The 124,225-nt window shown below is 40.3% G+C and overlaps 2 protein-coding genes across 5 annotated transcripts; both read left to right on the forward strand.

Moving 5' to 3' along the window:
• The first annotated feature begins 31,445 nt into the window (after positions 1-31,445).
• On the forward strand, positions 31,446-93,571 carry LOC142444988 (glutamate carboxypeptidase 2). 4 transcript variants are annotated; one of them, XM_075546437.1, is made up of 19 exons: positions 31,448-31,645; positions 34,982-35,087; positions 37,739-37,925; positions 44,877-44,978; positions 51,787-51,912; positions 54,270-54,456; positions 58,337-58,430; positions 60,607-60,705; positions 60,964-61,049; positions 62,691-62,810; positions 68,768-68,850; positions 70,601-70,664; positions 76,812-76,879; positions 80,719-80,810; positions 81,672-81,762; positions 84,218-84,482; positions 84,773-84,836; positions 92,695-92,787; positions 93,248-93,570. In XM_075546437.1, exons 1-19 carry the CDS (start codon positions 31,528-31,530, stop codon positions 93,435-93,437), a joined length of 2,235 nt encoding a protein of 744 aa, XP_075402552.1. In that variant the 5' UTR covers positions 31,448-31,527; the 3' UTR covers positions 93,438-93,570. The 4 variants fall into 4 exon arrangements, with proteins under 4 accessions (XP_075402553.1, XP_075402552.1, XP_075402551.1 ...); XM_075546436.1 differs by having other exon boundaries at positions 31,449-31,645; positions 84,755-84,836; positions 93,248-93,569; XM_075546438.1 differs by lacking the exon at positions 44,877-44,978 and having other exon boundaries at positions 31,446-31,645; positions 84,755-84,836; positions 93,248-93,571.
• A 23,658-nt stretch (positions 93,572-117,229) lies between these two features.
• On the forward strand, positions 117,230-118,303 carry LOC142445941 (upstream-binding factor 1-like protein 1). Its single transcript, XM_075547790.1, has one exon. The coding sequence runs from the start codon at positions 117,230-117,232 to the stop codon at positions 118,301-118,303; it is 1,074 nt and encodes a 357-aa protein (XP_075403905.1).
• The last annotated feature ends 5,922 nt before the right edge of the window (positions 118,304-124,225 follow it).

Consider the following 124,225-nt stretch of genomic DNA (forward strand, 5'->3'; position numbering starts at 1 on the left):
ACATCCATAGGTCACAGCGATTTGTTCTGTGACAGTCATCGGCCCTGAATAGATCTGGGCAGCACTCCATTCTGCACGGGGTCAGTATGAGTCAGGGTCAATTCTATGGCAGCTAAGAACAACCTTTTCAGATGTGCAAACCTTTCATGAAAACCGTGAAGAAACTAGCCGGATAGTCATAGAACAAGAAAATGGCAAAGTCGGGTTAGGGTTAGGGTTAGGGTTAGGGTTAGGGTTAGGGTTAGGGTTAGGGTTAGGGTTAGGGTTAGGGGGAAAAAAAAGAAAATGGCAAAGTTAGCGCTAAACCCCAAGATTTCTGATTTCAACTTCAGTTTCCCTTCACCTAGATTAAGCTATGGCAAAATCAGCTTTAAAATAAGCTACAGGGTTTAGGATTTAGAAGACGTTTCCGCAAGGAAGTATTTTCTCTGGCTCAGTCAGCTTTGTTATACTGGGAACAACATGGAACAGTCTTCTACTGCCATCTGGTGTCTGAGTTTGGGTATGACAAAAAGAACGAGAAAATCTTTGTAGTTTTGTTTGTTAGCAGGGTAACTAAAACCAAAATTTGAAGATTCGATATAACTTTTGAAGGTTATGTTTAATGATTCTTTTTCATCATCACATGTCTACAAACAAGCCTATCTTTTGCTGTAATTCCACTATTGTTGCCAATATTGTGTGATCTAATCCTAAATTAAGTCATGTCTTCCACAAAGAGTTTTGAGCACCTACTATGTGACGTAGACACTTCTCGGCACTGGGAGCAGAAAATAGTAGTTCTGATCCTTTTCATCAAGAAATTTAGTCTCGGGAGGATGGGGTGGAAAGGAGGAACCGACTACAAGGATCTGAATGTGACCTCCTCCCTGGGGAACAGACAACAGAAAAGTGGGTGAAGGATATGTCAGACAGAGCAAAATATGACAAAATAATAACTTATAAATTATCAAGGGTTAGCGGGGGAGTGGGGAGGGAGGGGTAACTATGAGGAGCTGATGCCAGGGGCTTAGGTGGAGAGCAAATGTTTTGAGAATGATGAGGGCAATGAATATGCAGATTTGCTTTACACAATTTATGTAGGTATGGATTGTGATAAGACTTGTCTGAGCACCTAATAAAATGATTTTAAAAATAAATTTAGTCTCCTGAAGAAAATAAACACATGATATGTAATTGTAATGAAATGTGTTAATAGCTATAATTAAGTTTATATATAAAATACTATAGGGAGGCTAAGGATGGTGTAACAGAGTGACTGGGATATCAGACATGATTTAAAGAGCATGAGACATTTTAACCCGAGTCTTAAAATGTGATTTGAGGGGGAAAAATATGTCAGCATTTCAAGTCAACAACAAAGGGTATTTCTAATATTCTCACTTGTTCTCCTATTTCTGAGAAGTTGCCTTTGGTGGACTCACAGGTAACCTTGAGGAGAGCTATTGTCCAGTGTAGTGGGTGTTTTGGACTCAAATGAAATTATTACTGGAAAACGTTTTGAGTTCTTCCTTTCTGGAGTAATGGAGAATGAAGGAAACAAAAGATTCAAGGAACTAATTAGTCTAAAAAATTCCTGGATGACTGGAACTACCTATGACAGTTGGAGACCAGAAGATCTATAGGGTACCCAGTCATCATTACCAACCACTGTGACCACAAACACAATACAAATTCCTGATTAGAATGCAACAAAAATGTAGACCAAAACTCAAATTCATTTAAAAAAAATTTTTTTAAGACTCAATTTCCTGGAAAGGTCCTCTTAGCCTGAAATTGAAAACACCTGTGGAGGTCACCTTTCAACCACATAATAGATTGAGCTATAAAGTAAATAATAACATCTATAGGGGATGTGCTTCTTAGAATAATGAGCTGTATCTGACCGGATGGTGAACATTTGCCTAAAAGCAAAAGTAAAAAAGGAAAGGGACAGGAAACTTGACCGAATGGCAACAGGAAAGGCGGAGTGAAAATGGGAACAGTACCGGCACACTGTGAGGGCAGCAACCAAGATCATGGAAAAACAATGTATGATTTTTCAGTGAGAAACTAATTTGTCGTGTGAAGTTTCATCTAAAACACAAGAAAATATTTTAAAATGCTATTAGAGGACGATAAAGGAAAAATACAATGAAAAAAAAATTAAAGTCTCTTACAAGAAGCTTTTATACATAAAGAGCAGAGAAATAGCATAGGTTGCTATAAAGAAGAGGGGTCACGTTTAAGAGAGAAGATAATGTTGTTACTAGGTGTTGTGAGGTCAACTCCAACTCATGGCTATCCTGTGTACAACAGAGAGCAACATCGCCTCGTCCTGCACTACCCATATTGGATTCATTGTGGCAGCCACTGTGTCACTCCATCTTCTTAACTGCCTTCTTCTTTTTCACTGACCTGCTACTGTTCCAGGAATTGGTCTGCCCAAAGAACATGTTGTGGCAGTTACATAATCTCCTGTCAACATGGTCGACGGGGTGGAGTCTAGCCTGTCAATCAGGCCATAGCCAATCATGCTATGTGAGCATGGCTTTCCACTGAGGGTTCTGGGAACTCCTGTCTTTCTCCCTGGAGGCTGGACACATGCTCTGCTTCACATTTCTTATAACAAGCTAAATGGAGCCATGCTGATGGCAGCCAAAGCCATAGAGATGCTTCCACCACCAGTGGATCCACAAAACTTTCCACCCACAAGCCTCTGATTTTCCTGTATTCAGCATCATTGCATGTGCTGCATGAGTCTAAAGAGGAATTTATGAACTAGTATCACACATGTGGTCTAACATAGGACTTATGAACTAGATTTGGACTGGAGTGGGATGTTTTTTTGTTTTGTTTTTTACATTTTATTAGGGGCTCATACAAGTCTTATCACAATCCATACATATACCTACATGGGATGTTTTCTTAATATACAATAATCTTATATACAGCTCTTTTCTATACATATATGAGTCCCCCTGGATTAGTTTCTCTCTCCTACTGGACTAACACACATGTGTAGTGTACAGGAATGAAATCTCATTATTCTCACTTTGAATAAGAGCATGCTAATTTCTTCCAGGAGAGATTTGTTTGTTCTTTTGGCAGTTCAAAAATTAGCCTTCTTAAGGTCATCCACAGTTTGTTATGATCCACCCACTTGAATACCTTTTTATAGTCAGTGAAACACTAGTAAACATCTCTCTGGTATCCTCTGCTTTCAGCCTAGATCCATCAGACATCAGCAGTCATGTTCCTCATGCCACATCCTCTTCTGAACCCAACTGACTTTCTGACAGCTCCCTTTTGATATAGTACTATAACTGTTATTAAATGATCTTCAGCAAAAATTTACTTACATGCCATATTAATGGTATTGCTCGCTCAATTCTACATTCTGTTGAATCATTCTTTGGATTAGGTACCATAGAGCAATTCCAGTTGGTTGGCCGTGAAATTGTCTTCCAAATTTTTTGTTATCAGCAATAGAGTGCTTACAGTGCTGTATCATCTTGCTGAGACATTTCAATTGATATCTCATTGATTCCTGGAGCTTTGTTTTTTGACTAATGACTCCAATATAGCATGTACTTCTTCTTTTAGCACCACTGGTTCTTGATTATATGCTCCCTCTCGAAATGGTTGAATGTCGATGAACTCTTTTTGGTACAATGACTCTGTGTGTTCTTTCCATCTTTTATTGATGCTTCCTGCATCGTTCAGTATTTTGCCCAGAGAAAAATTCTATATTGCAACTCAAGGCTGAATTGGTTTTCCTCAGTTCTTTTAGCTTGAAGTATGCTAAACACGTTCTTCTTTTAGGTTTGCTAACTCCAGGTCTTTGCACAGTACATTATAACACTTTACTTTGTCTTCTCACGCTGCCATTTTGAAATTTTCCAGTGTGCTCTTTGACTCCATTAGAAAATAAAATATTGTACTTCCATGTTTATGGGAATGATCCAGTTGAGAAGAAAAATGTTTTGTAGGAAGAAGAGTTTGATGGCTGAAATGAGAGAGAATAGGGCCCTGTGCACGGGTGTTGCTCCGTGGGATCGTGGACAGTTCATTTATATTAACAGGGATAAAGAGAGATGTGCATGTACAGGTCGGCCATATTAGTCGAGGTGGTAGCAGTCAAATGTGGAAGTTATATACAGCCTGGATTTACTTCCTTAGTGAAATAAAAAGCATGTCATAATATAAAACAGAGAATGATGAAATATTTGGGAGGCCTTAAGGAATAGATATAAAAGGATTGTGTGTGAAAGAAGAGTGAAAATAGACACACACAAAATAAAGTGCAATTGCCAGGGAGCAGCAAGGACTACTGACCACTTGCAATTAAGGATCAAGACTTTAAAATAAGGTATATCAGTATCCCTGCTTTTCTCCAGTGACATTCAGATACGTAGATATTGGCATGGAATAAATAAATGCAAAGTTGACTTGAAAGAGGATCCGAGATTTCCTAAACTAGTTCAATGACAGGAAGAAAGTGACAAGATGTTGAGGGTGTTCAGGAAAGTGATAGATCAGGCAATGTTAGCTAAGTATGGAGGAACTCATCATTTTAAGAGACTAAGGGATTAAAACATAAGTGAACATGCCTGGAACTATTCATCTGTCAGTGTGTCATCCCGTGGTAGCTTGTGCATTATATCAATGCTAGAAACTAAAACAACCGGCATTTCCAATACCAGCCACAACACCCATGCTAAACAGGGTTCCGCAGAACTTCTGGGGACGCCGACCTTGATTAGAGAAGGATCATGAGCAATATGACTTGATTAAATTAACATAGTGGGCAAGATAGTTTGAGGAATACAGGGGGGGAGAGATCCAGAAGAACTATCTAAGAGAAAAAAAGACAATGTTTTCATTTCTAGGCCCATCAACCAAAGACTTACAGGGAGGGAATGGCTTAGCAGTCACTTGAAGGCGCACATCGCCTAATTTTGATACTGCTATTTTCCTGAAACAGATATTTTCTGGATGTGAGTTTCTTAAAGAAGTTATCCATACTATGTATCCTGCCAGTAATTTTCCCAGGTTCAACACAGCTCATAGCTCTTGACATTCCCAGAGTGGTTTAGAGAAGGCAGGAATAATTTACGTTTCTGTTCCATCCAATTTCCAACTCAGAGAATCACATTGTGCCTCCCCATAGACCTTCCTGCTATTTCAATTGAAAAAGCTATCCTGGCTCCTCTCTATAGATTCAGTAGACAGAATCTGCCTGCATGAGTCCTGAGTCAGAGTTCTCTCAAGCAGAGTTTTACATTGTCTGCTGATGGTGGCATACTTTAAAATGCTTCATCTCCTGCAGAGGGAAAGTGCCAATACACAGAAAGCCTGGTAGGAACTCAACCACATGCCACAAGTACTACTACACTCAAATATAACTTGTAAGATATTTCATTTTAATCATGTTTTATGGGTTGCATGTCACTGTTCCTGTGTTCTCTCTCCCATTTACAAACTTGATTTTCTTGAATTTGTTCCCTTTTAAATGAACACAACCCAGGAGAGCAAATGTTTTGAGACTGATGAGGGCAATGAATGTACAGATGTGCTTTACATAATCGATGTATGTATGGATTGTGATAAGAGTTGTATGAGCCCCTAATAAAATGATTAAAAATAAATAAATAAGTAAGCAAAACCCTAATATTATTTGTGACCGGGAACTATCAATACACAAAGAAGAAAATCCAGTTAGTACAACTGCTGACCTCAGTTCAGTTTGGCTTCTAATATTGAGTTTCTCCATCGTCCCTGCCCACAATTGCATTCAATTTTATTTTTCTATATTCCATCTGGAGAACTCCATGTGTACAGTAACCATTTATGTTGTTGAGAAAGGTATTTATGACGAAGAAGTCATTGGTCTTGAAAAATCCTGTCATTCCATCTGTTTTAGGCTGTTTGATGAGAGAAACAAATTCAGGGACACACGTATGTATGTAAGAGAGAGCCTTATATCGAAGTAATTGTAGATTTCTGAGAAGATGGTGCCGAAGTAGGATCACCCACATGAAGAGCTCACTGTGTGATTGCCAGCCGTATGGGTGAGGAGGCTGAGTTGGGGGACTGAGACATGATTAATAGCACCTCTTAATACCCACTCCAGAAAACGTATACCCTAATCCTCCTACTCACCCAACTAACATTCCCAACCCATCTTCACACAATGAGTTTTCCAGCACCTATCTGATCCTCCCCTAATCTAAAGAGCCAGCCCCTCAATTTGTGGAGAAATAAAAGCTTTCTTAAGTAAGGAAACAGAAAACCAAAGCTCTCTGTCAAAATTGAAGGAGAGATAGAAGTTTTCCCCAATAAGGAAACATATAGATAATTCATAAAAACAAAACCAGCATTATAGAAAATACTTCCCATTTCTTTATGGACAGAAAGCTAACAAGTGCAGCACACAAGCATGAAACCAACAGGGCAGAACCCCACTCAGAAACCAACACTGAAAATGCAACTCAGACGTTACTGATCCAACAGAGAAACGAAGACAGGAACAAAATGCATACACACGCACACGCACACACACACCACCCTATTAAAGGGAAAATAACAAACACAAATAGTATAAAATGACAACAACTTATCTTCATTTAGTTTAACTACTCTGAATACTAATGTTTAAATGCACCTATTAAAAGATAAAAAGTACCAGACTGAATAAAGACAAAATCCATCAATATGCCACCTTCAAGGGACACATCTCAAACTCACAGACAAAAATAGACTGAGAGTCAAACAATGACAAAAAAATTTACCAAGATAATGGCAACAAAAAAAAAGCAGGGGTGGTGATACTAATCTCTGACAAAATAGACCTCAAGGTACATGACATAATGAGAGCTAAGAACAGACCTTACATAATGCTCAAGGACAGTACACCAAGAACCCATAAACACAACAGACATATGTGTGTCCAATGAGAGACCCTCAAAATTTGTCAACCAAATCCTCAAAGAGATGAAAAGAGAAATAACCAGATCAACAATTATAGTAGGTGATTTCAATACACTGCTCTCAAAGAAAGATCAACAGGTAAGAAAGTCAAAACTGAAACTCAAGAACTCAACAATACAATAGAACAACTTGACCTACTAGACATTTTCAGAGATCTCCAACCAACAACAAAAAAGAAAAGCAACCACACAAACCACATTCTTCTCCAATGTATATGGCTCATATTTGAGAACAGACCGCATGCTGCAATCTTGAGAAAATTCAAACACATAGAGGCCATTGAAACCACCTTCTCTGACCGCAGGACAATAAAGTTGGAGATAAACAATAGAAAGAACAAAATAACAAAGACAAACACTTGGAATCTCAATAACACACTTCTCAAAAAAGAATGAGTAATAACCCAAATTAGAGGGGACATTAGGAAGTTCTTAGAAATCAATGAGGATGACAATGCAACATACCGAAACCTATGAGATATAGCAAGAACAGATATCAGAGGTCATTTTATTGCAATAAATTCACACATGATAAAAGAAGAGAGAATAATGGTTAGCACCTTAACAAAACACCTACAGCAGATAGAACAAAGTCAGCTATATAATCCTTCTAACAGGAAAAGAAATTATAAAAATTAGAGCAGGGATAAATGAACTGGAAAGCACAAGAAAAATGGAATGAATCAATAGGGCAAAAAAAATGGTTCTTTGAAAGGATCAACAAAATTGACAAACCACTAGCAAACTTAACAAAGGAAAAGAACCAATATCAATACCTAGAACTAGGAATGAAATGAGATGTCACAACAGACCATAATGAATAAAAAAGATTATTTATTCAGTACTACAAAAGACTACTCCAACAAATTCAATAATTTGAAGAACGTGGACAAATGCCTGGAAAATCATTCTTTTCCCAAATTAATGCACATGAAATGTAAAAACTTGAACGCATCCATGGCAAAAGAAGGAATAGATAAGGTCAAGAAATTCCCAACTAACAAAAGCCCGGGTCCAGATGTCTTCACAGGAGAATTCTATCAAGCATTCAGAGACCAATCCTACACAAACTATTCCAGAACATTGAAAGGGACCGCAAACTTCCAAACAAATTCTATGAAGCCAGAGTAACCCTGATAGCAAAACCAGGCATAGACCCCACAAGGATCAAGAACTACAGATGCATATCTCTCAGGAGCATAGATGCAAAATCCTCAACAAAATCTTAGCCAATAGAATCTATCAACAGAACAAAAAATAAAAGAGCCTCATGATCAAATTGGGTTCATACCAGGGATTCAGGGATGGTTCAATATTCAAAAAATTAACATAATTCAGCACATCAACAAGAAAAAGGAAGAACCATATAACCATATAAATTGATGCAGAAAAAGCATTTGTAACATCCAAAACCCATTCCTAATAAAGACTCTCAAGAAGATACAATTAGATACAATAAAAGCCAATATCACACTCAATGGAGAAAAACTGAAAACATTACCCCTGATTAAGGGAAACTGACAAGGAGGTCCCTTATCCCCACTTCTATTCAACATTGTACTGAAAGTCCTAGCCAAGACCAGAAGAAAATATCTTCTTATGAAGGGTGTATGGTTAGGTAAAGAGGAAGTGAAACTTTTGCTATTTGCATGCGATCTGATTTTATACATTGTGAATCCTAAGGTATCCACAATAGGAGTGCTGGAAACAATAGAGGAGTATGGCAGAGTAGCAGGATACAAGCAGAAATCAATTGGATTCCTATATACCATTGACTGAAATAAAAAATATATATATATCAGGGTATTGGTACCATTCACAATAGCCAAACAAAAGTTGAAATATCTATAAATAAGTCTGACCAAAAAAAACACAAAAACAAAATAAGACCTGTACAAAGAAAACTACAAGAAACCAAAAGGGGTCTGCACAAATGGAAGCATTTTCTGTGTTTGTGGGTCGCAAGACAGAATATTGTGAAATTGTCAATACTACCTAAAGCAAACTACAAATTCAATACAATCTCAATCCAAATTCCAGCCTCATTCTTTAAATAAATGGAAAAACTGATTACCTACATCATATGGAAAGGGATTAAGCCCACCAAAATAGACACACACACAAAACTCCTCAAGGGGAACAAAGTAGGTGATCTTGCACTACCTGACCACAAAACTTACTATTCAACCACGGTTTGCAAAACTGCCTGGTACTGGCATAATGATAGATACACAGACCAATGGATCAGGACCGAAATCTCAGAAATGAAAACATCAGTATACAACTGATTTTTGACAAAGGCCCCCCCAAAATTAAATGGAAAGCAGATGACCTCATAAATAAATGGTGTTGGGAAATTGGATATCCATTTGCAGAAGAATGAAACAAGACCTTACTTACTTATTTACAATATCTTACTCCATGCACACACAAAAAACTCAAGGTAGATCAAAGACCGAAAAGTCAAACTCAAAGCTATCAGGATCTCAAGGAGAAAATTGAGATATAGGTAGGAGCCTTAGTGCTTGGGAATACAGAAATAGCAAAGGAAATATACTCTGTGGAAGGAAAAAATACCGGTAAATGAGTGGGACATATTAAAAATAAAACACGTGTGTACACCTAAAGAGTAGAATAACAGCCCACATACTTGGAAAAGATATTTGGTAATGACATAAGAGACAAAGGAGTAATTACTAAAAGCCACTGTGGAAGGCTATATGCCAATACCTAAAACAGATGGCAATTGAACTACCATATGACTCAATGCACCAGTTCACAAGCTCAAAAATCTTCTCTTCATCTGGTCAGGTTCTAGTCAACTCAATGTGGGCAGCCTCACTTAGCCTCATCAGAGTTCCCATTGGCTTCCCTGCTTTAGGCCATGGGCCCCATCACAAATTCTCAACAAGCCTAGCCCCTTTGGGCTAGGTCATGAACTTCAGACCAGTCAACCTGCTCTTGCTTTCTCCTCGAGTCCCTGTGAACCAGGTCCACGGGTGTCAGTGGCCAAACTCAACCCATCTCTTTATTGGTACATTTCCCTCACTTCTACTCAACTAGTGGATCCAGGTGATCACCTAACAAGCATTTCAGCTTGCCCACAGGCTCTCTGTAACGTTCAATCCTAGACCGGAGAGTTCTTTCCATGTTCCAGATTTTTCCAGCCTCAAGCACAAATTCAAAAAGCCAAAGAGTTCCTTTTTCACTTCAATCTGTCAACAGCCCCCTAGGCAAGTCTCTTCACCTTAGATTATTCTGAGCAGTCAAGACCCTGGATAGGGCTTATCATTTTAGAGCAGCAGTTCTCAACCTGTGGGTCTCAACCGCTTTGGGGGTCAAACAACCCTTTCATGGGGGTCAAACAACCCTTTCACAGGGGTCATCTGATTCATAACAGTAGCAAAATTACAGTTATGAAGTATCAATGAAAATAAGTTTATGGTTGGGGGTCACCACAACATGAGGAACTATATTAAAGGGTCATGGCATTAGGAAGGTTGAGAACCACTGTTTTAGAGCCTTCTTTGCAGGCATGTCCTAACCCATTTACATTCCTATTTAATGACGAAGGCAAGTAGTCTTACAAACTCTATTTTCACTTCCCAATAATCATTTTGACCAATTATTATATCTATAACAATAGGCAGAAGAAAACACTATTAACCTAGTAGGGCCAGATCCTAAACTCAATCTTAAAGCAGTCAAGTTCAATCCTTATCTATTTTATTTAATCCTTACCTAAACTATTCCGTTGATACAAAATACTACCTTGGACCTCTGGTTGCATTGCCTCAAGCCAGGGCCAAGCCTTCTGTCAGGCATTTTGACCTTCGTCAGCCATTTTCACTAAGCAGCATGGTCTCTGAGAAATTCAAGGGGCAATTTCTACCCCTGAACTCAAAATATACATTCACAACATTCATTTTCATCATCTCAAACATGAGTAACCAAAGAAAAGTGGTCACTAAACAGAGGGTCACTAAACAGAGGGTGTGGAAGGGAGGAGTATAAAAGATCAAAGCATAAATCTGACCTGAACCGTTAAAACTTTGCAGGAGATCCCCCCTTTGAGGCAGGCTGGATCTCATCCAGTTTCCAAATTTTTCTGTATTTCTGGTTTGTATTGTTTAGTTTTTGTTTGTTCATACTAGAGTGTATTTCAGAGGTCATTATGTCAATGGAGGTCACCCTCTTTAAGCTGTGTTATTTGCTTTTCTGATCTTCCATATATGAAACCCAGCATCGATGGGCTTATTGGGAAAGCAAATAGAATAAGGGGTTCAGTGGAGAGGGGTACAGTGGTGATGGGGGGGTGTAAAAGGGACACAATGTCAAGGAGTTCATATAGTAAAAGAATGTTTGGAATCTTACTGGGTTAGCAATCATACAATTCTACATAACATGATTGAAATATGGAATGATATGATATATGTATTAAATCCCAACTAATAAAAAAGAGGTAGGTAGTTATCAAGCAAACATCCCAGTCCATTCAGAACAAGTCCATCAGTCTGATAGTTGCTCATAAGACTGATACTAGTATATAAATCCCTCTTCAGATTCACCAGCCACATGCAATGATGCAGAATGCATGAGATCACAAGTTGTAGGTGCAGAGTTGAATGGATCCAATGACAGTGTCTCTGGCAGTTTTCTGAGTGATTTGACAGCAGGAAGATAAAGCAGAGAGAGTGTGGTCCACCTCCAGAGAGCCATTTATCTTGCTATCACCTCCAAATGAGATAATTGAGCTGAGACTTGATTGACAGGCTAAACTCCATCCATAACTTCTTATTGGTGTCATGCTGGTATGCAAAGCCTATCACACCACCCTCAGCTTCACTTCTAACACCAAGACCATGTTTTCAACCATTGTTCCTTCTTTTTTTTCCCAACTTTTGCATTCCAATCAGCAATAATTACAAATATGCTTGATTGCATGTTTGATTGATTTCAGAATGAAGACATTGGTAGGATTCATCAATTTTTCATCACTAGCTTTAGTGGTTGGTGCATAAATTTAATAGTTGGAAGGAATAACAGATGGAAGGAAAATGCACAGTCACTGTACCAAAAAGAACAGTCAACGTTCAACCATTTCAAGAGGTAGTCTATGATCAAAAACTGATGGTGCTAAAGGGAAGTTCAAACCGTAATGAAGGTATTAACAGAAAAACATGGCTCTAGGAACTGACAGAATGCCAATTGAAATATTTCAACAAGCTGATAAACCACTGGAAGCCCGCACTCACCTATATGAAGAATTTGCATCCCTTCTATCTTCTTTTGATGCTTCTTATAGCATTCAATATTTTGCCATAAAATCTTTCAATAGTTCAACTCAAGGCTTAGATTTCCCCCCTTAGTTCCTGAAGCATAAAATATGCTGATTATGTTTTTCTTTTTGGTTTTCTGATGAGGTTTTTGAACATTTCTTTATAATGTTTTACTTTTTCTTCTGGAGCTGCCCTATGGAATTTTCTGTTCATATATTTTACTTAATCATTTCTTCCATTTTATTTAGCTTCTCAATATTCAAGAGCAAGTGTCAGAGTCTCTTCTGATATCTGTTTGGAAAATTTGGCCAAATGATTCAGAAAGAGGGGAACGAATAACAGAATAGTAGGTGAACGAATACATTGGATGGTATAAGATATGGGGGGAAATGAATAACAATAATAATGATATTTAATATAATAACAAGGGTTCCTGGTAGGAAGGGTGGAGGAGGATTGGGATAAAAGTGAGTTGATATCAAAGAGTGCATGAAGAGAAAAACTATTTTGAAAATGATGGTGGCAGAAATTGTACAATTATGCTTGATCTAATTGAACTATGGATTGTTATAATATCTATAAGAAATCCCAATAAAGTGAGGGAGGAAAAGATAAAAATAAAGAGTAAGAAATAAAAGACTACCAATCATTTTAAAAAGAAAGTTAGCCAACAGAATAATCAAATTATAGAACAATATCATTAATATCACATGCAAGTAAATTTTTGCTTAATATCTTTAAACAATGGTTGCAGCAGCATATCAACAGTGAGCTTCCAGACATTCGAACTGGATTAAGAAAAGGATTTGGAACAAGGGATAGCATTGCTGATGCCCGATAGACCTTGGCTGAAAGCAGTGTTAGAAAAGATGCTTTCTTGTGTTTCATGGTCTATGCAAAGGCATTTGACTATGTGCATGGATTGACTTAGAAGAATGGGAATCCCAGATGTTTTATTGGGCTGATAAAGGACCTATACATGGATCAAGTGGCAGTCATTAGAACAGGACAAAGGAATACAGTAGAACCCGGGACCTCAATGCTAATCCGTTCTAGGAGCATCGAGATGTGATGCAGTCGAGTTCGGAATCAATTTTCCCATAAGAAATAACTGAAAATGGATTAATTCACTCTTGACCACCAAGTTTTTACCCTAACCTTGCCTTCTCATACAAATCATTACATAGAAATTTCAAAGTAAATAAGTTCAGAATTAAATAATATAATTTAAATAAGAAACACACCGTTTGAAAAGTTTTTAACAACGACAGTATGGCTCATACCTTGAGAATGAGGATGTGGATCTGTGCACACGGATGTGGAGAGGAGGGAGTCCCCTTCCATGACATCAACTGGTAGCTGCTTTTCAGGAGTCTTTCCCTTTCTTTGCCTTTTTTCACTAGAACCTAGCTGGCTCTCTCTAAAGAAAAATTGGTCAAATGTGGTGTGTTGTTGGCGTTTCCTTAACTGTTTTCTTTTCTTTTCTTTTTGTAGCTAGTTCAAGGATCGTTTGTTGGCCCTTAGGAGTGCTTTCCAGTCCAGTCTGTTGGGGCACCACGCCCTGGCCCCAAAGTCCACTTTCAGCATTCCCTGGGGACCTTGCCGCTCCATTCCCTTGCTGTTCCGCTGCACTCCCCCAGTGCTTTGCCTCCGTGTGGTGGGATCAGGTCAGGTACCTTAACTGTTTTCTTAAAGGGCTCACTAAATGATCATCAATAATATCAATAACACAGTTAACCACTTCCTTATCATGACAATTCTTTTCAAAAAAAACCCTTTCTTAGGACCCATGTTTTTTTTAATCTAAGAACAATACAAAAAGCCACAAAAATTAAGAAAATTACAGGAAAACACTTAGAACACAGCTGCAAAAGGTTTAAGCAACACGTACTCACAACGCCAACTAACGCCGAGGGGCCGAAACCCAAACTGCTTTCGTTTAAAACGATCGCGTGTGTGGGGTCAGATTCCAATGTTTCGTTCAAGCTCTGATGCAAACTTTTCTTGACGTTTTACGTCGATTATGTGGAGTGTTGCTGCAGGCGAGTGCCGGGGTTCTGCAGCATTGCATTGTTTAAGATCAGGAGAGGGATGCTTCCGAGTTGTATCCTCTAACCCTACTTATCCAGTCTATATGCTGGGCAAATGAGCAGAGAAGCTGAAGTATATGAGGATGAACGTTGCAGCAGGATTAGAGAAAGGTTAATTAACAACCTGCAATGTGTAGGTAACACAACCTTGCTTGCTGAAAGGGAGGAATCCAAGCTCTTGCTGAGAAAGATCAAGGATTTCAGGCTTCAGTATGGATTGCAATTCAATGTCAAGAACACCAAAAGCTTCACAATAGATATATATGTAACATCACGATAAATGTTTTTAAAGAAAGCTTGAAGTTGTAACGTATTTAATCTTGCTTAAATCTAAAATCAGAGCTCATGGAAAGATCAGTCAAGAAATCAAATGATGCTTTGCACTGGGTAATTCTACTGCACAAGAGCCGCCTTAAAGTATTGAAAAACATGCAGGCTACTTTGATGACTTGGTTGCATCTGACTAAAGCCAGGTATTTTCAGCTGCCCCATTGGCGTGTGAAAGCTGAACACTGGCTAAAGAAAGACAAAGAAGAATGTAGACATTTGGATAATGATGGTGGTGAAGAGTGTTAACAGTACCACTGGCTGCCCAAAAAACAAATAGATCCGTCTTGGCAGAAGTTCAGCCAGAATGCTTCTTAGAGGCAAGGATGGTGAAACTCAGGTGTTTTTGACATGTTATCAGGTGACACCAGTCCTTGGAAAGGGACTGACCGCATGCTTAGTAAAGCAGAAGGGTAGCAAACAAGAGGTAGACCCTCCAGGGAATGGATTGACACAGCAGCTACAACATGGGCCTCAAACAACAATCATAAAGACTGCCCAGGACCAGGTAATGTTTTGTTCTGTTGTACAGATAGTCATTATGAGTCATGACTGACTAAACTCCACCTAATAACAACAATACTGACTTTTCTTTAACAAGAATCTTTGACTCTGACAACCAACTATCTATATGCTTCTCATGAGCACACTCCAGATCCTGGGAGAACGAGGTGGAGTGGGATGTGAAGGATGAAGGGTCATGGTTCCTGTAGACCAAAATCTAACTGTGAAGCAGGTACTTGGTTTACATTACTTACTAAACCTTTGGTTTGGTAAGATCAACATATTGCCTAAAGTTCCCTCAAACTGGTAGCCCGTGGGGTGGTACCTAAATATAGACATTTTTTTAACCAGCACCTGGTCTAACTCTATCACAGGGCTGTGCAGTCATTACCATTAATTTGCAATCATTCTCTTTATTCTTTTATCCATTGTTATGAGTTCCCCATTATCTCCCAAACTTCTCTGTTATAGTCCTAAATACTAAACCTCAATGTATATTCATCTCATTTCATGTCACTGTTTTCAGAAAGAAGTTGAAATGCTCCTTTTGTTTACCAAGTAAAATTGACAATATTTAACTAGGAATATAGTATCCTATATATTGGAATATAAAGTATTCTAAAGTCAGCCTGGAACTTATCTTTCTAATAATACATTCCTAGGGACAGTTCTCAGCAGTGGAAAGAACAGAGCTTGTAGAGTCAGGGGCTTCAGTCTAAATCCTAGATTTTCCAAAATCAACTCCCTTTTATTGGCCAAACTCAAATGTTCTCTCCTACAGACTTTCCCAGCCATCTCATGTCCAAGTTAGATTATTATTCCCTCTCATTTATATACAGGTAGTTTCCTACTACATGGAAAATATCACATAGTATGAAAAAAATATGATCTGCCTTCTTTTTTTTCAAGCAGTGTATCATAATGTGCCATTGTTTTCTATTTGTGTGTGGTAGTAATGCCTCTACTAACGTTGTTCAGACTATGTGCCCCATGAGAGAAGAAACGCTTGTTCATCGTTGTACAGACAAAGAGCCCTGATGTTACAGTGCTTGAGCACTTGACTGCTAATCAACAACTCAATGGTTCTGTTTTGTTTTCATAATGTGACGCCATTGATACTCAACTTCCCAACATGATCACTAAAGATAATGTGGGTGCATAAACAAATGTGGTAAAGAAAGCTGATGGTGCATGGCTATTAAAAATTATATTGTCTGGGATCTTAAAGGCTTAAAATTAAACAAGCAGCCATCTAGCTGGGAAGCAACAAAGTCTACATAGAGGAAGCACACCAGCCTGTGTGATCATGAGGTGTCAATGGGAATATTCAAAAGCAAGCAATCAAATTGATGGGAAGGAGTGTGAACAAAGCTGAAACCCAAAACCCACCTGTAAAATAATTGGACAGTCCCTCACTAAAGGGCCACATGGATGGGATGATCCATCTAGGGAGGTGTACAGCACACAAACACAAAGCTATTCTCTAGTTCAGTAGTTGTCAACCTGTGGGTCGCAACCCATTTGCAGGCCAAAGGACACTTTCACAGGGGTTGCCTAAGGCCATTGGAAAACACATATTTCCAATGGTCTTAGGAACCTGGACACCACTCCTCTGTCTCCAGGCAGATCTGCCCACATGCAGATATGTCCCCATATGAGTACCCAGTGTGAAGACTGTTACCCATGCTATACCGTGCTTCAAGACAAAATTCCATTTATTTGTACTAACATGGTATTGTACTGTCATGAATCAGAATGTAAATATCTGGCATGTAGGGTGTATATGTAGAGAGCCAACCCTTCAGAAACAGTAACAGGAGTAATTGAAGGTACAGGGAGAGAGTGGTGGGAAGGGGTGGGAAGCTGAAAGGGGAGCTGCTAGCAATGATGACTGTGTAACTCCACTTGATGGAAATGAATAATGGAATTGCAAGTGAATGGATACGTTGGATGGTGTACTATATAGCAAAAATAACAATGATAATATATAATAGAATAATAAGAGTTCCTGAGGGGTCGGGTGGGGGAGGAGGGGGATAAAGGGATATCAAAAAGTTCAAAAAGAAAGAAAATGTTTTGAAACTGATAGTGGTAGCACTTGTAAAATTATGCTTGATCTAACTGAATTTTGAATTGTCATAATATCCATAAGAGCTCCCAGTAAAATGATTAATATATTTTTTAATCTATGGTTCAAACTAGCAGCTACTCTATGGGGGAAAGGGGTGCTGCTATGCTTCTCTAATGACCATAGCCTTGAAAACCCTGTGGGGCAGTCATACTCTGAACTGCAGTGTGCCTCCTACAAGCCAGAAGCAACTCTATAAAACCCGGTGATGTGATGTGAATGTACAGCCAATGTTCTTTATCATAGACAATGAATATTTTATGAAATAATGCTGTATCCTAAGTCAGGAAATATGCCTTATATCATGGATCTTTCTCTCTTTTTAAAATCATTTTATTAGGGGCTCATACAACTCTTATCACAATCCACACATATATCATTTGTGTAAAGCACATTTGTGCATTCATTGCCCTCATGGATATCTTATAAAGTCACCACTGAGTGAATCATGTAACATGACTTTCAAGAATGCATAATCCAATCTGGAAACAAACTGAAAAAAAAGTGCAGGAAGCAATATATTTTTCTCAATAGGACACATAAAAATGTTGTCTGGAGCACAGGAGAAATGTATTTTTCAATTTGGCTTAACAAAATTTTTTTCAGCTGGCTTACCAAAAGTTTTACTAAGTGCAATAGAATGAAACGTAAATAAGTAAATAAAAAGGGTACAGGGAAGATATGTTTCATTAACATAATTCAGTAAGACATGTTGGACATAAAAGAGCTGATACTAATTCCAACCTTTATATCAAAGGAAAATAGCAGCTGCAGTTATTTTGAAAGTATCTGGTCAAGTTCATCAAAAGAAAGGTGAAGAAACAATGAGCTGAATTGTCAACAGTTGAGAAAGCAAACCTAGATTATTTTTGTCATGGATGATCATGTCTTGGTCTTAGATTGATATTTTCTTGCCACTGCTGGAGGGTAATGAGGTCTTTCTTCTACAGAATTGTCTTCACTCATAACTTTACATGGTGCCTTTATTAGCTGGTTTTTGACCAGGCTTGCAAAACACATCTTGTTCAGTTCAACTTTTGGCAGATGAAAAGCCAGCAACTCAACAGGACTTTCTGAACCAAGAGAAATACTTTTTGCAAGTAGATGCAGTCATAAAATAGGCATTTCTGAAAGAAGACAAACTAAAATTCTTGAGGCATGGTATCGACTGCCCTACATAAATCAGGAAGCAGATCTTACATCAGTCCACATGTGATTGCTGAACAAATCCCAGTCTAACAACAACAACAATCTTTTAAAAGCACACAAGCACTAAGAATTAGAGAGCTGTCTGAGAAGACATGCTTTAATAATAATGATTAAACTTAGCGTACAATAAAAATTCTGATCTAGTAAATTAGCAGCTATTTTTAAGAGTTGGAATGCTAGGAATGCACAGTCGAGGAGGGTAAGAGGGAAAATAAAAGTGGAAAATATTTATAAAAAAGAAATGGGAAACTGATACACAGAAACAAGGGGAAAAGCAAAGGACCCATGCCAGGAGAGAGCAAAGGGCTGTGTCCCTGAACCCTGAGCCTAGGAGAGAGTGATGTCAAGCAATATGTCCACAGAGACAGATGTCAAGAGATCAAGTGACTGAGAGGCTGAGGACCTCAAAGATTTGGCTGCTGGCTGAGGAGAGGTGTTTCTCTAGACTCATGATTGTAGCCTTAACTTTTTGAGATGCTGGTGTTTGGTACCTTGGTAACTTCCCTAATAAACCCCCATAATTTTGAGTCTTCCTTGTGAGTTCTATGTAGTTATTGCAATGAACTACTGAACCCAGCAGAAGAATAGACTGTCCTGGGAAGAACAGGTGGTGTCAAGGTAAAGTAAAGAAGTGCACTCGAGAGACGTCTGACTTCTGTCGGGTGGGCTTGTGGAGAGACAGAGGAGGTCAGGTACGGCATCCACACTGTTTACTTGCTGATATAAAGTCCAACTGGGCCTTCCAGATGGCTTAGTACCTTTTCTACGCAGTGATGCAGGAATCGACACTCTTTTAACCTTGTCGTGTATCACTTGCTAGGGCCTTTGTCATGGATCAGTCTTCCTTCAGTTAAATGATGAAAAAACATAGAGAGTTGCATAGATTTTCATAGGCCATGTTTAGAAGTGGCATACATCATTTCTTCCCATATTGTATTGGCTCCTTTGATATGTAGGCAACGCACAGTGATGCAATGAATTACTAAGTATGGCTTTTCAAGCTATACTCTTTGTGATCATATAGGGGAGCACTGTGTAAATAAGGTGCTTGTGGTACACCGAAGGGATTGGGTGGCTTGCTGCTAATCCAAATAACGTATATCCACCCTGTGATGGTTATAGTTATGTGTCAACGTGGCCATGACTTTCAGTGTCTGGGCATTTATAGAATGTTATAATTCCCTTTTACCTTGTGAACAGATGCCATCATCCTCCATTTTGCGATGCTTTGCTAGGTCTAGCCTGTATGCCTGTGGTTATGGTCTCCTTTGGGAATGAGTTGTCCATTATATGAATGAACAAAGGTTAGCCTGGGCGATGTCTTGAGTCACCACCTGACTGAAGACAGCAATGCAAGTAAGCACTTTCATGCCGATAACCCCACCTTGTTACCCAAAATCTGAGGCCTTGTGCCCTGGAGCAATTAAACCCAATTAAAAGCCATGCCAACTCAAATCAAGAAAGAAAAAGGGATATTCATGAGGAATCGGAAGTGTCCAATGACAAAAAATAAATAAAAGACTGTTCAACATGTGCTCAGCTCATTTCAGTTTACAGGCAATGCTTATTTGATTTTTCTACCAATATCAATCTCATACTGTATGTGGGTGGGTTATAATTCTCAAAGGACATTACAGACTCCAGGAACATCATAAGAAATGGTAAATGTACAAAAATAACTTTATAATTAGTCATCTTGACATTTGTTTCCAGATGATTACTTTTTATTTTCTTATGCTAGGAAAACTGGAGGGTCAAGTGGACCTCGAACAGCAGCTTAATAAATGTTCCAGTCTCCGCATGTAACCCTCGGGAAACAGCGGAAGCAAACATTTGAGTGACAATGGCAAATTACCGGAAAAAAAAAACTGTTAACTGACTTAAATTCAAAATGTCTGTGGACATACCATTCTCTCATTGAGACTTCAGGCCTCTGTTAATAGGCCTTAGGACTGATCCACATCACTGTAGGTTACTATTTTTAACCTCAAAAATATTTCACTTTAATGCTGCCAAGAAAGAGCAAGGCTGCTCAACTGGATGCAGAAAAACATAAGCTAAGAAATGAATTACTTGAAGACAAAATGATAGATAAGTGCCTAAGCAAATAACAAGGAAACTGATTAAAAGGGGGGAAAAACTTCTGGCAGGATAAAGTGGGGTGCCAGGAGGCTAGGAGATATAAATTCAAAAATCCCTCTCTAACTTTAATTTTTTGTTTCTTCTTTCACTTAGTCAACTCACTATTAATTCATGTAGAGTTATCAAGCAGCATATTCTTAAAATTCTGAATTCTAATAATTTGGCCTGAGTAATCTGTCGTGACTTGATTCCCAAGAATGCTTTCCTGACAGCCTAACCCTTGACGAATAACAGCCACCACTTGAGTTGTGGTCTTCAGGGCCTCTGCTGTCACTGATATGAGAGTAGGCGTCAAGTTCAACTCTCGTCTCCAGGTCTCTCCAGATAACATGTCTGTGTGAGTTGGAGTAGACTAGAGAAACAAATGCATAGAAACTCCTATGTGTATAAAAGAGAGTTTTATAGAAAGAGTAATTGTATATCAAGAAAGCATCCCAACCCAGCCCAGTCCAAGCCCATAAGTCCTATATTAGCCCATATGTCTGATACCAATCTTTAAAGTCCTTTTCAGACTCACGAAACACATGTAATGATGCCCAGTGCAGGACGATCACAGGCCAGTGAGTAGAAAGGCTTTGGATCCAGTGGCGTTGTAAGCACCTCAGCGCACATGGCTTCTCGATCTACGTGACTTCTCCTCAGGGATGTCTCACCGTAACTCAGCCTTGTCGGTAAAGAGTCTCCAAGGGAGCTAACTGAGAGAGGGGCGTGTCACCTGCCTTCAAGAAGGAAAATATAGGCGTTCCCAGAATTCTCAAGAGAAGGCTATGCACACAAAGGCCTTATTGGCTATGAACTGATTGACAGGCTAGACTCCACCCCTTTACTCTTATCCCCCTCAAGTCCCAAATTGACACCAGATTATGTAACGACTACAAGGTCCAAAGTCTATGAGACAAAGTCTCATGGAGAATTCTGGCAGTATTGGTCCTCCAAGACAGACTTGTTTGTTTTTCTGGACGTTTATGGCATTTTCAATATTCTTCACCAACCCCATAATTAAAAGTGATAAATTCTTATACAGTCTTCCTTGTCCTTTGTCTAGTGTCCATACACAGAGGAAACCACTGAAAGTGGCTCGGGTCAGGGTCAGACACATTTTACTCCTCAAATGGGGCGCTTTGATTCTCCATAACTTTAAATCGGTCTTGTGCAACAGATTTTCCCGGTGTAACATGGTGGTTAGCTTTTGGCTGGTGCTTCCATGTTCATTGATTGTGTACATGAAAAACATGAAAACCTTGATTTCCATCTTTTCTTAGTTTATCCTGATTTTGTCTATTAGCAAGTTGTGAGGGGTTTTTTCTCCTTACATTGAGTTTTACTTGATCCAGAAAGCTATAGTCTCTGATATTCAGCAGTAAATGCTTCAAGTCCTCTTGGCATTCAAGCGAGATTGTTTTATGTACCTATTACAGGTTGTTAATGAGCTTCTTTCCAACCTTAATGTTACGTTCTTCTCCATATAGTCCAGTTTCCCAGCTTCTTTGCTCAGCATCCAGACTGATGGAAGATTGGTGAAGAGTACAACTTTGATGTACACCTTTCCTGGTTTTAAATCATGCGATATTGTCTTGCACTTCTTGAACAACTGCTTCTTAATCTGTGTACAGGTTCCTTGTGATCACAATGAAGCTCTGGAATTTCCATTCTTCACAATGCTCTCCATAGTTTGTTATGATCCAAGGAGTGGATACCTTTGTACGGCCAGAAAGTAGAAGTAAATATCTTTCTGATATTCTCTTTCAAGCATGGTCCATCTGCCCTCAACAATGATATCCCCTGATCCATGCTCCCTTCTGAATCTGGCTTCAATTTCTGGGTGATTCTTCTTGATGCACTACTGCAACTGTTGCTGAACAATCCAGCAACACTTGGCTCGAACACGATATGAACGATATTTCTTGATAATTTTCCCATACTTGCTTCATTAGGTTGTTAAACATTTCATTTGGTATTCCAGCAATTTCTAGGGCCCTGTGTTTGCTGAGGAGCTCAGATCCTGTAGTGGGTTATGTGTTGGGCTGTTAACTACAAGGTCAGTAGTTTGAAAACACCAGCTGAGAAAGGTGAAGCATTCGGCTCCTGAGGAGAGTCTTGAACTTTCAAAAGTCTTGAAAATCTGTGGGGCAGTTTTTACCCTTTCCTACAGCGTCGCTATGTGTCAGAATCTACTTGATGGCAATACATTTGATAATTTTTTTAATGTTGCTTGTACTAATGCCTTCATTTCAGCGTGAGATCATTTTCCCTTAAATAAAAGCGTGATCTTTGTCATTTTAAAAAGTAAACACAACCGGTAATCTGAGAATCCTGGATAGAATAAATCCAGGTATTACCTGTAGGTCTCCAATTATAAATGTCAAAATATGTTTGCTAAAAGCTAACAGTCACCTCTCTACATTCCATTTCCAAGGATAATAGCATTGTGATCTTCTTGTGGAACAAAGAAAGATCATTTAATTAGGTCTGTCTCACAGGACCAAAGTTCCTGCTGCAGCTGTTGGGTTGATCTTGGGTGGCAGGAAAGTAGCAAGTGGTCTAGGCCTGCCAAGTGCCAAGTGCGATTTCACAGACAAGGCCAGAGGGTTCTACCAGACTCACAAGTTCGCCTTTTTCATTGTTGCTTTTACAGGCATTGTGTACAAGTAAATTTCGTATCAAATATTTTAAAGGGATTATATGACTAATCAGTGTCAGTAAAACCATCTGACTATCTGTTATTTCTCAACACATGATAGTTACTTCTCTTTCTGGAAACTTTTTTGAATAATATTATACATTTTAATAGAATATTGGGTATTATTTATCCCCTATGAAGCTATCAGTGTTATGATTAATTGAATGTCATTAGTTACTTTCACTAATTGGTTTTAAATTATAAAAAATCTGCACATGCTTTAGGGTAAAGGCAAGAGGTGGGGTCAACCTGGAGAACAGTTACCAGAAAAGACGATCTTTAAAATGCAACATGTATCTCAGGTGCATGTCAAGATCCTAAAATGGAGCTACGGCTTTGCTTTTGGATTTTTCCACTTACATACACCAAATGCCTCTGATTTTAGGGTCCCATCATTGTTTCTCTTGAGTATGGATTCCGTTTACAATTCTTTTGCTCATGTTAGCTTGGTGCGTTTTCTTCTGTGTTTCTTCTTCCGATCCATGGATCCTTCCGATGGCTGTTTGTATTGAGACATGTCATTAAGACCCCAGACATTATTCTTTTAATAGCACAGAAGTTTCAGTGACGTCTTTGGGAAAAATTAGTATAGAATATGGCCACATTACAGGAACTACTTATAGTTACATATAGTTGTTATGTCACTAGACATCTTTAAAATCAGGGATTCAAGTCCCTTGACAATAAATAAAACTACTGAAATCTTACCAGTCATTTCTTTAACAGTGGTATATATATATTTTAGTGTCATGTACTAAGTCAACAATGCCATGTGAAGGGAAAAGGCTCTTAAAATGAAGTAAATTAGGCTATATGAGTTAAGAAACATTAGCCTATTATTTCACAATCAGTTAGACACAACAATACCCAAGAGTAAGTCCCAAACCTGTAATTCCAATAATTCTCATCTACTCAGAAACAATTAAAAGTATGCAAACTGAAAGTCATGCAATAGTAATAAGACAGCAAGTAAGATGAAAAAATAGTCAATGTCTAGTGATTTGGTCTTGTATGATCTTATTCCATGATCTCTACTTCTGGCTACCAGCTGAGTGACCTTAAGTTTTTGGCTTTTTTCTTTAAATTGTTTTACTGGGGGTTCATACAACCCTTATCACAATCCATACATATATCAATTGTATAAAGCACATCTGTATATTCATTACTCTCATCATTCTCAAAACATTTGCTCTCCACCTAAGCCCCTGGCATCAGCTCCTCATTTTCCCTCTCCCACCCCGCTACCCGCTCCCTCACGAGCCCTTGATAATTTATAAATTATTATTTTGTCATATTTTACACTGTCTGACGTCTTCTCCCTTCAATCACTTTTCTGTTGTCCATCTCCCATTGAGGGGTTTATATGTAGATCCCTGTAATTGGTTCCCAACCTCTATCCCACCCTCCCTCCACCCTCTGGGTATCACCACTCTCACCACTGGGAGTGACCTTAAATTTAATGTCCATTTATGCCCCTTTCAGGTGGTGTCCCTTTCAGCTGGTCCTCGATGAATGAGGGTAGATGGAGATTGTACAGAGAATTTACCCCTGAAATGTGTTCTGTCAAGTGAATGGCCTTGAAACTGCTCCAAAATATGTTCTTTTACAAGCAACCAGGTAGATTTTATAAGAATAAAATCAACTATTTGACCTGGCCATCAAGGGAATTGTAGTTATTTTAACAGTGAGAAACAATTATTTGTTACTTAACAATTAAGTTTTTAAATGACTTTCATGAATTAACCCATTAGGTTTTTAGTTGCAAACAAATAAAAATCTTGATCATAGAAAATAAAAATATTTAACTATCATTTAAATACTCGTTGCCTTCATCATATATTTCTTGTACCATATATTTTATAAATAAATATATTCACTTTGGGAACCAAACGTACATACGCTCTCTTCTGTTCTCTGGAAGGCTAACCTTGTATTCAGCTTTCCTCTGACCTGCAATACCTTCTATATGCCTACGTTTAGGCAGTTTCATCACCTTTCATATTCTAGCATAATCAGGCGTTCCATTTTAAAACAAAAGCACCGTCTTTTTTCCTCCAAAATATTTCTCTCTTTCTTTCGGTCTTTCCGTGCTTTCTACCTGGCCTTTTCAAAAGGCATTCGCCTATTCATTCCAGAATTATTAGCTTAACTTTTAAGTTACCTTTTGTCTTAGAGTAGCTATTAAAAAGTCCAAGTACAAGCCAGGAGCAATAAGCCGTTTGTCTTGGAAGAGAGAAAGAACTGATCATTTTAGATTTTGCTCCACGACCAACGCCAACCACGACTTCAACTGGACACAGAAACAGCAAACACTCAGAACAAAGTGAAATAAATACAGACACTATATCAAACTCAAATTTATCAAACACCATATAATATAAGCATGTAGAAAACTCACCCTCTAATATGAATATATCTACAGTTATAAAAGCTTCTACATACATACATTTTTCCCGTTCATTTATTGGCTCTAGCACAAAAGAAATTCAGTTGCAGAAGCATGGCCAAGCCACTTTGTCCTCTCAGTCAATATACTGTGGTTGACATCGCATCTCATATTTTCTTTTCTTCAAGATGGGAAATGTTTACTAGAATGAACCCCAATGAGCTCATCTCAGGAAAACTTTGCCTGTCATGTTTCTCAGCTTGTATATAAAACTTGTTGCTGGTTACCTGTACTTTATCTCGTCTAGCCTACTTTAGGTTTCTTTCCACCAACCTTAGTAAGAAGCTTTTCAGAAGAAGCCCTGTACTCTCTGATAGCATGTCAATCATTCTATTATATCTATAAGGCTAAAACCTGTCCACGTTTCATTCAGTGGCCTTAGTTACTAACCTGAAACACATGCCGGTATAGACCAACTCCACCTGGGAAGATAACCCTCTGATTACTCTAAGGTTTCGAAGACTTCTGGTCATAAGAGGGAAGTATAAGAGAGATTTCCAAGAAATGTGTAGGTTTTAGAGCAAAAACTGCTGAAATCAGGAAACTCTCAAGGAGAACCAAAATCAGAAAAACCTTGTACAAAAAAATTCCTTTTTCAACTTCTTGGTACTAATGAAACTTTCTTCTTCAGACTGACCTGCCAAACTCACACTGGTCTCCTTAAAGATTCTGACTCCTTCTTGGATCACGCCAGGGCTTCCTCACAAGACGTAGCACCTAGTATTTAACGGGAATACAATGCCCCAATATCTTTTGCAGAGATGTACATTCCCAGACCTGCTGTGTGTACGTACCCTGTCAGCGTCTGTCCTTCTCTCTTCTAAGTATAATGTCAGAAGTCCTCTTCTGTCCTGGTGCAGTGAGAGGGCACGAACTAGAGACCTAAACCCAAGAAAGGATAAACGGTCTGTCTCTGCTTCCTCTAGGAATGGACATTAAAAAGATGGAACTAGAGGGGAACCCAACACCAGATGCCAAGTTGTTACCCCTGATCCCCGGGGACAATTGAGCCTAAATGGAGCAGAACAAGAGAAAATGTGCTTATTAGAAAGTCTGACTCATAGAGCATCCAATAGCAGCAACGCTGGTTAACAAGTGCTCGGCTCATTTCAGTTTACAATGTTTATACCATTGTCTCTATGCAGTTACAACTGTATGTGGGTGGGCTGCGATTTTAAAGGTACATTACAGACCGCAAGAACATCAGAGAACATGGTGAGCATACCAAATGAATGTTTTATCTTGATGTCTGCTTTCCAGATGGCTGATTCTTGCCCGACTTTATATGCTAACCAGGCAAACTGGAGGGTCAACTTGTTCTCAAACAAGACCTGAATGGTAAATTCCAAACTTTTGATTGAGACATGCATTTGAAAGGCAGTGGCAGATTGTATAAAGCACTAAGCAAAATTAATTATACTTTAGCACTGCTTATTTAAAATCAAAATGACTGCGGTCATGCTCACAATCCTTTCCTTGCTTGACTTACACTTTTCTCTTATAAAAGATTAAGGAAAAGCAGTGAGTAGTGAAGCAGGGATATGACTGCCACCAAAGAAGACTAGTTGAGTGTAGGGCATGTACTTTGAACCCAGGATCTCTGTGTTGAGAACCTCCTAGCCTCAAGAAGCTATGACATGGGCAGAAGAGAAAGGCAACAGAGAAGTGACAGCAACAGAGCGAGAATACTGGCAGAGACAACATAGTGGGCTTCTGTGTCCATGAACCAAGAAAACGGAACAGTTTCAGGCAGGAGGCTTGCTGCAGAGCAGGGTACCTCTGGTCATTCGTTGGTGGAACTAAAAAAATCATGTAACCTTTCCCCAAAGAAGGCAGAAGCCAAGAGATCCAGCTAAGGACCAAAAGAAGGCTTGCCTGTGAGTACAACTGAGAAGCTATTCCAATTAAAAAATTATATGCCGAGTCATGTCCGATACATGATACTTCCCTAATAAACCCCATAACTATATGCATAATCAGAATCCTGGTGGCATAGTGGGTTATACAATGAATTGCTAACCACAACGTCAGCAGTTTGAAACACCAGCTGCTCTTTTGAAGAAAGATGAAGCTTTCTACTCCCATAAAAACTTACAGTCTCTTGTGCTTTATACAATTGATGTATGTATATGTATGGATTGTGATAAGAGTTGTATGAGTCCCTAATAAAATGTAAAAAAAGAAAAAACAGAGTAAACTGGACAGAAATTCAGGATTCAATTGCCATTCTCTATATCCTGGGCACAAGTCATTTCCTTTGCTGCAAAGTCAGAATGCCTTAAGACGTTGGCTTTAAAATATTAAAAATCAAGTGGATATATTGGATTGTGTAAGATATGTCAATAATTATTGACATATTATTTAGAAATTTAAAAAAAACTTACAGTCTCTGAATTCCATGGGGGACAGTTCTACTCTTCCTGTAGGGTTGCTATGAGTTGGAATCTACTCAAAGGAAGTGAGTTTGGTGAGTTTGGTTACGAACATGGTCTCTCTGATTTGTGTGTGGCCATTGCAATGCCAGAAGGGGGGTAGGGAGTGCCATGGGAGGGAGGGATGATGTCCAAAGTGATAAAAAGATTGGAGGGAGAATGCATGTCTTGCCTCTGCCTCATAGAAATCCATCTTTAGATGTTGATTTTTTGGTTCTCCTTTCACCAGATGCCACTCCCACGCCCTTTGTATGCCTACCTCCAAGTGAGACTGAGACCTGTAGGCTATGTACGTGCTCATGAAAATGGAAATAAATATAAACACTGACGCCATAATCCAATGAATATATTCCCCCAGCTATGAAAGTTTGTAAGCCAGCCACTTCATGCCTTCCCTCTTTTCTCCCCCTCCCCCAACCCCATTTTGGGTATCCAATTTCGATACTGCCCACTTATATCAACCCAGTGCTCTGAGTAGACAAACATGTTCTTTGATGTGAAGAAACTTTATTCCAGTTGGAAACTTGTGTATTCACATCCATAAGCAAGTCAAATCAGGACAGGCCTTCCATAAAGTCATCAACAATATGTACCAATTCACAGGGTCAAAAGTCTTATTTTCATCTGCTCAGATTCTGGTCACTCTGACAGATTCTGGCCACTCATTACACTATGGGCTGCCTCACTTAGCCTCACCACAGTGCCCATTGGCTGCCATGCCTTTTGACCATGGGCCCTGTCACAAATTCTCAACAACCCTTGTCCCCTTGTGCTAGGTCATGAATTTCAGATCAGCCAACCCGCTTTTGTCTTCTCCTCTAGTCTCTGCGAACTAGGTCCACAGATGGCAGTGTCCAGACTCAACCATCTCTCTATTGCTGCATTTCCCTGACTTCCACTCAACAAGTGGATCCAGGTTGTCACTAAGCAAGCATTTCAAGTTGCCCACAGGCTTCCTTTAGCATGCTGTTCTAGAGAGGAAAGTTCCTTCATGGCTCCAGATTCATCCAGCTTCAGGCACAAATCACTAGTTCAAAATTCAAAAGGCCAACAGATTTCCTTTATGGTCTTGTCTTCAGTCTGTCAATAGCCCCCTAGGCAAGTCTCATCTTCAACTAAAAATGTCCTGAGCACTGAAAGCACTGGGGGGTGGGGGGGGGCGGATTACCCTTTCAGAGCCTTCTTTGCAGGAGTTTCCTATGTCCATTTAAAGGTCTAAATTAATGGATGAAGGCAAGTTGGCTTATAAACAAACTCTCTAGTTTTACATCTCAACAGTCATTTCTAATACACATATCAATAACAGTAAGTAGAAGATATCAGTATAAATCTAGCACAGCCAGATCCTAAACTCAATTCTTGAAATTATCAAAGTCAATCTTGTCTTATATAAACTTATCCCATATGGCTTTAGGCCTCTGGCTGATTGCCTCAAACCAGGGCCAGGCCTTCTGTCAGCCATTTTAATTAGGCAGCGTGGTCTCAGACAAATTCATGGGGCCATTTTCCCCCTGGGCTCAAATTTTACTTTTATTATATTCATTCTTGCCATTTCAGACAGGAATAATCAAAAGTAATGTCTAAGAATCAAAATTTCACTCCCAGGTCTTTTCCAGAAAACTATCCATGAAACTGCATGGCCATACCTGACTCTGGCTAGCCGAAGAAGGAAACCTGCCACAGAGAAGAGGCTGAATGAACCTCCACTCCCAGTCCTCATGATTGTTTCTCTAGTACTCCACTTCCAAAGTACATAATGTGTTAGAGAGGGTTGACTAGAGAAATCTATCCTGTGACACTCATATCTGTGTAAGAGACATCTTTATATCAAAGAGAAATTGTATATTGAGAAAACATCCCAGCCCAGTCCAGACCAAGTCCATAAATCTAATATTAGCATATATGTCCAATACTAGTCCATAAATTTCTCTTCATACTTACACATCACATACAATGATGCCAAATGCAGGAAGATCACAAGCCGATAGGTAGAATGTCTTGCGGATCCATGTTGGTGGATGCACCCTAACACTGGCACAGGTCTCCAAGAACCATCTCCAGCTCTCTGAGTATATCAACAGCAGGAAAGTAAAGCAGAGAAAAAGAGCTCTTCCAGGTCTCAGCAAGAGTCAGCGTGATTGTCAAAAAGAAGACAAAGGCAGAGAGAGAGAGAAAGTTCCCAGAATTTACTCTTTCTCCCATTGAGAAAGGAGATGCCAGTTTACTTTTAATTTATCTATCTCACACACTGCCATGGAGTCACTTCTGATTCATAGCAATTCTACAGGACAGTGTGGAACTGCTCCCTGTGAGTTTCCAAGCCTGTACCTCTTTACTAAAGAAGAAAGCCTACTCTTTCTTGAGTGGAACTGGCTAGTGGTTTCAAACTGTTGGCCTTGAGGTTAGCAGCCCAAAGCTTAAGCGTAACACCACCAGGACTTCTATTTATCTATCTAACTAACTACTCACCAAAGTGCCAAGCATCTCTTGTATACTGATGGCCTATGAAACATTTCAGGGTGCTCTTTACACAAGAGCTATTGAGGCTAGTATGGTAATTCACGTTGACTAAAGCTCCTGCCTCCCTATTCAAAACAGTGTGGGAGAGGAGTATCGCTTTTTAAACATGGCTTTCATGGGTTTCCTTTGGATAAAATTTTCAGAGTATGGGGGGAAGAGGGAGGAATATTTTAGAGGTGATTTAGTCTAATACACCAAAGGAGCCCAGAAGACACTGCCAGGTCAGCGGCTAACTGCAAACAACCAGATCAGTGGTTCCAGCAAGATTTACAGCCCCTGCAGGTTCCATGTGGAACCACTGTGTGTCAAATCGGCTCTCTGGTAGTGGCTTTGGTTAATTCATTGGTCAACTCTCCTGGAACCAAACAAGGTAAATGCAAGTCGACATCTTTCCAGCACACATTGGCATTCTGAGTTTTCCTTCTCCTCGGAATCAAGATTTGGGGACTGGAGAGGCGAGCAGTTTCTGCTTTCTCTCTCCATCCCCTTATTTCTCTTCCCCTCCCTCCCTTTCTCCTTCCTTCTTTTATAGAAGGAAAAATTGGACATTCTCTCTCTTTCTTTCTTTAATGTCTCCCTAAAGAGGCTGGATTTCCATCGCCTGGAGGCAGACGGGCCTTTGGATTGGTTCAGGGTAAAGGAGAAAGACTTTCTGAGTGGAGAAAACCAGACTCGGCGCGGGTGGGGAGGGGGCGGTTTCCTGTGATTAACTGTTTAAAGGAGCACTTGCAGAGCTAAGGCTTGGCTCACAGCTGCACGTTGGTTGAGAGCCTGCCTGAGAGGCTTCACAGCGAGGAGGATGTGCAATGCCCTTGAGGACGCTGACTGCACCCTCCCTCCTCGGAGGCGCCGGAGCGGGCTCTGTGCTGGGGCACTGGTGCTGGCCAGCGGCTTCTTCCTCCTTGGCGTCTTCTTTGGTAGGGACGCACTGCCGCCCCCAGCCTGGCGCTCACAGGGACGGGTCCCTGTGGCCTGTGGGCTGGCCTGTGGAGTTGGGCTCAGAGGGGGGCCTTTGGAGTGGGGTTTGCTGGGGGTGTGCAGGGTTGGGTTCTGGGGAGGATGCCCAGGGTTGGGCGTAAAGGGGAGAATTCCTGCACCCGGACTAAGGATGATGGCACCCTGACAAGACTTGAGAGAAATCAATGCTTTTATTTTTAAAGTGGCAGGGTCGTGCAGTACGGTTTGGGGGCGGGGCGGGGGACTTTTCCTCTCCTCCTGGAAACAAAAAAGGCAACTTTGGAAACTGGGTTCATGGTTCTTTGACTCGGGATTTACTGTGAGGACTTCGAAACAGGCTTTACCACGATGTCTTTCTTTCCCATCGCCCCGTGAGTCCTGCTTTTGAGTTAACCCGACACTCCCAAGAAAATCAAGGCAACGGACAAGCTCACACTTTTTCATTGTGATTTTGACTCTGCCTTCTCTTTCCCACAATCCCCCCTGCCGTGGAGCAGTTCCGCTGATACTGGGTTTTGAGACGGTACCTCTCAGTTGGTGCAATTGCCTCCCATCTGCGTTTATGGTGGCCTGGAATCAACAGGGTTGTTTTCAGCCTTGTGTTCCTGTATTAGTGATGACTACCAAATCGCATGGAAATTATTGGGGAGCCAAGGAAATAAAGTGTAAAGCTGCTAGCATTGTGCTGGAGTGTGAGCATTTCCTATATTCTTGCATGGTTAAAAGAGACGACTAATTGGAATGTTGTGCACAGGACTAAATTAAAATATTCCCAGGTAGTCCAGCTTAGTTCCCTTAAGTTCTCACCATTTATTTCAATATGTTGTTTTGTGTGTGTGTGTGTGTGTGTGTGTGTGTGTGTGTGTGAGAGAGAGAGAGAGAGAGAGAGAGAGAGAGAGAGAGAGAGAGAGAGAGAGAGAGAGAGATAATTTGATTAAATGACTAAGAAGTCCCATGAAAGCTGGCCCAGTGTTGATTTGGGTAATCGCTTTATTCCTTGGTCCTGCAATTTCTCTGCATAAACTCCTTAATGGTGTCCTGTCTCCCTCAGTTTAAAAGCCAGCATCCTGAGAGTGGCTAAAGACTGGGTCTAATCTGATTACTCCTTGACCCTGGACTCCTCTGTGAACTTGAACTGGACTCCTGACAGAGCCGTTGGGCGCATAGTAGTCTCACCATAATTTTCAGTTTCTGAATTTCTCTAACCCACTTCAATTGCTGGAGTCCTTGAGGCACAGTGCTTAAGCTCTCCAGCACGAAGCAAAGGATTGAGTGTCAAACCCATGCAGGAATAAAGATGTGGTTGTCTGCTCCCATAAAGATTTACAGTCATAGAAATGCAACGGGAAAGGCCGGTTTTTGTCCCATAGCACGGCTGGGCATCAGAATTTACTGGACGTCAGTGAGCATTTTTTTTAACTTCACCTGGAACAAAAAATCTCAGCACATATTTGCTTTAGTTCTGAACTAGAGCAAAATTGAAGTCTGAGGTTCTATCAGTGTTTTGAAATAATTTATGTACCTATATTCACAATGCAGTCATTATACCAATCCAAAGTCATATTCGCTGACAGCAAGTTGGTTCTGACTCATAGAACCTCTAGAGCAGTGGTTCTCCACCTTCCTAATGCCGTGACCCATTAATAGAGTTCCTCATGTTGTGGTGACCCAACCATAAAATTACTTTCATTGATACTTCATGTAATTTTGCTACTGTTATGAATAGGGCAACCCTTGTGTATTCTTTCTGATAGTCAGTCACAATCTGATTTCTTCAGCACACTTTCCTAGAAGACTCATATGTTCAATGACCTCTTCATGAGGGCAAGGATCAAGTAGGGCCATGTCATAAAAACTAATTGTTCTTAGATTATGGCTATGATTCAGTGTAATCTCAAAAGCCATTTATCTATCTATGGTTTATATACGTCCCTGGTTCACTTTAGAACATTCATTATCATTCTATTGAAGAGCATTACAAGTCATCCCCATGGAGCATTAGGTACACTATCCTTCATTTAGCCAGTGGGATTGAATTTAAAGCACTGTTGTAAAAAGTGAAATACGCATATTGGGCAATTTTGTAGGAGCCCTGATGGTGTCATGGTTACCTGTTGGTCTCCTAACCGCAAGGTCTGCAGCTCAAAACCACCAGTCGATCCTCTGGATTAAGACGAGGTTTTCTTCTCCCTTCGAGAAACTCCCAGGGCAGTTCTACCCTGCCCTCTAGGGTTGCTATGAGTGGGAATCAAGTGGATGGCGGAGAGCTGAATTGAGTTGAGGATGGATTTTCTGATCACAATATGTGGATTGTTGACTTGCACAGATTGAAAACTTCAATCTGAACCCCCAGTTTGCAGAAGGCTATGAATGACAGTGGAAGCCCCAAATCCACTTGCAGGGTCTCCCTGCGGACTAAGCCTCCCATGAATCCCTCTGACCATAGTCCGGAGATGCATGTAGCCTAGCTCTCAGGGAGAGTGCATTGTACAGTGGATGATCGCAAATGTCGTTAGATTAACATTTTATCATTGGATCTCCCTTTGGCCCATTTAAAGTTGTTCCAGTTTTTGATGTATTCTGCTTTCTTTTAACTGAGTGTTTTCCGAGTTTTATTTTGTCATTGTCTTTGTTTTGTATGGTTTTCTATATATGAGATCTGGGATAGGTAGGTCTAGAGAGACAGTAGCTGGATAGATAATTCGCTAGGGGCACTGGGAAGTTGTAAGAAAACAGGTGCTGGCAACAAGGAGTACAGAGAAGAAGTGCAAAAGTGATTGTGGTGATGACTGCACAACTCTTCTTAATGTGCCTGAACCACTGAATTGCATGGCTTATGAATGATATGCCAATCAAACTATTGAAGATATATTTTAATGTTGTAATAATATAATTTTAATTTTTTGTTCTGAAGAATATATACAGCAGAATGCAAATCCACTCAACTAATTTGTACATATACAATTTCATGACATTTATACCATTCTTCAAGCTGTGCAATGATTTTTAGCTGCTTTTCTGAATCTTTACACATTTGTTAAGATGAACTCACTGCTGCATAAGCTTCTTACTTAATCTTTGATTTGCTATTATCAGTTTGATACCATGTAGATAGTTCTTAAAAGACTGCATGTTCTTTTCTTAATGGGAGTAGACAGAAAGTTTCAGAAAAATATCAGTGAATGATAGAGATCTTCGGTGTTTTGTATTTCACATATGGGAGACACAATCATAAGGAAAAGTAGGGCCTATTGATGAGTTTATAGCTCACTTCTATATTTGGATGTATGTTACAGGCTGGTTTATAAAATCTTCCAGTGAATCTATGATTGCTCCACAGCAACACATGAAGAAGATATTTTTGGATGAATTGAAAGCTGAGAACATCAAGAAGTTCTTATAGTAAGTCTTTACTGGAAAGTTGGGATGATCAATTAGTTGGAAAAAAATCTGTTTAGAAGCAGTGACTCAAATTTTTCTACATTATGAAGGGAATGCCATTAACTAAGCCTCATTTTTAATAGAATTTTTAGGAGTCAGCAAATGTTTTTTCTATAAATAGCCATGTTTTGTGGACCAGATGGTTGTCCTAATTACTCATCTTTGCTATTGTATCACTCAAAAGTACATAGAAATATATTTTAAAATGAGTGTATCTCTTCCAATAAAACGTTATCTATGGGCACTGAAATTTTATGTGTCACAAAATATTGTTCTTTGGATTTTTTTTTCAACCAGTGTTAGTTTGTGGACAATAAAAATTCAAGGAGTGGACCAAATTTGGCCAATAGGTTGCAGTTTTCAGAATCCTGTTTTAAAGGAAAGTAGTATGTTGGGATACAAAAACATGTGCTTCATAGTCAGACCGACTCTAGTTTAAATTGCATCTTTGGTGATTGATTGTAAAGTAACTTTGAGCTAATACTTAAGCTTTCTGAGTCCAAATCCTAGTTTTCACATCTGGAGAAGCAGAATAATGATGATATTGTGGTGAGAACGAAATAAGAGAGCATGGGAGTAGCATGTTTTAAAGGTTAGCTCCTTGCTCTCTAAAATGGCTATGCCCAGTGAAGAGCTAAAGAGATGAATGAGTCTCAAAATAAAACAAAACTGTTCAAAGTAAAACATTTGTATAAAATTAATATAATGTAGAAAGTAATTATATCATAATTCCATGCTCTGGTGGTAGTAGATTAGGAGTCAGGCTGCTAACTGCAAAGTCAGCAGTTCAAATCTACCAGGCACTTCATAGGAGAAAAATGAGGATTTCTACTTCTGTAAATATTTACAGCCTCGGTTATCCCCAGGAGCAGTTCAACACTGCCTTATAGAGTCATTATGAATCAGGAATGACCTTATGGCAGTGAGTGGATATTTGTACAGACTTATTGTATATAATTAATTAGAGTACTTAGTTTTTAAAGCATAATGTTCATTTTTACAAATTGGTTCAATGTGTTTATCCAGAAATACTTGAACTTCTGTGAGTATATGAAAAAATACTTAGAATCTCTTATAGTGACTGAAGGATGAATATATTAGTGAATATACACATTTTTAACTTTATATAAAAAGATAATATGTGCCTTTATTAATATACAATAGAATATAAATTATGCATAAAAATTGACCTGGGAACCTATTGGGATATTGGAAAAATCTCTTTCAAGTGTGAGCTCATAAAGCTTAAACTTCTTTATCTTTGTGAAGAAGTCTCCTCGGCCTCTCGTACGTACGTATGCTCCTCTGTAGCGGTGTTAGTGTAGATTGCTGTCTAGTCAATTCCAGCTCATGGCAACCATGTGCGTCACAGTAGAACTGTGTTCGATATTGTTTAGAAGTAAATCATCAATCCTTCCTAGTTGCCTCTGAGTGTACTTGAACCTTGAGCTTATCAATAAATGAAAAAAACGGTAACCACTTACACCACCCAGAGACTTCTATTGCATTCTTACTTAGGTGTAATACGTATAATTAAAGTAGAGGCCCAGGAGATATCATTTGGATTCCTAGACAGAACCACTTGTTGATTTTTTTCTTTCCCACTTTTTGACACGGACTAATAATCCACAAAGAAGAAAAATTAGTGCCTCCCTCTCCTCATTCTGGCTCCTGAGCAAAACCTAATGTGCTAGTCTGGGTTAACTAGAGAAACATATCCAATGACACTCATATATGTGTAAGAGAGAACTTTATATCAAAGAGAAATGTATTTTGAGAAAGCATCCCAGCCAAGTTCATGTCCATAAGTCCGATATTAAACCATATGTCTGATACCAGTCTATAAATTCCTCCTCAGACTCACACACACATGCAATGACGCCAAATGCAGGAAGATCACAGGCCACTGGATAGAAATTCCTGTGGATCCAGGGACAGTGGAAGCATCTCCATATGGCTCCTCCAGCTCCTGGTCTCCAACTCTATCAGCATAGCTCCATGTGGCTTGTCAACAGGAATGTCTCTCAGGGAGAGTGTGTATCCCACCTCCAGGGAGGAAGACAAGAGTTCCCAGAATCCTCAGGAGAAGGCCATGCCCATACAGAGGCATGATTGGCTATTACCTGATTGACAGACTAGACTCCACACCTATAACCTATCTAACAAGTTGACATGAAATGATTTAACTGCCACACCTAGCCAGGTTCGTGTTTCATTTCCATGACAATTTCTGAGTTGTGCTCACTTCTTAAGAGCTTGACTGTGTTGACCATCAACACATAGACACAGAGATTAATACTGCTTGCAATAATCTATAGCTTTCCAACCATCATTTGTACACCACGGAACTCTGGTCTGAATGCCACCTCCAGCATTCCTTCTCCCACTTGATAATAGTTTCTTCTGCTATGAATAGTCACTACTAATTATTTATGTCAAGAGCCCCGGTGGCCCAGTGGGCTGTGCATTGAGCTGTTAACCACACGAACAACAGTTCAAACATACCAGCTGTTCCATGGGGGAAGGGGGGATATACACCTGCCTCATTTTGTTGCTGATTGAGAAGAGTGATGAAATATTGATCCTAACCGCTTTTAATGTTTATTTGCCAGTAATTTTACACGGATACCACATTTAGCAGGAACAGAACAAAACTATCAACTTGCAAAGCAAATTCAATACCAATGGAAAGCATTTGGCTTGGATTCTGTTGAGTTAGCCCAGTATGATGTCCTTTTGTCTTACCCCAATGAGACTCACCCCAACTACATATCAATAATTGATGAAGATGGAAACGAGGTAAACAAATAAATCAAACATTTCCCTAGTACCTATTACTTTCTTATATGTGACTCCATCTCCAAATACTGATAAAAACCAGTTTTACTAAAACTTGTTAATGATATTTTTAACATCTCATTACCAATTTTAACCACTTTCTAATAATTTAATATAATGTTGGATAGATTTTGAGAAAGTACTGCTTAATGGCTGTTGCTCTTTTATGTTTTAGGATTGTATACCAATGTTGATCCTATAGATTATGATACACTAATTAGTTTCCAACCAATTAAAATAATGATGAAACTGTTTGCTCCTATAAAGATCTATAACAAAATACATTTTTTATCAGTTCAGAGTGAAAAAATCCCTTAGGGCTGTATTTTTATTTTTTTTTAAGAAATTCAAAGACTCGGTGATCAGCTTGAATCAGCATATTTTTGCTGGTACTTTATAATGCCTGTCAAATGATTATGTGCCCAGAACGTATACTAAGAACTTGTGTTATGGATATCTGAAATAGAAAGATGGTTTGGAAGAGGATGGATGGAGGAGATCTCTAGAATCTTTAATGAGTTTATTATCTTGTGTTCAAATTAAAGCAGATACTTGAAAGAGAAAGATAATTCAAGAAATCCAGCTATTTCTTATGGTAATTAATTCTGTTTTATAGGGCCCTTATGAGTCAGAATCAACTCAATGACAACTAGTGTGCTCTTTTCATTACGTAAATATTTAGACTAGCTCTTTTGAGTAGTACATTAAAGCAAAATCCATTTCCATAGGGTCAATTGTGACTCATAGTGACCATATATTATAGTAACTGCTCACAAGGGTATCAGAGATTATAGCTCTTTATGGGAGCAAACAGGCTCATCTTTATTCTGTGGAACAAGTTCAAGGTGCTGACTTTTGGTTAGCAGCCTAATATCATACCAGGGCTCCATTTCTTTAAATGGATACTTTTTAATGATTTGGCCTTCTAAATTATATATGTACCTCTAAAAATGTTATTATTGTCAGAGAATATGTCTGTGATTCAAATACATATGTACATATATATGTATGACCCTCTTGTACATATATACATAATTTTAAAGTACAATATTATACCAATCATTGCTCTTGTTACTTATTTTTCTCTTCTTAATGATTAATACATTGGCACGTTTTACAATCAAATTATTGGTAAATTTCCTAATATATCAAACTTTCCATATTATTATTTCTATATTACATTTAAAATTATAGTAGTGAACTTAACTTTTAAAAATATTATCATATAGTTTGATATGATTAGACCATGTGATTAAATGTTTCAAACTATAACAAGTATTTGTGAAAATTAGGTGGAAAATACATTATGACTACATAATATTCATAACAGTTAGTAAGTAAATTGTGGCATATTTAAATAATTAAATACTATAAAATATTTTTAATACTATGAGATATTTTAAAACATGCTTAGGAAAACGACTTAAGATCTAAAATGCTTACAATGTAAAAAAAGTATCTATAATTAAACTTTGGTTTTGATCCATCAAATTTAAGAATTACCTTTGTCGATGAGGAAAATAAAAAACATACGTTTTTCTTCTTTCCTTTTTCCTCATGGCCCAGTGTACTTGTACTACCGTTTTTATTATTTTATGTGGCTCCCTTTTACTATTATAAGCATTTATATAATACACAGAGCTTGTCATTTAATATAAAATGTATCATGTGGAAGTTTCATTTATCAGTTTCTCCCTAATGGTCTTAGCTGCCTAAAGTTTCTGGAAGTATTAAAATTATATCATTACTTGATTTTTATTTTATCCAAGTCACATCTACATTTAAAGAATCACATAATTCTCCAAAATGTCTTCCTTCCTTCCTTCATATTTTCCCTTCAAATAAGCAATGGCTATACAATTGTCACTTGATACTTTTCTAACTTGAATTTTTAAGTTTCATTGTCATAGAATTCACATACAAGTCAATAGTTCAATCATCACCACAATTAATCTTAGAACATGTTTTCTTTCCTGGACTCGTTGTTATTAGTTCTCCATTTCTCCAAGCCTCCCTCGCCATGTCCCCAGGAATCATTGATCCAGTCACTGTCTCCATAGATTTATTGTCATCCTGACCTCCTAGACAGAAACACATACCAACAAAAACACCTAGCAACAATAACAGGGAAAACAGAGAAAACCCTCAGAAAAAAACAACAAAGTATATAAAAACTAAAACAAATTTTAAATGAGTCAAAGGGCGATCAAATGATACGGTGTTAGACTTTACCTAGCTGCATCTGCAGTGATCCATGGTCCGTGCCCTCTACATGAGAGCAAGACCATTCAGATCCCTGGTCTGGTCAGAAAGGATTCAACTAGAGGATCAGTCTAGTATTTCCCATTACTTTGCTGTTGTTAACTGAAACAACTTTAAAATGGGTCAAAAGGAAGATCAAATGGTAAGCTATTTAAAGCATTACATTTTAATCTAACGACATCTGCCATAATTGACTTTACAATGTTCTCTGAGAGCAAGGCTATTTATATCCTTTGACTGTGGTCAGAGGGGATTCACCAGAGGTTTCATCTATGTGTAGACCCTGCAGATGGATTTTGGCCTTCTACCACCATCCAGAGTCTTCTGCAAACCAGGTGTTCACAATTTTAGCTCTACTACTATTCCCTACTCTGGATTTGGATTTTAAAATTTGCAATCCTTGGCTCACACAGGTTGGTGTGCTTCTTCCATATGGATTTAGTTGATGTATCACTTAGATGGCTGCTTGTTTGAAGGCAAGTCTTTAAGACACACTATTCTTTCTGATAGCCAGGCACCATGCAGTTTCTTCACCACACTTTGCTAAAGCACCCATATCTACAATGACCTCTTCACGAGGGCAAGCATCAAAGCAGGGAAATGTCATAAGACCTAATTGTTCTTAGATTGGGGCTAGAATTAAATATGACCCCAAACACATTCATATATATTAATGGTTTATATATGTCTCTGGTTCATTTTAGAGACATCATTCCCATTTTATCTTAGAGAACATTATAAATCATCTCCCTGGAGCATAAGATAATTCTATTGATAGTGTCATTAATTTAGCCAATGGTGCTCACCCTCATTCTCACTCACACTAACTCACTCACTGTCTCACTCACTCTCACTGATTCACTCTCACTCATTCTCACTGACTCACCCTCACTGACTCACTCTCACTCACTCTCTCACTCACTCACTAACTCACTCTTATTCTCACTGACTTCTCACTGACTCACTCTCACTCACTCACTCACTCACTCTCACTGACTGACTCTCTCACTCTCACTCACTCACTCTCACTGACTGACTCTCTCACTCTCACTGACTGACTCACTCTCACTGACTGACTCTCTCACTCTCACTCACTCACTCTCACTGACTCTCTCACTCACTCACTCACTCTCACTCACTCCCTGACTCACTCACTCTCACTCACTCACTCACTCTCTCATTCTCTAAATTCTTTTTTAATTCAGCCAATGGTATATTATTGAAAGCACCATTGAGAAAAAGAAATGATACAAGAATAGGCGAGCTGTGAATTGCACTACACGAACTCTTGACTTGTAGAGATGAAACTCTTAAGTGACTGGATATTTACCTCTGTTTATTTTAATAACTCAGTTTTGGTTTCCTTTCCGTGTTTTCAAACTCTAAGCTCACTGCCATCAAATCAACGCCAAACCCTAGCAAGACCAGGAACTCTACAGAAGTCAAAAGCTCCGTCTTGGGAGCAGTTGGTGGTTTCCAATTGCAGACCTTTTGGATCACAGTTGCACATGTAACCACTATGCCACCTTTCATGTTTCTGTATTGCCTAATGATCTCCTGATCATTGGTCTCTGTTGCATCCCCCTATTCTGACCCCAAGGTCCCGTGTGTGTGTGTGTGTGTGTGTGTGTGCACGCGCAACTGTTTTGCTTGACTAGAAAGCTAAAAGCTAGCAGTTTGAACCCACTCAAAGACATCAGTGAACAAATGCAGGTGATCCACTTCCATAAATACTATAACCCAAAACATGCTGTGAGTAATTTCTGTTCTGTCACACTTAGGATCACTGTCAGAGTCAATGCAATGGCAATGTGTAGTTTCATTCTTGTGACGGTTCACAGCCATGCAGTAAACTATAGTTCTTTTTTCTCTTCTGCACAATTTCTTCTCCCTGGCATCAGAATTCTCTTTTTTTAGTTTAAATTTGTATTATAAATTTTCAAGTTGATTTTTTATCAATGTAACCACAAACCTACAACTAAATTCATCTCTTGACAACAAAATAGGTAAATAACTATAATTTGAAAACGTCTCACCATGTTTTTTTCTCATAAGAGGGTGTAAGAGAATATAACAATTTAAGTAATTCAAAAACTTCAACAATAAATAGGTTTTAAAACTTCAAAATGTATGAAAGGACATGCAGCAAAAAGTTTCTTTGTTGCATTCTTTACAGATATAGGGGGCAAAAAGTTCTTGCCACAGGCAAGCTGTCTATCTTTATGAATCCTATTAGAAAGTTTTGTAATGCATCTCTAAAGGAAAAAAAAAACATTCATTGCGATCAGTCGATTCTGACTCACGGCTCATAAGGACTATATTGAACATTGTGCTTTTACTATGAACAGTCTGGGTAGGGATTATTATTTATTTATCATGGGATCCACTGGACCTCCAGATGTAAGAGTTTGGATTATTTTAAATCAGTTTTGAAAAATTGTAAGTCATTTTTTGCTCACCTTTAATTCTCGCACAATACTTTTATTCTGTTGCTTTGAAACTTGAGTTATATATAAAAAAGAAATGAGTTATATGTAACCTGAAATTCCTTAATCTGTTCATTAGATGTCTTAATATTTCTTTCATATTTTTAACTCTATGGCTGTGTTGTATTCTGATTTAATTTGCTTATATCTTGTTTTGAATTGATTATTTTTATGTACCTTTTGAGCAAATTTACCTCAACACACATTATTTTACATTTATATTGTTTAAGTTAATATTGTATGTATGATAGTACAGAAGCTGCAGTTTATCCAAGTTTGATTGTCTTTTTTCAAAGTTCTTTGTATGTTTAGTGGTTTTGGCATATGAGATCACCTTCCTTGGAACGCTGTGGGAACCACCTAAGGCAGCGCTTCTCAACCTGTGGGTCGCAACCCCTTTAGGGGTCAAACAACTACAGTGATGAAGTAGCAATGAAAATAATTGTATGGCTGGGGGGGGGCGGTGGTCACACAACATGAAGAACTTTATTAAATGGTTGAAGCATTAGGTAGGTTGAGAACCACTGATCTATGGCCTTGGTTTAAAGCTAATTCCTCGTGATAATTTTTTCCATGCCTTATATGGACTCATAAGCCTGGGATCACTTTAAAATAAAAATTTAGCCTGAGACGTTTTGTGCCACATAGATATATGTATATGAAATGAGTGACTTAGTAAATAGAAAATTTTAGGATTATTAATTCTGTCGATTTTTCCCTCCTCCAACCCAAATCTGTATTTGTGGGACAGATTTATATTTATTTCATGCTTAATATCACAGGGTGTGGTTTTTTAGTGACGAAGCTTTGCACATTTTTGGACCAGCTCTGGGATTTTTGTTGTAACACTCACCCCATTCTCATGGGACTCCAAATTTTGATAAATCCAAGACAAAAGCAGAATTGGTCACTATCACTCAAGATTCCCACTTCTATGCCTTTTTTCCCTCTGATAATTATTCTTTTCTTCTGCAGTGACATACTTAAAAAATTTTATTCAGGATTTCTTTTTCTGCAACATTCATGTTAAGATTACCTCGAACCCGTTACTAATGGAACCATCAAATATGCAATTTTTACTCAATTAAATTTAAGATTAGTTTGAGCTCAACTTAGTGTTATTACAGGTAACATTTTAGTATTAAAATAGTTCTTCTAAATTAAAAAACCTGGTGCTTATTGGTTCTTAGAAAATGAACGAGTGTCATGTATTTGGCTTCTGTTAAGTAACTAGGCATTTAGATGTGTCCCATGTTTCTACTCTTCTTTATGCCCCCCTCCTTTAGAGGAAGGGGCCCTAGTGACAGAGCGGACAATGCAGGGAACTGCTGGCCACCAGGCCAGTGCTTCGAACCCACCTGCAGCACTTGGGGAAAAGTCTCTGTACTCCCCTAAGGAGTTAAAGTCTTGGTGTCTCCAACATACCCACTATTGTGAGGATGACGCAGGGCTGGATGCCATGAAACCATCACCACTATCAAGACGATGTTATATTTGCTGAAGACAAGATAACAGATCACTAGAACAACGAGTCTAGAACTGGGCCCATACTAGCACAACCAATTGATTTTCAGAGAAGCTGCTATGATTTCCAATGGGGAAAATGAGAGTCTAATGGTAATAGAACAACTGGTTAGCCTTCTTGGGGGTGGAGACTAACTACTTTATTTTATATCTAAGTACTTTGTTCCATATAAAAATTAATTTTAAAAAATGATTTGAAGTCTGGAAAACCCAAAGGGGTAGTTCTCCCGTGCCCTGCAAGGTCACTGTGAGTCAGAATTGACGGTGGCAGTGAGTTTGGTCTGGTGTCGTTTTAGGATATATATACATTCCTCTCGAACTTTTCTGAATTTCCCTTACCGTTATGCAGACATTTCTCCCGGTTTGACATTCACTGATTTTTTAATATGTTCCTTCATTCGCTTTTCCCCTCAAACTAGAGTGTACCATTTTGAGGCTAGAGGCTGTAATGTGTTCATTTCATAAACTCCTTACAGCCTGTAGCACAATACTGTCTTCCTGATAGGAATTCTCCAAATACTGAAGGATAAATAACTTTCTAGGGACGGAAAGGCTAATATTTGTCCTTATTTGATTATAGTCCAACCAGACTTATTCAAATCTTATTTCTTTTTGCTTATGTTCCTCTCTCCTTCCTTAGCTTTTCAACACATCGTTATTTGAACCACCTCCTCCCGGATATGAAAATGTTTCGGATGTTGTGCCGCCTTTCAGTGCCTTCTCTCCACAAGGAATGCCAGAGGTGAAGCACAGCTAAAGTGAACTGCAAGCTTCTATTTTAGATGCAGAGAACAATTAACTGGCAATGACCTGATTGTAGGATCCCTGGTGACTAGTGGTGAAAGTGCTCACCTTTTAACTGAGAGTGCTGATTTGAATTTACCATGGGAAGATGTAGCGCTCTGATTCCATAAAGATTGACACCTTGGAAACCTACCAAGCAGTTCTACTCTGACCTCTAGGGTCACTGTTAGTCAGAATTAACTGTATGGCAATGGGCTTGCTTTGCCTTGGTTCCGGGTAATTTTTTACATAATCCAAATTTACTATTGACAATGTCTTTCACAAAAAAATAACTTAGAAACATGGCTTTCTACTTATAAATGAGTTGTTATAATCTCTATTGATCACTGTGTTTCTCTGGTTTAAATTTTCTTCAGGGCCTGTTATTTAGTACAAAAATTTATATTGACTTTTTAAATAGTTTTTTAAAGGTGAAATTTGCTACAATGAATTATACAAATGCCAAGTTATATACACTGGCATTTGACAAACGCATAACCTGTGTGACCCAAACCTTTATCAATGTATAGAGTATAACCATCACTCCATTAAGTTTGCCCCTCCCTCTCGCCAGCGATTCCCACACATGCTACATGCAAAAATTCTGAAATTTTTGGCACCAAAAACTGTTTTTCCTGCTCTAAGAAATTCCTACAGGTGGACTGACACAGCAGGTTTGGGTTGTCCCACCAACCAGAATGTCTCTGAGATTCACATGTATTTATCGAGGGCTTGCCCCTTTTGGTTGCTGAGTAACTTTCATTAGGAAGGCTTATTAAGAACTTGAGATATACAGATGACACAGCCTTGCCTGCTATGAGGGAAGACTTGAAACATTTGCCTACGAAGATGAAGAATTGCAGCTCAATGTAAAAGAAGACCCAAATCCTCACCACTGGAACAACACATACTATCATGATAAATGGCGAAGAGGTGACATTGTCAAGGACTATGTCTGGCTTGGATCACAGTCAATGCTCATGGAAGCAGCAGTCAAGAGATCAAAAGACTCACTGCATTAGGTAAGGCTACAATAGAAGACCTCTTTCGAGTGTGGAAAAGGAAGGATGTTACTCTGTAGACTATGGCGCTCCTGCCCCAAGCCACAGTATTTTCAATGGCCTCGCATGCATGTGAAATTTGGAAACTGAATGAAGAAGACTGAAGAAGAATCAATGTATTTGAATTGTGGTGTTGGAGAAGTATATTGAAAGTACCATGGACTGTTAAAAATACAACAACAACAACAACAAAAAACATCTGTCTGTCCTGGAAGAAGTATGGCCAGAGTGCTCCTGAAAGGCCAGGATGATGAGACTTCACCTTGTGTACGGCATTGTTAGGAGAGTCCCTCAAGACAGCAAAAGGAGAGGGAGGCTCTCAAGGACCCAGACCAGGCAGTGTTTTGTTCTGCTATGCACGAGGTCACTATCAATCAGACCCAACTTGATTCGACCTCACTAGAACAACACCTTTCATCACATGTACATACTACATATTATGCTATAATTGTAGAACACTAATCAATTTTCAAACTAAGGGTGTAGTTACCAATTTTGGATAAAAATCATGAATGTCCACCCCTGAAAATGTCATGTGGCTTACTCAATGAAGTATGGCACATTCCTGTTATCTGAAATTTTACAGTCAAGCTGCAGATTCATTCCCAGTACTTTGTTTTTTGTGAAAAAAAATTAAATTTGAGAAGGCTGAATAGTAATTTATTGCTCTCTCTTAAATTCCTCTTTCCTAAAATAACATTCAACATTAAGTATTTTTTATTTTGTATGTGCTATGTTTGAAATGCTTAGGTAACACTCACAAGGAGTTGTTATTCTCTAACTGGGTATATTTAATTATTACTCAATAGAAATGTTATGGTCTGACTGTCATTATAATATCTTAAGTAAAATGCTTTCTTTTAGACTTTAATTGAGATATAGAAACATATCTTTGCCAAATATAATCCACTGCAAGCTCACAAAGTTGGTATTAATACTGGAGAACAATATACTTTAATGATATAGGATAAAACACTTGATCTGTTTTTGAACGCATTTGCTTTATCAATTCATCACTAATTTTTTAAAAGCCTGCTGAGTATGTTCTCTATGGATTGAATGAAATTTACTTGAAATGAAAAGTCATCATATTTAGTTCTAAAATACTAGAGAATTCTCCCTAAACACAGACATATAATAAGAATGATTTTAGTCATCGTAAGCATTTAACAATTGTTTAATATTTTGCCAGTGAAGTGAGGCATGAAAGAAAAATAGAGTATAATAATTTTAAAGCAAGCACCAATATATTTTAGTCCCTAGGCATACTGGGTCTTCTTTCTCAGAATAAGACACGCTAGCATCAGGGACTCACTTGAGGTCCCTCTTTTACTTTATTTTCATCTCCTATTCCTATTGTCAATCCCATTCCCCACCCCACTGCACTCACTCTAATATAGCTATGCCCTTAGACATTTATGTGCTCTTGAAAATACGTGACTCTTTTTTCTGCTGAGTTCCCTGGGGGCACTATCAGGTAAGCATTGGACTGCTAACCTCAAGGTTGGCAGTTCAAACTCACCATCAGCTTCTCAGATGAAAAATAAGACCATCTGCTCCCATAAAGACTTATAGCCTCAGAAATTCTAATACAGATTCTCTATGAGTTTTAATCAACTCCATGGCAGTGGATTTTGTTGGATAGAGTATTACACTTTATATCATACTTAATTTCTTACTATTTTCAGTCAATGGTCTTTAAACATTCTGTACATGTTGCTTTTTTAATCAAGGTAGTCTTTACATTCTACTATTGCACGTAATTCCATCTTCAGTGTATACCACATTAACATGTCTATTCTGTTAATGATGATTTCATAGTTTTGACACTTTGCTATTAAATGAACATTACTATAAATACTAAAAGCATGCGCATCTCTGTCCCTATGTGGACCTACAAAAGTGATTCTGGCAATACATTAAGTGTGAAAGTCACAGTCTAACCTGTGAATGTGAGTGGTATTTTTGTTGGTTGGTTGGTTTTGCTTTGTTTTTTAGCCATCCCAACTGTTTCTCTGGAAAAGGATGAGGCTACTTGTTCCCACAAAGGTGTGCAGGCTTGGAAACCCGAGGAACACTTACTGCTACTCCCTCCTGTATTGGGTTGCTATGAGTCTCAATCAATTCAGCAGCAAGGACTTGTTTGTTGATTAGCCAGCCCAGGCTGGAGCAATCTTGTCTGCCAGTGACTTGTCTGCGTGTGGCTTTTGTTGGTCACCATGCCCCACAAACAATCTTTTTTTTTTTTAACATTTTATTAGGGACTCATACAACTGTTATCACAATCCAAATACATCAATTGTGTAAAAGCACATCTGTACATTCTTTGCCCTCATCATTTTCTTTTTTTTTTTATGTGGGAAAATTCTATTATCTTTTAAAAATCCTTTTATTGGGAGCTCTTTTTTAAAAAATCTTTTTATTGGGGCTCATAAGGCTCTTATCACAATCTGTACATACATCAATTGAGCAAAGCACCCTTATACATTCATTGCACTCGTCATTCTCATAATTCACCTTCCACTTGGGTTCCTGGAATCAGCTCAGTTTCCCTTTTTTTCCCCCCATCCCCCTCCCTTCCCGATCCCACCCCTGGTCCCTTGATAGTTTATAAATAATTATTATATCTTATCTTACACTCCCTGGCATCTCCCCTCACCCGCCTCCCCATTGCCCATCTCCCAGAGAGGAGGTTACACATAGATCTCCGAGATCGGTTGTCCCTTTCTACATGCCCTTCCCTCCTGGTGGTTCAGTGTAGCAACAATGAAACTCAAAACCTTCCTCTAGTTCCTGAACGCTTCCTCCCCTCCCAATCATCATGACCCCAATTCTACCTTGCCTTGCGGACCTGGATATACCAGAGGATATACAGCAGTGCAATGGGGATCTGGAGGCACAGGGAATCTAGGACAGACGAACCCCTCAACACCAGCGGTGCCCTCATCATTTTCAAAGTACTTGCTCTCCACTCAAGCCCTTTGCATCAGGTCCTCTTTTTTTCCCCTCCCTCCCCGTTTTCCTTCCCTCATGAGCCCTTGATAATTTATAAATTATTATTTTGTCATATCTTGCCCTGTCCAACGTATCCCTTCACCCCCTTCTCTGTTGTCCGTCCCCCAGGGAGGAGGTCACATGTAGATCCCTGTAATCAGTTCCCTCTTTCCAACCCAGAAACAATCTCATAAAGTTTTCTAATCTGCAACTAGGTACACATTTCCAGTCATGGTCATTTTCCACCTCCAGTAGGCCCCCCTGAAAGGATGATGAATTTATCTGCTGACAATCATGATTCAGTAAACATTTCATTTGTTTTCTATAATTTATTGTGTGACCATGAATATTTGGGAGACAAATTACAGTTTCAACATGCCTGAGGCCTCTAGAGCACACTCATTGTCTCCCTCATCTGGAAAATTTATCTTTGACTTGTCTTCATCCTGTTTCAAACTTAATAAACAGTCTCTAAAATATAGAAGGAGGCTTCAAACAGTTGATGGAAAATGGAGTATCAAGATAATAGAATTTTTTCACTAACGTTTTTAAACCCCCTTATAAAATCGAATTTAATAGTTTTCATCTGGAGTTCACATCATCAAAATCAATCTGTGGCCTGTAAACCAGATTCTGTGACCTACCCCCTGAGTTTCAGTGCTTTCGTTTGGTACCCCGAATGTGCATTATTTAATCAAGTCTTATGTGATGTTAAGGACCCCTGGTGCCCTGGTGGGTTACGCATAGGGTTACTAACCACAAGATCCAAGGTCCAAACCTCAGAAGGATGGGGCTTTCTGCTCCCCAAAAGATATAACAGCCTTGGAAACCTCCAGGGCAGTCCTACCCTGTCCTATGGTGAGGTTACCAACTGCTTTCAATGACTATACAATGTGCTCTGCTGGCTCAAGGATTATGTTTTGAAAACCACTGAACCTGTCTCTCATTCTGTTTGTTTTTGTTTGTTTTAACAAGGGCAGGAAGATGAGAGCTTGCAAGAAACAGGAAAAAATTCTAGGTTAACAGTGAAAGATTGTATTTATTCCCTAACAGAGAACAATGGTGTAAAGTAGACAAGAGGGTCATTGTTTGAAAACAAAGCTTTTTTTCTAACTAACAGTGACAACTTACATTTGAGAAGTGCTGAGAGGGCCTATCTATCATGCTTGTTTTCATCTTCAGTGTGCTGTTATTTTTAAAGCTAATAACTTTTCCAGAAAAATAAAATTTCTGTAACCCAATTGACTAATGCCACTGTAGCCACAGACCCACTGAACTGATGAGCTGCACAGATGCGTGGCAATTGTTGACCAGACACACATAGTGTTATCATTCTCATTCACTGCCCAGGGAAATATAGACTTTGATTTCTTGACTGCTGCTTCCATGAGCATTGATTATGGATACAAATAAAATTCAATCTTTCTTTACAGATATGTCATGGTTAGAAAGCTATAGATGTGTTATTTTTCTTAATACATGACTATCTAAATAACCATACAACTATAGTAATTTCAAGGAATTCTGGCATGCCTGGTTAAGAATCAATGCATTTGAGTTGTGGTGCTGGAGAAGAATATTAAATGACTATAGACTGCTAAAGAACAAACCAATCGGTGTTGTAAGAAGTATAGTCAGAGTGTTCCTTAGAGGCAAGATGGCAAGATTTCATCTTCCATATTTGGACATGTTGTCAGGAGAGCCCAGTCCACGGAGAAGGCCGTCATGCTTGGTCGAGTGAAGGGGAAGTGAAGAAGAAGAAGGCGCTCCAGGAGATGGACCGACCCAGTGAGTTAAAGCACAGGAACAACTGGAAGGATCGTGCAAACCTGGGCCATGTTTTGTTCTCTTGTGCACAGGATCACTGTGGGTCGGAACCGATTCGATGGCAACTAACAACAACAGGTTAAGAAGCTTGATGGAAATTCTCCAAAAACAATTGAGAGAACATTAATAAATAATCATCTAATGAGCATGGTAGAAAAGTGAGGAATTATTAGTATATTGGATCTGGTTTCAACCTAATAGTATGATTGTGTCCACTCTGAATCTCAACAAGCTAATATATAAAATTATCTGTTAGGTTAAACCACTGTTGTACAATCATTTTTGGCTTACGTAAGTCCTGAAAATAAGGAAAGGTATGTGTCAAGGTGGTATATTCTTTCATCATACTTATTGAATCCATATCTAAGAAAATAACTTGAGAAACCGGACTAAATGAAGAAAAACATGACATCAGGAACAAAGGCAGGCTCATAAACAAGCTGCGATCAGAGCTGACACTTCCTTGCTTGTTGAAAGTGAAGAGGCCATGAAGTACATACTGAGGAAGATCGAAGACTACATCCTTCAGTGTGGATCAGAACTTCATGTAGAGAAAATCAAACTCCTCACGACAGTACCAAAAGATAGCATCATGCAAAGAGGGCTCAGGACAGAGCAACCTTTGTTTGGGCTCTCCATGGATCGCCCTGAGTTGGAAGAAACTCACAGTAAATGACCAGTGGGGACATTGTGACTAGGTCTGCTTATTTTATTCACATTTTTCTAATCCATCTCATTCTCTTCTTGACTCTAGTGCATTCCTTCTGTGAACATCTTATATGCTATGTGCCCTCTGAGTCTGTGAGCGCTCCTGCCCCGTCAGTGACGTGAAGCGGTCCTTCTATTGAGAAGCTCTTTTGTACTAAATCATCTTGCTCTCAACAGGGGGATCTAGTATATGTTAACTATGCACGGACTGAAGACTTCTTTAAACTGGAGCGGGACATGAGAATCAATTGCTCTGGAAAGATTGTCATTGCCAGATATGGGAAAATTTTCCGAGGAAATAAGGTAAGATAGTCTCTCACTCTCTTCTCTCTGCCTCAAATATGCAACAGTCACATTGTATCTTGTGTTGGAGAACTCTTTCCATAAAGTTTTCTGAGGACCACCATCCTCTCCTATTCTGCAAAATTCCCGTCTTAAGGAAAGGACACATTAATAGTTTATGTTGTTGTCAAGTGCCATCAAGTTGGCTCCAACCCATAGCAACCCTATGCCAACAGTGAAACAAAACAAAACACTTCAAGGTCCTGTTCCGTCTTCACAATTGTTCCTCTACCTGAGCCCATTGATGCAGCCATTGTGTCAACCCATCTTTGGAGGCCCTCCCTCCTCACCAGTTCACAAGGATAGTTGAAAGACTGCAGTGGTGTTTGACCAATGCAGAAGTTGAGAGTGAGCAGATTGTTCATGCACTGGGCTTCTTGTCAACTTTCAGTACCATTATTTTAAATATTATCTTGGGCATATTTCCTAAATTGAAATTTTATATGGGTTGCTATTATAAACAATAAAGGAGACTTATTTACATGTAACAGTTTTTAAAATGTCTATAACTTGATTTGTTGACTTGTTCTGTTGTTTACATGGGGAATTAAATTTTAGATATATGGCTCCCTTTTCAGCCATAGGATAACAGAGAGTCTAGCTAGTGTAGTTAGTCTCCTTGCTTATTATGTTTCTAAATTGCTGGAGGAAAGAGCAAATACTCACTAAACTAAGGTGGAAAGTTCCCCAAATCTGCCCCTTGAAGAGGTAGGCCAGCTCAACCAAGCAAAACTAAGACCACTGCCATTTAGTTGACTCTGACTCCTAAAGATTCTTTGAGACTGTAAATCTTTTCATTATTAACAGTTTCATTGGCATAAAATTCACATATCATATAAGTTGATTCACATAAGTTAAATCATATTAAGAAGCGCTGTACAAGGGCTGTAAATCTTTACAAAAGTAGACTGCCTCATCTTTCTCCTGCTGGGCAGTTGGCACTGGAATTGATTCGAATGCTCCACCTCCCTGTTTACAGCCAAGTGCTTTAGCCATGGTACCACCATAGGTTTCAAGTCTACCTTTTAGAACCCAGCTGTGAAAGCTGGTAGTGGGTGTGTGTGGGGTGGGAGGGATATCAATTTGTTTCCTGAGAGGTATTATGTAGGCTTTACAATTAAAAAATGAAGATAATATGTGGCTACTTTTAAAGTGTAATCTTGGAAATTACTGATTCCAGATATGGGCTTTCTGCTCCTGTAAAGAGTTAGAGTCTCAGGCATCAAAGAACAAAAGATTGTATCATGGTGAATGAGAGGGAGTGCGGAGTGGAGACGCAAAGCCCATCTGTATGCAACTGGACATCCCCTTACAGAAGGGTCGCAGGGGGGAGACGAGCCAGTTAGGGTACAGTATAGTACCAATAAAACACACAACTTTCCTCTAGTTCAATGTTTCCTCCCCCCTACCCCCACTATCATCCCAATTCAACCTTACAAATCCGGCTAGACCAGACCATGTACACAGGTAGAGATAAGAGCTGGAAACACAGGGAGTCCAGGACAGATAAACCCGTCAGGACCAATTGTGAGAGTAGAGACACCAGGGGGGTAAGGGGAAGGTGGGGTAGAAAGAGGGAATCAATCACAATGATCTATACATAACTCCCTCCCTGGGGGACAGACAACAGATAAGTAGGTGAAGGGAGACATCGGACAGTGTATGACATGGAAAAATAATAATTTATAAATCATGAAGGGTTCATGAGGGAGGAAGGGTGGGCGAGGGAGGGGAAAAAATTGAGGAGCTGGTACCAAGGACTCAAGTAGAAAGAAAATGTTTTGAGAATGATGATGGCAACAAATGGACACCTGTGCTTGACACATAGATGGATGGATGGATTGTGATAAGAGTTGTACGAGCCCCCAATAAAATGATTTATAAATGTTTTAAAACTACAAATTGGTGTGTGGATTCTTACAAGAGCTGTAAAAGCCTCCAATAAAATGGTTTATTAAGGACAAAAAAGAGTTAAGAGTCTCAGAAACCCAGAGGGCCTGTTCTACCCTTTCCCATCGCGTCGCTCTCAGTGGCAGTGAGAGATCTCAAGTAATCAACTTGCATTTTAAAAAATACACTTTTGGCGGAGTGCCCCTCGTCCCGGGAACCGGGGCGCAGCCGGAAAGGCGGCCGCCCCCTCGCCGGTCACGTACCGCACGTTCATGGGAAGCCTGGTGCTAAACCATTCGTAGATGACCTGCTTCTGGGTCGGGGTTTCGTACGTAGCAGAGCAGCTCCCTCGCTGCGATCTATTGAAAGTCAGCTCTCGACACAAGGGTTTGTTAAAAAAAAAGAATAAAAAATACACGCTTTTGCAGGTTAAAAACGCCCAGCTGGCAGGGGCCAAGGGTATCATTCTGTATTCAGACCCAGCTGACTACTGTGCTCCTGGGGTTGAGCCCTATCCAGATGGTTGGAATCTTCCAGGAGATGGTGTCCAGCGTGGAAACATCTTAAATCTTAATGGTGCAGGCGACCCTCTCACACCGGGGTACCCAGCCAACGGTGAGTAACTGGAACTCGCTTGCGAGAAACAAAACAATTGCCGTGCAGCGAGCTCCTGCTTCTTCCCGAGCCCACGCTGCCACAGTAGAGCTGGGCTCCATGGGTGGCCACGGGCGGATTTTTGGAGAGTGGTAGATTGGCAAGCCTTTCTTCCAAGACGTTTGTGGGTGGGTTTTAACCTCCCCCCTTCCAGTTAGCAGTTGAGCGCATACGCCATTTGCAGTGTCCAAAGACTCCTCGGTCATCTGGTTATTGTTGTTATTAGCTGTCAAGTTGACTGACGCAGAGCAGCTCCATATGACAAAGGAGCAGTGTCGGGGCACTTTCATACGTTTTGATCTTCAGAGGAGCAGATGACTGGGTCATGCCCCTAGACAGCCATTGGGAGTTTGAACTTCCAATTTCATGGTTAGGCCCCTGTGCTTAACCATTGTGCCACCAGGGCTTTGTCCGCAGGCATCATTGCTGTTGTTCTGTGTGATCGCGTTGGTGCTAATGCACAGTGATGCCGCCTACAGCAAATGAAACACCGCACGGCCCTGCGCTCTTCTCACACTTACTGCCATCTTTGAGCCATGGCTGCAGTTACTGGAACAAGTCAACTCATGAAGAGTCAGCCTTCCATTTGCTGACTTTCCATTTACCAAGCACCATGTCCTTCTCGGTGTCTGGTCCCTCCTGATCCTGCTAGCATGTCCAAATTATGTGATGAAGCTTCATCATCCTCACCTCTACAGAGAATTCCGGCTGTCCATATGCCAACACAGGTTTGTGCATACTCTGGTGGGTTTTTTTGGATATTCAGTATTCTTTTTTATACCATGACTTAAAGGCGTCCATTCTTTTTTGGCTTTCCTTAATCATTGTTCTGCTTTCTCATTCATATGGCGGTTGAAAATACCATGGCTTGGGTCAGGTGCACCTGCACTCTCACAGTGAAATTTTTGCTATTTAACACTATAAATGCCTAGTCTATTGCAGCAGATTTGTGCAATGCAATACATCATTTTATTGCTTAAGTTCTGATTCCATGTAGGTTGGTTATTGATCCTCATAAAACCCTCATTGGCATCGAGTGGATTCTGCTTCCAAGTGCCCCTATGGGATGCTGCGTCTATGGGCTTCTGAGGCTGTGGCTCTTTACAGGAGCAGAAACTGAGCAGAACTCCTGACCTTGTGGTTAGCAGCCCAATGCATAATCCACTATGCCAATGGGTCGCTTCTTAGATCCTCAAAGTGAAATCAGAACATTTTCTTAATGTATAAGAATGTTATACGAAGAAGTAATTTTATAACAAGAAGGCCCAGTCCAAATCAAATCCACAGGGGAGATGCTAGCGCAAACCCTCTGCAGACTCTTGTAGCTGCAGGCCATTGATGCAGAAAGGTGAAGGAGATCATAGGCCAATAGGTTTAAAGTCTAATGGATCCATCGTCAGAGGACACTTGGCAGCGTGCCAAGAACTCTCCAGGTCAACAGCCTACGTGGGGCCACCAACATAGCTCAGCTTAAGTGATTTTATAAAGGATTTTCTTAAGTAAGCTTTTAAAATAATTTTGCATTTGTAAAGTAAATTAAAGCATTTGGAATGCTCCTGGGTATCAGTTGAGGCACATAATCCCTTACTTGAAACCCTTAGACTTCGGGTTGCATGCAGCAACACTCGTACATAGAGATGCGGCAGAATATAGTGAATCAGCATCTAATGTTTTTCAGCAAAATATATGCATAGTCATACCAACTGGTGACAAATCATGTCATCTCAAGTAAGATTTTACTGTCAAATTACACTGGAACAGGTCACATTCTCTTGCTAATTCATTTCCTTCAAATTTTGTAGTTTTCCTAACTGTGCATCAAAGATAGTATCATAATTCTAGAAATCCTTGAAAAGACACATTTAGGATGGAAAGTGCAAAAAGGTTTAGTACACTGCCAATATATAAAGATAGTAATGCTAATGACATGAAACATTTCCCGAATGCCAGCCTGCTATGAATATTGATGCCTTCGCTTCTCATCACAGGCAGTATTGCCATCTCTGTTTTACAGGGGAGAGGAAGGTTAGACTGTGGGGTAAGTTATCTGCTTGAAGTGACCCAAAGTGCGCATGCTTTCCTCATGCTGGAAAGCCTTCTGTGAAATAGTAAGTAGGTCATTAACCAAAGAAGCAACTCATTTGTAAAGGACTCATCAATTTGACTGTAAGGAAATCTTACAGTCATTTAGTTCCTAAAAAGGCATAATCATGCCACGTGGTGGTAAATCACATCATAAGATTGTATGTATATACTTTTGTGTATGTATAACTTGCATTAAATTTGTCAGAGTGGTGTATTTACACATGTGTTCTTAATCAAGTTTATTCATCACATTATAGACTTCTTTAAAGCTCATGAATTATAGGCTGAGTAAATCTTTTTGACACACAGGGCGTTCTCAGAGATCGTGGGTCCAAGAATATATATATTTATCTAATAATAAGATCATGCTAATCTACCTGGAAATTATGTTTTTAAGTTGTGAGTTAGGTGAAAGTTTACAGAGTTGATCATTAGTTTAACATTTAATATTTCATATACATTTTATGCCAACTCATTCATTACAATTCCCTCCATGTACGATCACATCACACTTCCTTTACTCTTCTTAGTACCAAGTTTTAGAAAATGTAATTTGTCCCAAGATTTCTTTGCTATATAAAACTGAAATTATGGAGAAAAATGGAGAGTAAGCAGAATTTTCCTGTGGAGGATTCTCAAATTTACATGATGGGCTTTTAGAGAAGGGAATCTTGGTACTTCTTTGGGGTAACATTTCTTGACTAACCTTTCTGTTGTAATTTTTTTAAATTTCTCCTTTTAACTTTAATTCTTACTATAATTATTTCTTGCACAAAATGAAGAGTAATCAGCATTTTGTTACATTTTATGTATCATTTGTTATTATAGAGAATTTAAAAATAAATCTCACATAACATTCCAGTAAGTCATTTTAAACACACACACACACACACACACACACAAATGTTTTTATTTACCTAAACTTATTATTAGATTTTTGCAATTTGAGGACGAAAGAAAAAAAATATTTCTTACATTTTTATATCTGAAGAAATGATGGAATGCATGTGTTTGTGTACTGAAGGTATCATTTACTGCTATAAAATGGGAGCTCATTTCAATATTTTTAGACTGTATATTTATATCACCCCCAGAAAGGATATAAAAAACTTTTATCTAGAACATTCTCTTGGCCCCTTTTCTAATTCAACTTCCCTTGCACCTACCAGACATCACCACTTTCTGATATCTATATCACCATAGATTAGTTTGCCTAGTTTTGCATCTCGTGTAAGTGGGTCCAGAGTGTAGCTGTTCCTTTGTGTCTCACTTGTGTGACTCACTGTAATGCTTTGAGATCATCTCTGTTACTGTGCAGTAATGGTGAGTTCCTCTTACCTATTCAGCAGCACTCTATTGTGGGCCTGCACCCCACATGAGTTGCTCTTTCTCCTGTTGATGGACAGACCCTGGGCTTTACCCAGCATTTAATGTAAATAAGGTGGCAAGGACTAATTTTAGATAGGTGTTTTGGTGGACATACATATTTTTTTCTGCGTTGGGTACGGGATTTCTGGGTGACAGTTTCCATTTCTATGAACTTTGCATTTTCATGGTTCTCTAGATTGCTCATCACAGTTTGCATTCTCAGCAGTGATGGAGGAGTCATGTGCTCCACATTTCTGTTAACATTGCCATCTGTTTTATTTTAACAGATAGAGTAGGGGTGATGTGAGGATGTGTTTAATGTGTGTTGGAGAAAACTTTCTGAAAAACACTAAATTTTTAATGGATGATTGGAAATTTATCCCCCCAGAATATGCTTACCGACGTGGGATGGCAGAGGCAGTTGGTCTTCCAAGTATTCCTGCACACCCAATTGGATACAGTGATGCCCAAAAGCTCCTAGAGTAAGTTTAAAAAAATATATAGTGGGCTGTCTGGTGGGTTCATAGGCTACAATGGCAGTCACTGCATTTATCCTTTTATCACCATTGTTTCATATTGATATTCTTAGAGATGAGTGGAGCATATAATTTTATGCTCATATTAAAGAACGGTGGTTTTACTCAGGAATACACTTTCCATGCTGATATGTATGCAAAAAGATTTTAAAAGGAAAGCTTATTTTTTTTTTACCTATGGAAGAAAAATGAAGAGGAAGACAGGCAAAAATATCATAGCGTGGAGTTGAATGTGAAGTTTATTTCACTGTGATGTTTACCATCACAGCTCTGGTCAAGATGTTTGATAATAAGCTGCTCTCAAACTGTTGTACAATTACTTGATTTCAAAAATACAGATGCAGTTTAACTCATCCGCTTTGAGTTAATTCAACTCTGTTAGCTATTTCTCAAATGCCACTATCATTAATTACAATTGTGTAGAAAATTGCATTTTGGCTTCAGAACTTCAGGATCTAAATTGAACTTTGAAAGCACAACTAATTTGAGAGTACAGACCATCTGTACATATTAAAAGAAATGGCACAGTTCCTACTGCCAACCTTTTTTTTCCTTTTAGTCTTTAAAAACAAAGTAATCAAAAGTAAAAAATGTATTTAACACCACCTCTACTAAAAAGCACAGGTCTTTTGTTTCACAGAAATGGACAAGCCAGTTAAAAAAGGTACACATGGACATTCAAAGGGCCCAGGGTATCCACAAGAGTCTTGAAAGGGGATAGAGTTGCAAGATTCTCGTTTTCTGATCTCCAAACTAGTGGATCAACTTGCCTCTTTAGTTATATATTTTGTCTTAGTTATTGTCATAGCAGTTGTACTGGGCAATATAATTGATACATTCGCTTAGAATCTAGTTCAGACTAATGCCAAATAAGTTTCAATAATATAAAAGTCATTTACTCCTATATGGTTTCATTGCCTTCTACTTCTTTTGTGCTATTACACCCACTCCTCACATATTAACATGTTTGGCTTCCAAAGAATGTATCAGTATGGGAAAGTCAATGTTAATTCCAAAGTGGAGATGGCATATCTGGTGATTAAATAACTGCCAAGTTACGTCATTACATAACTACCGAGCACCATGGCCTAGTCACCTTGACACATAACCTTAGCCATCACAGCCAATGTTACTCTTGCCTCACACCTAGTTGTTCATTACTGCCAGACAGACTTTGTTAATATGCAGAATTGTGTTATAGATTTTTTTTTACTTTTGCCGTAAATGTCATACAACAGGATAGTTGTTAAGTGAGAAGTAGATGTGTTGTCATATAAAATATACATTATATGTATATCGGCATATTTCTCATTATACCTACTCCTCATTTGCCAACAATTTAATGATGTGACACTTCACATGGGACATTGGTAAAAAAAATGTATTAGTTGACTTTTGTAAACTGTGTGACACAGTAAAAAGATGGTGGGCGAAGTGGCAATGGCTGTGGAGCATTTAAAGAGAGTGTCACGATGGCCTGCAGGAAGCTGGGATGATGTGCTGCCCTGGGCCCTAGTTTTCCTCCTGCCAGCGAAGCCCTGTTTCAGCTGTGCTGTCGGCCAGACAGATGCACAGCCAGCGCTGAGCCTGCACTGAGCTCCTGCTCTGACTTCCAGTTCTCAGATGCCCTGAATTCTGCAGCTCAGAATTGATATCGAGCTGGAAGACAGGGAAAAACCAGGCATCAGAAAGGTCTGGGGTGAAAATATGCGTGGGCTTAATGACATCCCCAAATGAGCTTTCAACTCTCTGGACCCTGGTTCACAGTCAGGCCCCCCAAAGCCTGACTAGAAGGCCTGAGCCTCAGTGATTCAAAAGGTCCTTAGGGCAGAACAGAGTCCACTAGAGAAAGATGAGCTGTCTGTCCCCGCAAAGATGTAAGGCCTCAGAAATCTACAGAGACCGTTTGACTGTCTTATCGGGTTGTTATGAGCTGGCCTTGCCTCGAAGGCAGTGGATTTGGTAAGACTTGCATTAGGGATAAGATGGCATGTTTAATACAAATCATTTAGCATGATCTCTGGCTCCAGAGGAATTATTGAGAACAAAAGAAAAGTCAATTGACATTGTAACCTCTAACTTCAGTTTTCCTTTAACTAATGATACTTTCTGTGTCCAACAGAAAAATGGGTGGATCAGCCCCACCAGATGACAGCTGGAAAGGAACCCTACAAGTGCCCTACAATGTTGGACCTGGCTTTACGGGAAACGTTTCTACACAGTGAGAGGACTACTTTACTTCAACTGTGTTTGGGGACACCTTGTTTGTGTACAGCAGTTAGAGAGACGGCAGAAAAACAAAACCCACTGGAAACAAAGCTGCAGATGAAGAGGGAAATGCGCGCACACAGTTATAATTGATTGCCATTAGTCTGTCTACATATATATACATATATATACCTTTTTAATGTGTAAGATTTAAAGTTCACTGTGAGCAGTAACATGCTACACATTTTTAAGAACATTTTTTCTTCTTTAGAAAAGTCAGGATGCACATTCAGTCCATCAGTAAAGTGACCAGAATTTACAATGTGATTGGAACTCTCAGAGGAGCAGTGGAACCAGGTAAATCAATCATCGATGCAGTCATTGATGGAACGACCCTTCCCTGCAGACACTGCTATGCAGTGTCTCCTTAAAAGTAAGGATAAGTGGATCTTTCATTGTGATGAGGATAACCTATCCATCATGGCAAGTGATGTGAAGGGAAAAAACACTAAATATTGAGACAAGGTTAGTCACATGACCAAGGTGACTAAACAATCAGGGGAGGAAATCTCAAGCCAAACTCAGTGCCATCAGACCAATTCTGACTCAGAGAAAGCCTACTGGTTTGATATGTTTCTGTATTCTGGATTTACCCATCACATATTCTGTATGGGTAAATATCTTCATTAAAATGAAAATGTATAGCTTTACATCAAATTTAAGCCCACCTTGAATTAATAAATCCTTGACATACTTTCATTTTTCCACAACCGAAATCAATATATAGATATAGAATTTGAGGTATATTTTACACACACTAACTGCTGAGAAGTACACAATAATTTTCCTCTTAATATGACCAGGCATGTAGTCGTTCCAACTCTACTGTTTTACAATACCCAATTGGAAGTAAGACATGGGAATTATAGAGTTCTCAGAAAGCACACATCTTTACATAAGAGATTTAAAGTGATGTCTCTTTTTATAAACCTCTAAGAACATCGCTGAGTTCATTGTGTTTCCCTTCCTCGGGAACTCTGGTTACATATGATATATCTCATATATCTTATAAAAACTATAAAATTAAGTTTCTTTTCTTACATGCAGCCAGTGCTCTCATAAGGGAACAACAATACTTCTAATGAATACTAAACAATACGTAATAACTGGCTATTCATCAACTCAAAGGCAACAAGAACACATAAAGCTATGTGCAGGGCAGACCTGCTCCGCCGTGTCTGCAAAGCTGTGACTGTTTGCAGACAGGGTGCCAGGCCTTTCTGCTGAGTCATGTGGGTCAGGCACCAACCTTTCCGTTCCTAGTCTACAAGGGAACCCTTTGTACAGCCCAGGCAGGGACACCTGACTTTTCCTCAACACTTTGTATGTGCCAACTCTATGCTAGGCATGGGCTGGAGATATTAAAAAACTTAAAAATGACCCAGACTAGAGACAAGGAGGTTACAATTAATTGGGAAGAACAGCCAGATATGTAAACACGATAAATGGTGTATTGGATAGGAATGTATTTCCCCAAGAACTGTGTAGGCAGAGTAAATCCCTATTCCTGTGAAAAATGTACAGGGAAGGCTCGCTGCTTGGAAAGAATATTTAAACTTTATCTTGAAAGTGGAGGAGAAGGAGTCAGAAGCAGAGAAGTTATGGCACTGCCGCTGTGTTCTCTCTCATTCTGAAAACATTAGAAGCAACATGCTAGGTTAGGGAGAATAACAGAATTATATAAAATCAGGAAAGGGGGTAATTTTATGGACTGGGGGTTAAATAACTTACTTCTACAATTACTATATCTTATTATTTTCTTATGTTGCCATTACCTTCTTCAGATACGAGAAACACACCTATCAGAAAAAACAATATATGGTCTTCAAGAACCTTGCTATTTCTCTTTGATTTGGGAATGCTTTGTGTGCAGGTTCAATAAACCACTTTAAAGTTTGCCATGTTACTGACCTGAAATGTTCTTGCGATACTTTCTAGACAGATATGTCATTCTTGGAGGCCACCGAGACTCGTGGGTTTTCGGTGGCATTGACCCTCAGAGTGGAGCAGCTGTGGTACACGAAATTGTGAGAAGCTTTGGAAAGCTGAAGAAGGAAGGTAATATAAACAAAGAGTAACACTGACTCTCAGTTTAGTCCTCTGCAAAGCCCCATATTATTACTTACCTCCTACATTTTTTTAAAATTTAAAGATCATTTTATTGGGGCTCTTACAGCTCTTATAACAACCCATACATCAATTGTATCAAGAATATTTGTACATCTGTTGCCATCATTATTTTCTAGACATTTACTTTCTATTAAGCCTGTGGTATCAGTTCTTTTTTCCCTCCCACTACCCTCAAGACTTCTTGATAAATTATAAATTATTCATATTCATATCTTACACCAACCTCTGTCTCTCTTCTCCCATGGTTTCTGTTGTTCATACCCCTGGATGAGGGGTCCCCCTTCCTCACCTCTGTCCTCACCTTTTGACTACCTTTCTGGCATCACTACCCCCATTCCTGTTCTTCGATTCTGTGTGTCATGGGCTCTTAGCTGTACCTATGTACATGCTCCAGTCTAGCCCGCAGTGAAAGGCAGGACTGGGGTCATGATAGTGGGGGTTGAGGAAGCCTCAAAAACCAGAGGAATATTGTGTGTTTCATTGGTGTTTTGCCCTGATTGATTCATCCCTTCCCTGTGAACCATCTGTGAGGGAATGTCCCATTATCAACAGATGGGCTTTGGGTCTCTGTCCCTACACCCCTCTTTCTCAACAATATGTTTTTTGTTTCTTTGTTTGTTTGGGGTCTTCTGTTGCCAGCTACCCACCCCAGCAACACCCCATGATCCCACAGGCTGATGTGCTTCTTATATGTGGTCTTGTTGCTTTTCTGCTAGATGACCACTTGTTTAACTTCAAGCCTTTAAAACCTCAAACACAATATCTTTTGATAGCCAGGCACCATCTGCTTTCTTCACATTTGCTTGTGCACCCATTATGTCTTCCGTGATTGTGCATTGAGGGTGAGCATCACAGAATTCCAGGTGATTAGAACAAAGTGTTTTTGCATTGAGGGAGGGCATGAGCAGAAACCTGAAGTCCATCCACTACCTCAGTGTATTGCCATATAAATATATATGTGCCTAGCTGAATATTTTTATGGATTAATGTATTTACATATGTACACGTCTATGCTTATACCTCTATGCATAGCTTTGCTTCCTAGATTGCTCCTCTGTCTTTCTTTTACCTTCCTCCTGCCCTACCATCATGCTCATCCTACTTCCACCTCTTAGTAATTCCTCTGTTAGATTGACGTTGCTCCAACACCCCCACAATCTCTACATCCTCCTTGTGGTTGATTTTAATTACCTCTTACATTTTTATAAAGGATCAGCAGTATGCCATTTTCAGTACTTAGAGTAGTGAGTAGTAACAAAGAGCTTGAAGTAAATAATAGCTACATTTATTGTATTCATTCATTAGTTATACTTTCATTTACCCAAGAATATCCATATGATTGATGTTTATTTGTTAAATTAAAATCTGAAGTAAAGGAATTATACTGAAAAAAAATGAAGTGGGTTTTTTAGTTTAGTTTTGTTTTTTCAATTTAAAGGTCGTGCAGAATTCGGTCCTAAGCCAACATCTAGTGTGAAAGAACTGAGCAGAGGCTCCTTGAGCTCTCCAGCAGACACTGCTCTTGCTGCCTCTCTACACTCTCTATGCTCTCCTACCCCAAGTCCAGGTCTGCTTTCCAGAAATTGGAGTTACATCATTAGCACAACTACTTTTTTCAGTTGTTTTAGAGTAGTTACAGGAAACTAAGATAACACTTGAAATGGTTATTTTTCACCAAGATCATGACATATCGGGAGCAGAAAGTTTACTGTCCTTACTGACCTTGAAAGTCAGCTGCACCTTTTGTATAGCTGCTGGAAAATGTAATTTCTATTTTTAATAGTGAAAACAATGGTACCAACACAATAAATTTTCATTGATCTCATTTTCTCAGCACAGCTTTTGCATATTACCTAAACTCCAAATACTCAGTGAAAACTTCATTTAGTGGCTTCTTTCCTAATTTTACAGATAATGACCAAGTTTTACAGAGTCAAGTAACTACTCAAGGTTATGTAAGTATTGCATGATCCCTAGTATAGAGTCAGAGAGTCAGGGCTCAAAGTCAATTATTTGTCTACCAGTCTACGGAAACTTGATGACCAAATTAGAAATAAATTATAAAGGTATTCCTTTTATTTCCCCCCATTATCATGAGGGAGGGGGAGCAGGGCGGGAGGGGGGAGCAGGGCGGGAGGGGGGAGCAGGGCGGGAGGGGGGAAATGAAGAGCTGACGCCAGGGGCTTGGGTGGAGAGCATATGTTTTGAGAATGATGAGGGCAATGAATGTACAAATATGCATTACACAATTGATATATGTATGGATTGTGATAAGAGTCATATGAGCCCCAATAAAAAGATTAAAAGTTAAACAAAAGAATTACAAATTAGAGTCATGCATAGTTTTATTAAAGTGTGTTATCATTTTCCAAGAAGATTCCCTATGGTAAATGCATCGCATCATTGTTAAAATTATACAATACCTTGAAAGAATGAAATAATTATTAATAAACAGGTAATTCTACCTTACAAATCTGACCAGACCAGAGTATGTGCATGGGTACAGATAAGAGCTGGAAACACAGGGAATCCAGGACAGATAAACTCCTTGGGACCAATATTGAGGGCAGCCATACCAGGAGGGAAAAGGGAAGGTGGTGAGAGAAAAAGGGAATCGATCACAATGGCCTACCTATAACCCCTTCCCAGGGGGATGGACAATAGACAAGGGGGTAAAGGGAGACATCAGACAGTGAAAGACATGAAAAAATAGTAATTTATAAATTATCAAGGGTTCATGAGGGAGGGACAGGGAGGAAGGGGAAAAAATGAGGAGCTGATACCGAGGGCCCAAATAGAAAGAAAACGCTTTAAAAACGATGATGGCAACTTATGTACAAATGTGCTTGACACAATGGATGTGTGTATGGATTATGATAAGAGTTATATGAGCCCCAATAAAATACTTTTTTAAAAAACCAGAAATTCAAACAAGATTGTGTTAGTCCAGGTAGACTACAGAAACAAATTCATAGATACTCATATACGTGGAACAGAGAACTTTATATCAAAGAGTAATTCTATATTAAGAAAACAGCCCAGTCAGTCTAGATCAAGACCATAAGTCTGATGTTAGCCCATATGTCCAATACCAGTCTGTAAATTCTTCTTCAGACTCACAGAGCCATGCAATAATGCCAAATGCAGGAAGATCACAGGCTAATGGGTGGAAAGTCTTGTGGATCCAGTGACAGTGAAAAAATCTCAGCGCTGGCGTGGGTCTCCGCATGGTTCCTCCGGCTCCAGGGCCCTGGCTGCCATCAGCATAGCTCCATGTGTCTTGTCAGCAGAAATATGAAGCAGAGAGAGTGTCTCCTGCTTCCAGGGAGGAATACAGGAGTTCCCAGATTCCTCAGGAGAAGGCCATGCCCACACAGAGGTATCGTTGGCTATAGCCTGATTAACAGGTTAGACTTCACCCCTTCACAAATTGACAGGAGATGTAACTACTACAATACTTTTAACAAATGACAAAAATAAAACACTAGGCTCAATGACAAACTGTAAAATATACTGTTAAAATAAGTACATTAGAAGTACTTATTAAAATAATAATAACTTTTGGACCACTGCATCACTAATCTATGCCAAGAAACTTGGAATACAGCTACCTGGTTAAGGTATTAGAAAAAGATGTACATGCATGCTCTTTCCCAAGAAAGGTTAGTTAAGAGAATACAAAAATTACCAACCAAAATAATTAATTTCGGTGGTAAGTAAAATTTCGCTGAAAATTGCAGCAGTACATCAACAGGGAGCTGCCAGAAATTCAAGCTGACCTCCACAGAGGAGGTAAAGTGAGGACTATTATTACTGACATCAGATAGGTTTGAACTGAAAGCAGAGACTCTCAGACGGTAAATTGTCTCTGACTATGAAAAATGTTTGTCTCTGTGAATCACTGTGGATAACACTTCAAAAATGAGAATTTCAGAACAATTCATTGTGCTCCTGCAGACACTGGATGTCAACCAGCATGCAGTCGTTTAGAACAAGAGGACACTGCATGGTTCAAAATCAAGAAAAGTATGATTTAGGATTGTATGCTTTCGCCATACTTATCCAATCTGTATTCTGAGCAAATTATCTGAGCAGTGGGCTATTTGAAGAAGAATACTGCATCAGATTTGAAGGAAGGCATCTAAGAGCATGGAGTATGCAGAAGAAAGAACCTTATCTACCGAAAGCGAGTCGGACTTGGGACACCAGATGATGGTCAAAGACAACCTTCAATATCAATTACAATCCGATGTTAAAGAAAAATCAAAATCCTCTCAGCTGGATTGGCGTTGGACCATTAACACAACTACTTTCTTTCTTCCATTGTTTTAGAGTAGTTACAGGAACGCGAAAATGATGCTTCAGATGGTTATTTTTCTAAATTATCATTACATATTGAGAGCAGAAAGCTTACTTTCCTCACTGACCTTACAAGTAAGCTATATCATGATAAATGGAAAAAATATGGAGATCGGCAGGGATTTTATTTTACCTGGATCCACAATCAACACTCATAGTGTCAGCAGTCCAGAAATCAGATTTATTGGGAAATGTGCTGAACAGGGTGTTTTTAAAATTTTAAAGAGCAACGATGTCACTTGAAGTGCTAAGATAAGCATAACTAACTAAAGCTACAATACCATCAATCACCTCCTATGCATCCGAAAGCTGCACAATGAATAAAGAAGACGCGAATTGATGCCTTTGAACTGTGGGGTGGCTGAAGAATATTGAAAATACCCCGACAGCTAGAAGCACAATAAATCTGTCTCTGAGAAACTGCATTCAGACTGATCCTTGGAAGAGAGAATGACAAGTCTTGTCGTGTGTCCTTTTGACATGTCCCTTTTGACATGCCATCAGGTGGATCAGTCCCTTGAGACGGGTGTCCTGCTGGAGAGGTTTGGTGGACAAGAGGAAGCCCCTCGATGAGATGAAGTTTCACAGTGGCTGCTGGAGGGGGTGCAGGCATGACAACAACTGGGAATATGGTACAGCCCTGGGCAGTGTTTTCTTCGAATGTACATCATGTTGCTGTTGGATGTAATTGACTCCAAAGCACCTGACAATACGACATGCATGCACTCTTTCATGCATAGTTAGGTTCCAATGACCAAAACTTATGTGAAAATGAACATTATATGGAATGATGAAAGGAGATCATATCAGATTTAAAAATGGAGAATGATTTCCAAATTGCCTTAGTGCATGGCTGCCAGCTGAAACATTTACATAACTGTCAGAAGAGGACACTACATAATTGCCAAGCGACAGAGATTCATGGCCCCAACGAGTTGACACATAATCTTAAGCAGTATCACATTGACTTTACACTTCTATGTTTCTTACTACCAAGCATACTTAGCAAAATAGTTACACTTAATTTTCCCACCAATCAATCAAATAGAATGGACACCAGTACACTGTGTCTTTCAGGTATACAGATGCAGAAACTGAGGCTTAGTGAATTTGAATCATATGTATTGGTCACTCTGCCAGTGAGGGAATAAAGATTTAAACAAGATCTTTCTTTAATCGAATACCTTCAACAGACCAGGGATACCTTCCTACATAGAATTTACCATGATAAATTTAAGAGACTTCTCTGTGTCCTCCTGGGATTTTTTCTATCCTTTGTTTCATTTTAATACTATTGCAATATTTTGTATTGACATTAGTTTTAAATTTTTACAAAAGGAACTTATATAAGTAGTCTCCTAACAAACTTTCTAACATAACAAAGTTTCTTTATCTCTTTTTAAACTTGGTAATGTCTTGAATACATAATCCATCACTGAATATATATGTGTGTGTATTTATTTATACACGTGTGTGTGATATAGAGTATGTCTTTTATATATATAGTCACAAATACTATATTTTAGGGTGGAGACCACGGAGAACAATTCTGTTTGCCAGCTGGGATGCAGAAGAATTTGGCCTGCTGGGGTCTACTGAGTGGGCAGAGGTTAGTTGATAATTTTCTATAAGATACATTTTCATTGTAATCAGTCAGATTAATTCATATTAACCATAGAATATGTACTTCCCACCCCAAAAAAAGAAGACTGCTATAGTCTTTCCAGACTCATAGTGACAGAATAAAACTCATAGGACAGAGTAGAACTCCCCATAGCGTCTCTGAGGCTGCCAATCTTCAGAGAAACAAGACAGCCTCACCTTTCTTCCGCAGAGCACCTTGTGGGTTCAACTAACAAACCATTAGGTTAGCAGCTCAACAAGTAACCCACAATGCAACCAGGGTGCCTGAGAGGTACTTGAAAATAATTGTATTTATCTTATTTATTTGATTTAAGCAATAGAAACATTACCTATAAAGTACATATTAAGAAGGCTAATATTTGTTCCATTAAGTTCCAATTATGTTGCAATCATATTATTTGGCTCCTATCATATCCCAGACTTGTTTTCTCTTTTGGGGAAACTGCGGGTGGGAATGGTACTCCTACAAACCTAATTTAAACATTCCCAGGAAAGCTTTAGACCATCTCAGGAAGAGCCCAGATACACTGAAGGTTTGATTCATCTATTTCTATCTGCCTTTTTCCTGCCATTTCCTGTCTTACAATGGAAAGGCTTAGTAAATTGTATGTTGAAGACCAGAATTCACAATGACTTAAAACAAAAACAATTTTGTTACACTTCCTTTGATCAGTGTTCTAAAAAGTGTAATTATCAACTTGACCAATAGATGATACCTTCTAAGAAGAAATAGTCTTTATCAGTATAGCACCCATGAAACATACAACTCTCCCCTAGTTCTTAAATGCTTCCTCGCCCTTACTATCATGAACCCAATTCTACCTCACAAATCCAGCTAGACCAGAGGATGTACACTGGTACAGCTCAGAACTGGAAACACAGGGAATCCAGGACAGATAAACCCTTCAGGACTAACAATGAGAATAGCGATACCAGGAGGGAAAGGAGAAGGTTGGGGAGAAAGTGGGAACCGATCACAAGGATCTACATATAAGTCCTTACCTAGGGGACAGACAGCAGAAAAGTGGGTGAAGGGAGACATCAGACAGTGTAAGACATGAAATAATAACAATAATATAAATTAATCAAGGGTTCATGAGGGAGGGAGGGTGGGAAGGGAATGGGGGGGAAATAGCTAATACCAAAAACTCAAGTAGAAAGCAAATGTACAAATGTGCTCGACACAATGGATGGATGGATGGATTGTGATAAAAATTGTACGAGCTCCCAATAAAATGCTTTTTTAAAAAGAAAATAGTCTTTATATGTGACTATTTCAGGGTATAGAAACCTAATTCACTTTTGTTCATTTTGTAATAAGATAGATTTTAAATAGCTCATTCCCTGTCAGTCACACAAGAGTTTATACCTCCACTGCAAAGTTTCTGAAGACATCTATGTTTGCTAAAAAGACTTTTGTGAATGTATATTCTAGTATGGTTAAGAAATCAACCCTTTTAAATTTTACCCTATTAAGTATATGGACAGTTTCACCTTAAATTCTAGTCTTAAAAAGTTTTAGATGTAGCTCCTTGTCAACAATCCATACTGAAATTCAAACCAATAATTTTGAGAATTTATACATGAAGCTATGGTTTTCTTGTGCCAGCCTAGTTTAAAAATCTGTACAAAGTAAATGAAAATGTGAATTTGGGGATGGGGAGCAAAAAGAGACGTATGGCTGTATATTTATGTTCTTTCTTTTTTAATCACAGGACAATTCCCGACTCCTTCAGGAACGTAGCGTGGCCTACATTAATGCTGATTCTTCGATAGAAGGTGACTGTTCTTGGTTTGAGAGGAAAATATGTAATTCTGCTCATAGAAACTGTTTAGTTTATAAATAAACTATACCTAGCAATGCAGAAAAACCCAGTAACATGTAGTTTTGGAATCCCCTGATGTTTGGGGGTTTGTTCTGTTTGTTTATTTGCTTTGCACTATAGGGTGTCATTTATATGTCTGCTTGCCATACTGCGGTGACTTGTATGGTGCAGTGATGCTGGAAGTGATGCCACTTCCAAACACCTGCAGGCTCCAACTCCAGCGGGCTGAAGTTGATAAACCTTGCAATTAAGATGCATTGATAATTACTGGTGAATAGAATGTGAAAGTTGGAAACAAAAGAAGGCTCAGCAGTTGAAAACTATGGACTTGGTGATACAAAATGTGAAGGACACTGGCGAGCACATGATACAATTTTATAAGGCCAATGACTAATGCATTGAAAATACCATTTCTCAACAACATAACTGGTGACTGTACATGGACTCTCATGGATGGAATATACAAGAAGCAAATCAACTATATTTATGGATAGAGATGATGGGGAAATTCAATCTCAATCAGAACAAGGCCAAGAGCTGGCTGAGGAATAAACCACCAACTGCTCATATGAAAGTTCAAGTTGAAGAACATAAACCAAGTTCATGACAGCCCAAGTGTGACCTTGTATATACCTTATCTGAATTTAGAAGCTATCTCAGGAATAGATTTGACAAATTGAATACCAATGACTGAAGACCAGAAGAGGTATGAATAACATCAAGATCATGACATGTGAAAACACCAGACTGTCAGTAAAAAATAAGAAAAGATACAAAATGGAAGTCAGAAGACATCCTGAAAGTTGCCTTGAACATGGGATAGTCACAGCAAAGGGAAGGAAAGATGACGTGAAGAGCTGAGCAGTTTTCAAAGAGCAACTCAAGAAAACAGTGTTATCACTAAATGTGCAAACCTGGAGTTAAAAAACCAAAAGGGAAACCATGCTTGGCATTTCTCAAGCTGAAAACATTTGTGGTAGTGGGATGATTTCTGCCAACTCCATATTCCTGCCTAGGGGCGGAGTCAAGCCTGTCAATCAAGTGGTAGTATGATGACACCTCCTTGGGGGAATGGCTTGTATAAGAATGAGGGACTTTGGGAACTACCTTTCTCTCTGCCACATCAATTTACCCCTCACTGGAGTTCACTGGGACTCTGTGTCTGCCTCCAGGGGCAGTCTACTATGGGCCACCTGACCTTGAGAGGGGCCGGCACTGTGCCATGTTTCCAAGGACCATGGACCCACGAGACTGCACAAATTGGACTATGATGGCCCTGCTTCCAGCTTCACCTTTCTGTGTCATTGGCCTAACACAACACTGAAGGAAATAAACAAAGCTTCAAGTAGAAACAGTGAAGGAGTCTATGGGGAAAATATTGACCAGCACAGGAAAAGCTTTTGAAAGAGATACAAAGACTGACTGACTGACTGACTGACTGACTGACTGACTGACTGACTGACTGACTGACTTACCAAAAAAGACTGGTCAACACTCAACCATTTAAGGAGGTGCCATATGACCAAGGCGGGTAATAGTGGAGGAAGAAATTCAAGCTGTACTGAAGGCATTGGTGAAAAATAAGGATCCAGGAACTGATGGAATACCTACTGACATGTTTCCACAAACCCATGCAACACTGAAAAAGTGCTTACTTGTCTATAACAAGAAATTTGGAACACAGCTACCTGGTGAACTAACTAGAAGAGATCCCTATATGTGTCCACGCCAAAGGAAGATGATCCAACAGAATGTGGAAGTTATTGAACACTATCATTAACTGGGAGAAAGGCTGGACTTTCTACTCCCAGAAAGAGTTCCAGTCTTGGAAAGTCACAGGGGAAGTTCTACCCTATCTCATAGGGTCACTATGAGTTGTCATAGACTCAATGGCAGTGAGTTTTTGTGAGGTTGTTGTTTTTTTTTTACCATTATCATTATTACGTGGTAGTAAAATTTTACCGAAAATAATTCAAAAACAGTTGCAACTATGTATCCAAAGGGAATTGTCTAAAACTGGAAGTAGAATTGAACAGGACATTGAATGAAGAATATCATTACTATTGTTAGATCTTGGCTGAAAGCAGAGTATTGCAGATATGTATCAATGTTTTATTGGTGTGCAAAGACATTCAACTGTGTGGATCAAAACAAGTTATTGATGATATTTCAAAGAGCGGGAATTCCAGAACACTCCATTATGCAGTCACTAGAATCAAACAAAGGGAGACTGTGGTTTGAATTTTTAAAGGTGTGTGTCAGGATTGTATTCTTTTACTGTATTTATTCAAGCTGTATGCTGAACAAATTCTAGATGCTGGACTGTATGACACAGCCTTGCTTACGGAAAGAAAAAAGGCCCAGAACATTTATTGATGATTAAAAGCTATGCCCTTCAATGCAGATTAATTCTCAACATATAAATACTGGAAACGAACAAAAGCAGCATCGTGATGAACAAAGATTGAAATGGTAAAGAATTTCATTTTACTTAAATCCATAATGAACGTCTGTGGCAGCAGCAGTGAAGAAAACGAACAACATCCTGCAGTGGTCAAATCTACTGCAAAAGATACCTTTATCGTGTGTTAATAAGCAGAGCTATCACTTTATGCTCAGTGGTTCTCCTGACCCAACTCCTAGTATTTTCAAATGCCTCATATGCATGCAAAAGTTGAAAAATGAATAAGGAAGACAAAAAGAGAAAAAGTATTTCTTCTTTTCAAGCAGGGGTTTGGTGAAGAATATGAAATATACCATGAACTGTCCGAAAAACAAACAGGTCTGGAACGCTTCTTGGGCATAACCATGATGACACGTCATTCACCTAGTGTGAATATGTCAGCAGGAGAGGCTAGTTCCTAGGGGAAGGACGTCATGCTTTGTGTGGTAGAGTCAACAATGAAGAGGATGACCACCAACAAAATGGATTGATTCAAAGGTTGCAAAAATGAGTTCAAATGTAGGAACTATTTTGAACAGTACTGTGCTGTGTCAGACAATTTAAAAGCAGTGAACAACAAGAACCAGAGTGCAAATTCAGGGAAACAATGCTCCTTTCATCTACTTCATCAGCCAGGTTGCCTACATTGCAGTGGGAATTCAATAAATCCCTGTCAAATTAATGAGTAACGATTGAGTCCTATGACTTGAAAGTCAAATATAAAAATGCATAATTTAGATAGATGAAAGCATAATTTACATATAGCCTCTAGTTTCTTTTTTTTAATTCCAAATATTTCAAGAAAAACATTCTGATGTTGAAAGTTTCACTTTTTTACTAAGGTCCTGTTAATTATCTTTCTTAAATTCGTCAAATATTTACTGAAGACTTTGTGCAATATGGTTTGCTATGGATTAAAAAGAACCACAGGTTACTAATCATAGATCTTGCACTCCGGGGGTGACAAGCCAGTAGAGGTAATACATCATTCCAAGGTTAGGTTATAGGAAGGTCCTACAAGAAGGATATGAGGGAAATATTCTGAGGATTCAGATGAGAGAAATTGTACACTTAACAGGAAAATTTGAGAGATGAGATCAGGCTTGAAGAAATAATATGGTTTTAATAAGTCAATATTAAAGCTAGAAGATGTTCTTAAATTTCCACAAACATTTCCATAATAATTAACCAATCCATTCTCATTAAATTCCAGACACAAATCTCTCCTTTTCATTCTTGGCCACACGCAAAGTGGAGACTACTTTTTTTTTTAAGATTTCATAATATTGCCATTTATTAGTTGTATCTTTATAAATCCAGCCTTTATTTGTTGTGGGATCCAGCCCATATCCGGATAGGTCTTAAGGGATGGGTGTGTAATTGAAGGGAAGAAATTAAGAAGCAGACAAAAGTTTGAGGGTGCTTACCTCCTCCATGGTATCTAGAACCACGACCAGGAGAGAAAGAGAAAATGTTTCCTTACATCAATTTATAAAGTCTTAGGGCATGCAAAACCCCATAGTTACAAGTAACCACATACAAAACAAAGTGAGCTGTACCTTAACGGTGGAGTTCTTGGAGGACCTAAAACCAGTGCTGGTGGCAAGAAAGAGGAGTGACTGTCCACTGAGCAGGGAAGAGTTGCAATTGCGACTTGTTTGTTCCTATGTATGAAGCTGCTGGCCAGATAGCATTGAGCCATGTGCTTGTAAGAGAAGGAATTGAAGCATTTGCTGATGAAGATAAAGGACTACAGCCTTCAGTGTGGATTACAACCCAACGTGAGTTGACCAAAATCCTCACAACTGGACCAATAAGTAACATCATGATAAATGGAGAAAAGGTTGAAGTTGTGATGGATTTTTTTCTTATTTACACAATCAATGCTCATGGAAGCAACAGTTAAGATCAAAAGATGAGTTGCATTGTGTAAATCTGCTGCACAAGCCCTCTTTTATAGTACTGAAAAAGCAAGGACGTTACTTTGAGGACTAAGGCACATCCAAGCCAAGGTATCCTGCATTGCATCATATGCATGTGAAAGTTGGACATTGAATAAGGAAGACCTTAGAAGAATCAATGCACTTGAATTGTTCTGCTGGAGCAGATGGACATTGGGCCTCTACTCAAGTCCTCCCTCAATGCAAGAACACTGTGTTCTAATAACCTGGCATTTTGTGATTTTCAAAATCACAACATTTTCAACATGATCACTAAAGAAAAAAAATAGCAGCATAAGCTAATGTGGTGAAGAAAGCTGATGGTGCCTGGCTATTACAAGGTATAGCATCTTGGGTCTTCATGGTTTGAAGTTGAACAATTGGCTACCTAGCAGAGAAGCAACAAAGCCCATATGGAATAAGCACACCAATCAGCGTGACCATGAGGAGTCAATGGGATTCGGTGTCAGGCATCAGAAGACCCAAAACAAACAACCATTTCAATGTGAACATAGGTAATTGGAATGTAGACCCAAGGCCTATCTGTAGACAGTTGAACATCCCCTCACAGAAGGGTCACGAGGAAGGGACAAGCCAGCCCGGGTGCTGTATAGCACCAATGAAACACACAACATTCCTCTAGGTCTTTAATGCTTCCCACCCACCCCATCAGAGCCCCAGTTCTAGCTTACAAATCTGGCTAGAGCATGTACACTCGTACAGCTAAGAGCTCTCAACACGCAGAATCCAGGACAGATAAACCCGAGGACGAATAGTGAGAGTATCAATACCATGAGGGTAGGGGGAAATGGGGGGCAAAAGGGGAGAAAGAAGGAACTGATCGCAGTGATTAACATACAAGCCCCCTCCCAGGGGGGATGAACAACAGAAACGTGGATGAAAGGAGACAGTGAACAGTGTAAAATATGAAAATAAAATTAATTTATAAATTATCAAAGATTCATGAGGGTGGGAGCGTGGGGGAGGGAGGGGAGAAAAGAGGAAGTGATACCAAGGGCTCAAGGAGAAAGAAAATGTTTTGGAAATGATGATGGCAACATATGTACAAAGGTGCTTGATACAATTGATGTATGGACTGTTATAAGAGCTGTAAGATCCCCCAATAAAATGACTTTTTAAAATAAAAAAGAAAGGAATGACTTTTTGAAATAAAAAAGAAAGAAAGGACCATGGACTGCTAAGAGGACAAACCAACCTGTGTTGGAAAAAGTAAGACCAGAGTCCTTTTAGAGGAAGTGATGGCAAAACTTCATCTTACATCCTTTGGATAGATTGTCGGGAGACCAGTCTCTGGCAACGGACATCGTTAGGTAAAGTGGAGAGGTGGCAAAAATGAGAAGACCCTCGCCGAGATGCCTTGATACAATAGCTGCATCAACGGCTCGGGCACAGGAGCAATTGTGCAGATGGCGTCGTGTTTGCCTCTGTTGAACCTGGAAGTGGCAAGTGACCCAATTGAAGATAACTTTATAATCCTGAGAATAATAACCTACCCAAGTCGACACCTATTTTAAGGGTCTGGGGAACAGTTCAGTCTACAACATAGGGGGAGTCTTGGGAGATTTTGAAATCTGATTTACTCATATATTTTAGAAGGATCTTTTTTTTTTTTTTTTTGCTAAGGAGTAACGATGGCCTTTAAGCAAAAGAATAACAGAAGGAAATGGAATAAAATTAAGCTGCTCTTATCTTTCAGGAAACTACACCCTGAGAGTTGACTGTACACCACTGATGTTCACCTTGGTATACAACCTAACAAAAGAGGTAAAAGAACAGAACATATAATTTAAGAAAACTGGTTTCTTTGCAGAGCCATTATGATGTCTGAGTTTTCTTGCACTTTTTTTTCCTATTAGCATGTGTCACTCACCTGAACAAGTGTTTGCTTACATTTCCTCACTTCTCCCCTCAACACTGTGCCTTTGGGAAGCATTATGTCTGCCACTCCATTTTGAAAATAAGCAATTTGACCTCAAAAAGAATTCCAAAGTCCAAATCAAACTGCCATTGAATGGATTTAGACTCAAGTGACCATGTAAGGCACAGAAGAAAACTCTCTGAGTTTTCAAGACTGTAAATCTTCATGAGAGTTTTACTCTTTTTTCTGAGTTTCTTGTGGTTTTGAACTGCTGGCTTTGCTGTTAAAAGCCCAATTCATAACCCATTTTGCTATCAGTGCTCTTCAAAGGAAATTAGCCATCAAGATTTTGCAGCTTTTACCCCAGGAATTTATCTTATGATCTAATCCCTTAATCTTGAAGCCAAATTATATTCTTTAATATAGTGGTGACAACTAATTCAGAACCCAGGAAGAATGGAAAGTTCTAACTGATTGGATAAAAGCATGTAAAGGAATACCTGGTGTGGACTTCCAGAGGCAAATCCTTTGGGACAGTTTTAGAGACCATGTACGCAATCCTGCTGATGTCTGAATTTTGCCCAGGGCTTTGGTTCACTGGCCCAAGAGATCTATGAGGTAATTGACAGATCAGTGTTATCTCATTTCCAACAGTGTTATACATTCTTAGGCTTGGCCAAGAGGTGGTACCTTTATTCCAGCAGGGCTGATAGGCAACCCCATGAAACCACCAGTGTCTCCACAATTGCCTGGGACTCTTACATCACCTCCCTTTCTTTATTGATTTATCTAACAGTAAATTTACTGCCTAATCAGGACCAGTGTTATGCTTGGTTCTGAAAGTACAGACAGAAGATAGCAAATGTTCTCTAGAAAAGCTCAAAGTGTGTTGAAGAGACAGAAGTTCACAGTAAGGGAGTGTTATGTACAAATAGGACACAGAAAAAATAGCTTTTTTTACTGTAGAAATGAGTAAGGGGTAGATTGCTATGTTGCAGAATCTTTTGTTCAACAAAAGATCATCTACAGCTGCCCGGGACTACAGCTCACATGTGAACGTTTAGTGACGTTCTTTATGTGAGAGCAATGATATTCTCTGCTCCAGCTACTCTTAAGTTTGTGGACATTATTGTTAGTTGCTGTGGAATCGATTCCAACTCGCGGTAACTGTGTGTGCAGAGTAGAATTGCTCCATAGGGTTTCACGCTTGTGACCTTTCGGAAGCAGACTGTCAGGACTTTTTTCCAAGATGCCTCTAGGAGAATTTGAACAGACTTTCAGTGTGTTGTGGGTGTGTAACCGTTCTGCCATTTAGGGGTTCCTGGTTTGGTTAGAGTAAGTTACTCTCTTTTCAGGGTAGGGCTGAAAACGTTGCAGGGTGTCATGATCTTACAATGATCAATTATTGAATAATTGTATGACAATGTTGGAACCCTGCTACCATACTACAGTATGAGCCAGGTGCTAACCTCAAGATCAGAGGTACAGTTTTAGAAGCCCACAGAGGCATTTCTACGATGTCCTACAGAGTTGCTGTGAGTCAGAAACAACTCCATGGCAGTGGAGTTTTTAATTTATTGTTCTTGTGGTTGTTGACAATGCTGCTCCCATAGGTTACTTTAACAGTGTCTCAGTTGTGTGGCCTATGATCGATGACTACGTAAGGTGCTATGCTTTCAAGAAGTACCAAGACTGGCCGAGGCTTGGTTTCTGTAGCTGCTGTGGAGGTGGTCTGGACTCAAGACACTCCCCTCGCGAACAATGGAATTTCACCATGGTGACCCATAGGAACTGGTGGTGTGATTTTGGGGGAAGGAGATTAACAGGTCTTCCTAGTCTGCCTTAGTCTAAGGTGGCATTGAAACTCATTCAACATCATAGCAATGCAGCAGCTGCCACTGACAGATGGCTGGCAGCTGTTCATGAGATGAACTGGCCTGGAATCTAAGAATTTTACCATGGACCAATCACCTTTGCCCTCCGGACAGGGATAGGCCAAGTTTTTAAAGTTTCCTTTTCACCTGATTCCTAAACAAGGGGGTAGGAGGGGATTCTGAAAGTAAGAAATGGAGCATTTGCAAAGAGAGTACAATATGCAAACACCCATAGCACAAGGGCACACTATATTTGTTTCCATATTCATAAATTTTAAATTTTCTAATTAGCATGTGAGTGCAATCTACATCTTTTATCGTTTAAATGAAAAAATCTATACAATGATTTATAGAAAGATGAAAAATGGTTACATACTTCTATTATAGCTCCATCCATCTAATGCCCTCCGTTTGATTCAGCCTAATAGCCACTCTTGGAAATACAAGAATTTCCAAGATTGTAAATCTTTCAGGAAGCAGACAGCCTCATCGTTCTACCCAAATCAACATGTGAATTTCAATGGTCAAATTCTCGGTTGACAGCCTGATACTTAACCCATTGTGCCACCAGGACTCTTGATTATAGCACCATGAATTTCAATATTCTATCTACAGTTTATATGAAGAGAAGCTATGCTATATTGTATTCCTGATCTCTGCATTCCTGATATCTACCTACATCCTTGAATAGTATCAATACTATTTAAACATTTTAATATGGGATTTTTTGAAAATTAGACCATATGATTTTTTTATGAAAAATGTATACTATCTATTGTTCAATTACCTGTACAAGATTATGATTATTTATTAAACTTATGTTTACTGTTTTTGACAAAATTAATATCTGAGACTCAAGTCTAGAATTCAATGGTAGATCATATTTTACTCCTTATTTTTCACATTTGTACAATCAGGAGATGTATCTAAAGCCCCGTGTTTGCCAGTGATAATTAGGATGAGTTAAATAAATGAAATATGTGTGTTGTGTTTCATCATTTATTATTCAATGACCTGGGTAGCTTTCCTGGCAAGAGTAAGAGAGAAAGGAGGGCTCTCCCTTCATGTGCTTGCCTCTTTTCAATGGGCTTCTTTCAAAGGAATTGGAAATAAATGGTTTTCAGAGCAGTCTTTCTGAAATCAAGGGGAAAGGCTCAAACCCCCACCCTACCAAAGCATGCACTCTTACCATTCCCCAAGGCTCTGGGCTGGCTCACACGTCCTCAATCCCTCAAAGCTAAATGAACTCAGAAAATCTTATCCTGAGATAACCTATCAACCTCCAACCGAAACACCCTTGCAGTCTTCTGTAAACCAAACAATTTAGCCTAAAGAGCAATGTTTTCTTTTAGGAACTATCTATCTGGGATCAATTTGACAATAACTTAAACGATTATTAGATGGAAAACTTAAGGTAGCCGTGAAGTTATGTCACAGCAAGAGGAACACGTTGGAAAAGGAGAGTGACAATGGGTGTGCGACTTGAGGAAAGAGAATGTCATAAATGCCACTGAGTTGTTATGTCGAAATGGTAGAACCGATGTATATTCTGCTGTGTGTATTCTTAACAACAACAAAATAGAATAACTTAAAACTAATAAAGACAATGACTTGTTAATAATCCATGGTGGCTGTCTTTTCTAGATACATTCTGCATTTTTAATATGCTATATCTGTGCCCAGGCATATCATGAGCACTTAACCATGTTATTAAAACTCATAACTTCAGTGTTAAATGATGGTTACCAGATGGATTCCAATGCTTATTCTTCTGATCCATAGATTATTAGCCATTCCCTGGTTAGAGGACGTTTCCAGGCTTCTGTTTTCTGGTTTATAAATGCTCTATATTTTCCTTTTATTTTTTGTAGCTGAAAAGCCCCGATGAAGGCTTTGAAGGCAAGTCCCTTTATGAGAGCTGGAAGGAGAAAAATCCTTCTGCAGAGTTCAGAGATGTGCCCAGGTAAACCACCAACCCATAGCAAAACACACAGACACACAAAAGGCTTTTCTGCTGAATTCATTATGGGAGTAAGTAAATGGGTGCTTCATTTCCATCTTGAATAACAAAATTTACTTCTTGAAAAAGTATGATAAAGGAAAAACAATGCTGAAGCTTTTAAGTGAAATACTCGTAAAATGCCTTGAAAGAAATCCATGCAGCATCTTTTAATGGCTAAGGATTTTTGTTGTGCAGAACTCATCAGCTATCGTAGGTATAATGCTGACAAGTCATCCACTCTCATGTTTCTGTCTCTTGGTCAGGCTCTACTATTCTTTAGTCTGAGCACCACACAGTTAAATATTGGGATTACTTTCATGCAGGTGTCCCCATCATTTCAGCACTGGTTAGCTCTGCACTAGCAAGTGAGGAGGCCTAAATATCTCAGCAGTGTAAGATTACAGATATGAACAGCATGAATATTCTACGTGATCAAGAACACGTTTACATCTCAGCTATGTGAAGTGGAGCAATCTATTTCTTACTTTTTCAAATACAACAAGCACAGCTCCTAACAATGTCAAGCAAAATAATCTAAAAACCTTGGTTTTTCAACTTTATGCATCTTAGATATGTATACATTATAAAATGGTTGGGCTAACACAAAACAAGGTCATAAAATTTTATTTTTGTGTGTGTCAGCAGAATTACTAGTTCTCTCAACTTTTTCACATTGTCCAAAGTTATATACTAAAAAACATTAAAAAATTATGCACTAAGCATGAGATTAGTTTGATAGAATATTATTTTTTCCAGATTCTTTCTTCTGAATACTGGTGATGAAATTACTCTGAAATAATTTCGCTGTTTAATCCCTTGTAGGATTAACAAATTGGGATCTGGTAATGATTTTGAAGTTTTCTTCCAAAGACTTGGCATTGCTTCAGCCCGAGCACGTTACACTAAAAACTGGGTGAGTCTCTATCGATGTTTTCAAGATGCTTTAGAAACATATTTTGGCTAAATAAATCAATCTGGCTATAAAACATAAAGGAGTTTGAGAGCAGAAGGGGGAGGTTTGAATGGATCAAATTGTTCAATAGCGCATGAGTTAGTCCCTGCATCTGCTATCCTGAGTCCTACATGGAAATACCAGTTGACATCAATACAGGTCTACAAACTTGAACCTCCTTGAACTTGAACCTTAAACTTGAACTTCCTTAAACATATTTCATTTGGCATTAGTGCACCCAACCCGCCACCTCAATTAAAAATTTAGGAATTGGCTTTGATTCTTTACCCTGTGATCAAATTAAATAAAAGACACACCTATAGATATTTGGATTTTCTGTCTCCAATAATTAAATGTGGAAAGGAAGGGAATGGGAGATTAACAGAGGGCATAAAACAGGGGACATGCACTTGCCACATTTCCTTTCGTTTTCTGCTGACTTTTTTTTTTTCATCAAAGTAGCATAGATACATAGTTTGTAAAATGCCAGAGTCTTCTATAAGGGTCAAAATGAAAAACTGTGCTCACTTATGCTACCTCCATCCTCGTCTCACCACTGATTCAATTCACCCCATGGAAATTCATTCAATATTGTTCTTGGTTTTTAAAATAATGTGATCATGCTGCTGCTGCTTTGTTTTCAATTTATGTAGTTTACATTTACTCCTAGTGGGGAAGACAGGAACTTATAAGTTGTTAATATCATCTTCACCCCAGACCCCAAAATGCAATGCAGATCCCTCACGGCAATTTTATATTCAAAACCAGAACTCACAGCCGTCGAGTCAATGCTGACTCGTAGAGTTTTGTACTACAGAGTGGTTGTTCATGTATTGATTAGAACACCCAAACTGCCCTACTCTGTCCTTCACTCCAGAGAACTATCCGCTCATGGAACTTCAGTGATCAGGGGATTTGCTGCCCTATATGAGATTGCCCTATATTAACTCGCTGTCTCCTTAAATTAATTTTTACTCAAATGCAAAATTGCCGTTGTCTCCTCTTCTTAAAAATGTCCATGGCTCTCTTAGAACCATTGCCCAATTAAAAAAAGTGTTCCCATGTCTCTTACATACTCAAGGTCAAGCATTCCAGGTCTATACAAAATATTTCTTATAATATTATTTACATCCTACAAGGGTAAGTCAGTGGGACTAAAGCAAGCGTATGACAGGGAGAGCTTGTCTGCAGCCATCCATTGATCACAGAATCATGTCCGCAGACATTCATCGATCACAGAATCATGACTGAATACGTGCTGTTTGGAATAAACTCATGCGTGTATAAACTGGAACCCTAGTGTAAATATTTTCCCAGTAGTTTTATTGACTTATAATTCACATATCATACAATAGTTCAATCACATAAAAAAGATTTGTACAGATCAGAGCACACGGGAGCAGATGAAGGGGCAGGAGGAGAGAGTGGAGCACAGCCTGGCCCACCAGGCCATGAGGATGATGTTCCTGAGTAGAGCAGCCAGTCCACAGAGAGAACAACATGGCTGGCCCCACTATGAGAAATGATGCCCCTCAGTGACTAAGGGCGATACAGGGGACAGCACCGGAGACACAGTGTGGGAATTGCACCTGACCTGATCCCACCACACCGAGGCAAATCACTGGGGGAGTGCAGCAGAACAGCAAGGGAATGGAGCGGCAAGGTCCCCAGGGAATGCTGAAAGTGGACTTTGGGGCCAGGGCATGGTACCCCAACAGACTGGACTGGAAAACGCTCCTAAGGGCCAGCAAACGATCCCTGAACTAACTACAAGCTTTTCTTTTGTGAAAAAAAAAAAAGATTTGTACAATCATCACACAACCAGTTTTAGAACATTTTCTTCATTCTTGTTATTAGTTTGTAATTTCTCCTCAACCTTCCCTGCCATAACCCCAAGGAACCATTCATCTAGTTACTGTCTCCATAGACATACCTATCCTGGATTTCAGATACAGAATAACATTTGTTTAATAAAAAGAAAACAATGTAAAACAAATAAAAATCTCAATAGAAAAGAAAGCATAAAATGCTAAAATCTAGAACAAATGTAAATGGATCCTAAGGGAGATCAAATGATAGAATGCTAGGTTTTAACTTAGCTGCATCTGCAGTAGCTTATTTTCCCATGCGCTCCACATGATAGCAAGGTTAATCACACCCCTGGTCCATGGTCAGAGAGGATTCATCAGGGGTTTATTTTGACTCACCCATGGATACATATATTTTAATTGGTACAAGTCTAGATAGGGTTTAAATGCTTTAATACTATTATTTTTATAAGTGGATTATTGAGGTGGTATATACTTTATTCATTGCTAACCAAAACAGTGAGCAATATTAAAATTAATAGTAAATGAACTTTCATTTTATTAAAGGTTACCTTTTAAGTGATAAGTGATTTTGTTTTGTTTTTCAGAAAAGAAGCAAATTCAGTAGCTATCCACTATATCACAGTGTCTATGAAACATATGAATTGGTAGAAAAATTTTATGATCCAACATTTAAGTATCACCTCACTGTGGCCCTGGTTCGAGGGGGAATAGTGTTTGAACTAGCCAATTCCAAAGTGCTTCCATTTGACTGTCAAAAGTATTCTGAAGTTTTAAGAAAGTATGCTGACAAGATCTACAATATCTCAATGACACACTCACAAGAAATGAAAGCATACAATGTATCATTTGGTATGTTACACTATCTTAAAATTTAATATAATATTAACAATATAATAACATTACTTCTAGGCATTTGCCATTTTTTCTCTACCATATATTTGCACCTTCTCCTTATAGGTGCAAAGGTGTTTTCCACTTCACTGGAGTTCATATCTTGGAATAGTCGAGCTATAAATAACATAAAATGCAAAAGAGCAGATACTGGCATTCTATATTGCTCCCTGTGTTTAAACTAAAGAAAGCGTGTTCTTAAAACTTCATGGTCCTAATTTTTATTTCAGATTCACTTTTTTCTGCAGTGAAGAATTTTACAGAAATTGCTGCTAAATTCAATGAGAGACTTCAGGACTTGGACACAAGCAAGTACGTTTTGTATCTATAAATAATGCATATCCCAGCTCTATATAAATAATTAATATAATCACTCACCTAGAGCACCCAATGCCACCGAGATGGTTCTGACTCGTGGCAGCCACACTGTGGTTTCTAAGGCTATAAATCTTTAGAGGAGCAGACAGGTTCATCGTTCACCTTCAGAGTGGCTGGTGGCTTTCTGAAAGAATGATCTTTGGTTAGCAATCTATTGCTCACTCTACAGTGCTACCGGGGCATGACATACATACAACAGGTCTAATTAAAAGTCATTGATTATGTCTTTATTGCTGAATTATCTTTTAAATTTTTTGCCGCCTTCTCCCTCTCTGTTCAAATACTGCTGCATCTATCAAAGAACTATTTCTTCTAATCTAAGTTAAGGAATATGCTGCCCAGCTATGTCCATACCTCCTTCCTGGCAACTGAATTGATTAAAAAATCCCCACCCTGGCATTGAAAGACCTCCATGGTGAGACAACAGTTTTTTTCCAGTTTAGTGTCTAGATTTTATGTACCTGTACCTTATAGTTGAACCAGGCATTCCTTTTCTCAGATCATACATTATTATTTTCTATTGTTATTATTTCTAGAGAGAGAGACAGGTACGGGAGTGTACAGGGGTGTATGTAGGGGGGAGGGAACATCTCCTAACTCCTTCAGTCAATGTTGGATTCATTCTTTTCATTGCCTTACCTCTTGTGACACTATACCTGAATTATTAACAACATTCCTCCCCTAGAAAAATGCAGGTTTCCCTTTATCTTGCAATAAGCAAGTCCAGGGCTCACCTATACTGTCATGCCATACCCGCTCAGGAATTCGTTTGTGTTTGAAGCATTAAAAGAGTGTTGCCTATTTCCTTCATATCAACACTAAGGTTTCTTGATAGTTTGTAGTAAAAATGAGTAGCCATTCCAATTCCTCCCACTCCAGTTCCCGGATGGCCAGATATGCTAGTTCCAGTGAGTATAGGGGCTACTGTCATTCTTCTGTGTCTACAGAAAAAATGTTGATGGGATTTAGATGTATATTTCATTACGGTGCCCTTCATGTCCTGTTCACCTAGAAAAGTTAAGTCTGGGGTGAGGAAGATTGGGATGCATAATCCTGTGTATGTCACGGGAACAATATTCCAGGTGAGGCACGTCGGGTCTCAGTATTTGGCCAAAGGAGGGTTTGACTACAAGAGTTGGTAGAGACATTGCCTATGAGTCTTTTAAGGGCCAGGAGGCAGAGAGTGTCCTGATTAGAAAAGAGAAATACCTCAGTGGCTACTGGTCTGATGGTAGGTTCTGTTTTGTCTTGGTTCTGTTGGGCGTTACCCATGAAGATAGAATTGGGGATGCTAGATATTGTCTTTATTGGAGAGCTATAGGGTATTGAGGGGCAGTAAGACATTTCAAGAGATCTTTTAAATGGACATAAACAGATTTTTGGCACAAAGCAACAACAGAGGGTTGGGTGACACCCCAAACATGTGGATTAGCTAGAGCAGGTGGGGGTGTCAGGGCACTAGAGATATTTAGGGGTGGGTATGGAGGCAAGAGGAGTATCTGGTGCAGCTTATAAGAGAGGAAACAAGTGTGGAGACTGGGAACTCTCTGGTAAATGAGAAGTTACTAGTCTTTTGAATTTAGTGAGTATATCTCAGCCCAGAAGGGGGAATGGGGCATTTGGGGCATTTGACTAGAAACTGGTATGAAAATTGTACATGATAAAGGCCACATAAGTGTGATAATGCAATGAGCGATTGTGAGAGACTATACCTGAGATCCCTACAAAATGGTGGGTGCTAAAATAGTTTGTCCTGAATTTTCAGGTAGAGTTGAATAAGTGGCCCCTGAGTCTAAAGGGAAAGAAATAGGCTTACCTGAGACAATGGTCATTACCCTGGGCTTGTGATGGGTGATCTCTGTGGGGGCTGTTGCCCCGGGCACCGTTAATCTTCTATGGCCAGGCCTAGATGCCCGGATAACAAGGCATCTTGAGCTGGTTGTTCTGGATGTGTTATGGAAAAGACTATCCTCCTGGCCTCTGGTGGAAAGGGCAATCAACTCCCCAGTGGCCTCCTTGTTTGCAGTGTGGGCTAGGCTTTAGCAGGGGGCAAGGATTGGGGTATTTACATGCCCAATGTCCCATCTGGGAACATTTAAAGCAGGGTTCAGGTGGCCCACCCGTTTGTGGCCCAAAGTTTATTGGTCTGAATTCACCCATTTGTCCTGCAGGGCAGTAGGCAGCATCTGAAATTTAGCTTTGTCCCTTTGTAGTTTATCTAATTTTTCCTGCGTTTCCCTATTATTGAAATCCTTAAAAGCTGCATTGAGAAGTTCTTTTTGTGGAGTCTGGGGACCATCCTCAAGCCTTTTAGGTTTCCTCTCAATGCCAGGCGCTGACTGTGAGATAAAATGTGAATGAAGTAAAGTGGTGCCAGTTGGTGTTGAGGGATCAACACTGCTGAACGTATGGAAAGCCTCCAAGAGGCAAGAGAAAAACTGGGCAGGATCGATCTGACCCACCACACCAGAGCGAAACACTCAGGGCTTGCAACAGAACAGCAAGGGGAGCCAAGCAATGAAGCCCCTTGGGGAATACAATAAATAGACTTTGGGGCCAGGGTGTGGCACCCCATCAGACTCGGCTGGAAAACACTCCTGAAAGTCAACAAACAGACCGGGAACTATTTATAGGCGCTTTTTTTCCATTGATTTTTTTCGGTTGTTGCTGCTCTTGTTTTGTTTTGGTTTTCGTTTATTGTTTTATTTTCTTCCATCATATTTATGTGCTTATTATTGTCTCTGCATGTCTATCTAGATAAGATAGGTGTGATAAACCATCCGGAAGAGAAAACAACATGACCTATGGCTCTGGGGAGTACAGGAGAGGAGGAGGCAGGGAAAGCAAACAAGGGGTGTCAACAAACCCAGGGACAAGGGAAAAACAGTGATCTAAAATTGATGGCAAGGACTTCGGATGCCTGGTGGGGCTTGATCTAGGGCAATGTAGCCAAGAGGAACTACTGAAACCTGAATGAAGGACCAACATGATAGTGAGACAAGAGGAAGGTAAAAGGGATGAGAGGAAAGAACTAGGAGGCAAAGGACATTTATAGAGGTCTAAATACATACATGTGCATATGTAAATATATTTGTACATAATGATAGGGAAATTTATCTATGTACATATATTTATATGTTAAATATTAAGGTAGCAGACAGACGTTGGGCCTCTACTCAAGTCCTCCCTCAACATATGAACACTTTGTTCTAATATCCCGACATTTGCTGATGACAAAATGGGTGTATAAGCAAATGTAGTGAAGAAAGCTGATTGTGCCTGGTTATCAAAATATATAGCATCTGGGGTCTTAAAGGCTTGAAAATAAATAAGGTTCTATCTAGCTCAGAAGCAACAAAGCTCACATGGAAGAAGCACACCAGCCTGTGTGATCAGGAGGTGTTAAAGGGATCAGGGATCAGGTATCAAAGACCCAGAACAAAAAAAATCATATCAGTATGAATGGGGGGGAGCACAGAGTGGAAACCCAAAGCCCATCTGTAGACAATTGGACACCCCCTTACAGAAAGGTCACAAGGAAAAGATGAGCCAGTGAGGGTGCAGTATAGCACTGATGAAACATACAACTTTCCTCTAGTTCTTTAATGCTTCCTCCCCTGCACTATCATGATCCCAATTGTACCTAACAAATCCGGCTAGACCAGAGGATGTACACTGGTACAGCTCAGAACTCCCAACACAGAAAATCCAGGACGGATAAACCCCTCAGGACCAATAATGAGAGTTGTGATACCAGGAGGGGAAGGGGAAGGTGTGGGGGGGGGGGAAGGGAAGACCTTTTCATATACATATAACCCCTTCCCAGGGGGATGGACAACAGAAAAGTTGGTAAAGGGAGATAGCAGTCAGTGTAAGACATGAAAAATAATAATTTATAAATTATCAAGGGTTCATGAGGAAGGGAGGGGTAGAGAGGGGGGAAATGAGGATCTGATACCAAAAGCTCAAGTAGAAAGAACATGTTTTGAAAATGATGGTGGCAACAAATGTACAAATGCACTTGACACATGGATGTGTACATGGATTGTGACAAGAGTTGTAACAGCTCCCAATTAAAATGATTTACAAAAATATGAACCAGGCAGGATTTTCTTTTGGCTCTGGAAGGATTTCTCTGGTCTTGTCATGATTGCCTGCTTTAGTAGCCATCTTTTGTAAGCCTGTCATCTCTGCAGGTGCGGTCTCCAAGTCAGGGTTGATAATTCTAGCTAGAGTCTCACTGGGGAACTGCATCAGAGCTCGCCAGTTTATTCCAGTCCTGGGCATGAAATTCATCATCTCTCTGCTGGGCCACTCACCCAGACTCTCTCCTGTCTTTGGAGCATAGAGTTGTTGTAAAAAAATATAAATATCATGCCGGGTAAGGTAGTAAGAATGAGTTAGATACTTGAACCCTTTAAATGTCCAGATCAGAGGACAAGGGTCTCAGACACTTTCTGAGTACTGATAGGTCAGAAATTGGAAAGTTTGGATCTACAGAGGTGGCTTTTGAGCAGAGAATAGCTGGCCTGGAACTGGTGGGGGTGGAGACCATAGTGGCAGAGGGGAGGGGGGATTTAATTGAAGCTGGTGGTGGCAGGGGGGAAGACAGTGATGAAGAAGGTAGAGATGACAATGGGGGAGTAAATGGTAGATCCGAGAATGGAGAGTCAGAGGAGGTGGAAGGTGTGAAGGGTCGGGCGGGTCCTAAGGGGAAGACTGGAGGAGGATTATAAGGAGAAGGAAAAGCTGGAGCAGACAGAGGGGAGGAGGAGAAAAGGAGCGGTAGAAGTAGTGGTGGGAAGAGGGGCATGGTCAGGATTGAAAGAAGATTGGTTGTCTGGGAGAGCTGGCTTCCCCTGAGCAGGTGGTGTGGCACAGATGGGAGTGAGAAGGCAGATAGAAAACTTTTCTTTATGTTGGCAGAAATTATCAAGGTGCAGGAGGACTTTAAAATCAAGATTGCCATCTTGTGGGCAATTTGAGTTATTACCTAATTTGTAATTGAGGCCAAATCTGGTTACAAAAAATTAGGCGTTTAAACTTAATGAATGGGTTTAGACCCAGCGGTTAAAGATTAACGAGTAGGCACCCCATAGGCAAATTTTGAGGGGGCTTAGAATGGGTACTTCCCATAGTGGGGGCGGGGTTTGAATAATTTAAACTCCTGAGAAGAATAAAGGGCTGCGGGAGCAACCTCTGTGAGTCCCTAGACTCTGGACACTTAGGGAGTGGAGTAGGAAACAGATCAGGAGGGTGTCCCCCCCTCCCCACCCCCTGCATGCAATCCAAGCCCCAGGGGCTTAGAATTTTCTGATCTGATACCAGGATTTTGAGATGGGGACCTTTCCGAAACGCCACAGAGAGAAGGCAGAGAACCAGAGAAGGGGAGCTCAACTAAGCACTGGGCCAGAATCAGCTGTGTGGGTGCAGCCTATAGTGGAAAGCAGACAAGGTGGCTAGATGATACCTGCTCTGGGAGGGAAGGCCAGGAGGCCAACGGATCCCAGAGAGAGCCTTGCAATCCCAGGGCTGCACCTCCACCCCCACTCCCACCCCACATCCACCCCCACCCTCACCCCCACCCCACCCCCACCCTGGTTTCAGGACCAAATGATAGAAAAGACTGGAGCCCGAACGTGGGTATCAAGTAATAGGATTCATAGGAAAGTGCAGCCTCCTGGGCTGCAACAATGATGGGAAGAGTGGTCTGCACACAAAGAACTAGACAGCTGTGCGCTCAGGGACTGAGCCTTGTGGCTGGGGTAATTTGCAGTAGTGTAAACACCATTTTGGGGTTTTGTCCCCAAATCTCTCGTAAGCAGACTAAAGTCACCTCTATCATAGTTTTCCCTGTCTCTAAAGGTATTGAATCCACCCCTTTTGCCCTCAGAGTATCTGTCCTGTTGGGCATCCTTCATGCCTCCTCTACCCCTGGAATGACCTGCTAGAAATAAATGGCAAACTGATTATTTCCATGACACAAATCATTGTTTAAAAAGAGGAAGCTAGATAGCTTTGTCACAAGCGTTTTACAATTGCTCGGCTCTATTGATTCGAGACAAACCACATGACCTCCAATCAATTAGCAATGTTATCTCATAGGAAAGGTTGGCCTTACCTGAAACTGTCTTCGACCAGCTGAAGCAACTTGGGATTAACTGCTTGATTGGCTTCACGAAGCACAAAGTTAAGGTCGCTCCCCTGCTTTAGGTTATTAGGTGTAAAGAAGGTGTATGCTGTTCCCAACTGGGTACTGCGAGCAGTTCTTCCAATTCGATGAATATAATCCTCTGAGGAGTTAGGGTAGTCATAATTGATGACAAATTTCACATCTTCCACATCTGTAAAGTGTTGCCACGTGGCAAAATAGCAATGAACGGAGTTTTGCACACTACAACAGCCAGACCAAAAAGAAAAAGTTAGACCATTGTATTCCCAAGAAGGTATGGGCTACAAAAAAATACAGTTAAAATGGTCATCTATTCCCTGTAAGAAGATCACTGAGGTTTGGGGGAGAAAAGAAAAGCACATGTCATCTCTTTGTAATTGTCATTACCCACCCAGTGTTCATGCCAACCAAAAGGAATGTCTCAAATCAGGAAGGCCCCTTACAGATAGATCATCAAGTGACATCTGAACGCTTCTGTGCAGTAGGGTCACTTAAAAGTTCACAGCAACCTCTTCCTGTGCTCTTTCTGAGGACCTTTCCATGAAAAGATATGTGCTCCTTTGCATGTACACACTCATCAGTTGAAAATTTTGGCCACACTGCTCGTCTTGCCAAGACCTTCCAACGGCAGCTGCAAGAAAAACATACCAGTCCCCAAAAGGTGTTGTCATGCACTGTCTCGTCTAGTCCGCGCTTCCTAGAGCCAGGATTCACTTGAGAATGGGTCTCTCCGGCAGGTCTCCACGGGAGGACTATGGTGTCCGCTGAGGGAGGAACTTTCAAAGCGCGCTTTTCCTTTCCCACTGATCACAGGTGGGAAATGCTCCTGCTCTAGAGCTCACGTGCCAGTACTCACCAATTGGGCAAAGGCTTAGTACCTTTTAAAGTTGCTCGCTCCATTTCAAACTTGAACAAAAGTTTCATTGAACACTGAAGTTTGGAAATATTTCTTCGACATTTCAGCAAACCCACTGAAACGCAAAGACCCACAGATCACAGGAAAGCCTTTGAAACAAGGCTGTACCAGAGCAGTCATGCAAAGCATGGGGCAGAAGAAATACCACAGCAGTGAACCGCGGAGTTAGCTCCCTTTCCCCCTGGAGAGAAGTTTCCGTGGCAGAGGCGGTACTTTCTGCCTTTTGAAGATTACTAGCACACTGACAGCGTTCCACCTCTCGACTCGTGATCACTAGTAGAATGACTAGTTTTAAGGAGTCTGGTGGCATAATGTTTTAAGCATCAGGTTAATAACTACAATGTTGGAAGTTCAAAACCACAATCCACTTCATGAGGAAAAGACGAGGCTATTTACCGTCTCAGACATTTTATAGAGGTTGCTATGAGACAGACCGTCCTTAATGGCACTGAGTTTGTTTTTATGTGTATTATTCTTAATTTGCATATTATGTGAATTTAAAATATATTCCTCATGTCTGCTTCTTTAAAAATTAGAACCTTTAAAGCCTTATTAAATTCTATTCTGCCCTAAAGAGTTTCTATGAATTAGAATTGATTTGACAGCAACAAATTTGATTTTGTTTATTTTTGCTCTGAATTATTGATTATTGCTGTAGTGCACACATTTTCATTAAGCTGTAACTGTATCTGTTTACTTTTTAGCCCAATACCATTGAGAATTATTAATGATCAACTAATGTTTCTGGAAAGAGCATTTATTGATCCTTTAGGATTACCCAACAGACCTTTCTACAGGTAAGAAAAAAAATAGACTTAATTTTTTAGCAGTGTGAAGAAAATTTCGGTTGATTTTTTTGGGATTAACCAGAATATTTCAAAAATATATACTTTAGTTCTTACATACATATTCTTATTTTTAGCATTTATCTTGTTGTGCTACAAATTAATACATGGTTATTGCACAAAAAAGAAACCAAGAAAGGCACAAGAAAAATAATGATCTTTGTTCCGTTATTCAGATATAAAATATTATTTATATTTTGGTATAGATAATTTTAGCCCTCTATTCCTCATACATATATGTATACATGTTTCTTGTCCTTGGAGATGGTTGGACATGTAAACTTAGTTGACACGTGGATCTTTAAGATAAAACACTTAAGAAATTTGCGTTACAGAGCGCAATTACAGAGCGCTCTTGTTTTCCTCTTGTATACAATGTAAGAAACTGATAGGAAACTGCTTTTGTCAACAGGCATGTTATCTACGCTCCAAGCAGCCACAACAAGTATGCCGGAGAGTCGTTCCCGGGAATTTATGATGCTCTGTTTGATATTAAAAGTAAAGCAGACCCTTCCATGGCCTGGGGAGAAGTGAAGAGACAGATCTCCATCGCAGCCTTCACAGTGCAGGCTGCAGCAGGGACTCTGAAAGAAGTAGCCTGAGAAGGTTTTTGCAAGAGTTAATATTGAGTTAATAAACTACCTAAAAATATCACTATGGACATACTGATAACCTCAAAAAAAGTTGGTTATATATATGTATGGCGTGTGTTATTTTTACATTAATATACATATTCATAAAAGTATTCATGGTTCTCCAAAGCGATTGAAAGAAATGGACATTTTTTATTCTACACTTACAGAAAGCTACTCTGAAGTTGATCTAGGGATTAAAACTAAGGAGGAATACTAAAATTCCTATCTGTGTTAGTCCGAGTAGGCTATAGAAACAAATTCATAGACACTCATATTTGTATAAGAAAGAGCTTTATATAAAGAGTAATTGTAAATTAAGAAACTACCACCCCCCAAAAAAGGAAAACTTCCCACTGCAGTCCAGATCAAGTCCATAAGTCCGATATTAGCCCATATGTCTGACAGCAATCTATAACGTCCTCTTCAAACTCGCGAAATGCATGCAATGACACCAAATGCAGGTGGCAACAACCTGGTTAGCGCCTTAATTGTGGGAACCCATTCCATCGTTCTATCAAGCCGGCAGCTTCAGGATGATGAGCAACATGATACGACCAGTGGATTCCATGGGAATGGGCCCATTGCTGCACTGCATTGGCTATGAAGTGAGTTCCTTGATCTGAAGCAATGCCATGTGGGATGTCATGCCGGTGGATGAAGCATTCTGTAAGTCCACGAATAGTAGTTTGGGCAGAAGCATCGCGTACAGGGAAGGCAAATCCATATCCAGAGTAGGTGTCTATTCCAGTAAGAACAAAATGCTGTCCCCTCCATAATGGAAGTAGTCCTATGTAACCAACCTGCCACCAAGTTGCTGGTTGGTCTCCCTGAGGAATGGTCCCATATCTTGGACTTAATGTTGGTTTCTGCTGCTGGCAAATGGGGCACTCAGCAGTGGCAGTGGCCAAGTCAGCCTTGGTGAGAGGGAGTCCATGTTGCTGTGCCCGTGCATAACCTCAATCCCTGCCACCATGTCCACTTTGATCACGTGCCCATTGGGCGATAACAGGAGTGGCAGAGGAAAGAGGAGGACCAGTCTCCACAGTGTGTGTCATCTTATCCACTTGATTATTAAAGTCCTCCTCTTCAGAGGTAATCCTTTGGTGAGTGTTCACGTGAGATACAATGACCTTTACTTTCTTGGCCCATGCAGAGAGGTCTATCCACATACCTCTTCCCCACACCTCCTTGTCACCAATTTTCCAATCATGGTCCTTCCAATTCCCTGACCATCCAGCCAAGCCATTAGCCACAGCCCATGAATCAGTATATAGTCTCACATCTGGCCAATTTTCCTTATATGCAAATTGAACGACCAAATGCACTCCTCAAAGTTCTGCCTATTGGGAAGATTTCCCTTCACCACTGTCCTGTAGGGAGATCCCAGAAAGGGGCTGTAATGCTGCTGCTGTCCACTTACGAGTGGCACCTGCATATCGTGCAGAGCCATCCATGAACCAACCATGACTTTTTTGGTCTTCAGTTCAAGTATGGTAAGGAACTCCCCAGGAGGCCATAATAGGTGCAGACTGAGAGAACAATGGTAATGTGACAGGAGTGGAGACTGTGGGCATTTGGGCCACTTCTTCGTGTAGCTTACTTGTCCCTTCAGGTCCTGCTTTGGCCCAATCTCGTATATACCACTTCCATTTAACAATGGAGTGTTGCTGCGCATGTCCAACTTTACGATATTGTGTGTCAGACAATACCCAGTTCATGATAGGTGGTTCAGGCCTCACAGTGACTTGGTGGCCCATGATGAGGCGTTCAGTCTCCACCAAAGCCCAGTAACAAGCCAACAGCTGTTTTTCAAAGGGGGAGTAGTTGTCTGCAGAGGATGGCAGGACTTTACTCCAAAATCCCAACGGTCTACATTGTGCTTCACCAATAGGGGTCTGCCAAAGACTCCACACTGCATCTTTATCTACAACTGACACCTCTAGCACCATTGGGTCAGCTGGATCATATGGTCCCAGTGGCAAAGCAGCTTGCACAGCAGCCTGAACCTGTTGAAGAGTCTTTTCTTGTTCTGGGCCCCACTCAAAAATGGAGGCTTTTCATGTCACTTGATAAATTGTTTGAAATAGAACACCCAAGAGAAGGATATGTTGCCTCCAAAATCCGAAGAGACCCACTAGGCATTGTGCCTCTTTAGTCGTTGGGGGAGCTAAATGCAATAGCTTATCCTTCACTTTAGTAGGAATATCTCGACATGCCGCACACCACTGGACCCCTAGACATTTTACTGAGGTGGAGGGTGCCTGAATCTTCGTTGGGTTAATTTCAGATATTGTACCAATGAATCTAGAGTCTTTGATACATCCTCCTTAGTGGGTCCAATCAGCATAATGTCATCAATAAAATGGACCAGTGTGACATTCTGTGGACTAGACAGGTGATCAAGATCCCTTCAGACTAAATTATGGCACAAGGCAGAAGAGTTGATGTACCCCTGGCGGAGAGTTGTGAAAGTATATTGTTGCCCCTGCCAGGTGAAGGCAAACTGCCTCTGGTGGTCCTTTGAGATTGGTATTGAGAAGAAGGCATTAGCCATATCAGTAGCTGCATACCAAGTACCAGGAGAAGTATTAATTTCCTCAAGCAATGAAATCACATCTGGAACGGCAGCTGCAATTGCAGATCTAGAGCAGTATCTGATACCAAAGTGAGGACATTGATTGGGAAAAGTTGGGACCCTGAAACATGGGATGGGAACATATGGGCTGATGATCCAGAAGAGGAGGTTATTGAGCCCTTAGAAGCAATTGACCCACCCCAGTCAATAGATCCACCCCTCCCAGCTGAAAGTATTAATTCACAATCCACACCTGAGCAGATTAGCCAAACTTTTCAAGTTGTTTTGCCAGGTGGGGCTGCATCAGTAGCATTGCCTGAGGGAGATGCCTTACAAGATATTACTGAGAGCGCCCAGGAAACACCCTCACCACTCATTATTTCTGGTAGGCCTGTCACTAAAATTAAGTCTCAGAAAGCTCCTAAAGGTGAGGTTGAGATGATTACCCAAGAAGAAGTGCACTATACTCATAAAGATCTGCTCGAGTTTTCAAATACGTACAAGAAGAAGCCTGGGGAATATCCCCGGGAATGGTCCTAAGGGTGTGAGATACTGGTGCACAAAATGTAATATTAGAGCAGTCTGAGTTTCTGGATATTGGACCCCTAAGCACAGACTCTTCTTTCAATGTCTCTGTGAGAGAGGCTAAGAGAGGATCTAATTCTTTATTTTGGTTGGTTCAATGAAGCATGGACTGCCAGATGGCCTAGATTAGACCAACTTGAAGTACCTGACCTACGTTGGCACACTGTAGAGGAAAGCATCCAAAAGCGTAGAGAAATTGGTATGTTGGAATGGATCTATTAGGATATTCCCATAGACCCAAAAAGGGGGTGTCCTGAGGACATACCCTTTACCACAACCATAAGGAACAAGTTTGTGAAGTGGGCCCCAGCATCTCTTAAGACTCCTGTAATTGCTATTTTATGTGCACCAGGATTAACAGTTGGCACTGCCCTAAGCGAACTCCGACATTTGTCCACAATGGGGCTGATTGGTCCCCGTGATAGTAGAGGGCAAGTGTCAGTACTGAATCAACAGAGACAGGGTGGGTGTGGTTATAATAGACAACAAGGTTTCAGTAGTAATCAAAACAACAACCTGTCTCATGTGGAATTATTGCATTGGCTACTTAGCTACAGTGTCCCTAGGAATGAAATAGATGGGAAGCCTAGTAAATATTTACTTCCTCACATACTAATTAATAATTTTTGGTCTAGTCACATTTCTAGTAAATAGAGTCACTTTAAACCTTAAGTGATAATTGCTTTTTTTGTAGCAAGAAATATAGCATGTAAATAAATATAAATAGAGCATTTATGGTGAAAATAGTAATAGAATGAACATTTGTGAATGCAATAATAAACGTAAGAAATGAAACATTGCCAATATACTTTAATCTTCTATGGATCATTGACCAGTTAGGACTTCCTGTGCCCTGAGCAATGACCACCCTTTAGAATTTTAGGGTTCACTCTCTGCTCTCTTATCACTTAACCAAATCTATCCCTTGCATGTTTCCAGCACTGTGTATTTTGTTAACTTTTTGTACATAAAAATCATATCATGTATATGTTTTTATTATTTGATTCCTTTATTAACCAATCAAGTTTCATCTAGACTACAGACTGACTTAAAATATTCACTTGCATGAATACAGCACTTACCTAACAGGGCCCGTTCAAGAGAAACAAAGTTCATGCAGTAAGTTGCAGAGAGAAAAATAATGTAATTATTTATTCATTACAGCAACATTGGAACAAAAAGATTATTTTGGAAGATATGGAGAAAAGTCTAAAAAAATAGAAGATCGTAACTCTATGGAGTAGCTACAGCCCTTATTGCCGAGAAAAAGCAGAGAAGGGAGGGGTCCTCCCATGCAACTGTCAATAAATGGCAGAGAGGTCACTGGAGGTGCTACACCAAGCGAATAGGCTAAAAATCCACATCCCAGAACTAGCTGGACATCATCCTTGGATCCATGGGTTTGGTTATCAGGATGTTTCAGCACTGGGAACACGGGTACTTCTCCTTTTGTGCCAGGATTACTACACTGCGCATGCTCTCATGGTTCATTCATTCTGTATCACGTCTCAATAATTCATTTATCTCTGAGGTTTAATAAAATATTCATCACATATCCACTCTCTCGATCCAAAAATTTGTCTCTTAATGGACGCTTGTGTTCTTTTCACCTTTTTGCAACAATTAAAATGAATATAAATGTGCCCGACTTTACTTTAAATTATTTTGAATAGAAGAGCGATTCTGCTTGAAAATTTTCATCATGGATTTTTGAAAATCATTCTGTCGGCATATGCTTGTATATTATATAATGTAATCTTTCAATCAGTATAAAAAAATTTGTTTAGTAGGCACCACAATGAATTACAGAACATATTTTTCTGGCATGTCTTAGCTCCCTACTGTGCACGTCCTAGTTGGCAGGCATCTAGGTAATTTCTAATTTTCAGATTCCTTTTTTCCCCCATACATTTGAAACGTACATGTTTGGTGCTAAATACTCCAAGATTCCAAATTCATTTGCATTTTACTTTTCTTTCTTCTTTTAAAATTTTTTTTCAGACACTTACACCAAAATTAAGTCCAGTGGATAAATAATCTGGAGGTAAAGATTTTTGTTCATTGGGTTGGTTTTTTTTCTCAGTCCTTAAGGGACAAAATACAACAGTACTGTATAAAATGTTAAGTTATAGGCCACCTGAAGAACAGATTTGATACCTTCAGGAGGGGTAGGTGGGAAAGGGCAGGGAGGGGAAGAAAGGGGTGGAGATAGGTAACTGTGTGAAGGGGAAGATCGCATGCTACAAAAGGAGAAGATACAAAGGGGGGAAGCAGAGTAATAAATTGTTTGATTTCATACATAGTTTAAGTTATTGAGTACAAAGTTGATGACCTGAAATATCAAACCAAGGGGAAAAAATCACAAAAGACCCAAACCAAACTCACTGCCATCTCCTTGATGTTGACTCTTAGAGACCCTAAAGAGCAGAGTAGAATGGCCTCGGAGACTTTCAAAGGCTGTCAGTCTTTATACCACGTGTCTGTCAATTTGTCCAGTGTGGTGTCTTGTATGTTCCTGTGATGCTGACAGCGATGTCACAGATTCCAAATGCCCAGAGGGTCGCCTCAAGTGAACAGGTTTCAGCAGAGCCTCCAGGCTAAGAACAGGCAATGAAGAAGGAATGGTTTGAAACATGATACTTGGTCAGTTGACCTCCCTCTAGATAGACCCAACCTGAATTTGTTTTAAGTGCAAAGATCTCTAGTTTGATCTTTTTAAACATTGTGGTATTCTGTTTATTGTGCCATTCATATCCTTATATTGCTATTGTTTTATCTTTACCACTTCATTTTGGATTTGTTCTTTATTTCCTCTGTTGGGTTTACCAGCTTACGCAGCACAGAAGGAGTGGGTGCAGAAAGATAATAATTAGAAGCAAGGATTGGTAGGGGATGTAGAGTGGGTGGGGCCAATGGGGAGGGAGAGGGGTGTCAGGAGTGAACGCTGAAGACAGGAGGGGGAGGGAGCACTAGAACTGAATGTAATTACACAGCTTAGATTACAGTGATTTAGACATGGGGGAAGACAGGGCAAATGTTCTGAAATTGATTTTGGTAATGATTGTACAATCTTTTTGACATTTGAATGATTGAATTGTATGACGTGGATAATGTGCCAATAATACTGGGGGTGGGGGAAAGAAATGGGTTGTTCACTTCTGGTCAGATACAGAAAGCCCATTTAAAAAGCAGAATATTTTTGGAAAATGAACATTCAAGTTGGAAAACACTCAAAATATAATCAAGGAAGAGTTGCCCTTTCTTTCATTCTTTTTCCCCCCAAAACCATTTTATTGGAATCTAATACAGATATCATATATAGTTCATTCACATCAAACAATAATGTACAATTGCTACCACAACTCGTTTCAAAATATTCTCTTCCTTATTGAACACCTTGACGTCAGCTACCTTCACCACATCCTCCTCACTGTACTCCCAGGAAAACCTTATTCTATTTCCTGTCTTGCTAGGTCCAATATTGGGTATCATCTACTGAAAGGGTGTTTTATTTCTCTCTCTGTTTTAACGATTTTACTAGGGGCTCATCCAGTTCTTATCACAATCCATACACACATCCATTGTGGCAAACATAATATTTGCCATCATCATTTTCAAAACATATTATTTCTATTTGAGCGCTTGGTATCAGCTCATTCCCCACCTTCACCCTCCCTCCCTCATGAATCCTTGATAATTTTTTTTTTATTTCTGTCTTACACCAGCTGCTGTCTCACTTCATCCACTTTTCTGTTGCTCATTCCCTGGGAGGGTGCTACATACAGATCATTGTGATCAGTTCCCCTTCTCCCCCCACCTTCCCTGTCCCCTTCTGGTTCTCTACTCTCATTAATGGTCCTGAGGGATTAATCTTCCTGGATTCCCTGTGTTTCAAGCTCTTATCTGTGCCAGTGTACATGCTCTAGTCTAGCCAGATTTTTAAGGTAGACTTGGGGTCATTATGGTGGGAGGGAGGAAGCATTAAAGAACTAGAAAAAAAAGTTGTATGGTTTATTGATGCTATACTGCACCCTGACTGGCTCATTTCTTCCTTGTGGCCCTTCTGTAAGGGATTGTCCAACTGTTTACAGATAGGCCTTGAGTCTCCACTCTGTGCTCCCCCTCATCCACATTGATATGATTATTTTTGTTATTGTTGTTCTGGGTCTTTGACACCTAATGCCTAATCCCATTGACACCTCCTGATCACACAAACTGGTGCACTTCTTCCATGTCAGGCTTTGTTGCTTCTCAGCTAGATGGCAAATTATTTATCTTCAAGCCTGTAAGACCCAGACACTTTATCTTTTGATAGCCAGGCACCATCAGCTTTCTTCACCACATTTGTTTACGCACTCATTTTGACTTCAGCGATCGTGTCAGGGAAGATGAGCATCACAGAATTCTGGGTTATTAGAACAAAGTGTTCTTGCATTGAGGGAGTACTTAAGTAGAGGCCCAAAGTCCATCTGCTACCTTAATACTTAACATATAAATATATGTACATAGATACATTTCTCTATCATTATATATAAAAATATTTACTTATATACATGCCTGAATTTAGACCTCTATAAATGTCCTTTGTCTCCTAGTTCTTTCCTCTATTTGCTTTTTTCCACTATCATGTTGCTCCTTTCCACTACCTTCCTTTTTTCCACTATCATGTTGGTCCTTCATTCAGGTTTCAGTAATTCCTCTCTGCTACATTGCCCTACATCAAGCCCCACCAGACAGCCTAAGTCCTCCTTGGCACTGATTTTAGATTACTAATTTTTCCCTTGTCCCTGTGTTTGTTGATACCCCCAGTTTGTTTCCCCTGCCTCCTCCTCTCCTGTGCCCCCCAGAACCATTGGTCATGTTGTTTTCTCCTCCGGATGGTTTATCACACCTATCTTATCTAGATAGACATGCAGAGACAATAATAAGCCCATAAATAAGACAGAGGAAAACAAAACAATAAAAGAAAACAAATAAACAAAAAATACAACAGCAACAACAACAAAAATCAATGACTAAAAAAGAAAAGCCTATAAATAGTTACAGGTCTGTTTGTTAACCATAGCTTTCTGTTCCTATTTGATGGGGTGCCATGCCCTGGCTCCAAAGTCTATTTGGTATTCCCCAGGGACTTAATTGCTTTGCTCCTCTTACTGCTCTGGTGCAAGCCCTTGGTGTTTCACTCTGGTGTGGTGGGGTCAGTGTGGGGGATTAGACCAGCTATACCGCATCAAGCTGGGTTCGAGATGAGGCGTGCGGATGAAAGGAAAAGAAAGAGATATATACAAAACATGGGATCGGGATGACTTCAGTCTGATGGACTGAAGTACAGAGTATATTTGAAGCTTGGTTTTTATACTCTTCTTACGAAAGGAATTGGTAACAAAACAAACATCAAAGAATTTAAACATTCCTAAACTCTTATCTATGCAAATGTTACTTAATCAGTCATACTTTCTTAACCTTAGAATAATAAAAGCACTAAATTCAAAGACAATCACATGGATATGCAAGATTCAAGGGAGCCTTAAAGAGATCTTAAATAACTGAGTTATCTCTCAATGCTTTTAGCAGCAAAGTCACAAATAACAGTCATTTTGCAATGCTTTTGTCTGCACAGGGGATTAAATGGTCACCCATTAGTAAACACCTTGATCAGCCAGATGCCTCCTACAGGTCAGATTGGGCATAATTCCCGCAGTGTGTCTCCATTGATGTCACCCATAGAACTATGGATCAGTGAGGGGCGTCCTTTCTCATGGTGGGGCAGGTCCTATGGTCCTCTTTGTGCTGCTCTGAACAGGAATATTGTCCTCAGAGCTTGGTGGACCAGGATGTGTTCCACTCTTTCTCCTTGCCTCTTGGTGTGCTCTGATCAGATGCTCCCTTCTCCCTCAGATATAGCTTCAGTGCTGTCCACTGAAGTACATTCTCCTGGTGGGTGGGGTGGGGAGGGTGTGTCCACATCGTTGGAATTAGGCCCCCCAGACCTCTCTATTGGTTCCCTGCTTCATGCCAGTATGTTACATTCATGTCTTGGTGTACTGGCTTGAAGTCTGGTTCCTCCCTCTCTGTGAAGATATAAACAACACCCTCCCCTTAGGTGGGTTAGTGCCCTGCTCCCCCACTACCCATGGCTTTCTCTTTGTTTCTTTTCCCCTCCTTTTTAGTTGGTTGTCATATGTATCCCTGGATTAGGTCTGCCCCCTGCCATAGTACCTGGACATCACCCCAGAAATGGATGTATATAGTAGCTTTTCCCCTATGCCCCATTTTCATTTTAAAGCTTACCTCAGCGGATTCATGTTGTACATGTCCTTTTCTGCTTGGCTTGATTGACTTAGCATGATTTTCTTCAATTCTTCCCATGCGACGATGTGCGTCATGCATTCATCACTGCTTTTTAGGGACTCACAGTACTCCATTGTATGTACGTACCACAGTATTTTTAATCCATACGCCTGTTGATGGAAATTTGGGTTGTTTCCAACTCCTTGCACTTGTGAACTACACAGTGATGAACACTGGAGCACAGATGTCTGGCCATGGTTTATTTCTTAACTCTTCTTGCTATATGTCCTGTAGCGGGATTGCTGGGTCATATTGTAGCTTGATTTCTGTTGTAGTTACCTAATCTAATGTCAATTTAAGGATTGAGTGTAGGGGTGGAGTCTAGGCTGTCAATCTGGAGTTACCCAATGAGACTTCTGTGAGCATGGCCTTCTCCTGAGAATTCGCTACAAAATCTGGTACTTCCTTCTTGGAGGCGGATGACATCTCTCTCACACAGTTTCTCCCTGGGAGACATTGCAGAAGACAAGCCACATAGACGCAACCAGACCTCGGAAGCCAGAGAAGCCAAAGAGAGACCCCTGCCACCACTGAGATGTTTCCAATGGCGCTGGATCCAAAGACTTTCTACCCACTCGCCTGTGATCTTCTGCATTCAGCATCATTGCATGTGTTTTGTGAGTCTGAAGAGGACTTTATAGATTGATGTCAGAAATATGGGCTAATATCAGATTATGGGCTTGATCTGGACTGGGCTGGGATGTTTTCTCAAAATTCAATTCCTCTGTATATAAATCTCTTTCTTATAAACATATATGTGTCCATGGCTTTGTTTCTCTAGAGTACTCAGACTAACACAATTTCCATTTGTTTTAGATATCACCACACCGATATCCATAATTGCTGTTACATACTGACAGGTCTTCAGCAGTGAATGAGTTCCTATGTCTCAACAGCCCCTCCAACACTTGTTACTTTCTGATTTCTTGAATTGGGCTGTCTTTGGGGGGTATTAAGAGATATCTCATAGTTGTTTTAATTTACATTTATCTTCTGGCTAATAATAGGAAACATCTTGTCATATATTTATTGGCCATTTGGATGTCTACCCTTGTGGAAACTCTGTTCAGGTCTTTTGTCCACCTCTGTGAGCAATTAGTTTTTTTTCTTATTGTAAGCTAGCATAGTATTGTAGATTTTAGTAATAAGACCTTTATCTGATGTGTCATTGCTAAAGATGTTTTCACAGTCTGTGGGCTCTCTTATACCCTCTTGATGAATTCTTTCAATGTACACAGGTGTTTTAGCTTACAGACAGGGTTTTAACCATTCAAATCAGGTTTATCAGTTTGATCTCCTATCATCAACTCTCCAATGCACTCTGTCTGGTAACCAGTTTCTTTCCATCCCTCTATTATGTATAGCGGGGAATTAGCAACAGACATCTTTCCTGTGTCGATCTCACATATGTATCTTGGGCTCCCACTGTCGTCCATAACCTTCTGCAAACCAGAATCTCACAGTTTAAGCTCTGATACTATTCCCTCCATCATCTTCAGATTATCTGTTTTAAAAGCCTTCAGTCACAGATATTTGTTTGCTTCTTCCATGAGGACTTACTTGACAGCTCAAATAGCCCTTAAAATCCCAGTCCTTATTTTATCTGATAGCCAGGTACCATCTAATTTCTTCTCACACTTTGCTATAACACCCATATTTTCTGTGTTCACTCCCTGACGATTAGTATAAAGCAGGGATATGATGTAAGAATTAACTGTTCTTAAATTAGAGCTTGTTTTTTGCAAGCCCAAAACACGTTCCTGGGTCAACGTTTGTTTTTTACCTGCCTTTGAGTCCCTTTGGAGACCTCCTTGTCAATGGATGGTATGAAGTATTATTGATCATCTCCCTGGGTAATAAAGGTCTTCCATTAATATTGTCACTGATTAGCCCCTGGTAGTAATTTTTTAAAGCACTGTTGAGAGAAGGAAAATAATTAAATAATTTGTAAAAATCAGGGCTGAGATTCATGAGAGGAAAAACAAGGAAACTATGAAAAAATTAATGCAGCTAAATGTTGGTTCTTTGAAAGGATTAACAGCATTGACAGCCCACTGGCAAACCCAACCAAAGAAAAGAAGGGCAAAAAATGTCAATAGCAAGGATGAAAGATGAAACAGGAGACATAACACTGGACTCAAATGAAATGTGAAGAATAATTACACAGTACTATGAAGGCCTGTCCTCCAATGAATTCAACACCTAGGAACACATGGACAAATACTTGGAAAACCCATCCCTCCCTAGACTATCCCCGATGGACATCAAGGATATCAACAGACCCATAGCAATAAAAGTAATAGACAAGGTTATCACCGGATTATGAACAACAAAATCTCCTGGGCCTGATAGTTTCACAGGATAATTCTACTAAGCATCCAGGGAAGAACTGTTACCTATCCTACACAACCTCTTGCAGAACACAGAAAAAGACGGCAAATTCCCAAACTCTTTCTGTGAAGTCAGTGTAACTCTGATAAAGAAACCGGGCAAGGATCCCACAAGAATCAAGAACTATAAGCCAATTTCCCTAATGAATGTTGATGCAAAAATCCTTAACAAATTAGTAGCCAATAGAATACAAAATTATATAAAACAAATAAATCACCATGACCAAGTGGGATTCATATCATGAATGTAGGATGGTTCCACATACAAAAGACTTTTAGTAATGTTCGCCATTTTGACATGGAAAGTTTGAAGAACCACATGATAACATCTATACATGCGGAAAAAGCACTAGACAATATCCAACACTCATTCCTTTTTAAAGACACTCAAAAAGATAGAAATGTAAGGAAAATTCCTCAATATAATACAAGCTATGTATAAAAAAAAAACAACAGCAAACATGGTAGTCAATGACAAAAACACAAATACATTCCCTCTGAAAAAAGGGACAAGGATGCCCTTTGTCCCCACTCTTATTTCACATCATACTGGAGATTTTAGCTAATAAGGCAAAGAAAGGACATCAAAGGTATTCATCTGGAAAATAAGAGAGGAAACTATCATTATTCACAGATGATATGATTTTATATATGGAAAATCCCAAAAACTCTATAAGGGGGGTGCTGGAAGCGATAAAGGAATATGGCAGAGTGGCAGGAGACAAGATCAACAAACAGAAGTCTATTGGACAAGACCACAGAAGAGGGGATCAAAAAGGCAGTACCCTTCACAAGAGCCAAGCAAAAATGGAAATATCTAGGGATATAACTGACAAAAAAAAAACCAAAAAAAATGTAAGAAAAAACTACAGAACACTATTACAAGAAAGACTTAATATAATAAAGATGACAATTCTGCCCAAGTAACTATGTAAGTTCAATGCTATCCCAATATGAATACCACCATCCTTCTTCAAAGAATTGGGGGAAAAAAGATTACCAACTTCATATGGAAGTTGCGTAGAAATAGCAGAGGGAAAAAGCGCAGAAATAGCAGAGAAGGACAGAGTGGGAGGGCTTGCTCTACCTGACTTTGGCACATATTAGACAGCCTCAATGGTAAAAACCTCATGGTATTGGTATGGCAGATACTCAGAACAATGGAAAAGAACTGAGAACCCAGAAATAAACTCATCAGCATACAGACAACTGATATTTGATAATGGTCCAAATATTATCACATGAGAAGTGGATGTTCTCAAGTGGTGCTGGGAAAAAAATGGATACCTACAAAAAAAAAACGGAGCAGACCCTTGCCTCACTCCATGCACAAGAATAAACTCAAGGTGGATCACAGACCTTGAGCTAAAACCCCAAACTATTAGGGCCATCAATGAGGCAATTGAGACAAACCTGAGAACTTTGGATCAGAGAATACATAAGCTATCAGAAACAGGAAAGGACATAAACACAGAGGAGGTACAAATTGACAAATAAGATATACACCGTGTACATCAAAAACTTCACCAAGAGAGTAATAAGAGAGCCACGGATGTGGGAAACATATTTAGCACTGACACGCCAGACCAAAGGCCTTATTACTAAAATCTACAATTCTCTGATAACTTACAATAAGAGAAAAAAAAACTGCCCGCTGAGGAGGTGGGCAAATGACCTGAACAGAGTTTTCACAAGTACAGAAACCCAAATGGCCAATAAATAGATGAGAAAATGTTCTCGATCATTAGCTCCATAAGATATGTACTTTTAAACAACTATGAGATACTAGCTAACACCCTCAAAGATACGAATTCAAAAAATCACAAAGTAACAAGTGTTGAAGGGGCTGTGCTAAGATAGGAAAGCTGGTAAAAAAAACTCTGGTACATATATACAATGGAGTCTATGAATCCCTAAAAAGCAGTGATGAACGCATGAAGCACATATCTGCATGGACAAAACTGGGGGATATTAAGCTAAGCGAAGTAACCCAAGCACAAAAAGACAAGTACATGAGCCCACTGAGGTAAGGTTAAAAATGAAATTATTGTTTCTTTCCTGTCTGTCTAGGCAAGAAGGAGGTATAAACAATCCGGGGGAGAAAACAACATGACCAACGGCTCCAGGGAAATGGGAGAGAGGGCAGAAGGGGGAAAGGAAAAGGGGTACCAACAAACGCAGGGATAAGGGAACAACAAGTGATCAAAAATCCATGGTGAGGAGGGCATGGGATGCCTGGTGGGGCTTGATCAAGGGCAATGTAGCCAAAAGGAATTACTGAAACCTGAATGAAAGCCCAACATGGTAGCAGGACAAGAGGAAAGTAAAAGGAAATAGAGAAAAGAACTAGGTGGCAAAGGGCATTTATAGAGGTCTAAATACAGGCATGTACATAAGTAAATATATTTTTATATAACGATAGGGAAATATATCTATGTGTATAGATTTATATGTTAACTATTAAGGTAGTAGTCAGTCATTGGGAAGAGAGCTGTAAGAGCCCCCAATAGATTGATTTTTTTAAAAGCATTTTCATTGTTGCAAATAATTGAGTTCTCTTTGAGAGCAGTTTACTACAAGTATTTCACTCATGAGCACATCATTTGTAAGTTTGTTGTGTCAGTCTGGATAGAGTAGAGAAGCAAATCCATAGAAACTCATATGAGGCTAAGAAAGAGTTTTCGGGCGGCGGCGGAGGAAGAGGAAGAGCCTGCTCAGGGCCAGCGGAGGGCTCGGCCGGGGAGGGCTCGCTCTGAGGGGCCCCAGAGCAGCGCATCTCGCCAGCACCGTCGGGGTCCAGCGCCCGACCACGAGCCCGGTGAAGCGAGCCCGGTGAAGCGACGTCAGGCATCCGAAGGTGAAGACATTGGGAAGGCTTGCTTGCGCTCTAGGGAATTCATCATACCCTGGCCACGCTGGACACCGTGGCCTGAAGGGTTGAGCTAACAGTGCTCCGTCACATGTGGAACACTTACGACACAGGTTGGAGTCGACGTGTCGGACGAAGGTTCTGAGAGCAGCGAGCGCAGCGTTATCATTCGTTGCTTCAAAACTTAAAAGTGCAAGTAGAGCAGTGAGTGGTAGTACCCCAAGACTCGCAGGCCATACCCAGAGCTGTGCTCACAAAGGGAGTGGGCCCTGCGCCCCTTTCTCACGTCCTCTAAGTGGCCTTGCTGCGTGTCCCCTGGGAGTGTCTTGGGGCCAGTGGACTGGGCAGAAAGCAGTTAATAGAGAAGGACCCATGGCCGCAGCACAAATGATTCACAAGATCAATCAATAGCTCGCAGCATTGAGTTAGACGTTGCTAATGGCACAGGTGCTGGCGGAGACCTTGGCAGAGCTGCGGAGGACAGGGACACGGTGCCTGGGGTGAGCTTTCAAAGACGACTAAGTGCTTTCTCCAGCTCCTGCCCAGGCAAAGACCCCGATTTTCTCCAGACGGATAGTATCAGGAAAGTGACTCATGTCGAATCCAAGGTTAAAAAACGAGCAAACAAACAAAACTCACCACCATCAAGTCAATTCCAACTCTACGGGATAGGATGAACCTGTCCCCGTGGGCTGCTGAGACTGTAACTCTTTACGGAAGCAGAAAGCCTCATCTTTCTCCTGAAGAGCAACTGGTGGTTTCAAACTGCCGACCTTGTAGTTAGTAGCCCAACTGGTAACTGACTACACCACCAGGGCTCCCTCATGAACGGTGAGACACGTGGTAAGGAGAGGAGACGGCGGTGACATGAACACGGCACAGGAGGCAGCGGCGCTGTGAATCTGTTTCTGGACTGTGAAAGCTTTCAGTGACGTGGGCAAGCCCCGCTGTTCGACAGCTGGTGAAGGGCAGGAGGGTGTCCCCAACCTTACCTGAGGGACAGAGTATGTCACGTAAAAACCAAGCCGAAGACAACCGCTCAGCGCTTGCTTCCTCAGAAGAGGGTGGCCTTGGGAAGGAGGAACTAGGTCCTCTTCCTGACATTGAGAATTAGGGGATTTCTGGAACAGCGTGTCCTCAGCTTGGTAGAATGCTGGGAACTGGTTTGGATCAAAAACAAAGATGGGGAAGGAGGCTTCATGGTCTAATGAGCATAGTGAGTCCTCCCCCATTTCTGCAGGGCCTTCCACCTGGCCCTTTTGAACGCAGAGGCCCCGAGGGCAGGGATGCCCAGAGGTATTAAGCCCTGAATACCATCTCCTGTCCCTTCCCCCGTGCCATGCCTTTTAGTGTGTAACCCATTGCTGCGTCAATCTGTGGGCGAGAGTTGGTGCACGCAGATTGAAGGCCGAGAATGGGGAAAGAAAGGGCTCAATCGTGACGACAAAGCGAGGGGACGGCAGGACGAGGCAGCTGACGTTCTCCTTGACGCGTGGCTGTGTGTTGGGACTGACCCGATGGCCCCTCATAACAGTAGCAGGAAAGAGAAGGTCAGGGGTGGTGGCTCAGTCCCACCCAGCCACGGAAGCAAGGCCTGGCAATCTTCCATAAGGGTGACAGCCAAGAAAGAACTATGTGGCAGTTTTCACTCGGCAACATGTGCCGTTGCTGGAGTCATCTGCTCCAAGGTAGGAGGTGTGGCCTGGTTTTTTTTAATTGCCACCTGTGCCTGTGGGAGGGGCCAGGAGAGGGGGCGTGGTCAGAGTCAAGCTCAGTACAAGTCACTCCACACACTGCCCCATCCTTCCAGTACTGAGAGTCCCTGGCCAATTACCCTCCCCCGGGACTGACCTGGAAGTCCCTTGTAGAAAAATGTATGGGGTGACTTGAAGCGTCTCACTAACCTCACTGGCGTGAAGAGCAGCAGAGAATGGCATTTAGCATTTCAGATCCTGGTGTGAAGGGGCCTTTCTGTAGGTCAGTGTGTCTCCACCTTCCTAATGCTGCGACCCTTTCATACAGTTCCTCATGTGATGGTGACCACCCCAACCATCAAATTATTTTCATTGCTACTTCATGACTGTAATTTTGTTACTCTTATGAATTGTCATGTAAATATCTGATCTGCAGGATGTATTTTCATTGCTACCAATTGAACATCATTAAAGCATAGTGATGAATCACAAAAACAAACAACAAAAAAGAGTCTTCCCTAATAAAATATTTTTTTTAAAAAGAGAAAGAGTTTTATAAAAAGGGTAATATACATTAAGAAAGCATCCGCCCCCCGCCCCCTCAAAAAAGGAAAGCATCCCAACCCAATCCAGTCCAAATCCATAAGTCTGATATTAGCCCATATGTCTGATACCAATTTATAAAGTCCTGTACTCACTCACAAAACACATTGAATGATGCCAAATCCAGGAGGATCAAGGCCAGTGCATAGTAAGTCTTTGGATCCAGTGGCGATGTAAGCATCTCAGGGCTGGCAGGGGTCTCCACGTGGCTTCGTTAGCGCCCAGGGCTGCATCAGGGTAGGTCCATGCATCAGGGTAGGTGCAGTGGCTTCTCCTCGGGGATAACTCACAGGGATTCAGTCTTCTCAGTAGAGACTCTCCAAGGGAGTAAACAGACAAAGACAGTGTCTTCGGCCTCCAAGGAGGAAATCCTAGAGTTTTTCCAGAATCGTCAGGGGAAGGCCATGCCCACAGAGAGGTCTCATTGGTTAGCTCCTGATTGACAAGCCAAACTCCGCACCTTCACTCCTAAGGAAAGTGTAACTGGCTTCAGGACTGTACAACAGTCAGGAAAGCCTCTAGTCTGATACCTGGCCCTGGACTTGAACCTTGTTTCACTCCAAAAACTGTCTGAGCCACAAACCGATGAGAAACAGAAACCTGGATTTTGTGCAAACTCATGTGGCTGTCTACTGGAGAAAGATGCACTAAGCCTTAGAAACACATGATCGGGTCCTTTGGAGTCACAATCCACTAAGGGTGAGTTTGGATTGACTTCCGGATACGGACCTAGGAAGCTTAGATGGCTGAGTTGGGTGAGAGTTGTACTATAGCCCTTTAGATTGGCTTCTAAACCCACCGGTCTACAGGAGGGGAGCAATGAGGTGAGCTGCTCCCCTATAGATTGACAGCCTCACAGCTCCATACAGGGTGGATGCGGGTTGGAGGTGACACAGTGACAGTGGGTTCTGGATTGGTATATCCCCAGAGAGAGGCCGCGCAGTATAGTTGGTCACTGGTCGGCGACTAGCACAAGGACCTGGGGTTCCAATTAGCAGGCAGCTCTGCTTCAGAAGGACACTTCTGTGCTCCAGCACAATGACTTCATACAGACACACAGGTCGCCTCTTTCCAGGTTATGGATTTAGAAGTGAAAGGTACAGGTTTGCCCTCTTCCATGGATGCTAAATACAATGCTCATGACTCTGCCACAGAAGAGCCCTTTTTAAGTGACAGATGAGGTCCCATCTGGCTTGGGCTTTCTGGAGAGCATACAGGCTTTTACCCAAAGCCGGCTTTCATGACCCAAAGACCACCAGTGAGGGAACTTCTCTGGATGAAGTGAAAATGATAGTCTGATGTCTAGGAGGCTGGTGGAATTTCCCTCAACTAGACATTCATCTTGTTTTACCACACTTTTCCCTTGAAAGCAAAGGAAATTGTTTACTGCTCATGCAAATGCAACCTTATTCACTCCTGACTGCCCCAGGGGATTGGAGCAGCCATTTAAGAGAGCTCTTTGTTTGGAAGAAATTCCATGGTTTCCTTTAGAGCCAATGGCAAGGCCTGTTTGTGTTACAATGGGAGGGAAAGGGTGTGGTCCCCAGGGTCCAATCAGAGGGCACCCTGGAACCTAATCCTATCTTCCCCAGGAGGGCTACAGCTTGCCCAGAACTCCACTGACTGCAAGGTCTGAAATCTACTGCTTCAGTCCTTGGCGGACCTGGTTCCTGCGCTGACCTCTGATGCTCCAGTTCTGCAGCGCACACTGAAGAAACTCTTGTCAACGTCTTCAGGTGAGCACTCAAATTCGAGTCATTTAATGCTAAGAAATTCTCAGTTACGTGTGGCTCTGTGGGAAAGCTGGCTTACTTTTCCCCTACTAATGATCCTTCATGGAGCTCCTCTGTTGACCTCATAGCCTTTTTCAAGGAACTAGTTTACCTTATTACCATTGATTCAGTTCTGGCTTCGGATGTAGACTTAAGGATTGTAGCTGCCTCTCTTGTTTAAGAGTTCATCTGTAAACACTTGCATTTGCTTTAACTGCAGCAGCCCAGCAGTTGAGGATAGATGAGGTGATATGCTCCCCTAAAGAGTTACAGCCTCATAATTCCGGAAAAGATTGGTTTTTGTTGGAAGTGACACAATGGGTTTGGGTTTAAAGTCTATCTAGAAGATCACTGGTCATTACTATTTGTATTCCTGACCTATGATCAGTGTGTCCAGTTCTCCTACAGCTTCACTCCAAATAGATAACCATTTCCACCTCTTTAAAAATAAACTTCAGAAATCCCAGGGCCCGAGCTACTGTAGGATCTTCATTACATAAGTCAACCTCATGACGTTGACTTGACAACTTTCCGTTTTCTTTTATCCCCCAACCCATTGTTAAACGAGGGCAGTAATATGTTATTTTTAAAGGGTTTTTTTTGCATGATCTCATACTGATCCTTAAACAGAGTAATTACACCTTACAGAACAGAATACCTAATTCTTTGCTTGGTGGATTATCAGGTCTTTCAGCCTCTTAATTAGCCATAGTTGCTTAGAAGCAGTGATTGGTGTTCTAACATTTTTGTGAAATTTCCTTTGGTAGACACTTATTTTCCCTTGTTTTCTTACTCTTTCCCATTTGAAAACAAAGGAAATGGGTTACCATGGACGCAAATGCAACTGTGAGCACTCTTGACTGCATTAACAGAAGTGTTCATTTAAGATAACCCTTTGTTTGAAAGATATAGCATGGTTTACTTTAGAAACAATGGAAAGGCCTATTGTGTAAACATAGGGGAGGAAAGGGTGTGGTCTCCAGTGTCCAATCACAGGGCACCTGGGAACTTAATACCATCTTCTCCAGGACGGCCACACCTTGCAGACAAATGCACTGAGTGCAAACTCGTCTGAAATCTACTGCTCCTGTCCCTGGAGTCCTGGTTCCTGCACTGACCTATGCTCCACCTATGCTCCAGTTCTGCAGCACACACTGAAGGAACTCTCGGCAACGTCTTTAGGTGAGCACTGAAATTTCAGGCCATTAATGTTAAGAACGTCTTTCAGTTTCGTGTGGCTCTGTGGGAATGCTGGTTTACTTCTCCCTTAATAAGACCCTTCATGAGTCTCCTCTTGTTATTCCATGTGCCCTGGGTCAAGGAACGAAAGGTACCTAATTACCAAGGAGTCGATACTGACCCATGTTTACCCCATAGGATAGGCTACCAATAGTCCTGTGAGTAAGGCTTGACTGGAGTCTGGAGCCCAGGATTTCTCCCTCAGAAGAGCTGGTGGTTGCAATTATAAACCTGGTGGTTGTTAGGCCAAGTCCTACCCACGATGCACTAGGATGCCTCTGTCACAAATGACAGTCCTCTAACCTGCCCATGATCTTTCATGAAACGTGACTGCAACATCAGGAAAGCCTCTAGCCTGAGTCCCAGCCATGGACTTGGAAGTGGTTTCAGTCCCAAACTGCGTGAGTCATGAACCATTTAAAAACCTGTCAGAAATCCCTCCGTTCAGACTCACAGGACAGTCTACTTAAGAAGTAGAAATTCATATTGTTTAGTCTAATACCTTTGTGAAATTTCCCTAAGTAAACTTTTAGCTTAACTTGGTTTATTACTCTTTCCCATTTGAAAACAAAAGAAATAGGTTACTGTGGATGCAGATGCAAATGTAATCCCTCCTGACTGCATTAACAGAAGAGTTAATTTAAGATAACCCTTTGTTTGAAAGAAAAACCATGGTGTATTTTAGAGTTTATGGCAAGGCCTTTTTGTGTAAACCCAGGGGAGGAAATGATGTGGTCTCCAGGGGCCAAACACAGGGCACATGGGAACCTAATACCATCTTCCCCAGGAGGTCCACACCTTGCACACAACTGCACTGAGTGCATAGTCTTCTGAAATCTACTGCTCTAGTCCCTGGAGACCCTGGTTCCTGCGCTGACTTCTGATGCTCCAGTTCTGCAGCGCACACTGAAGGATCTCTTGGCAACGTCTTCAGGTGAGCACTCAAATTTGAGGCCATTAATGTTAAGAATGTCGTTCAGTTTTATGTGGCTCTGTGGGAATGCTAGCTTGCTTCTCCCTCACTTCAGATCCCTCATGCCCCTACTTTTTTGACCTCATATCCTTTATTTCAAAGAACTAAATTTAGCTCTTTATGATTGAGTCACTTCTGACTTAGATATAAACTTGAATTGCGTAGATGCCCCTCTTGATTTAGAGTCATTTATAAACCTTTGGGTTAGCTTTTAAACCCCACAGCCCATCACTTGGTGCAAGATGAGGTGATACGCTCTCCTAAAGTATTCCTGCCTCATAGTTGGAAACACGATGGCTTGTTGTTGCAAGTGACACAATGGGTTTAAGTTCGGCATAACTCTAACAAAGCACTGGCGATTCTCAGTTGCATTTCTAACCCATGATGAGAGTGTGCAGTTCTTGTGCAGCTCCACTCTCAATAGATAACCATTTCTACCCCTTAAAAATGAATTCCAGAGATCCCAAGGCCCGGCTCCTACAGGGTCTTCATTAGATAGAGTCAATTTCATGACATTGACTTGAGCATATGTGCGCAGTAAATTTCAGTGAGGATTTTTCCCCCCTTTTCACAATTCAATTAAAACTAGGGCTTTCTTTTATATAAAGTTTATTGTTGCGTGTTCTCACGCTGATTCTTTTTTTTTTCATAGTATTTATTTATTTATTTTGTTTTAACAATTTATTAGGGGCTCATACAATTCTTATCACAGTCAATACATATACATACATCAATTGTATAAAGCACATCTGTACAGTCTTTGCCCTAAAGAGGACCTGATGCAAGGGGCTTAAGTGGAGAGCAAAAGCCTTGAGAATGATTGAGGCAGGGAATGTATGGATGTGCTTTTTACAATTGATGTATGTATATGTATGGATGGTGATAAGAGTTGTATGGGTCCCTAATAAAATGTAAAAAAAGAAAAGTGGAGAAACGCTGATTCTTAAATACACTAATTCCTCCTTACAGAACAGATTACCTGATTCTTTTCTTGGGAGATTGTCAGGTCTCTCAGCTTCTACATTAGCTATAGTTGCTAAGAAGCAATGATTGCTTTTCTTTTGCTGACCCGATTTAGTGAGTACTGCCTGTGTGGCTTTTTGTTTGGAAAATGATAGGTATGGAAGCAACATTATGTAGAAATGCAATCTTAGATATTCCACCCTGATACATTCAAGTCTTTGAGAATTTATTTTCCTACTTTTTATTCTATGCTCATAAATTATTTTTGTAACTGATTATGTAAATTAGAAATAGAAATGTAGAAAGAATCCAATGTGACTGTTTACTTTTCAAGTTGATTTGTCCTCTATACTAGAAAGCACAATGAAATGCGGTTCACACAAAAACATTGGAGTTTTTTAAAAAATATTTTAAAGTGTAGGATATTTTGAAAAGGTTTCCAAAATCAGGTAGACCTTTCATTGAAATTTAAAGATGCGAAATATTTAGCAGATAAATTTTATAAAGTTATATAATTTCCTTTGCATCTTTCCTATTTTTAATAAGGAGTCAATATGGCTCATCACAAAGCCTTATTATTCCTGGCTGGGCCTAAATGAAATCTAAATCAGTTTATTTTCATATTTTGAGATACAACTATAACAATTTCCAAAATACTTTTAATTAAAAAATATATAATTTTGATTCCCTGAGTTCTCTAGGGAGACTGTGATTCTGCATGGTCTAGAAAATAAAGTACTTTATACCATGATTTCCCCAGTAATATTGTTATAGCCTCATTCTTCTGTATGTGTATGTATGTAGATATATTTTTATACATTTAGACCACATAACAATATAGAAGTGGTTCGTCCACTCCAAGTCAAGGCTGGAATGTAACTTGGAGATTTCTCCTGACCAATATAGCTAGAGAGGTTATAAAAATGGATATCAGGGAAGCTCTCAGGTTGCTGGATCCAAAGCTTGTATTAAAGACCAGGCTGTTCTCAGGAGGAAATTGACCAGGAGCTAAGCAACCATATGCACAGCATCCAAATGCAGCTGTTGAAGGGAGCTAGCCCCTACACCTGTCAATCATTGCAAAGCTAATGAAACCTCCCGGACTCATTCCAATCTATGACCACACTCACATAGCATCCCATCCTGGAACTGGCAAGTGTGAATGAAATTTTTTCTTGGAAGAATCCAGGCTAATCCAAGCTTAGCTAACACTTCATAAACCCAAGTAGCAATGCACCCACCTTCAGGATGCTGTGACTTTCAACTAAGTTCCTTAGAATCAGTTCTCTTTACATTGTAATTTTCTCATAGCGTATTTACACCCCACCAACTCTCCTATAACTCACTCATCTTGATTAAAAGGCCAATCTTCACTTGACAACTATTGAACTGGGTTGGGGGAGGGGAGAGAGGTGGCTAGTGTGTTTTAGAAGTCAGAGTCAGCAATAGGAATCAATACAGATGCAGCTAGGGAAGCTGAACCTAATGGTTAATTCAAAGTATGAGTAACTTATAAGCATACCCTTACGGTTCATTTCTATTACCCAAGGTACATGCTACAAGCAAACTGTGGTTGATTTTGCAGATTGTTCCAGAAGGAGAGTTACTCTTGTTCGTTTTCTCTTCAGAACACTGGCATCATACTCCCAGTGGAATCTCAAGGACTAACTCCCTGGCTGCACCTTCAGAAAAAGAAGGATTCTCACCAGCTGGGATTGCCCATCCACTGGTCCAGAGCCCTAACCATGCCCCTGCCAACAGGCCAAGACCGCTGGTCTGAAGCAGACATCCAGACGCTGCTGGAGCGCATAAAGAACGATGTCCCACCGAATGACAACAAGTCTTTCCACAAAACCCTGAAGACCATGAACTGGGAAAGGGTAGCTTTCAAAGACTTTTCTGGGGAAATGTGCAAACACAAATGGTTGGAGATTTCTGACAACCTGAGGAAGTCGCGGACTTTGACAGAATTAGTCCTAGAAGCTCAGCAACATGCTCAAAACCCCTTGAGGAAGAAAGAGGTGATGAAGCATGCAGACTTACCCAAGAAGCCCTTGTCGGCTTATATCCGTTTCTACAAGGAGAATCATTCCCAGTATACTCAACGGTACCCTAAGCTAAGCAGCGTGGAGTTGACTAAACTTCTAGCGAAGAAATATAAAGAGCTTCCAGAAGAAGTGAAGCAGAAATATCGTCAAGATTTCCAAGAGGAGAGAAAAATATATAAAGAGAAGCTGTCTCAACTCAAACCAACAACTCATCTGAAGCACACTTCCAAAAGAAATCATGTCCCCAAGAGGCCACAGCTTCAAATGACTGCTCAAGGAAATAGGAAAGAAAGGAAGTCCTCTCTGGAAACAGATCACCTCTCCATGCACATGACAGTCTGTGGAGAGCCCAAGAAGCCCCCTATGAATGGATACCACAAATTCTACCAGGATTTGTGGTCCAGTGAGAAGCTGAAACATGTGCCACCCAGGGAGCGCATGGTGGAGATTGGCAGGCTCTGGCAGCCTATCCCCCAGAGCCAGAAGGACCACTATAGGAAGCTGGCTCAGGCCATGCAGAAACAGTATAAGATAGACCTAGCTCTCTGGCTGAAGAGCCTCTCTCCTCAGTCATACGCAGCATTCAGAAAGGCAGGCTATGGGAAGGGTAAGGAAATGAGCATGTTAGGAATCCCAACCCCCACATTTAAAAGGCTGTCTCCAGAGGCTCTGGAGTCTGCATCAGTGAAGAGGATGAAAGGGGAGCCTGAACACAAGCAGGGAGTGCTGGTTCCAGCCAGAGATTCATCCACCACCTCCAGTGCGGGTTGAAGCTCATCCTCCAGCTAATCATCCTCCAATTATCATCCTGAGCAGATAGAGTCCTGGAATAAGCAATGAGATGACGTGGCAGTGGGAGGCGCTGTTCATGGACGGTGTCTTACTGAAATGAGAAGCGGTGCTGGCGTGCTTCACCCACTGGTTCCCTGTTGGACATGCGCGTTCACAGACATTTGTCCTTTGCCTTTTCAGAGAACTCTGTATTCCTGTGCATTGCAGTCCGTCATGTGGCGTTTGCACAGGCGGGTTGGAGGATTAGGATGTCTCAGCTTTGGGAACATGGCTCTTTGTCTTTTTTTCTCAGACTTATTTCACTGAGCACGTTTTCCTGGCTCATCATTCCTTATGCTTCATGAACGGATTTGTCTTTGTGATTAAATAACATGTTTCCGCACCTACTGCATTTTCTTGAGTCATTTGGACACAACTCCACTCCATGCCATCTTGTTGATGCCTACTGAAGAGCAGAGGAGAGCTGCCCCTGAGATTTCAAGACTGCCACTATGAATTTCATTTGTCTGTCAGCTTCTCTAGCTGTGCTGACTTGCATGTTGCCGTGATGCTGGAAGTTATGTCACAGATCTCAAACACCAGGAGCATCTCCCAAAATGGACAGGTTTCAGCCGAGCTTCCAGGCTAGGAACAGGCAATGAAGCAGGAACAGGCCGTCCTCTTCTGAGGAATGAGCCACGGAAATCTCTCTGGACAGATGGGAGCACGGTCAGATCTGGAGAGCCTAATGAGAGGAGCAGAGCGTTGTTCGAAAATGAGTTTCCAGGTTGGAAAGAACTCCAACTGTGGTTAAGTAGAACTGCCTTTTCAAAGTAGCATCGGGCAGGTTGGTGGACATTGAGTAATGTGTGGGAGTGGAGTATTTGGGACCTTCATTTACTAATGGGACCTTCATTACTAATGGGACATGACTCAAAACAAGATGAAGCAGCTAGAAACATGTATTGGAAATTGGGAGGTCTTTCATGAAGATTTCCTCCATGTAGGGACATGCTTCTGTGGCTAATTACGAGTAGTCACCAGATTTGCAGATCAGGGGGACATTCAGACCTAGCCCTGGTCTTGGACACCTTGAAGACCTTCTAGTGGTTTCCCCACAGTTGGCATGCCTGTGTTCCCCACCACACGTCCCCCAGGGATTCCCCTACACTAGAGACGTAAGCACCATGGCCCCTGTTGTTTCCTAATGCTGTAGCACAACCAGGGGCTGCTTGACTCTGGGGGCCCAGAGAGTCCTTCCTTCCTTGTTCCCCTGTGACCTGCGTCACCCACCCCCACAAATATCTTAATCCTAGTGCGCCACCGACAAGCCTGGGTGGTCTGTGCATGACTCGTGCCTGTGACTATCTCCTGTGATCGACCTGCACACAGGTCCCCTGAGCTGCTCACTTTCCATTGTGGACCCAAGCACCAGGCTCTGCGAGCTCCCTGACTGGTGGCTAAGTGGCCTGCCTGAACACAGGTCCCCTGAAGGGCTCCATCCCCCAGCGTGGACCCTGATCGCCACTCTGCCTGCTTGAGTTGGCCTCGTGGCACTGAATTTGCCTGGACGTTTCCTCAATGGATTGTTTAGTTGAGGGTTAACAATACACCTTGGGCATGTGACTAATCTTGTCTCAATATTTAGTGTTCTTGTCTACACATCACTTGTCACAATGGATACGTTATCTTCACAATAAAAATCAATTTATTACTTCTTTTAAGAAGCTTATCTTGTGTTGTGTATTTTATAGTTCTGTTAAATTCATCAGGATAAAGAGTGGCTTTTCCTTCATAGCAGTGTCTGTCAGGGAAGCATTGTTCCTTCAATGGCTTTGAAACAATGATTGATTTCCCTGGTTCCACTGCTCCTCTGAATGCTCCAATCACATTGCAAATTCTGGTCACTTGACTGATGGACTGAATATGCTTCTCGACCTTTCTATTGAAAAAAGAACACGTTCTGAAAAAATGCGTAACCTGGTACTGCTCACAATGAACTTTAAGGCATACACATATAAAAAAAGATTTCTGTATATATACACAGACAGACTAAAGTCAGTCGATTGAAACTGTGTACGAGCATTCCCCTCTTAATCTGCAGCTTTGTTTCCAGTTGTTTTTATTTTCTGCCATCCTGCCTAACGGCTACAAGTGTCCCCAAACACAGTTAAAGTAGAATAGTCCTCTCACTGTGTGCCAGTTTCCCCTAATGTCAGGCGCAAAGTTGTAGGACACTTGCAGAGTTCCTTCCCAGCTCTGAGCTGGTGGTGCTGACCCGCCCATTTTTCTGTTGCACACAGGAAGCATCATAGCAGGGTCCATTCAAGCGGGAGAGAGTTCATGCAGTAAGGTGCACAGGGGTAATAATGTAATTACTTTTCCATTATGGCAGCATTGGAACAAAAAGATTATTTTGGAACAAATGGAAAAAACGTTAAAATATATGACAGTAACTCTATGGAGCAGCTACTGCCCTTAGAGCCGAGATAAAGCAGAGAAGGGAGGGGTCCTCCCACACACCTGTCTCCAGAAATGGCAGAGAGCTCGCTGGAGGTGCTACACCAAGCGAATAGGCTAAAAATCCACATTCCAGAACTAGCCGGACATCATCCTTGGATCCATGGGTTTGGTTATCGGGATGCTTCAGCACTGGGAACACGGGTACTTCTCCTTTTGTGCTAGGATTACTACACCGAGCATGCTCTCATGGTCCCTGAAGAATTCATTTCTCTTTGAGGTTTAATAAAATATTCATCACACACTCCACTTTCTTGATCCAAAAATTTGTCTCTTAATGGACACTAGTGTTCTTTTCACCTTTTTGCAACAATTAAAATGGATATAAATGTGTCTGAGTCTTTAAATTATTTTGAATAGAAGAACTATTTTGCTGGAAATTTTTCTTTTTGTAATTTTAAATATCATTTTCTTGGCGTTTACTTTGCATTTTGTATAATGGAATCCTTCCATCCTAATAAGAAAATTTGTTCAGTAGTCACCACAATAAATTACAGAACATGTTTTTCAGGCACTTCTTAGCTCCCTGTTTTGCACATTCTCAGTTGACATGCACATAGACAATTTCTAATTTTCATATTACTTTTTTTATATGTTCGAAGTGAACTTATTCGTTACTAAAGACTCCAAAACTCCAAATTCATTTTTCTTTCTTCTTTAAAAATTTTATTTCAGCCACTCAGATCAATGTTTAGGTCCAATGGATGAATAATCTGGAGGTATTTAAAATTTTTGTTTATTGGGGTTTTCTTTGTTTGTTTTAAAAGTTTTATTAGGGGCTCATACAACTCTTATCACAATCCATACATATACATACATCAATTGTATAAAGCACATCCATACATTTCCCACCCCAATCATTCTCAAAGCATTTGCTCTCCACTTAAGCCGTTTGCATCAGGTCCTCTTTTTTTTTTCCCCACCCTCCCCATTCACCCCTCCCTCATGTGCCCTTGGTAATTTATACATCGTTATTTTGTCATATCTTGCTCTATCCGGAGTCTCTCTTCCCCCCCCCCTTCTCTGCTGTCCCTCTCCCAGGGAGGAGGTCACATGTGGATCCCTGTAATCAGTTCCCCCTTTCCAACCCACTCACCCTCCACTCTCCCAGCATCGTCCCTCACACCCTTGGTCCTGAAGGTATCATTCACCCTGGATTCCCTGTGCCTCCAGCCCTCATATGTACCAGTGTACAACCTCTGCCCTATCCAGCCCTGCAAGGTAGAATTCGGATCATGGTAGTTGGGGGGAGGAAGCATCCAGGATCTGGGGGAAAGCTGTGCTCTTCATAGGTACTACCTCGCACCCTGACTGACCCATCTATATATATATATACACACATACACATATTCTTTTTTTTTTTTTTTGCATGATGCCTTATACCTGGTCCCTTGGGCACCTCGTGATCGCACTGGCTGGTGTGCTTCTTCCATGTGGGCTTTTTTGCTTCTGAGCTAGATGGCCGCTTGTTTATCTTCAAGCCTTTAAGACTCCAGACACTATCTCTTTTGATAGCCGGGCACTATCAGCTTTCTTCGCCACATTTGCTCATGCACCCATTTGTCTTCAGCGACCCTATCATGGAGGTGTGCAGCCAATGATATGATGATTTTTTGTTCTTCGATGACTGATAACTGATCCCTTTGGGATCACTCGCTCACACAGGCTGGTGTGTTCTTCCATGTGCGCTTTGTTGCTTCTGAGCTAGATGGCCACTTGTTTATCTTCAAGCCTTTAAGACCCCAGTCACTATCTCTTTTGATAGCCGGGCACCATCAGTTTCTTCACCACATTTACTTGTTCACCCACTTTGGCTTCAGCAGTTGTGTCGGGAGAGTGAGCATCATAGAGTACCAATTTAATAAACGAAAGTATTCATGCATTGAGGGAGTGCTTGAGTAGAGGCCCAAGGTCCTTTCACCACCTTAATATTAAACCTATAAATGTAGACACTTAGATCTATTTCCCCATCCTCATATACATGTTTGCATGTACATGTCTTTGTCTAGACCTCCATAAATGCCCCTTGACCTCCAGCTCCTTCCTCCATCTCCCTTGACTTTCCTCCTGCCCCACCACCATGCTCCGTCCCCACCTGGGCTACAGCTATACCTCTTCTCTACGCAACCTTACCCTTGATCGTTCCCCATCAGGCCTGCCACTCCCCACTCACTGCCATTTTGGGTCCCATGTTGTTCCCTTGTCCCTGTGTTTATTAACACCACTTCCTTACCCTCCTCCCCCTCCCCCACCCAGAACTGTCTGTCTCCCCGGGAACTGTCTGTCCTATTGTTTTTCCTCAAGATAGTTCATCCAGCCTGTCCTGTTCAGACAGACCTGTGGAGACACTAACATGCACGAAAACAAGACAGAGGAAAACAAAGCAACAGTATACAACCAGACAATAAAACAACAAAAACAAACCACTGACAAAGAACAAAACACTTCACAAAAGAAAGGCTTGTAGTTCGTTCAAGGATCCTTTGCTGCCCCTTAGGAGCGTTTTCCAGTCCAGTCTGTTGGGGCACCATGCCCTGGCCCCAAAGTCCACTTTCAGCATTCCCTGGGGACCTTGCCACTCCATTCCCTTGCTGTTCCGCTGCACTCCCCCAGTGCTTTGCCTCGGTGTGGTGGGAGCAGGTCAGGTGCAATTCCCACACTGTGTCTCCGGTATTGTCCCCTGTATCGCCCCTAGTCACTGAGGGGCATCATGTCTCATAATAGGGCCAGCCATGTTGTTTTATTGGGTTTTTTAAAAAGTCCATAAGGGACAAAATACAACTTTACTGTATAAAATGTTCAGTTGTAGACCACCTGAAGAATAGCTTTGAGACTTTCAACTGGCTTTCTGGCTGATGCTCTCAGAGGTCTTATTCCATATTTTTTAATAAATAGAACAGAGAAGGATTAAGATAAGCTAAACAAGTATTGAACTTGACTGTTTAAAGAATTGAGTCTAGGATCTGAATTTACTTTGTTTATACTGATTTCTGCTAATTTTATTGAGAAAATTATTATTAGAAAGTATGAAATAGGAGTCTGTAAGCCTACTTGCCTTGAGCCATTAAAATTTGGTCTTTAAATGGGTTTAGGACATACCTTCAAAGAAGGCTCTGCAAAGATAAGCCCAACCCAATGTCTTGTGTGTTCAGGGCATTCGATGGTGAAGAGACTTCCCTAGGAGTCAAGACTGACAGATTGAAGGGAGAAAAAAAAGGAACGTTGGATATTGCAATTTTGAAATAGTGGATTCTAACAGAAGCTGGGGGGGAAATCTGGGATCATGAAGAAAACTCCTTTCTAGGACTGAATGTTAAAGTGAGCCTGTGGCAGCCTGAAATGCTTGCTAGGTGACCACCTGGATCCACTTGTTGAGTGGACGTGAGAGAAATGCAGCAATAG

Source organism: Tenrec ecaudatus, chromosome 4, assembly GCF_050624435.1.
Source record: "Tenrec ecaudatus isolate mTenEca1 chromosome 4, mTenEca1.hap1, whole genome shotgun sequence".
Classification (NCBI taxonomy): domain Eukaryota; kingdom Metazoa; phylum Chordata; class Mammalia; order Afrosoricida; family Tenrecidae; genus Tenrec; species Tenrec ecaudatus.

Bases quoted from the DNA above. Each gene is read 5' to 3' on its own strand.
- LOC142444988 (XM_075546436.1), top strand. From the start codon at position 31,528: ATGTGCAATGCCCTTGAGGACGCTGACTGCACCCTCCCTCCTCGGAGG. The intron at 58,431-60,606 runs GTAAGTTTAAAA...TGTGTCCAACAG, and splicing joins GATGCCCAAAAGCTCCTAGA to AAAAATGGGTGGATCAGCCC. The intron at 80,811-81,671 runs GTAAACCACCAA...AATCCCTTGTAG, and splicing joins GAGTTCAGAGATGTGCCCAG to GATTAACAAATTGGGATCTG.
- LOC142445941 (XM_075547790.1), top strand. From the start codon at position 117,230: ATGCCCCTGCCAACAGGCCAAGACCGCTGGTCTGAAGCAGACATCCAG.